This window comes from Budorcas taxicolor, chromosome 2 (genome assembly GCF_023091745.1).
Source record: "Budorcas taxicolor isolate Tak-1 chromosome 2, Takin1.1, whole genome shotgun sequence".
Lineage (NCBI taxonomy): Eukaryota > Metazoa > Chordata > Mammalia > Artiodactyla > Bovidae > Budorcas > Budorcas taxicolor.
In genome coordinates, this window is record NC_068911.1 from 74,154,655 (window position 1) to 74,298,833 (window position 144,179).

General features: G+C 37.4%; 1 protein-coding gene across 1 annotated transcript; it reads left to right on the forward strand.

Annotated features, from left to right (window-relative positions):
* Window positions 1-8,527: 8,527 nt before the first annotated feature.
* SCN7A (sodium voltage-gated channel alpha subunit 7) lies at window positions 8,528-66,832 on the forward strand. Its single transcript, XM_052664337.1, has 24 exons — window positions 8,528-8,752; window positions 11,276-11,388; window positions 11,739-11,828; window positions 12,832-12,960; window positions 14,366-14,457; window positions 19,858-20,064; window positions 20,466-20,535; window positions 23,284-23,425; window positions 27,200-27,403; window positions 36,241-36,337; window positions 37,029-37,267; window positions 38,572-38,745; window positions 40,263-40,619; window positions 44,688-45,128; window positions 47,702-47,804; window positions 49,935-50,089; window positions 52,378-52,551; window positions 54,363-54,470; window positions 58,063-58,341; window positions 59,355-59,412; window positions 60,163-60,308; window positions 61,866-61,967; window positions 62,281-62,551; window positions 65,766-66,832. The coding sequence occupies exons 1-24, from the start codon at window positions 8,528-8,530 to the stop codon at window positions 66,830-66,832; spliced, it is 5,043 nt and encodes a 1,680-aa protein (XP_052520297.1).
* Window positions 66,833-144,179: the final 77,347 nt, after the last annotated feature.

Below are 144,179 nucleotides of genomic sequence, written 5' to 3' on the forward strand. Positions count from 1 at the left end.
CAAATCATTTAAGTCAGGAAAGGGTGAAACAATCTCAGGGGCAAGAAAAAGTTGGATTAAAGAAAATGTTAGCTATACTGGAGAAAAGGTATTCCAACACAGGAAAAATCCAAGAATATGAATTAGTTATGCAGCAAGTGGAGTGAAGGCTGAACCAATTTTGGCAGCTAGAGCTTATATACACACAGGAATACAGTAGCTATTTTCATCAGATGTTTGATCTGCCCTAATAGCTGCCTTTCAGTCAGTCCTCACATGTAGAAATATTTCTATTGTCCTCATATGTAGAAATATTTCTAGCTGTGCCACTTTAAATCATCAGGTAATAAATGTGGCATGTTTTGAATTATACTTGTGACAGTCCAAACTTGAGTTGACTTTGATACAGTTCTTGCCAAAATCTTACTTTAGCAATTCAGTTTTTTAGAAAAGCAGTCTAATGGACAGATTAACTATTAATCTTTCTATATTTTTCAGGCATTTGTACTATATTAAGATCACTCACCAGAAAACACGGTGCCTGGATCATACTTCATAAATTCCCCACAGAAATGCTTTTACTGAATTATGATTTAATGATTAATAATTTACAGTCTGCACTCAGCTGTCTAAAAGTTATATGCAAGCCAGTTTCATTTGATTAAGTGCCTGCATTTCTTTGTCGTACTATAGAAGCCAGTGTCCACTATCTATTTATTCATCTGGCCAACAACCATGTAGTCTCATTCAACATCAAAATTATGACTAAAGAAGTCTTTGGTATAACTGACAGCATAGGGAGAGAGAATTAACAGTGCTAGTCAGTACAGTGGAGCAGGCTTACGCATATAGTCTGGTTTCACACTGATAACCCTGTGAGATACATGAGGGGCTCCGAAGTTTACCATGAAAGTCTCATAGCTAGTAGGTGGCAGACTGAGGAACCAAAGATTGTTGTGCTGTGAGGGATAACAGAAAGAAAAAGATTATATTTGGACTATACATACAGACTCTGTGTGTGTATGTTAGTCACTCAGTCATGTCGGACTCTTTTTCAACCCCATGGACTATAGCCTGCCAGGCTCCTCTGTCCATGGGATTTCCCAGGCAAGAATACTGGAGTGGGTAGCCTTTCCCTTCTCAAGAGGATCTTCCCCACCCAGGGATCAAGCCTGGGTCTCCTGCGTTGGAGTCAGATTCTTCACTATCTGAGGAACCAGGGAAGCCCATACAATAAAAGTACTGACTGACAAATTAAAGTTTGAGGTTTCTATGGATGGTGTCCAAAAATATTTTCATTAATGGTAGCATCTTTGCAATAAGTTTATGACATCCCTTTGTATCTACTTTTAAGGACAATAGTTTTTATACACATAAACTTAATAATATTTCTTAGCAGTTAGAATGTATCCTTAAAAATATAAAAGAAACATTTTTACTTAATATGAAATATTTGTAAAATGCTTTTGATTTCGTTCATTCAGTGCTGCATAGGTTTAGTTTATCTAATATTTAGCCCAAACTTTTAGGTCATATGATACTCTGTGAAAATTCTATTCAAAGATTCTAGGATTAGAAAGTTCTAAGACTATAAGGTTGCAGTCAATGAATAACTCATCTATACATGGAATGATTTGAATTTTATCAACATTCTGATCCCATTTGAAGACCTTCCAGTTTACATGCATGCCTTTTGGGTGTGGTCATGGAATACAGCAGAAGAGAGAGTAATTGCCACCTCCATTTTCCTTCAGTATAGATAAAGGTTATATTAACTTTCTTGGTAGACAAAATCAGCATTGATTTATATTGCAATTACTATTAAGTAAATCCCTTTGGCACTTTCCTTTGCTATAAAAATATACTGACTGCATTTGTGCAGACAGGTTGTTTTGGTTCAAATTTCAAAACCTGATGTGTATTACCACTATACTGTTATTCTATTAAATTTGACCAATCATTCTAAGATATAAAATTATATCACAGTTAAAGACTTTTATTTACTTTGAACCTATTATGTGCCAACCACTGTATTAGGCATTTCATTCACATTATTTGATTTTATCCTTACTTAACCTGAATAGGATCCCAATTTTATGACTGACAGTTTCAAGAATATAAGTAATTTAACTGAGACCTCTAAGAACAGAACAGAATTAGTAACAGAATTTAGGATTTCAATGTAGGTCTAATTCCCTAAGTTTGTGATTTTGTTTATACTAGCCTATAACCATGAGCCATTAAGGAATAATTTAAGGAACTCCATGTAAGGAGTCCAATTTTGAAAGCTTATTAAATTTTTTAAAGGAAGATTCTATGTGTAAGAGAAAACGTCCGTTGTTTGTAGTGTGTCTTCAGAAATTGTACTTATTCAAAGCATTTTGACTCCCCTCAACAAAATTTAATATGTGAGGTATTACTATGTTATTGTTGTTCATTCATTCATGCTTGCCTGGCTCTGGCACCCCATGAATGACAGCATGCCAGGCTTCCCTGTCCTTCACTATCTCCCAGAGTTTGCTCAAACTCATGTCCTTTGAGTTACTGATGCCATCCAACCATCTTACCCCACTCTGTCACCCTCTTCTCCTCCTGCCCTCAATCTTTCCCAGCACCTGAGTCTTTTCCAATGAGTTGGCTCTTTACATCAGGTGGCCAAAGTATTGAAGCTTCAGCTTCAACATCAGTCCTCCCAGTGAATATTCAAAGTTGGTTTCCATTAGGATTAACTGGGTTGGTCTCCTTGCTCTTCAAAGGACTCTCACGAGTCTTCTTCAACACCACAGTTTGAAAGCATCAGTTCTTTGACACTCAGCCTTCTTTATGGTCCAACTCTCACATTCATATATGACTACTGGAAAAACCATAGCTTTGACTATATGGACCTTTTTTGGCAAGGTGATGTCTCTGCTTTTTAATACACTGTCTAGGTTTATCATGCCTGGAAAATCCCATGGACGGAGGAGCCTGGTAGGCTGCAGTCTATGAGGTCGCTGAAGAGTCGGACACAGCTGAGCGACTTCACTTTCATGCATTGGAGAAGGAAATGGCAACCCACTCCAGTGTTCTTGCCTGAAGAATCCCAGGGATGGGGGAGCCTGGTGGGCTGCAGTCTATGGGGTCACACAGAGTCAGACACAACTGAAGTGACTTACCAGTAGCAGCTAGGTTTATCATAGCTTTTCTTCCAAGGAGCAAATGTCTTTTAATTTCAAGGCTACAGTCACCATCTGCAGTGATTTTAGAGCCCAAGAAAATAAAGTCTGTCACTATTTCCATTTTTTCCCTGTCTATTTGCCATGAAGTGATGGGACCAGATGCCATGATCTTTGATTTTTGAATGTTGAGTTTTATTTTTTTTATTTTAAATTTTTATTTTTACTTTATTTTGCTTTACAATACTGTGTTGGTTTTGCCATACATTGACATGAATCAGCCACGGGTGTACATGAGTTCCCAATCCTGAACCCCCCTCCCACCTTCCACCCCATATCATCTCTCTGGATCATCCCCATGCACCAGCTCTAAGCATCCTGTATCCTGTATTGAACACAGACTGGCGATTCATTTCTTACCTGATAGTATACATGTTTCAATGCCATTCTCCCAAATCATCCCACCCTCTCCCTCTCCCACTGAGTCCAAAACTCCATTCTATATATCTGTGTCTCTTTTGCTGTCTCGCATATAGGGTCATCATTACCATCTTTCTAAATTCCATATATATGTGTTAGTATACTGTATTGGTATTTTTCTTTCTGGCTTACTTCACTCTGTATAATAGGCTCCAGTTTCATCCACCTCATTAGAACTGATTCAAATGTATTCTTTTTAATGGCTGAGTAATACTCCATTGTGTATATGTACCACAGCTTTCTTATCCATTCATCTGCTGATGGACATCTAGGTTGTTTCCATGTCCTGACTATTATAAACAGTGCTGCAATGAACATTGGGGTACACGTGTCTCTTTCAATTCTGGTTTCCTCAGTGTGTATGCCCAGCAGTGGGATTGCTGGGTCATATGGCAGTTCTATTTGCAATTTTTTAAGGAATCTCCACACTGTTCTCCATAGTGGCTGTACTAGTTTGCATTCCCACCAACAGTGTAAGAGGGTTCCCTTTTCTCCACACCCTCTCCAGCATTTATTGCTTGTAGACTTTTGGATCACAGCCATTCTGACTGGTGTGAAATGGTACCTCATTGTGGTTTTGAGCCAGCATTTTCACTCTCCTCTTTCCATGTCTGGTTCTAACTGTTGCTTCTTGACCTGCATACATGTTTCTCAGAAGGCAGGTAAGGTGGTCTGGTATTCCCATCTCTTTAAGAATTTTCTAGTTTGTTGCAATTCACACAGTGAAAGGCTTTGGTGTAATCAGAGAAGCAAAAGTAGATGTTTTTCTGGAATTCCCTTAGTTTTTCGATGATCCAGTGCATGTTAGCAATTTGATCTCTTGTTCCTCTGCCTTTTCTAAATCTAGCTTGTACATCTGGAAGTTCTTGGTTCATGTACTGTTTAAGACTAGCTTGAAGGATTTTGAGCATTGTGTTTGTATGTGCATATGGTGTGTATAAAAAATTGGTAATGATAACCCTCTATGCGAGACAGCAAAAGAGACACAGATGTATAGAACAGACTTTTAGACTCTGTGGGAGAGGGAGAGGGTGGGATGATTTGGGAGAATGGCATTGAAACATGTATATTATCATGTAAGAAATGAATCGCCAGTCTATGTTCGACACAGGATACAGGATGCTTTGGGCTGGTGCATAGGGATGATCCAAAGAGATGGTATGGGGTGGAAGGTGGGAGGGGGGTTCAGGATTGGGAACTCATGTACACCCGTGGCTGATTCATGTCAATGTATGGCAAAACCAACACAGTATTGTAAAGCAAAATAAAGTAAAAATAAAAATTAAAAAAAAATATTAATGGCCCTTTAATAAGTATTTTGTGCATGATTGAAGCAAGTTATTTGAAAAATAGGTAAATTTTTTGATGTCTAATTGTTAGTTTTCACTAATTTACAAAGAGGATTCCAAGTTGATATATGTTTATATTTCTATTCCTTATTTCTCTCTTTAAAATTGCTTAACGCCTCATCCTTGCAATATTCTTTGAGAGTCTTGGGCATAAGCAGACATTGCTATTATGAAAATGTCCCTCTCTGTGGCCACAAATGACTGAACCAAGGGAAAATAAATCCATTGGATAGACTGAGTATCTTTTTATTTACATTTTTGGAAATAGAATTTATAGGTGGGAGCTTAAATTGAAAAGTCAAATAAAGTTGAAGCAGGGGTGGCATTTTGTTCTATATACAGTCTTAGAAGTGAGCATAGAAAATCATTCTTTGGATACCTAATGCAATAGGAATTAAAAGAAAAGCCAAGAAAACTGTGATGTCATGAAAGGTATAAGGAGTTGTCCCAGTGATTATTTTTTATTGTCCATTTTATGTCCAGTGTCCATTTTATGTCCAGTGTCCATTTTTATATTTCAGGATTAAGAAATGGACTATGTGTCCTCTCCTTGGATGTCTGGAGATTATCATTTGTATAGTTAAAATATCTTTTACAAACCACTTTTTTAAAGCTGGTACTAGTTTGATTCTCACAATGATTTATACTCCATTGTTGTTAACCAAGTAATTTTTTTTTCTTACTTTCCACTAATAGCAAGTAATGGATTCAACTATTAAAAAACTCAACAGAGGAAAACTCTGGATTAGTATATCTGTGTGTATGTGATTTCTGTCTTATGACATACCATATCAATAGGATAAATTTACCTAAGGTTGGCACTATAAGAGACAAAATATATATACAGAAAATGCTGCAATATCAAGTACAAAATTTCTGATCATTGTTTGCAATAGTAGAATTTCAATAGTCGGTTAGTTGTCACTGAGAAGAGTCACTTGAAGAGTTGGTTTTGACAGAAATTGGGCTGGAAAAAATCAGCAAAAGAACATATTTCTATGTAAAAGGAAATAATAAGTTTCATAAATGGAGAATTGATACATGAAATTATATTTAATGAAGACTAATTCAAGTGGCGTGTAGAATAACTTGAAATAGATAAAGACTAGAATTGAGAAAAACCTGTAAAGACTACTAGAGCAATGATGCCGGGAGCCAGCGTGAGGAATCCCACCCGTGACAAGGTCATGCGGCAGAGATCTGATGGGCAAGGCGAGTTAGATCTCAGGGTGCCCCCCTGGTATTTCCTGAGCATGTACTCCAAAAACCAAAAATCTGCTGGCCTTTGTGCTTTGCTTTTCCACTCTTCTGACTCTCTGGAAAAAGTCAACTCAGGGCTTTAGTCTTCTGCATTTGAAAGGGATGTTTCAGTTAAACCCCCTCTGATAACTCTCTAGCTTGCCTAACAGGTTCCCCGGACCTCTTACAGCTTGTGAGTTGGTTACAGCCCCCAACCTCGAGAGGCACAAAGCTTAAAAGCATCTTAAAGATACAGAGCCTTTTCTAAAGAGCTAAAAATCATATTGGTGACGGATTTTCACTGTTGACTCAATGATTGCCGCCAGGCCTCCATATTCTTTATCTTTTAGGCACCTGGGAGGATGTTAATCAATGTAAATGGGATATGGAAAAAGATATATAGTAGTTTTGATGTTAGCAACACTAGACTTTTGAGTTAATTACTTTTCTTTTGTTATAAATCACTGTACTCCTTTTACTTGTTATAAATTGCGGTATCTTTGCTATGTAAGAATGTAACTTTATTTAGTGTTTTTTGAGAGTGGCACCAGACTCTGGGAAGATCAACACAGATAAGTCTTCTGATCAGAAGACTTTCTTATCAGAAAAAAAGGCTGTAAAATGTTAATTGGCCTTTTGGCTGGAAGATGATGTAAATCACCTAAGACTTGTGAATACAACTAGGTATGCAGAGAGAAAAGCCTGGTTTTGATAAGAGTCTGGGCTGCTAACGCTGCATAATTTTGTATTACCCATTGATCTCTATGTGCAATCAAAAAGGTATAAAAGGCCTTTCTGGACAATAGGGGATGGGCCAGTCGCTGGACTGGTTTCCCCCGTGTCTTCTCTTTACTCTAATTTGTGGCTGAATTCCTATCTGGGGCATGGAGGCTCGCCATGTCTACTTACTTGCCCCAACTTCTAAGATCCACATGAGAGGGAACCCAAGGTGGGGCACCCCCCACTATTGAAGAGGATGCCAGTGGCCTAAGGTAGATGGTGCAAGCTCCTTGTCTGGAAATTTATTGGCTTTCCACATAAACCAAGTTATTCAGCCTCTTTTCTCCACTTAATTTTCCTACTACACTATTTCTTCTTAATCTAATCTTATATTTATAAATAAATAAGTTTTTTCCTCGCCAACGCCGTCCCCGCTTCGAATTCCCTGGATCCACAGGGGCTGGACTCCGGCACAAGCCAGAGATAGAATTACAAAGATGGCTACCTTGATGTAGGTATATGAACAATGAATAATATTTAAATAGCTGATGGAAAACTATTGTAAGAAAATTATTTTTTTCTAAGGAGTTAGTGACAAAGAAAAACATTTTATGAGTAATTTTAAAAGTAATGAGTTTATGTGTAATTTTACAATGACTGTTAGGTTAAAGAGTAGTTTTAGTCTTGGGAAAAAACAACAAATTTTGTTTTTACTTGTTGAATTGCTGTCATTAGTGGATTGACACACAGATGACTGAGGGAAGGGAGTGTTTTGGGAAATGTACTTGGTGAATACCTATTTATAGTAGTTAAAAGTCTGTGTTTGCCTATGTATTTACTGAAAAGATGAGGGAAAAGAGGGAAAAGCAAAACTTTAAAGGATATCAAAGTTGAAATTTTGTGGGAAAAACTAGGTCAAAGGAAGTGATCAGAGCTGTAGGAAGAGCTATGGAAGAGTGGGTCACAGAGCCAGTGAAAATTGAGTTTAGAGGAGGAAAGTCTAGTCAGTGACTAAATACAGCTGAGGGTGAAATGACTGGGTTTGGTCTTCCAACAATCTGTAGCCACTTTAGAACTTTTTCATTACAGGGGAGAAACTGAAATGCAGATTTTAGCAGAAGAAAGAGGATTCAATGGATGAGTAAATGAAATAGAATGAGTTATTGATGAAATTACAAATTAAGTCTAATATTAAGGGAAACAAAACCAAGTTTAACTCAGTTGTGTCCGACTCTTTGCAACCCGGTGGACTGTAGCCCACCACGCTCCTCTATCCATGGGATTTTCCAGGCAAGAGTACTGGAATGGGTTTCCATTTCCTTCTCCAGAGGATCTTCCCGACCCAGAGATCGAACTTGGGTCTCCTGCATTGTAAGCAGGACACTTTACCGTCTGAGCCACCAGGGAAGTCCTAATAATAAAGGAAACAAAACCAAGCTTAATAACTCAGATTTATCTTAAATGCAGGACTTTTCATTGAGTGCATTGTTTGCCATTCTCTTTCATTCATACCCTAGCCTTTTGTACTTTAATTTTTTTCTTTATTATATCCAGATCTTATATAGAAATGAAGAAAATACTTTTCTTGCAGGGGCAAAATTGAAAATGGCTTCCCCAGAACCTAAGAGCCTGGTCCCTTTCACCAGAGAGTCTCTTGAAGTTATGGAACAGCATAGTGCTAAAAAGCCCAGTGAGGAAGGCAAAGAAGATTTAAAGCCGAACAGTGACTTGGAAGTTGGAAAAGAGCTTCCATTTGTTTATGGAAATCTTCCTCAAGCAATGGTGTCAGAGCCATTGGAAGATGTGGACCCATACTACACTAATAAAAGGGTAAGGATTAATTAAGTTTACTGTGACTATATTTTTATTCATTTTCCAGACATGCAAAAAACTGTAACTGAGAAAGAATGAGAAAAGACAGAAGAATAAGTGAAGAGGTAATTTTAAGTTACAGAAAACTAGACAAGAAATTTCACACATATTTGAGATTTTTGTCAAAACTGATTATTTGCCTGGTAGATTAGTTTGTTTGGGATAACTGTACTTTGTATGTAATAAGCTATACTGGCATACCTTAATGTTTCATTTTATGGGAGCATGATGGTTGGCTACTTAAGGGTATTGATTTTAAAATAACTATAATATAAAATTTCAATTGTATGTACACTGGTTTCAACTGTTTAACTTGATGTGCTTACTCAGTAGTTAGGGAAGTAAAACCAAACTATATTTCATTCATAGATTTTATTCACTCATATAGTCACATCCTATCTTATTCCCAGAATGATCTGAGAAAATTACTAAATATTTGACAATTCAGCAAGAAGCACAAAATGATAAAAATAAAAACAATTATGCTTAGAAAAGACAGACCTGTGTGGACTGACAAAGCTGGAATAATCTTGAATTACAGCTTCAGGAACACTTCAGTTTTTATAAGGCAAAAATCTTCTATGAACAGGCAAGAGCAGAGATTAATTCTGAAATAAGGAAGAGATGGGCAGATGATAGAACTGGAACCCTGTAGTTGTTGTAAATTGTGGGAAATAAGATGAGATAATGGAGACAACAACATGGCTTTAATGTGATGGCCCAAGTACTGATATGATCAATGCAGTGTTTAAATAAGATTAATCTAGAGACCTCTACATTACTATTTCATGGTAGTGATAGAATCAGAAGATGAAATAGGAGAGAGACTAATCCAGGCCTGAAGTCCAGAAGTCTGTATTCAAAGAGTGCCTTGGAGACAGAGGTAACACACTTGAGAAGAAACAGCAGGATTTGAAGACTGTTTAATAATGCCAAGGTTCTGAGCTTGAAAGTTTCTGACAAAAATGAAGTAATTATTAAAAAAGGTCAAACTTGGGGAAGGTAAGAATTAACCCCATTTTGGGCAAATGTAATTTGATATTCTTTGATATTGTAGTGAATTCAGTACTTTTACCAAATGAGTGAAAAGAAAATAAATCAGTCCCAGGTGGCACAAGGGGTGAAGACCCCACCTGTCAATGCAGGAGATGTAAGAGATGCGAGTTCAATCCCCGGATAAGGAAGATCCCCAGGAGGAAGGCATGGCAACCTTCCACTCCAGTATTCTTGCCTGGAGAATCCCAAGACAGAGGAGCCTGGCGGGCTACAGTCCATAGCGTTGCAGAGTCGGACATGACTAAAGGGACTTAGCATGCATGCTGGATGGAAGGCAAAGAGATCATTCTGTTAATCACAACTCTTTCAAATACTTTGCATGGTGGAAGCATGTTGACATTTTACAGTATAAATGTATATATTTAAAAGATTCCAATATCCTTATATGCCTTTTATGCTATACATTATATAATGTTATTATATTGTAGTCTATATAATGTTTGCAATGTGTAGTATGAGGGCTTCCCTGATAGTGCATGGGTTCAGTCATTGGGTCAGGAAGATCCCTTGGAGAAGGAAATGGCAACCAACTCCAGTATTCTAGCCTGGGAAATTCCATGGACAAAGGAGCCAGGCAGGGCTACAGTCCATGGGGTTGCAAAAGAGTCAGATGGGATTTAGGACTAAACAACAACAACAGCAATGTATAATATGGTTATGCATACAGCACATGAATGAATTTTCCAAATGGATATGTATGTATAACAAAAGTGCATATATGTGTGTGTATATAATTCTGTGTGTTTATATATACACATACATACACACATATATTATGTGTATCTGTATTTTACACACATATATCTTCACATATACACACACACATATATATATATGTGCTTTTTAAGATGTTTCTGATTTTCCTTTTTTTGGGGGGTTAATAGTTCAATATACCAACAGATTAGTTTTACATGATATAAATTTTTGTGTTAAATATATTTATGTCAATGATAACATACAAGTATGGTTATATACAATAGAAAATCACTGATAACTAAGATAATGTTTGCATGCATTGGGTGGGTCACTTTTACTACTGCAGTCTCATACCTTATTTGCTTCAAAATAAAATTAACTTATTTTACATTGATTGAATTTTAGCATGCTAAAGTGGATACTCTTGAGCCATCAAGCTACAGATTTCTTTCTATTACATCAATTCTGCAGGAAAACTTAAGGATTGGTGTGTGGCAAATTATTTTCTTAGGTAGAACACTGGCAAAAAATATGTGGTAGATAAGCCTAAATATGAATAAAACTAGTTTAAAAACCTTTCCATTTGACTTAATCTGTAAATGGATATCAAAATTTAAGTATAAATGTTAGACTTCATGACTGAAATGTTCATTGGAAAATGTTGCATAATTGATAAAATCATAAATCTCAGTTCTAATTTCACTTGATTTTCATTTTTTCTTCTTATAGACTTTCATAGTATTAAATAAAAAGAGAACAATATTCAGATTCAGTGCTACCTGGTGTACATTGTCTCCTTTCAATTCAATTAGAAGAGCAACCATTAAGATTTTGGTACATCCATATCCTTTCCTGTTGGTTTTAAACTGTACTAACATCAAATGCAATTATTCTATTCAAATATTGCTGCAGTCTTTTTCTCTTTTTAATTAACATTTGATTTTATGTCAAACTGAAATCTTGGTTATAATTCCAATGTGTTCCATATTTGAAAGTACATTTAAAATGTATTTTCTAGTGCGCACAAGTAGTGATAGCAAATCTTAATCCTCATTGCTTTTCAATATAAATAGTACATTTTTTGAAACTTAAGAAACTTTGTGATCTCATGTGTGTACATACATATAAACAGATTATAGAAATGTATTTTAAACATTATTTTTATTACTATTGTTCCTTGACTGTAACTTACCTTTTTCCGACTATTCATTTTGGTTAGCGTCCTGACTGACTGCATATTTATGTCTATGACTGATTTTCCAAAATGGGGGCCAGCATTTCAGTAAGTTATATAATTTTATTATGTATAATTGCATATGTGATTATATTTTATATTTAACACATTGTGTTACAGTACATTATATACTGCATATTATGACATGGTACAAACTACTATTTATAATTTACATGTAATATACATTGTGCATAATATAATACTTATACATATTTCACATTTGATGAATTTTCTGAATGAAATATATACACATATTGTTAATTTTAATGCTTTTCTTCCCATCATTACTCTTAATTGGATTTTAAATTCTTCTATTTCCCAGCATGTTAGGTTAACAAGATATAGATGCTTGAGCCTTTAGCTATATATGTGTTTATGTCTGTGGCATCATGTAAGTGAGGCTTTATTTTTATTCTAATGATTGATATATTTCAGTGCTTCAGATTTTCTTTACTATTGCAGTCCCACACTAGATTTGTTTCAAACTCAGATAATGTTTATCCTGTCTATCTTTTTATTCCTTTCTGTTCTACTCCTGTTTCCTGAGGGGTATGAGTAGCTTACCTTACATTAGAATACAAAAATGGAAAGGCCCATTACGTTTTCTAGGGAAGAAGACCTTCTTGATGCCACCCCTCAAGGTTTCTATTCTTAAAATTAGTTAACTTTGGAAGGTAAATATGTATCATACTGATTCACTGTAAAAATTTTTGTATATGTAGATAAGTTCTTTCATACTTGCCTACATTTCAGTTACTTATTGCTGGACTCCCAATGTGGGATAAATTTGATATTTTGTATTTGTTCTTTACTTAAACATATATAAACATAACCCTGAGCTAAAATTTGTTGGAAAAAAATTGATAGCCAAATTTCATGGTTAATATTGTAAGACTCAGGAACCCCTAACTAAAGCCCTATCCTATGGTTGTCTAGTTGGTTCATTGATTGCCAAATAATTATCATAGACATATATTTCAGAATTATGATATATTGTTTTCATTTTTAATATGAAAAGTCATATGAAAATTATGTGAAATTTTTTCTGCAGGAATACTTTGCTTGGAATTTATACATTTGAAATACTTGTAAAACTCATTGCAAGAGGCATCTGGGCAGGACCTTTTTATTTCTTTGGTGATTCATGGAACTGGCTTGATTTCAGTGTAACTTTATTTGAGTGAGTACTCCTTTTAAGTTGCAAACATCATAATGTTTGCTTGCTAAGAAAATGCTTTTCATAAAGAAATATTGAGGTTGACAGAATTTTCTGCCTGTAAAAATTCTGTGAGTACAGAACAGTTCATAAATCATAGACATAGTGAGTTCTCTTAGGCAGCTCCAACTGAACTAATCCTGACTATGCACTGAAAATTAAAGGAATGGGATATTATCTCTGTTTTCTACCTGAAGCAAAAACAATAGAGGTTGAATTTTTTGCATTCGAGGTAATTGTGTTCGGTGACCAGAAAATATCCTGGAGACTTAGGAGAGGATTCCAGCATATTTGATTCTGTTAATCTATCTTGCTTAAGAATAGTAAATATTCTAATTATCAGAATAAGGTATTTTATATACATGCACATTTTTCTAGAATGATACATTGAATTCTAATAATTGACATGTGTATTAATTTTTTTCAATCCTTCTATTTAATGTACTCTATTTTATGGCTAAAGAAATTGTCACAGGCATCAAACTCCTATTAAAAATAATTTAAAGTAATACTCTATTTGTAGAGTTAGTGTCAATTTTTTTTAAAGAAATAACCTTTATAAAGAACAGATTAGTTTCTTCCATGTTGTGAGCAGTCAAAAAATAGTAGCTAATATCATTGAAATTATTATCACTACTTCTGCTATCACTGGTATTATTTCTTTTCTTGCCATTGCTATTAGCTAAAATTCGGCTAATGCAACTAAGGGCTTTCAGTATGTGAAGGTGCTTTGCTATAAACTATACATTGATTAACTAATTCAATCTCCCCCAAGTCCTCAGAATTAGAAAGTACCCTTATCCTTACTTTTTACATTTGAGGAAACTGAGGCAAAATAGTCAAGTAATTTTTTCATATCACACAACTAGTCAATAGTAGAGCCTATATTTCTAGACCAGCAGGCTGGCTCTAGAGACTGTGTCCTTAACCAACATACACTTTGACTTCTGCTACCATCACCACCGTCATCATCATCACCATCACCATCATTATCAGCACCAGGAGTTTAAACACTTAAATCGTATTTCTTTCAAAAGCTTTGTATTTTCTTATTTTAACTACATTTTCAAACCAATTAAGATTGCAAAATATGAACATAATATAGAGTAGTGATGAAATTTTGACTACTCAAAGTGTCAAGCTTTTATAAACTCTCATAATTTGTAGATTAATGTTTACTTGATTACCTTGCACTGTAGAAATCTTTCCCTTCCAATCAATAATAAACCTATTTGCAAAATGCAATAAAGAAAGCAAGTGAACATTTGGATGTCTGGTTTTAGGAACAAGCTTCAAATATTATAAAAAGCCAAATGTCAGTAATGTAAACTCAATATGATTTCTAAACGACTTTAATTTAATTCCACAGGCATATTTCAAGATATTCACCTCTAAATTTCATTTCCGTATTTAGAATTGTGAGAAATTTGAGAATTTTGAAAATTATTCCTTTAAACCAAGGTAAGAAAAAGCATCGAGTTCTTTGTCTTCATTTTGTTTTATGTACTTCCATGTATTTGTTTGAACAGCCCTGCCATTGCTTGGAGAAATGTTAAGTTAAACAATGTTTCATCTTTGAAATAAATGAATATAAGATCAAATATCAAATTTATTTGTCACTCCTGGAAGGGAAAGGAAAAAAAATACCACATTTGTTACTTATTTGAAGTGGTTTCAATGCTTATGATAACAAAATGTAGAGCTCAATCAAAATAAGTTACTTCTCTATTTTTTTACTTTAATTTTATGTCTTAAATATGAAATACTAAATTGTCCTTAGACTTCTGAATGAATTAGCAGTCCAGACAGTTTTCTAATCCATCCTCTTCTTTTCCTCATTGAATCTAAAAGCCAGTTGAAATGAACAAAGTTATATAAAATAAGTACCCTTTTACTCCCAGTGCTTGGATAGGATGTATTCCGCATGCCACAACATTCAAGAAGTTTCTGTTAAATAATGTACAGCCATGACCACATTGATGGAAGATGCTGAGGAGTAATTTACACATCCCATTCCTGAATATGTCTTAGGGAAGCCTACTAATACCTTCTGATTTGTTGTTCAGAATGAATAAAAACAATAAGATAGAAAAACTTCACTCAGAGGTTTTTTTTTTTTTCTTTTGGCTGTTATGAGTCAGAGGTTTTATCAAATAGTTGAATGAATAAACCCATGAGCTAGTGTGATAACACCAAAAATAAGATCTGCAAGAAACATTCGTCCACTGGAACATCATGAAGATGGCCAGATACATGCATACTCTGTACCTGGAGTCCAGGCTGGGGAAAAGAGGGAAAACATTGAGGAAATGTGATAATAGATGCCTAACCTTGTGGATATGACTTCCCTGGTGGCTCAGACAGTAAAGCGTCTGCCTACAATGTGGAAGACCCGGGTTCAGTCCCTGGGTTGGAAAGATCAGCTGGAGAAGGAAATGGCAACCCACTCCAGTACTCTTGCCTGGAAAAGCTCGTGGTCGCAGGAGCCTGGTAGGCTACAGTCCATGGGGGTCGCGAAGAGTCAGACACAGCTGAGTGACTTCACTTCACTTGTGGATATACTGAAACATTGACTAGTACACATTAAACAGGTGAATTGTATGGTTTATAAATTATATCTCAATAAACCTGTTTAATAAAAATGGTCTATGGCATGGTAGCTTCACCAAGCACAGTGAAGAAGCCAACAGTGAGAAATGTCCTTGCAGGAGTTTCCGCAGTCTTAGTTCTTTAACTGCTCCCCACAAATCACCGGAACATAAGTTGTATCACCTTCGTCTTCATCTTAGAATTAGAGGCAAAGATTATAGAGGAATTCAGGTAAAGCCAATAGAATACAGTAACTAGAACTGGGAGCATACAGGCTGGTATGAATTGCTCTTTTTTTTTCAAAGGAGAAAACAACCAAGGCACATAGTGGTTATACAGTGTGTATGAAAACAAGGAAGAAAGGAAAACACACTATTCAAGAGAATGAAAATAATCCTTTTTCCTCTTAAAAATGTATTCTAAGGCATAAAGTGTAAGCCAGTTTATAAAAGTGAATATAATTAAGTTAAAATTGTCTGTCAAGATGTAGAGACTAGAGCTTCTTTGGGGTCCAAGTACTGGTTTACAATCTGCCTGCCAGGGTCCCCCTGCAGGGGACATGGGTTTGATCCCTGGTCCAGGAGGATCCTAGACGGCACTGGGCAACTAAGCCCACGTGCCACAGCTAGAGAGTGGCTCCCTGCTCGCCATAACTAGAGAAAACCCATTGACCAAGCAGAGCCAAAATTAAAAATTAATTAATTAAAGAAATATACTTTAAAATTAAATCAGAAATGTTAGAATCCACAAAAGATACACCTAAACTAAAACAAAATGAAAGTTTAAAAGTAAAAAGAAGGAAAAAGTTATACCAGGAAATCAAAATCAAAATTGACATATGGTTCAGAGCTTTGAATGGTAAATAGCAATGAATGGAAGATAGCAATGAAAATTATTAACAAATTTGAGTCTATATAGTGTGATGGTGACTTCTTTTTATCTTCAATTAAAATATTAACACTAAAATTAAAGCTCCATAAGAAGCTTGATTATATATATTCTGTATAGAATATATTTATGTCATAGTAATATTAATAACAATATTTGTATTTATATATATGATAAGTATATTTTAATTTATATGTATTCTATATCACTATTATTAATAAAATATTTGCATGAGTTTGTGTTTATATGCACACATACCTTCTTACTTATATTTAAGAATTTCCATTCCTAAAGACAATTTCAACAAAACAATGTGAAAATTTTTTTCAGTACAAAATATACACAGGACTCATGACAGTGACCAAATGAAAAATACACAGTGTAAAGACACATATTTCAAAAGATTTTTATGGTGATCACGGCAATATTATCAAATTAAAATATCCCATCTTTCTTCTAATAAATTGGCAGTGATATTTTTTAAAATGTCCTACCTTTAGTAAAGGCATTACTATATATTTATAGTCTTGGTTTATGCATTGGTTCAAAATTTCTTTAAAAAATTTGAACATATGAATTAATACTTAAATATCTCATATACTGTGACACAGAAATTCCATTTTTAATGTAATACTTTTAAAAGACTTGCATATAGCAAAACAATTCATAGTATAATTCCAAGTAGCAAAAGTAGCTGTAAATATGTATTTCAGGATGATAGCAATTAAAATTATATATTTATTCTAGGTATCACATTTCTTTAATCACAGGAGTAACTTTCAGTCAGTTCAGTCACTCAGTCATGTCTGACTCTTTGTGATCAATGGACTGTAGTATGCCAGGCTTCACTGTCCATGACCTACTCCCAGAGCTTGTTCAAACTCCTGTCCATCGCTTCCATGATGCCATCCAACCATCTCATCCTCTGCCGTCCCTTTTTCCTCCTGCTTTCAGTCTTTCCCAGCATCAGGGTCCTTTCCAATGAGTCCGTTCTTTGCATCACATGTCCAAAGTATTTCAGCTTCAGCATCAGTCCTTCCAGTGAATATTCAGGGCTGATTTTCTTCAGGATTGACTGGTTTGATCTCCTTGGAATCCAAGGGACTCTCAAGAGTCTTCTCCAACACCACAGTTCAAGAACATCAATTCTTCAGCACTCAGCCTTCTTTATGGTCCAACTCTCACATCTATACATAACTACAGGAAAAACCATAGCTTTGACTAGACAAACCTTTGTGGGCTAATAATGTCTCTGCTTCTTGATATGTTGTCTAGGTTGCTCATAGCTTTTCTTCCAAGGAGCAAGCATCTTTTCATTTCATAGCTGCAGTCAGCATCTGCAGTGATTTTGGAGCCCCCCAAAATAAAGTCTGTCACTGTTTCCATTGTTTCCTCTTCTATTTGCTATGAAGTGATGGGACTGGATGCCATGACCTTAGTTTTTTGAGTGCTGAGTTTTAAGCCCGTTTTTTTCACTCTCCTCTTTCACTTTTATCAAGAGACTCTTTAGTTTATTTTCACTTTCTGCTGTAAGGGTGCTATCTGCCGCATATCAGAGGTTATTGATATTTCTCTCAGCAATCTTGTTTCCAGCTTGTGCTTCATCCAGCCCAGCATTTTGCATGATGTACTCTGCATATAAGTTAAATAAGCAGGGTGACACTATTTGGCCTTAACCTACTCCTTTCCCAATTTGGAACCAGTCTGTTAGCTGACTGTATAGTGTCCATATTTGGCCGTGAAGAATATAATCAATCTGATTTCGGTGTTGACCATCTCGTGATGTCCATGTGTAGAGTCGTCTCTTGTGTTGTTGGAAGAGGGTGTTTGCTATGATCAGTGTGTTCTCTTGGCAAAACTCTGTTAGCCTTTGCTTTTCTTCATTTTGTACTCCAAGGTCAAACTTGCCTGTTACTCCAGATATCTCTTGACTTCTTACTTTTGCTTTCCAGTCCCCTACGATGAAAAGGACATCTTTTTGTAGTGTTAGTTCTAGATGGTCTTCTAGGTCATCATAGAACCATTCAGCTTCAGCTTCTTCAGCTTTGGTGGTTGTGGAATAGACTTGGATTACCGTGATATTGAATGGTTTGCCTTGGAAACAAATAGAGATCATTCTGTTGTTTTTGAGATTGCACCGAAGTATTTTAAAGTTAGTTTTATTTGAGGACACTCTTTTCTAATAACTTTTCTATTAAACTCAAGAAATCTAATCATCTGAGGATGTCATTTTTTTAAAAATAGATTTTCAATTCTCACAATGATGTATGAAATAAGTATATTTATACTCTCTTAAAAATAATTAAAGAAAAACATTAAACTGTTGGTAACTTGCTCATCATGGAGTTGGTATATTTTCATCCATTATTGGAGGAAAGAAGAGTTAAGGTAGTTTCATCTATGAAGTGTAATTATGGGGTATTTGCTATTTTTTCTTGCTTTCTATATTTTCAGAATTGAGCATGTATTATTTAATAGTTAGAAAAATGAGTGTCCATAAATAAAACTAACATTGAAGTTGAATTCTTAATTAACAAGTATTCTGGTATAAATACAGTGATATATAATTACAGTTGTATGTTATTCCATTTCTATTCATAAAATTTTTTCATGTTTTATTTAATAAGCTTCAAAGATTGAGTTCATCAAAAGATAATAAAAACGTATCAGTTCAGTTCAGTTCAGTTCAGTCGCTCAGTCGTGTCCGATTCTTTGCGACCCCATGAATTGCAGCACGCCAGGCCTCCCTGTCCATCACCAACTCCCAGAGTTCACTCAAACTCACATCCATCTAGTCGGTGATGCCATCCAGCCATCTCATCCTCTGTCGTCCCCTTCTCCTCCTGCCCCCAATCCCTCCCAGCATCAGAGTCTTTTCCAATGAGTCAACTCTTCACTAGAGGTGGCCAAAGTACTGGAGTTTCAGCTTTAGCATCATTCCTTCCAAAGAACACCCAGGACTGATCTCCTTTAGAATGTATAGAATACTGCATTTCAAACTATTTCTTTTTTCAACAACATTTGCAACTGATGTTGATTTATAACTCAGTGCCTTTACCTGTGCTTATAAATAATGGTAATTAGTATGAAAAATAGTAACCAAGAGAGGAGGCCTGTTCTTTATGTATTACAAAGAAACAAACAAGTAAAAGTGCTAAAGTATCTTTGAATTATTGCCAGATGTAATAAATTAGCAATAATACATAAATCTCAAAGTTTAGCATGTTATTTGTTTTATTTATCCGATCTAGGTAATGATAAATGAAATTATAAAACACAAAGCTATTGATTTCAATGGCATCTGCATTCGCCATGGGAGAAGTTTGCTAATGCTGCTTTACTAAGGTATTTTATTTTACCAAAAACAAACCTTTCTCTTCTCAGGAATGAAGTCTTTTGTAGCGATACTCATCCATTGTTTGAAGAAACTCACTGTGGTCATTATCCTAACTGTCTTTTTTCTGAGTGTATTTTCTCTAATTGGGATGGGGCTCTTCATGGGCAATCTGAAGCATAAATGTTTGCGATGGCCCCAAGAAAATGAAACTGACATGCTGAATAATAGAACTGGAAACCCATATTATATTCGAGGTAAGAATCCCTTGCCATCTATATCAGAAAGCATTCTTCACAGAAATGTTGCACCTTCAATTTCAGAACAAATTCAACTTCAGAACAATCTTCATGTAAATATTTAACTATGCTCAGGTACTAATTTGGATCAGTTTCCTTTATCAGGATGATAAAGTTCCATGTCTTCAGACAGTTATGTCAGGGAAACCTAAGTTTGGAATTGTTAAAACTCACAAATTTTATCATTTCAAAAATAAATAAATATGACCAAAGCTTTATAGATTGAGAGAAAATGGTAGGCTACAAACTCCTTCCTTCTTACTGTAGAGAAGGATGTCCATCTGAACAGATGTAATTGGGTTTTAGGTATGCTGTTCACTCAAAATTAAATACAAAATATGTCTTTCCTATTTTTCTAGAAACAGAAAACTTTTATTATTTGGAAGGAGAAAGATATGCTCTTCTTTGTGGCAACAGATCAGATGCTAGGTAAGTGGTATTAATGTTTTCTTCTATCAGGTCTGTATTGTAATGGAGAGTGGAGTTTGGCTCTTCACTGCTCAAAAGCCAATAAGAGGCCATTTAGTGAAAAGGAAAGTTTGCTTTATTTTAGACACTAGCAACCGAGGGGAGGGTAGACTGTTGTTCAAAGGCTGACTCTCCATCTGCCCCGACAATCAAGGGGAAAGAGGGAGGGAGCTACATGCAGAAATAGCAAGTCAGCTCTGACAGTCAATTGGTCATCCATGGTCTGACCAGCATCATGTTGATTGTTTTAAGTATGATTAATCTTCAGATCCAGGGTTGCTTGGTTTCAATTTCCTTGAGACCAATTCTTAGAATTATGGCAGCTTATGGGAACCTGGTGGCTTAGTGGTAAAGAATCCACCTGGCAGTGCAGGAGATGCTGGCTTGATCCCTGGGTCACGAAGATCCTCTGAAGGAGGAAATGGCAACCCTCCAGTATTGTGAACAGAGGAGCCTAGTGGGCTACATGGAGTCTCAAAAGAGTCAGAAACGACTTAGTGACTAAACAACAATAGGACTTAAAATAATTCTTCAGTGAGATGACAAAACTCTCAAGTCTTCAGTTCAGTTCAGTTCAGTCGCTCAGTCACGTCTGACTCTGCGACCCGATGCACTGCAGCACGCTAGGCTTCCCGGTCCATCACCAACTTCTGGAGCTTGTTCAAACTCATGTTCATTGAGTCAGTGATGCCATTCAACCATCTCATCCTCTGTTGTCCCGTTTTCTCCCTGCCTTCAATCTTTCCCAGCATCAGGGTCTTTTCTAATGAGTAGTTCTTCGCATCAGGTGGCCAAAGTATTGGAGGTTCAGCTTCAGCATGAGTCCTGCCAATGAATATTCAGGACTGATTTCTTTTAGGATGAACTGGTTGGATCTCTTGGCAGTCCAAGGGACTCTCAAGAGTCTTCTCCAACACCACAGTTCAAAAGCATCAATTCTCTGATGCTCAGCTTTCTTTATAGTCCCACTCTCACATCCATACATGACTATTGGAAAAACTTATTTTCTCATAATTTCAGATGAAGAGATAAAGTTGAAATAGAGTGCTTCTCGGCAGTACAATGGCTCAATTCCTTGTGTTGCTTTCCTCAGCTGGAATGACTTGGCACCCATCTGAAACTCAGTTCTTAGAGGTTCTGAGCTTGAGATAGAAAAAAAGCACAGAGGGGCAGGAGAATGAGTTATGTTGTTTAGTTGTAGTAAAGTGATTTAGGGGGCTTCCCAGAGGCTTCCCTTGTGGCTGGGATAATAAGAGTATACCTGACACTCTTTCAGGAGACCTGGGTTCGATCCCTGGAGGAGGGCATGGCAATACACTCCACTATTCTTGCCCAAAGAATCTCATGGACAGAGAAGTCTGGTAGGCTACATTTGATGGGGTCGCATAGAGTCAGACACAACTGAGTGACTAACACACATACACACACACACACACACACACACACACACAGAGGGGGCTTCTCAGGTGGCACTGGTAGTAAAGAACTCGCCTGCCAATTAGAACTTGGTTCAATCCTTGGGTCGGGAAGATCCCCTGGAGTAGGAAATGGCAACTTGCTCCAGTATTCTTGCCTGGAGAATCCCATGGAGAAAGGAGCCCGGCAGGCTATAGTCCATAGGGTCACAAATAGTCAGACATGACTGATGTGACAGCGTATACAAGGTGATTTAGACATTTTATTGCTCATTCAACCTTTTTACCCCTTTACTGCTGGGCTCCCATTCTATTTTCAAGTCCAGACTGTGAATCCATCTCATTGTATCTGCACCATACCACTCGAGCTAAATCTTTCTGTGGACATTCCAAACTAGATTTGACATGACATGCATGCTCAAGATACCAAGTCATGGATAGTCACAATCACAATGATATAGTATATCCAGGCCAGAAGAGAATGTCAGTGTTTCACCTGCAGCCATTATACTTTGCCATATGATAAAGTATCCCAAAAGTTAGTGTTTTAAGACAAGAACAAAAATTCATCTGTTCAGATTCTTATAGGTCAGCAATTTAGCAAGTCTCAACACTCAGGTACTTTTTAAACCTCTATTTGTATCCCATCTGTTAGCCATTAGCATATATGTAAAGCAAGTCACATGGCCAAAGCTCCAATAATGTGGGAGGGAACTACAGAGAGGTGATGAGAGAGGAAGCATGATTTATTGGGCCACTACTTTCATAATGGACCACAAGAACCAAACCCCAGTAGATAAAATTATGAAGACTCCATGAAAGGAAATGAAATAAATATTTAATCTGATCTTTCTACCAAAGTGCCGTTACTGTTTATAAATTATTGATGAACAATGTTTTCTCACTCTTTAAATAATGGTATCTAAGGTTTTGAGGTGAGATCATTTAAAAATTAAACTCTCAACTACTGCAGTTTTATTTTTATCAATGTCATTTTCCACCAGTTATACTTTCGCTTTGATTTTGGGCCGTAAAGAAATCTTTAACAAAGACTTGGCAAAAACCATTTGTGAGGCCCTGTTGTCTTTTAGTTTAGTTAATGCTGTTCACTTATATCAGCTGAAAATCTAACTCATATGCAACATTTTTTCACTGGAAATTGTTTGGGAGAAAACCACACCCCGTGAAAGAGGGAGCCCTTTATTATTCATGGGTAGATATTCTGTATTTGTGATTTAACCTTGATCTAAAAGTCACCTGAGTAAGCAGCTTTTCTTTTCTTTATCTTAATTAGTCAGTGTCCTGAAGGATATGTGTGTGTAAAAGCTGGTGTAAATCCTGATGATGGCTACACAAATTTTGACAGCTTTGGCTGGGCCTTATTAGCTCTATTTCGGTTAATGACTCAGGATTACCCTGAAGCACTTTATCACCAGGTAAGAACACAGAATCACTGCACGTAAGGATGATGCCATGCTCCTCCTTTCTAAAATAATGATCAAATGTAATGTACTTTATTAAATTTTTGTGTGGAGAAGAATTTGAGGCCAGAAGAAAATAGAATTATTCAAAGTCAAACTGTATGTAAACACTGAGCCCACGTCAGTGTTCTTATGCATTGGTATCTTATTGAATCTTTGAAACAGTCCTACAAGGTCAGGGTATAAATATGTGCATATGCTTTTACATGAAGACCCTAAGATCAAAGCAGGCAGATAACTTCCCCAAAGTTAAGACACATGTATCCACCAGAGATCACTGTACTACTCTGTGGTCTTATATATTTGATATTAACTAGAGAGCATTTCTAGGTGCTAATTCTTCAGACAAAAAATCTGAACCTATGATATTACCATCTGTTAAAAAATTGTTGGTACTTCCCTGGTGGTCCAGTGGCTAAGACTCTGAGCTCCCAATTCAGGGGGAGTGAATTTGATCCCTGGTCAAGGAACCCCGTGTACTGCAACTAGGAATTCACATGCTGAAACTAAAGATTATTCATGCTTACAATGTACTATTTCTTTTTAATTCTTCTATTTCTTCTCATCCTCTTTTAATAGTCAGTCATGCTCCAGTTATAGTAACAGAAAGCTTTAAATAAAAATTCTGAGCCTCCTTTCATAATTGATGATTTGTGTGCCATAGTTTCTCAGAAGGATATAATATATACTCATTAAAAATGTAGATTCAGCTTTTCTTTTAAGAAAAGAAAAGTGGAATATGCAGTGTTTTTTAGCAGCATAGTTAATATCAAAATATATTAGATAAAATAATTACTTTAAATTCCAAAAGTATGTGCAGTTGAAGAATACTCTTTTTAAACACACATGTACTGTACTTTTTATGATTGATTTGATAAATTATGTTGTGTATGTGCATATGTGTGTGTTTACAGGCCAATAATAATGATAATAATGTAATATATTTTTAGCACAAAGATTCATAATATATTATTAAATGAAAATCAAGTAAACCAAACATGCTTGTAGGAAAATTATATTTCTAGTAGAAGTACTTAAAATCTTACAAGTGATTGTTTTCTTTATGCAAACTGTATTTTTCTAATTTTGAAAGAGTAGTATATTGTCATTTGTCAAACTTTTTGACAAGTATCATGCCTCCTCCACAACACTAGGAACTTCTTATTTCTGAAATAATCTTACCATGCTATCCTCCAGTGATTTCCCAATGTCTATAGGATGAAGTTCAGTGTCCAAATGCATGGTCCACAGCGCCCTTTAAGATGTAGTCTCTGCATTCATATTTGCTTGTTCAGCATTTCTGCCCACTAGGAGATAAACGACCTAAAAAGTATTTTGTTTTATTTTAATTTTTGTGTTCTCAGTATCTAACATATAAAAATGCTTAATAAAATTTTAATAAACAAAAAATTTAAGTGAATATTTATGAATTGTTTACTTTATATATAATAGTGAATGTCTTGCTTTTTATTTACAGCTTTCAAAGTGTATGTTAATTTACTTGTTAGCAGTGGTTTAAAAGAAATCCCATCACACACCAGGGAAATGAGACATCAGTCTGGGAGTGCCCTGATTCTGGAGTGTTTCAAGACATTATTGCACTCTAGGATTTTATTGACTAGTATAGATAAGGTTTGCTTTGATTTGGACTGAAGTTTTTACTCAGCACTGCTCGATTGAACCGACTATGAGTATGTACATTCAACAGTTATTCCCAAAGAGTACAGCTTGTGTTTTGGAGAATATCATTCCCCATTCATTAAACAAGCATTATTTAATCCAAGTACTCTGATGTAGCATTGGTACAGAAATGAACAAAACAGGTTGTCAGTCCTCATGGAGTGGAGTTATATTCAACCATAGTTCACGTTTATCACATACTTGCCATGAGCTAAGATCTTTTCATTTGATTTTCATAAAAGTATATGGTAAACAGGCTCTAATAAGCCCCTGTTCTCTGCTAAAATACAATAAAACTTGAATTTGCACACTTTTTCATTCTAATAAGATTGTATGCTTTTATTTTCCATCAGCTTCATTTAGTGGAAAGAGCAAAAATTTTGGATTCAGGCATTTCCCCACAGCTGTGAGATCTTTATCTAATTTCATCTCCTTTTTACATGGTAAATACAATGTAAATGTTTTACATAGAATTAAGGAAATAATAAACATAAAGTATTTATTAATGTATATATCCTACAATACTCATGATATCTAATACTGACTTCAGAATGTATTGTTGATAACAGCTATTTAGTGGGGAAAATATTTAACCAAATCTTAAATAGCTTACTCACTTGGATAACAGAGTTTATTAAAAATACTGTTAAAGGAAAACATACTATAGATTAATAAGAAATTATTTCTGATTAAATGTTAGAATTTCCTGTTAATTTGTAAACATTCTTGACTCATATGAACACAATATTTTCTGTAAGTAATACTTGTCTATTGATTCAAATGAATGCTTAAAAATGAAAACTATTCCCATATCCATATGTTTTCCTGATATGTGTTCATCTGCTTGTAATCAGTGAGGATAGATCAGTGGACTATATTTTGGGTTTGTAATATCTACTCATAAATTTTTAAATTTTTCAATATATCTTAGGTAATTATTTTGAAATAAAAGCCAGTTGATGCTCGGTTTAGAAATCTACCACTTTGTATTTTTCTATCCATAAATGGGGTTTCCCAGGTGGCACTAGTAGTAAAGAACCTGCCTGCCAATGCAGGAGACATAAGACATGCAGGTTCTATCCCTGCTTGGGAAGATCCCCTGGAGGAGGACGTGGCAACCCACTCCAGTATTCTTGTCTGGAGAATCCCTAGGACAGAGCAACCTGGCAGGATACAGTTCATAGGGTCACAGAGTCAGACACGACTGAAGCAACTTAGCACACATGTGCTGTGCTTGGTGTCTCAAGTCTTGTCCAACCCTTTGTGACCCTGCGGACTGTAGCCTGCCAGATTCCTCTGTCCATGAGGATTTTCCAGGCAAGAATACTGGAGTGGGTTGCCATGCCCCCCTCCAGGGGATCTTCCCAAGCCAGGGATTGAACCCATACCTCCCGCATTGCAGGCAGATTCTTTACTGTCTCAGCCACCAGGGAAGCATGCATGCACATCCATAAATGACTTAATATATGTGAATTATATGATTTTCTTGTGTTATTTGTTTAGAGGTTCTTCATGAAAGCAAGTATCCTGACAGATAATCAAATATTCCTATTCCTCCTCTCGTTGAACAGACATGATTTTGTACTTTGTTTTGATGTTTCCCTAAAGTAATGATCCAAGGAAAATAATATCCAGACATTCATTCTTTGACTTTATTATACTTCATATATTTAAAGATTCCATTGCAAAGAAAACAGTCATTCATATTTGGACTATCCAGCTTTCTTTATTGAAAGATGACAGTTCTTTCCTTTCATTATGTTTGATCTGTTAATGAAGACAAAAACATCAAATGCTCACCCTGAATTAAATTACTAAATTCTTCCCTGGTTTTGTACCATTATTTTGTATCTTACATATATGTCTAAAGTTAAAGAGCTTTTCATTTATTTCTCCAGGTAAAGCCAGTACTTTAACTGTCTTGTAATTGCATTCCACTTGTAACTAAATTCTAACAAAATTTCTTTTTTTTTTTTTTTCATTTTAAAATCAGAGATCACAGTAAGACAAATAACATCTCCTCTCTGTCTTTTTTCCACCTCTCCTTAGATCCTTTATGCTTCTGGGAAGGTCTACATGATATTTTTTGTGGTGATAAGTTTTTGGTTTGCCTTTTATATGGCAAGTTTGTTCTTAGGCTTACTTGCTATATCCTATGAAGAAGAAAAGCAGACAGCTGCTGAAAAAGCTACGGTTGATCAGGAATTTCAGAAGTCTTTACCAGAACTTCAAGAAGAAAAAATAACAGCAGAGGTATGGATTTTTTTTATGCTCTTTTAGAGTCAGAATGTATCTTCTGAAGTCTTGGAGCATATGTGTTCTAACAGATGTTCAATATCTATGTATGGTACATGATAAGGTCATAAGTGATTTTAGTAAAAGAGCTCACTTTTACTACATAATATTCTTTTCTGAGTGTGGTGTGGTAAGAGTGACCATTTTTTGGTCATTTAATATATACAATATTCTTGTTCCAAAATGCATATTACTACTGCTAATAAACTATGGAGATATGTATATATATATATACATGATATATATATATTATATATATATAATAAACTATGGGTGTATACATATATATTTGAACTTCTCGTAATGCAGTACACTTTTTTTTCTCACAATGCAGGCATAGTTTATTGATTTAAACTTACTTCATACAGCACATTAGAATTGACTTTGGACATTTTCAGTGTTCAATTCAAAAGTGATAGCACCTTCCACAATTTAGAAGCTAGAAAGTACTAAAACCTAGATCAAAGTATAGTAGTGAAGTTGTAAAAAGAGGGAAAAAAATGACTTTCTGGCTCTTTCAAGAGGAAATGCACTGTCCATCCTGGCATAAGAAGTTATTTTATCTGTGCAGTGATTAAGTTCATGATAAGTAAAACAATACAGTTTTACTCTAATTTTCAATTACCCTGGTGTTCTGTTTGAATGTACTTTTAGATGTTTAGCTTCATAGCAAAAGATCTGGTCTATGAATCTAAAAATATTGGCAGAAGTAATATTAAAGTTATAGAAAATTTTCTTTAAAAAAAATCTAAATTCTGCTGTAAGTGTGCAAAAAGGGAGAATAGGCCCCCAGAAAGCAACCAGAAGCAGCTTTCCTATATTCTACAGGACCTGGCTGTCTCACACATCTTCCTAGGTTTACCTCCGCCACCTAGTATCCCTCCCCTGAGCCGTCCAGGTGTGTGGTGGGCAGAGGCCAGAGCAGCCTGAGGGGGTGGCACTCATGCCTCTTCTGAGGTGTTGCTCCCTTCCCCGGTGTTGTGAGGTGCCCCACTGCCTCAGAGTTTGTCCTTTGGAAGGTGCTCGGCCCAGAGTGGTCACAAGCAAGTCCAGTGCTCCCACACATTGACCTGGTTGCAGGGCCCTCACTTGTGGGAAGGGAGCCATGCCTTGCCTTCTCTTCCATCCCTCTGGGTTTTTTACTATTTTCACTCTTGACACTTGCAAATGAAGATTGTCTGCCTGGGAAGAAGTATTTGAACTACATTTTCTAGTAGATGTAAAAAGGACAGATTGAGGGAGCAAAGGATGGAGAAGAACTGTATCTTGCTTATCTCTCATATAGAAAAGATAAAAAAAAAATTGTGGAAGAGGGCCATGATTCACGCTGGCATGTGTGATATGACTGGCTAAGAAGTTCATTAATCCCAAAGGCCTCTGCTGGACCAAAAGGGGAAAATGATAACTCTCTATTAACTAGCTCTTTCATTAAGTTGTGATCAGTGAAGAAACTCAAGAAAAGTCATTCCACTAAAAAGCAGGGCCTGAATGACATAACGTAGGATCATACCAAATGACAAGTTATTGATAGATATATATATCTATGAGGTCAGTGCATCCCCCTGAAAGAAGAAGCAATTGTAGACGGTATGAAGAAAGCATGTATATTAATCAAAAGAAGCTATTGAGTATAGCCATTATATCACTCATGAGGAAGTCACAGATAAATTACAAAGCTTTTGGTCTCTAGAAATGAGTCTGAGATCCTACAGGTTGAATGATTGTAGTCCGAATGATATGTGGAATGTATAATTTGTTTTGAAGTGGCATTTCAAATGACAAGAGCTACACACAGGTGTATATTGTCACCCTGCTTATTTAAATTATATGCAAAGTACATCATGAGATAGGCTGGACTGGAAGAAACACAAGCTGGAATCAAGATTGCCGGGAGAAATATCAATAACCTCAGGTATGCAGATGACACCACCCTTATGGCAGAAAGTGAAGAGGAACTAAAAAGCCTCTAATGAAAGTGAAAGAGGAGAGTGAAAAAGTTGGCTTAAAGCTCAGCATTCAGAAAACGAAGATCATGGCATCCGGTCCCATCACTTCATGGGAAATAGATGGGGAAATAGTGGAAACAGTGTCAGACTCTATTTTTTTGAGCTCCAAAATCACTGTAGATGGTGACTGCAGCCATGAAATTAAAAGACGCTTACTCCTTGGAAGAAAAGTTATGACCAACCTAGATAGCATATTCAAAAGCAGAGACATTACTTTGCCAACCAAGGTCCGTCTAGTCAAGGCTATGGTTTTTCCAGTAGTCATGTATGGATGTGAGAGTTGGACTGTGAAGAAGGCTGAGCGCCGAAGAATTGATGCTTTTGAACTGTGGTGTTGGAGAAGACTCTTGAGACTCCCTTGGACTGCAAGGAGATCCAACCAATCCATTCTGAAGGAGATCAACCCTGGGATTTCTTTGGAAGGAATGATGTTAAAGCTGAAACTCTAGTACTTCGGCCACCTCATGCGAAGAGTTGACTCATTGGAAAAGACTCTGATGCTGGGAGGGATTGGGGGCAGGAGGAGAAGGGGACGACAGAGGATGAGATGGCTGGATGGCATCACAGACTCGATGGATGTGAGTCTGAGTGAACTCCAGGAGTTGGTGATGGACAGGCAGACCTGGCGTGCTGCAATTCATGGCGTCACAAAGAGTCGGACACGACTGAGCGACTGAACTGAACTGAACTGAACACACAGATATATCCAAGAGCACAATTCTTCTCTTATTTCAGATGAGATGCCCTATTAACTCTGCCTGTGAAAGAGTATTTCGTAATTTCCCAATATCTCCATTCATTTGGCTATTCTGGATGACATAAACCCTTTCTGGATTTAAATAAAGTCTTTCAATTATGAAAGATTTCTTTTCCTGGAAGAGTACTAGAACATTTTGTCATACAGAAGTTTTCTGGGAAAATGAGAGTAAAAGTCAGTTTTACAAGATATATTTTCTTTTTCTTTTTTACACATAAGAAAATGCTGGCAAATGAAGAACTTTAAATGGAACATACTGAGGACTCTTTAGGGGACTGATATAACACTCAGCAAATTCTAATTCCTATGTTGAAATTACAGGGAAATTGCATATGTGTTTCATATTCTCACATTACAAAAAAACAGTGGATTATATTGGCTAAAATCACAGTTTTGCAGTCAGATTAATATAGATTTCAGTCCATTTTAGCTGCTTACTAGATTTATGATATTTGCCAAGTATGTTAACCTTTCTTTGTTGTTGTTGTTACTCAGTCACTCAGTCAGGTCCAACTCTTTGCAACCCCATGGACTGCAGCACACCACGCTTCCCCATCCTTCACTATCTCTCAGAGTTTGCTCAAACTCATGTCCATTGAGTCGGTGATGCCATCCAACCATCTCATGGTCTGTCACCCCCTTCTCCTCCTGTCTTCAGTCTTTCCCAACATCAGGGTCTTTTCCACTGAGTTGGATCTCCACATCAGGTGGCCAAAGTATTGAGACTTCAGCTTTACCATCAGTCCTTCTAATGAATAATCAGGGTGGATTTCCTTTTGGATTGACTGATTTGATCTCATTGTAGTCCAAGAGACTCTCAAGAGTCTTCTCCAGCACCACAGTTTGAAAGAATCAATTCTTTGGCGCTCAGCCTTCTTTATGGTTCAACTCTCACATCTGTATATGACTACTGGAAAAACTATTACTTTGAATATATGGACCATTATCAGCAAAGTAATGTCTCTGCTTTTTATATGCTGTCTAGATTTGTCAAAGCTTTTCTTCTAAGAAGCAAGTGTATTTTAATTTCATGGCTGCAGCCACAGTGGTTTTGTCGCCCAAGAAAATAAAGCCTGTCACCGTTTCCATTTTTTCTCCATCTATTTGCCATGAAGTGAGGGGACCGGATGCCGTGATCTTTGCTTTTTGAATTTTCAGTTTTCAGCCAGCTTTTTAACTCTCCTCTTTCACCTTCATCAAGAGGCTCTTTAATTCCTCTTCACTTTCTGTCATTAGGGTGGTATCCTCTACACATCTGAAGTTAACGATTCTAAGCCTCAGGTTCTTCATCTGTAAGGTGTATATTATAATATCTGTCATAAGTTGTGAGATTCAAATTAAATAAATGCTTGTAAAGCACTTAGCACTGCTTAGAGTATACTAAGCAACTGAAAAAATGGTATTGATTAATTATAGGAAACACAGGAAGACAACTGCAAGAAGGCACAGCAGTCTGTATGGAGAATACTCATCAATATGAAATTCTCAAGTCTTGGACTGTGTCCCCTTTTCAGGGATAACTAAAATAATAATAATGACAATAATAATAATAGTATATAATATTTATTGTCAGCTATGTGCCAGGAGAAGTGAGCGGCAGAGAACGAGATGGTTAGTTAGCATCGCCAATCAAAGTCATGGACATGACTTTGAGCAAACTCGGAGAGATAGCGAAGGACAAGGAAGCCTGGCATGGTGCAGTCCGTGTGGTCGCAAAGAGTCAGATATGACTTAGCGACTGAACAACATCATGTGCCAGACACATAAATAGTGTCTTCACAAATTCTTAATGTAATTCTTATCGAGGAGTTCCAGTTGCAAAATTTCATCTATATTTATAGGTATGTGATTTCTTGACAGTGAGAAAGAGAACACATTTTTCATCATCGTTCTAGAGAATCAACGCTGAAACCTTATTATTCCATCAATTACATAGTTTCTAGGTGAAATGTGTCGATGAATTCTCAGTTATTGGCAAAACTTCAGAAAAAATCAGATATACACAACAGTAGGAATGTAGGTATTAAAAAATATGTGCCATATAAAATGACAATCTTAGAATTCACCTATATAATTAAATAAAACATCATTGACAATTTTCTGTATTAGGCATTGTATTAAACATTGGAGATTTAAAAATTAGTGAATACAAATACACTATCTTCATGAAGCTAGTGGTCTAATGGGGAGATAAACTATAAAATTATTATAGCAAATCTGTAACTGGGACCACCAAGCATTGTGTCTCCTGATGTTTTTAAATAGGAAACATAGAACACCCCGATATATTCTTGCCAAAATCTGTACTACCTAATAAGCTTCTAAATCTAACCATCTCTTTCTAGAGACTATAAGAGAGAAGAATGCATTAAATTACACTAAGAAGACGTAATCTGCCAAATTAAGAATGTGGAAAATTCTATGAGTGATTCAGTATTTTTAACAAATCATGTAGGATAAATAATATACCTTAACCAACAGAACTACAAACCAAAAAAAGTTTTACTTTTTTGTATTTTGATTGGAACAAATTAACTATAATAGAATGTTTCTGAGTAATGAAAGAAAACTGAGCATGATCTAGGTATTGGATAATATTAAAGAATTACTAATTTTCCTTGATTTTGGTAATGGTGTTGTGATTATTTTTTTAAAGAACTTACCCTGGAATTTTATGATGTGTGGAATTTGTTTTACAATACTTCAGCAAAAAAGTAGGGTGGGTAATACATGAAAAAATTGTAAGTATAATGTCATTAATGGTTGAAGCAACCTATTGGGTACATGGTGAGTATAATTATTCCCTAAGAAAATTAAATGAAAATGTGGAAGGTGCCATAAAAGTGAGAAACATAGTGTTTGAAAGCCTTTAATAAAGGATTTCTCTGAGTCATAAAAGGTTTTTATGAGGACCTGGCACTTGATTTGAGGTCTGAAGAATGAGTCCTTGCTCTCTGGTGGGCAGGAAAAGGATGAGTTAGAGAATGAAATAGGCCAGTGTGGCTTCGGTAAGGAGAGTGAGCCTGAGTCCAAGATGAACATTCCAGGTGTTCATTGCTTAACACCAGAAGTATGACTGAGTTCTTCCTTATTAATAGCTCCCTTCCAGAGAAAATTGAAACCAGTGCTGAGAAGAATCTTAGCCCCTTCTTGCAGTCTAATTTTAACATTGGATTGTCTAAAATTCAGGCATATGCCCTTATTAGCTCTTATATTTTCAACAAGGAGATTTTTTTCCATCATGAAAGTGAAAGTGAAAGTGAAGTCATGTCCGACTCTTTGCGACCCGTGGACTGTAGCCCACCAAGCTCCTCCGTCCATGGAATTCTCCAGGCAAGAATACTGGAGTGGGTTGCCATTTCCTTCTCCATCATAGTCCTCTCAATTTGCATTATAAAATAGCAATATCTTTAGTAGTTAGCCAACTTATGGGCACTTATTCAATATTTTTGAAAGGCTCAATTGAGGTAAATATATTACTAGACTGATAATGTAGTTTGTTCATTTTATATCCTAAAATACATCCTTGCATATGTGCATGCTAAGTCTTTTCAGTTGTTTCCAGCTCTTTTGACCACATGGACTGTAGCCCACCAGGCTCCTCTGTCCATGGGATTACCCAGGCAAGAATACTGGAGTGGGTTGCCTTGCTCTCCTCCAGGGAATCTTTCTGACCTAGGGATCGAACCCACATCTCTTAAGTCTCCTGCATTGGCAGGTGAGTTCTTTACCACACACCACCTGGGAAGCCCAGATGTATTCACTGCTGCTGCTGCTGCTAAGTCGCTTCAGTCGTGTCCGACTCTGTGCGACCCCATAGGCGGCAGTTCAAGCTAAATCAGTAACGAATTGAGCCTTGACTGTATCAACAATAATATTATTACCGTCCCCACTCCACTGCCCCTCCAACCATGGATGATTATCTTTACTGGATTGTTCTTTGATGTAAATTCATCAAACATTGTCACTATCAGAAGTAGCTCTGTGAGAAATAATTCCTCAGTATTATGATTATAGTAGAGGATATCATTAAGGATATGGTGGAGTATCTTTATGAATAAACACCTGGCAAATTCCTCTTGGACTTTAATAACAGAAAAATTATAGTTCTGTTGGATTTTAATTCATAGAAATTTGGAATTACATAAATTATCACATATTTTATGTAGCCTTGTAAAGCAGCTAAGAAAATAGTTTCTGGAATAAGCATGGTTTAGATAAATAAATTAGTTTTGCATCCTGAGCTTTTGCTTATTTTTTCAATTAAGAAAAAAGTGAGGCAACAGAGATCTGTAGACTTAAAGAACCTGTCATTTTTCTGATGGAACAGTATGTAGTGGAGTTGGTTTTTACCTCTTTGAGCTCTAGTTTTGAAATTAGGGGGAACTTGACTGAAACCGAGTGAGATGAATTTGATGATTTCCTTGATCTCTCTTCTGGGACTTCAGATAGACCACAGCGGAGCCTGCCAGCCAGGTTGTTCTGGGTTATTAGTGAACTTCAATCATTAATGTCCTCAGTGCCCATGCCAGTTATCCTTATTCAAAATGTACCTCACCTATGTAAATGTATTCACTGGTAGCTCACATGGTAAAGAAATCTGCCTGCAATGAGGGAGACCCGGGTTTGATCCCTCGGTCAGGAAGATCCGCTGGAGAAGGGAATGGCTTCCCACTCCAGTATTCCTGCCTGGATAATTCCATGGACAGAGGAGCCTGGTGGGCTACAGTCTACGGGGTCACAAAAAGTCAGAGACAGTATTTCACCTATTAAGCTCACCTATTTACCAAATTAACAACATACAAATATTATTATTCTTCGTGTGTGCCGAATGTAAAAATCGTTGGGAGTTCTATGGTGCAGTATCATCTACCCCTTGTCAGTTACTTACAGTTTACATTCAAAAACAAAATTTACTCATGATCGCTAGAAATCTCTGGGGCCATACTTGTGATAATCATGAATGTGTAGAACTTGTAACACCTACATCAAAACCTTAGAGTTTTGAGTGCCTTTCCAATGCAAGGGTTCTTTTAAACTTTGTAACTGTACCAGCCAAACAGGATGTCTTAAAACCATTATACAAGAGACAAGAGGGACAGAAAGAAATGATTTCCTTTTGGGATTATTATGTGTGTTCTAATCAGACCCATCCTTTAAAATTCATTCTGTTACCTGATATTACATATTTTATCATCTCAATACAAATAATTTGACTTAATCAAAAGAGTTTATGAAGTCATAGTTAACATATCTTCAAGTATAAAAATATAAGGTGTTAGAAAAATGTAACGTGTTAATATTCAGTAGCATATCTGCCAACTGGATGTTCCACAATAGTTCTAAACTGGACATTGAATTCTTTGTCAAATATGGGTAATAGCACTAACATTCTCTAGTTTACTCCTTTTATAGTTGACCTCATAGTATAACGTGATTTGGTTGACTTACAAGTAATGCAGATGTATTTTCCAAATAACCCTAAGTCAGTTTAATAGTGTGTATAGTGGGGCTTCCCTGAAAGTCTAGTGGTTAGGACACTTGCTTCCACTGCAAGTGCAATGCTTTGATCCCTGGTTGGGGTACTAAGATCTCTCATGCCACACAGCCAAAAAAAAAAAAAAGTACCTATAGTGTAAAAAGTGGCAAATTATGGAACCCAGAAAGGTTTTTGGAAGTAAGAATCGGCATTTTTAAGAAGGTTGTAAACTGGGTATCTAATCCCAGTTTGGGTCTTAGCTATAGTGTGTCAGCTGTTATAGGGTTACTTTCATCATTTATTTTTGTTGTAATTATGGCTTTTTACAGTTTAATTAGAATTTAACTCTATTTAATGTGGTGCTTTAACATGTTTTACGCCGTGTTCCTGTTAGCTCGGGTTAATCGTATGACCGCAGTGGCTGGCACGAGATTTACCAACCCTAGTCAATATGGCTTAGTCAAACTTTCATTTATAGCTTAATTCTTATAACTATAGTCTTGAATCTGCAAAGGGGAGAAGCCAGAATTAGACTCATCAAATTTCTTTTTAGACCAAGACCATACAAATAGAAATGAAGAAAAGATCATCAACTTCTATGATTACTTCTTTGGATGCGCTGGATGATGCTACTGTCAGCCATAAAGAAGGTAAAGTAAAAAATATTTAGACTTGATGAAAGGTATCATTTGTATAACTCACTTTTAAGAAATCCTCCAGTTTCTTCAGAATTTTAGTTGATAAGAACTAAAATTTAAGGAAGAACATGAGACTGTTAAGGTTAACTGTACTTTAAAATTTCATAAGCATAATGTTTTAAACACTGGAAAAGGCCACCAAAAACTGCCAAGGAATTTTCTTTAACACTGAAAATGACATGAGCATTTTAACTAAAAATACAGGTTGGAGTATATAACATTAACATATTAAGGCTCTTTTTATACTTGTCTCTACTTTTAATATACATATAACCAGTAATCATTATTATAGACAATATTTAAAGATATTGTTTTGTAAAGCATATAAATCTAAAATTATAAACATAGTACTCTCGGTTATATTCCATATTAGTTTTTCTTGAGAAGTACTCATATATTTTCATTCTGGTACATAATTTTTTCATTTTCATTTGTCTAACTCAACAAGCATGAGCAAAATAGAGGAAATTTACTTTGCTCTGATTTTCATTAATTCAAAATATTTCTATTTGCTATTTCAAAATCAAAAGTCTAGGTTATAACCTCCCTTTGCATGCAAAAGTAAAATTTTTCTACTAATTAGATGCTTAATGCTTAAATAAACAATTAACTCATGTATAATTTTCTGTTCTTTCAGTTTCAGAGCTTAAAAAATCCAGGCAGAGATGCCCATTTTGTTGGTATAGATTTGCTAAAACTTTCTTGATCTGGGATTGTTCTCCTTGTTGGTTAAAATTGAAAGAGTTTGTTTACAGGATTATAATGGACCCATTTACCGATCTTTTCCTTACCATATGCATAATTCTAAACATAAATTTTTTGGCCTTGGAACACTATCCAATGAGTCTGGAAACCAGCAATATTCTCAGCATTGGAAACATGGTAAGGCTCTCATTGTAAGCTATTTTCTCCTACAATTTCAGCTTTTCTTTAGTCACCATTATCCTCATTATTTTACTTTATAACTCCAAAATGCTGCAAATATATTGTATGAGTATTAAATGAACTATTGTTTTCATGCTTTCTTACCTCTCCAAGCCCTCCTTTGTAAATGTTCTTATCTTTGAATAGATTTCTAGCTAGAGTCTGTTTAAATTTAAGATATCTAGCTAGCTGCAATGCAGTCAAGTTAAATAGAAATCATTTATTTCCTCTCCCATCTCAAATATCCCCTGTCTTAATATGGTAGCCCCTAGATCACAAGGGTAAAGGTGAAATAACAGAGTGAATAACAGTGAATAACAAGTTCTTCACTGGCTCTTGAATTTTGAATCCTGTTAAAACTGAACCTACCTTAGACTGGAGCTTATCTTTATGGCAAGGTATTTTTGAAATTCACCCTTTTTTTTTTTCCATGTAAAAAAAGGCAAAAGAAATAGATTTCCATGAGTTTAAAAAGCAAGTCATATTCAATCAATTTTGTTCAATCTATATTGTTCAATTTTGTTTGCTTTTATTGCTGTTGTTTAGTAGCTTGTAACTAAACAACAGGAATAGTAAGCTTTTCTGGTGGCTCAGATGGTAAAGAAACCGCCTGCAATGCTGCAGACCTGGGTTTAAATCCCCTGGAAAAGGACAGAGCAACCCACTGCAGTATTCTTGCCTGGAGAATCCCTATGGACAGAGGAGCCTGGCGGCTTACAGTCCATGGGGTTGCAAAGAGTCAGACACAACTGAGTGACTAAACACAGCATAGCACAGTTGCTTGATATTAATACTGTCAGTTGTTATCAATTTTGAACTATATATTTATTTGCTACCAAAACAATAATTTAGTTATTTCTGCCAGTATAGTTTTCAAATGACAGTTTTCATAGGTTTACCTTTTGTTAGATCATCTATATTTGTAAATTTTTATTTTATATTTTTTAAAATTAAATATCTTAATATGTACTCTTTATCCCCAAAGGTACTATTCAAAATGAAAAGATTTTCACTCTCAAATATTCTTTTGTTTTCTTCCAAGGTGGCTTTTATTAAAGTAATTGAAGATTTCATATACAATGTTTGACATTAGATTGTCAAACAAAATGTATGAATCCGTCCCTGTGATGCAGACTCCAAAACTAATCATATTTTGACAGAGAAAATATGAAGAAAGTGACAGTGAAAATTTATTCTGTGTATGAGGGTTCTGATGGAGCTATTGGAATCATATTCTTATCCCTGTGTTTTGTTTTATTTAGGTGTTTATAGGAATTTTCACAACAGAAATGATTTTTAAAATAATTGCCATGCATCCATATGGATATTTCCAAGTAGGCTGGAACATTTATGATAGCCTAATTGTGTTCCATGGTTTAGCAGAACTTTATCTAACAAATTTTCATGGACTGGCTATTTTACGATCATTCAGGGTGGTAAGTAGAATACAGGACCTAAATTTTATTTTATAAAAATTCATTTCAGTTTTCTCAGACATAAAGTGGGAAGAATAGTAATACCTATCCTATTGGTATGTTGGAACTATTAAATGAAATAATTCATATATAACAAGCTTAGAAAGTAACCCAGAAAAGAGTAAGTAGTCTCTAATGCTGTTTGGCCCAGGCATTAAAAGAAATAAGCCATATATACAGTGAATTTGAGGTATAGTTCTATAAAGCAGGGTCAGGATTACTGGGTCGGTTTTAAGAAGCAGGGTAATACAGAGTCCCAAAAGCTGAATGCCAATGTGTAACTAAAGAATTAGAATCAGGTGAGTATATCTAAATGTAGATTGGAAAATTTTGTAAAAGAGGGACTGTCAGGCTAATAGAATGCTGCTATGAAGATTATTGGAGAAGGCAATGACAACCCACTCCAGTACTCTTGCCTGGAAAATCCCATGGACAAAGAAGCTTGGTAGGCTGCAGTCCATGGGGTCGCTAAGAGTCGGACACAACTGAAGTGACTTAGCAGCAGCAGTAGCAATCTTATCCAAATAATTCTTCAGAACCCTGTCTTTATCCATAGGCTTATCTAATGAGTAAGGGGAAAATATAAAAGTTGTATTTATTGAATTTATAAATGAAGCAAGACTGGAAAATACAGACAACATAATAAAAGGTTGTATCAAAATATCTGAAAAACTAGTAACAGACTGAACCTAAGATGATTAAGTTTTACATAGATAAGTGTTAAGTCCTAACCCTTGAGTCCCAAAAGCCAACTACATACCAGAACAAGCTGGGGAAGGTATAGCACATACGAAAACAATATGTGGATTTTAAATGACTCAAATATTCAAGTGATTTTGTGCCATGTGAATAAAAATGTTTTAATCTAGTGATTAAGTGAAATATTTAGACCAAACCTAGAATGTTTCATTTGGTCTCTCATGTTGATTTTAAAGGTAAATACACAATAGTATTCTTGCCTGGAAAATCCCATGGACAGAGGAGTCCATGGGGTCACAAAGAGTCAGACCCAACTAAAATGACTTAGCGCTCATGCATACAACAGAGCTATCAATGGACTTCAACGGACCCTGGAGACTTTTCCAACATCATCTATATGTTGAAATGTGGGAAAACATTCAATATATTTTGGAAAAAGAAAATAAAGAATGAATACTTGCTTTACCAGATAGTAAAACAAAACGAGAGTAATTATAATAGTATTATATTGAAAAAAATGGGAATTGACAGATCAATAGAAAGTATACTTCAATTTAGTGTAAAAAACTATAGAATATTAAGTGTATTAAAAATTGTATATAAACTGAATTTTCAGTGCTTAGTATTAATAATGCTCAAAAGTGAATATTACATTAGAGACTACACACGTTTATGTGTATAATCCTAATAAAAATTTTAAATGTACATTGTAATTAATAGTGACTAGAGTTTTTGTCTTTTTCTTCCTTATTTTTGTTGTTTTTACATTGCTCTATCAGTTACGAATTTTTAGATTGGGAAGATACTGGCCAACATTTAAGATTCTGAGGCTGACTCTGTGTAACTCAATTGTGGCCCTGAAAGACTTGGTCCTGCTGTTGTTCATATTTATGTTCTTTTCTGCTGTGGTTGGCCTAAACCTGTATGGTTCAAATTACAAAAAGCACGTCTGCAACATAAATGAAGACTGTCAGCTTCCACACTGGCACATGCGTGATTTCTTCCATTCCTTCCTGAATGTATTCCGGATTCTCTGTGGAGAGTGGATAGAGACTTTATGGGATTGCTTTAAGGTAGCAGGCCAATTCAGTTGTATTCCTTTTTACATGATGGTGATTTTAATTGGAAAATTATTGGTAAGTAATCCATGCTTTAAAACTTTCCTTGAAAACCTTATGTATTGTAGTCTGGCATTTTCATAATGTAGACTTATGGAAGCCAGTGGTCTACATCCGTGCTGTCTGATGTGGAGGACTTTAGCCACATGTGGCCATTAATCAGTTAAAATATGAGCAGTCCACTTTGAGATATGTTATAAGTGTAAAATACCCACTGAATTTGAAGTCTTCAGTTCAGTTCAGTTCAGTTGCTCAAGTCGTGTCCGACTCTTTGCGACCCCATGAACTGCACCACACCAGGCCTCCCTGTCCATCACCAATTCCCGGAGTCCACCCAAACCCATGTCCACTGTGTCGGTGATGTCATCCAACCATCTCATCCTCTGTTGTCCCCCTCTCCTCCTGCCCTCCCCCCAAAAAGAATGTAAATTATTTCATTAATAATTCTTAGACTGAAAGTGCTTCCTAGGTGGCACTAGTGGTAAAGAATCAACTTGCCAGTGTGGGAGACACAAGAGATGCAGGTTCAATCCCTGGGTTGGAAGATGCCCTGGAGAAGGAAATGGCACCCCACTCCAATATTCTTGCCTGGAAAATCCCATGGACAGAGGAGTCTGGCGAGCTAAGGTCCATGGCGCCATCAGGAGTTGGACATGACTGAAGTGAAAACATTTTAATTATAATATTTTTATACATTTAGTTGAATAAAATGTATTAGTTAAGCTAATTTCACCTGTTTTTGTTTACACTTTTAATGTGGCTGCTGGAAAATTGCATACATGATGTTCATCGTATTTTCGTTGGTTATAACCTGCTACTCCAAGTAGCTTTGGTTTTATGTGGGAGACAGTAATTAATGTAGACTCTCAGACCCCATTCCAGACCTGTGAAAGTGGAATCTACATTTTAACAATATCCCTAAGTGATTTGTGTACACATTAAATTTTAAGAAGCACTTAAATGTAGCACTGGTTGTCAAATTTGACTGCACATTGGAGTTACTTGGAGAACTAATAAAAATAAACTAATGTCTTGGATTCATTCCCAGAGATTCCGATTTTATTGTTATGTGGATATAGCTTAGTCATCAGAATTTTTTAAAAAATTTGATTAAATTGTGCAGCAAATTTTGAAAACCACTGATCTTTGAAACTATCATACATTAACTAAGAGGAAACACTTTCACTCCTAAATTTCCAGTAATTGGAGTGATTACATTAACTGAAGTATCTTATACATCTTCTAGGGCTTCCCTTGTGGTTCAGCTGGTAAGGAATCTGCCTGCAATGCAGGAGACCTGGGTTTGATCTCTGGGTTGGGAAGATCCCCTGGAGATGGGAAAGGCTACCCATTCCAATATTCTGGCCTGGACAATTCCATGGACTGTGTAGTCCGTGAGGTCGCAAAGAGTCAGACACAACTGAACAACTTTCACTTTCATGTTCTTAATTCTTCTCAGGAAAAAAAATGGCTTATAAGATATATTTGTTCTTATTGGGAAAAAAAGAGACTCAATATTTACTTTTCACTCCTAAGTCACAGAGATCAAGTGGATCTCCCAAAAGATGGGAACAAAAAAAATCACAGGGTAAAATCCATTGTATCAGTGCATTTCTCATTGCTTTTATTTACCCTGGATATACGCCTGTCCTAAGTACATACTGACACTGTGTTGAATTGTTCATGTACTTGTCTATCTTCCTTATTAAGCTAGAACTTCCATGAAGGAAGGGATCACAAGTTCCATAAAGTAGTTGCATTTTACGGTGTTACACAGTTCTTTCTTTACATCACAGCATTTTCAACTTAATTTTCAGTCTTTTAACACTCACTGCATATGTATATATGTGTGATAGGGAGTGTGTTTACATGTCTAAAGTATAAGAAATGTTAGATTGTAAGCTCTTAAAAATACAGTTGTTGTATTATAATTTTTCCTCTCCAAATCCTGACATAGAAATCTTTCATTCATTTCATAATTAATTGATTTTTCAACAAATATTTCATACTTTGTCATGTACTTTGTGCTTTGCGTTGTTTCCCTGGTGACTCAGACAGTAAAGCATCTGCTCCCAATGTGGGAGACCCGGGTTTAATCCCCTGGTCGGGAAGATCCCCTGGAGAAGGAAATGGCAACCCACTCCATTACTCTTGCCTAGAAAATTCCATAGATGGAAGAGCCTGGTGGGCTACAGTCCAGGGGGTCACAAAGAGTCGGACACAACTGAGTGACTTCACTTCAGTTATCTACTGAAGAGAAAAAATGGTTCTAACTCATGTGAAGCTTATAGTCATGAAATTCTTACTTAACACCCTTTTCTTTTTTCTCCCTGTGAACAATACTTAACCAAACAAAGGAAAAAGAAACAACCAACAACCTGAAATTATGCTTGTTCTTGCTCTTCGTCCTTTGAGAATGATAGAGATGTTATAAGTTAGTTTCTACAAGGCCCATGGAGCCCCTGCCCAGATTCTGTTTAAATGAACCTTGATAGCAAAATGGGACACTAGTGGAGGAACAGTCAAGCTAGTCTGTAGGTGTGGTTTCTCAGTCGCCCAGTCGTGTCAGACTCTGCAATCTCATGGATTGCAGCATGCCAGGCCTCCCTGTCCCTCACCATCTCCTGAAGTTTGCCTTGGTTCACGTCCGTTGCATAGGTGATGCTATACTGACATTCAGTCATTGTCTTTTCAGCTTTCAGTTTTTCAGCCATTGAGATTCTGTCATTGTAGGTTATAGAAAATCTATGTTAGTTGTTCAAGAGATCTTACCTATAAGAAATTTCCAATGATGAGCCAAATGTCAAACCCTCCATTTTATTTTACACACCAAACTATGGTTGCAGTTAAGATAATTTATTTTATGACTATTATCTGCAACAGTATTTTTATTTTTCCTCAAGTGAGTCTTATTTGAGCTTTCTATATTCCTAAGAGATAAAAAGATCTCATTATTGAGACTTAAAGGTAATCCATTAGAATTGAACACAATTTGGTGGGTACATCCTAATATTTTAGATGTATATGCGCATGAGAAACTTAGCAATTATCAGTGTTTGAGAATGCGTCTCTTCAGATAGATCCAAAATTCTGTAAGATATTTTAACAAATGAATGTTGCAGATCTTCATATACTTATTTATTTTATGTACACATAAATTGTCAGTGTAAGAATTTCTACTGTATTTTCCCTTTAAAAGTAATATGTAAAGCATAAAGTAATTTAAATTTCCAAAAGCTCAAATATTTGAAAAGAAGAGAGAAAACTTCCAGAATGGATACAATGCCTAAATTATTACTTTAAAAGAATAATCAGTGTATCTCTATCTCTAATCTTATAATCTAAAATTGTAATTTATACTCTACAAAAAGAAACAAAATAAAAATCTAATTCTCTGGAAATTGGACATGGTTTGATCTTATTTCTCAGTGATAGTAAAGGTTGAAATACATACTATCTATCTTCAAATTCAAAATAATTTGCAAATATTAGGAGTGATCCTTCCATTACTCATTTCTTTCTTATTTGACCAAATTTATTACCACAGAAAATCAACTAACCTACCCAAACCCTGTGCTTGCACATCACAAGGAAATTAGATGTGGACTTCAAAACTAGGGATAGCTCTCTCTCCAGGAGAGTCTCATGAATTTGCAGAACCCAGGAAGATGTCATTACATATCTTTCTGAGTTAGGTGGACGTCAATTCAGCCACATGGAGTAGCAGTTGATTTTCTCACCTTGGGAAACTCTGCCTGGCTTAGTAGAAAAGAAAACAAACTGGAGTAAGACAGACTTAAGTTCAGCCTCTGATCTTTGATACTTGGCATCTGTAAGCTTTGAGGTTTTCATCTGTAAAGGAGAAACAAATGGTATTTCATAGAACATTGTAACCTTCTGACTATCCAAATTCCTAACACAGCAACTGATCCTCTGTAGATGAGTAAGAACTGAATAGTCTAAAGAGCATCATAGTGTGTATGCTGTTTTCAGATTGCAGGCCAGCTTTTTGAAAATATTTGTTGTTGTTGTTTGAAAGAAAACGAAAAATGATATGCATTTAGCTTCATTTACTTCCTCATTCAGATACTTTACCTGTTTCTGGCGTTGATCATCTCATTTAGTTCATACAAGCCTGCAACAACTGATGAAGAAAATGATGAAGCAAAAAATCTCCAGCGTGCAATGGCAAGAATTAAAAAAGGAATAAATTATGTGCTTTCTAAAATATTATGCAAAAAACAAAATGTTCTAAAGGAAACAATGGACGATATAAGTGATGTCTATGTTAAAGAGAATATTTCTGACCATACTCTTTCTGAATTGAGCAACACCCAAGATTTCCTCAAGGATAAGGAAAAAAGCAGCGGCACAGAGAAAAACACAATGACGGAAAATGAGAGTCAGTCACTAATCCCCAGTCCCAGTGTCTCAGAAACTGTACCGATTGCTTCAGAAGAATCTGATATAGAAAATCCGGACAATAAGGAGATTCAGAGCAAGTCAGGTGATGGAAGCAGCAAAGAGGTAAGTTGTTTTAACATTATGGTTGCGTACTGTTGATTGATGGCACTGTTGACAAGTGAAGCAATGCTGAAGTTCCAAAGTTAGATTATTATCCATTCATTTCTAGCTGCAGCACTTCTTCTCCTGATTTTCTGCTCCTGATCCAGTTTCTTAAACTTCCTAAGTTTCTTCATCTCTGAATGAGGATAAAATTGTCTCTTTCTCAGAAGAGATAGAATGATTAAGAAAAATAGTTCAATAGTGCGTAGAATAATGTCTAAAATATGGAAGCACTTGGCAAACATTAGATAACATAATTATAACATCTTCAGTTAATGGGGTGATAAAAAGCATATTGAAGAAACATAGATTTTTATAATTAATGCATACTACTGGAGAAGTCACTAAACTCTCCTAGGCTTTATCATCTTTAAAATATAAGATGGGACTAGAAGAGTGCTAAGATACAGGTACTTTCCTGCTTGCTAAAATTTTAAGATTCTTGTCAGTTTATTTCTGCAACATATATTATAACATAATTAGCCTAACATAATTGAGTTGGACTAAAAGACCAAAGGGTAAAAGAAATATTGGTTGCAAATGTAAACAATTTGTTGTTGTTGTTTAGACAATCACCTTTAAAGAAGGGCAGATACTGCCTTTCACTTAGCTTTAAAAGTAAAAATAAAAATTAAAAAAAAAAAAAAAAACCCAAAAATGTATACCTTACTGAATCCAGTCTTACTGTCTTCATTTGCAAGTAGTGCAATGTCTTAGTAGCAGGTACCATTTAATCTGCAGCGATCACATCCACAGTGTGAGCCACTTCCAGTGAACTTCACTAAAGAATTTTTTTATTTCACTCACCAAGGGCAGGGAAGATAATGTCTTTTTCCAGATCCTCAAAGTCTCTGGCACCATCTTATCTCCCAGACCTCTTCTGGCTTATCAGCTGCTCTCTGTAATAGCTTATCAAATTGCCCTTCTAACAGGAATTAAGTTTCAATTATCTAGAGCCCTTCTAGTTTCTGGTAAAGGCATCTTTGTTTCAGAGAAACACTTTCACTCCTTATCATACCCAATCTTGTCAGGTCCATTTTCCTTTAATTAATACCATTATTAGGAAATGAAAAACATTCTTCTCTTGCACACTGATTTTATTTAAACTATAACAACATTATAAGGCTTGTGCTACCATACGTTTCTGGGTAAAATTGCTATTTATCGCAACACATTGTGTGGAAATGTCCTGAAAAACTTCTTGTCAATCTCATTAGAAAGTCTGAGATACGAAGATATATAGGAAAGATGGAACTTTATATAACTGTAGATGTTGAAGTTTTAGAAGTTACTTAAGATGCATAATTATTTGGTTCTTTTGATTGGTTAACTACTCAAAGAAGATTTTATCATTTAGATATTTCATTATATATTTAATTAATCACTTTCCAGATTATGTAGTCCAAGAGTATTTAGGATGTTGATCTAAAAAAGCAAAGAATAAAATATAAAAATTACAAGTGGAATGATCATTCAGAGATTCATGTTCTTGTTTCTTTGGTATTTGAACTTTTATCTTTTTGTACAAATATATAATTATATAAACTTCATAAAAATAACATCAAACTTAAATCAGATTTTGAAACTTATTTTTTTTCATAATGTAGCCATATATATTGGTCACTAAGTAATCTTTTAGTAAAATGATTTATAATTTTGGATTTTGATTTATTTATAAATTTAAAATAATAAATACAGGGTTTTGAGAAAATCATATCAAATAATTTATGTGTGAGGGTTTTAAATACTCTAATGAATCATTTAAATATATAATATATAATTTTCAATTATTGTATGCTTGAATATTACATAATATTAATTTATTGTCTACTCCCAAATCAATGCATTGCTATACCTTATTTTATCAATAATAAAGAGAATACAAAGGGAAATCAAATAAACTTTTAAAAGATTTGTTTGTATAAAAGTAATATCCTACTGACTATTTTATGTTTTTAATAAACCAGTATAATGTCTTAAAATTGACAATATATGGCTTAAAGCAAACAAAACTTGCTAATTTTATTTCTTTGACATTTATTGTGCAAAAGACAGAGGTAGAACAAAATATTTGTAATTTTTTTTATATTCTAGCTAGATTTTTCAGAAATTTGGGATAGCCTATACATCTTTTAGAACAGTTTTATTCACTATATGTTCATTTTAATGTGAAAATTATTTTATCTTAATTTTTAAAGTATCTTTAAACATTTTGACTCCCAGAGATATGTATACATTTAAAATTTATTTTTAATTTAGTTTTTACTTTTTGTCCATGCCACATGGCATGTGGGATCTTAATTCCCTGACCAGGGATCGAACCCTGCACCCTGCCTTGAAGCTCAGAGTCTTAACCACCAGGGAAGTCTCTGTATGCATTTTAATATCAATCATGAAATTGGCATACAGTCTTTGACTTTGACAGTAATTTTTCTGTACATAATTTTTCTTTTTTCTGAAAAAGAAATAAACTTTAGCTATAGTGAGTAAATGAAGCTTTAATGGCAACTTTCTTGGTGGGACTTACTTTTCAGAAAGTAAAGCAGTCGAGCTCATCTGAATGTAGTACAGTTGATATTGTTCTCTCTGAAGAAGAAATGGTCTATGAACATGAAAAGCCAAAGCACCTTAGAAATGGTAAGGAAAACATAAATTATTTTAATCATTATGTTAACATTAACTGTGGTGTTGGAGAAGACTCTTGAGAGTCCCTTGGACTGCAAGGAGATCCAACCAGTGCATTCTGAAGGAGATCAGTCCTGGGATTTCTTTGGAAGGAATGATACTAAAGCTGAAACTCCAGTACTTTGGCCACCTCATGCGAAGAGTTGACTCATTGGAAAAGACTCTGATGCTGGGAGGGATTGGGGGCAGGAGGAGAAGGGAACGACAGAGGATGAGATGGCTGGATGGCATCACCGACTTGATGGACGTGAGTTTAAGTGAACTCTGGGAGTTGGTGATGGATGGGGAGGCCTGGCGTGCTGCGATTCATGGGGTGGCAGAGTGGGACACAACTGAGTGATTGAACTGAACTGAACATGCACCTCTCTATAATTTATTAATTTAATTCAGTTTCCTAAAGGGGCTTCTCAGGTGGCGCTGGTGGTAACTAATCCACCTGCCAGTGCAGGAGACACAAGAGATATGGGTTCAGTCCCTGAGTGGGGAAAATCCCCTGGAGTAGGAAATGGCAAACTGCTCTAGTATTCTTGCCTGGAAAATTCCATGGGCAGAGGAGCCTGTTGGGCTACAGTCCACGGGGCTGCAAAGAGTCGGAGATGACTGAGCCACTGTGTATTAGTCTGTATTAGGTGTATTAGTGTATTAGTTTCCTATCAAGACTGACAAATAACCATAGGTTCTGAATATTTAAAATCACTGAAATCATCAAAATGGCAATTCCTAAACGTTCAAATTCCTATACTCATAAATAAGAATCTGCTCTCAGTAGTCTGAGTGAACTCCGGGAGATGGTGATAGACAGGGAGGCCTGGCGTGCTGTGATTCATGGGGTCGCAAAGAGTCGGACACGACTGAGCGACTGAACTGAACTGAACTGAACTCAGTAGCCTGAGTTCTAGGACTTGTGTGATACAAGACCAGGGAGAAAACATTTCCTGTATTTTTCTGACCAAGAATGTATAAATTGGCTCTAGGGAAAGTTTTAAAATGTATTGACTTCAAACTCCACCCACCTCCATGCTTCATTCTCCTATTAGTTAATCACACCCTTTTCAACCCTCAGGTTTTCCTTATGCTAACTCTCTTGACCAGAAGATAGAATTACACTCATACCCTATCCATAAAATACTCCATAATCCAAGCTTAGCTCCTTAAATAGGCTCATTCAAAATTTCTATCCCATGCCACTGAAGAACTGGGATAAATTTAATTTATTTAATTGATATTACACCTCTTAACATGTCATGAAGTATATTTAAATGAAAATGCTTGTTATGCCATGTGAATCTTCAAAGAATGACTTTTCAGGCATTATACCAAAAAAAAATCTAATAATCAGAAGATGGTATGTGTGGGTGTGTTTGTTTTGTAGGAGTGGGGGTATCTTCTATTCTCAGATTCTGTCTAATAGCGTAAGAGGATGTTCTAAGTCATCTGTGCCTTTCACAGTTTCCTTTTTTCCAGCTATGGTCCTCAGATGGTGCAGTGGTAAAGAATCCCCCCTGCTAATGCAGGAGACTCAAGACATATGGGTTTGAACTCTTGGTTGGGAAGATCTCCTGGAACAGGAAATGGCAACCCACTCCAGTATTCTTGCCAGGGAAATTCCAGGTCAGAGGAGCCTGGTGTGGGCTACTGTCCATGGGATTACAAAGAATTGAACACGATTAACGTACACTTACTTACTTGTTCAGTCGCTGATTTGTGCCCATGGTCGCTTTGCGACCCCATGGACTTCAGCATAACAGGTTTCCCTGTCCTTCACTATCTCCTAGAGTTTGTTCAAATTCATGTCCATTGAGTTGGTAATGCCATCCTCTGTCACCTCCTTCTCCTGCCCTCAGTCTTTCCCAGCATCAAGGTTTTTTTCCTTCCTTCCTTACTACTATGAAACTCATAAGGTTTTTTTTTTTTTTTCTCAGCGATTGCAGTGGTCACTACGGTAGGGGTATAAATCTAATGTTTATAAGTCAGAGAACATCTATATTAGATACTGTAAATAAATAATTGTTACAACATTTGAAATGTTTAACTTTTCAACGATTTCTAGATTTTTGTTCTTAATAGTTTCATTCTTGACAGTTTATGAACGAAGATCTTCATCTGCTCAAATCGGTAGAGGCCCCAAGAAAGGAAAAATCTGGCAGAACATACGGAAAACTTGCTGCAAAATAGTAGAAAACAGTTGCTTTAAGTGTTTTATTGGCCTTGTCACTCTGCTTAGCACAGGTGCTCTGGTAAGTGAGCGTATATGATATTTTTATAGGAAAAATGCATCATATGTCTATTAATTCATAATGTCACCAAGCCAAATTATTTTTCCCCAGAATACTTATTATAGTACCAAATTTTATATTCTATGATTTTAGTTTTGGAAGATATACATTGCAGTTTCTTAGAAAGTCTGTATATGCCTCATTCAATATTAAATGAATAATTTCAAAATATGTGAATGATAGCAGGAAAAAGAATGTTAATAAATACCCTATTATTTTAATAAAGTTTAATAATGTGCACATATTGTGCTAGTACTTTGATACTTGTTCCATAAGAAAAGAGAAATATTCTATATATTTTTAAGAACCTTTGAACTACAAATATATTTACTCATTGACACAACTATCTTAATTCTGGGAAATTATCTTAGAATCTTCACATGTGTTAAGTGTGTTTACAAGGCTATGCACTGAAGAACTTTTTGTAATACCAAAAAATTGAAAAGCAAAAAGAATACATATTAGGTGACTGTTTAAATACACTATGGTACAGTCATCCAGTGGGATACTATGCAGTTAGCTAGAAAATGCAAAACCTGTCTGCATGTTGATATCGCAGTTCCCCAAGATATGGTAACAAGTGAAAAAAAGAAAGAATAAAGTACACAGCATGCTGCATTCTATGTAGGAAAGGAATAAAAATAGAATGTATATTGATATTTGCTTAGGTCTGATTAAAGAAGATCAGAGACTGATACACAAGAAGTAGCTAATTGTGAGCTACATGAAACAGAGAAGATGGTGTGATGGTTGGGAACCAGACTTTGTACTGCATATATTTTTAAAGTGAACTTTATATTGACATTTAGCACACATACCGGAAAGCATACAGATGATAAGTGTACAGCATAAAGGATTTTCACCAAGTGAATTGCCTTGAGGAGAACACTCTCGGGCTCCAGAACCACACTCTGACCTCTCACGGTTACTTCCCCATTCCGCACGGGGAGCCAGCATGTGGGCTTCAACTGCCACATATTGGTGTTGCCTGTTTTTTTTAAAAGATCTATTTATTTATTTAATATGGATACACTGGCTCTTTGCTGCTGCACAAAGGCTTTCCAGTTGCTGTGGGTGGAGGTCTACTCTTTGCTGAGGTGCCCGGTCTCCGCACTGTGGGAGCTTCTCTGGTTGTGGAGCACAGGCTCTAGAGCTCGGACTCAGCAGTTGTGGCACATGGGCTTAGCTGTCCTGTGGCATGAGGGATCTTCCTGGACCAGGGATCAAACTTGTGTCCCCTGTATTGGTAGGCAGATTCTTTACCACTGAGCCACCTGCAAAGTCCCTGGATTGCCTATTTTATTTAATGTTTTAATTGAAATAGAGGCTTCTGCATATCTTCTTATATTATTTTGCATTATGTACCTTTTCAGTAGGTAAATCCACTTAATAAATAGTACTTTAGAATAACTTTGGATGATATTTATAATCTGTTTTAAAGGATACTTTAGTCCATAATTGGTTCAATTGAGCCAGTTAATTCTGTTATTTTATATACACTTTTATTTAGCAATAGGTTTTCAAGAATCACACCTTTGTTTATATATGATTATTTTTATCCATGTTTAATCTTTGACCTCTGTTGCACTTTGCAACAAGTCTGCCTGAGGTTATTGATACTTTATTGCCTTTTTTCAGTGCTAAAAATTACTATGAAATTAATTTGAATGACATTATCAGACTTTGCTTCCTCCAGAGTAAAACTGAGGTTGATCTATTAAAACTGAGAAACATTAGAAAAACATTATAGTCTTATCTCATATTCATTTATTTCCGCTGGTTTATCTGACACACTTTGTGACTTTTCTTGTAATAGCTGTATGGATTTCTGAAAACACAAGTTTAGGGGTTTTCTTTGTTTTCTTACCTCTGCTCCTTTATTCACAATGACATGTATCTGTGGGATGGCTATAAGAGATAATAACCAGGTCAGATATGACTAAAGATTCCATCTAAGTTTGAATGACTGATTTGAGAGAGACTTTTCAGTTCACTGTTTGGAACAATTATGAGGTCAAGTTCAGACTCTATAAGCAGAGGTTCTGGAATCAATTAATGATGTCTGCTACAGGCATGGGATCAGAAAATGGATATGGATTGTGTGAATAAACTCAAACCAAGTGTACAAGCCCTTGAGACTGCAATCTATGACAGTGGTCACCATCTGGAGATGGGATTTCATTCCCCACTTTGCCAGAAGAGTTTTTAGAAATTACATGTCCATTGATCTTTAAATATTTTACCCACAGGCTTTTGAAGATATATATATTGATCAGAGAAAGACTATTAAAATCTTATTAGAATATGCTGATATGATCTTCACTTACATCTTTGTTCTGGAAATGCTTCTAAAGTGGATGGCGTATGGTTTTAAAGCCTATTTCACTAATGGCTGGTACAAACTAGACTTCATGGTTGTTATGGTACGTATTTTAAAGAAAAATTTTAAAGGCTATTTGTTTACTCTACCTTCTTTACTCTTACTCTTGCTTTTTGATTTATGTATATCTTTCTTTTACCTTTCTCTATACATTCTCAGTCACCAATATCCCATATCTCTTTATAGGTAATGTTTAGTACCCATACTTTCCATTTTAAAATTTTAACAGTTCAGCACTTAACTCCTGGATTTTTCTAATCATTACCTATAAACCTGCTGCTAAGAGAATAGGCTTATTGAACAATATTTTGAAAATATTATCATTATAAAATATTCAAATTCTATTGGCTCTACCTTTAAATCATACATTTAAAATTCACGGATGGCTCAGAGGTTAAAGTGTCTGCCTCCAATGTGGGAGACCTGGGTTCGATCCCTGGGTCAGGAAGATCCCCTGGAGAAGGAAATGGCAATCCACTCCAGTATTCTTGCCTGGAGAATCCCATGGATGGAGGAGCCTGGTAGGCTACAGTCCACAGGGTTGCAAAGAGTCGGACACGACTGAGCGACTTCACCATCACCATCACCATCACCATCACCAACATAAACTTCAAGGTTCCCATATGGCCCTAGTGGTAAAGAATCTGCCTGCTGAATATAGGAAACTTAAGAGACAGGAGTTTGATTCCTGGATCAAGATGATCCCCGGGAGGAGGAAATGGCTACCCACTCCAGTATTCTTGCCTGGAGAATCCCATGGACAGAGGAGCCTGGCCAGCTACAGTCCATGGAATTGCAAAGAGTTGGATACAACTGAGCATCTGAGCACTTTTCCATCATAAACTTCACCAGTAGCACACTGATCCAAGGTACCAGAACATGTGAATCACTACAGTAGTTCCACCACTGCACACATATATTCTGTTCTCCACATAACAAGAAAAATAAGCTCCATTAAGCCAAAATATTTTCTCAATTTTGTTCTCTCCTTACCCTATATGCCTAGAACCTAGGCAGTCCATAAATAATGACTTACAATATCTGACCTTTGTCTTCTAAATTAATTCTTGAAAATTAACCTTCTATTTCAATGATACCATGTTATACCTGCAACCCACCTTCCTGTTTCTTGGTTATCGTTCTTTGGTATCTGCATTCTCCCATCTGTATATAAATGATATCCTTACTTTGAAGCCCACTTTGAGCCTCTTCAGTATAGGTTAAAAGAGAATAATTTTTTTCATTTATGTTACTTTGAAAATATAGAAAAATGAAGGTACAACAAAATTAGTTGTAACTATACCACCTTGCCCAATCAGCATTCATTTTTATTAGTATTGAATCATATTTATGCATGTATGTTTACTTTTAAAAAATCACCTTAGAATCCTTATTTTTTGTAATTACTATTTGAACTTAACAATATTCATTTCCTCCTTGATGCCTTTTCTCTGAAATCCTGTTTTGCATATCATCTTAACTATATATATATATTTGGATTCATATGAAAACATATTCTAAATTCTGTTTTAAAGAATATACTATGTACTATTACTATATTGCGAATAATCATGAAACTGATTCTTAATCTAATTTTAAAATAAAAATGATGTAAATATTAATCTTTGACCATAAAGAATCTCAAATACACAAATTTTTGTCTCAATAACATTTATTATTCTTACCAAAAAATACTTTTGAATTTTTTTTAATAGTTTTTAAATAGCTTTGGAATACTTTTAAAAATTTTAGTAGGCTTTGACTGTAATTTTCTGTAATAAATGTTCATTTACAGGTTGTTTTGATTAAATCCAAAATTAAATTCTATTCAATTTTTTATTTATATATATCCAGGTGTTCTGTCTTAGTTTAATAGGCAAATCTCGGGAAGAACTAAAACCACTTGTTTCCATTAAATTCCTTCGGGCACTCAGAGTTCTATCTCAATTTGAAAAACTGAAGGTAAGAGAAAAGTTTCTAATCTAAACTAGAGGTTTTTATTTGAGATTAATAAATATCCATAAATTAATAATCTTTGTTGTCTTCTCATTTGTGTCTTTATTAATACAAAAGCCAAATTTCCAATGAACATTCAGTTTAGTGATAGAAAGATTTCATACAATATTCTAGGGCTATAAACTACACATAGCCTATTAAAACATGGGCTGTGGGTGAAGGTAATGGGGAGATGTTGATCAAAGGATCCAAAACTTTCACATATAAAATTAATAAGGTCTGGGGAATTTAGTATACAGTATCATGATTACAGTTAGTAGTACTACATTATATACTTGAAATTTTCTAAGGGAGTACAACTTAAATGTTTTTCACCATTTATCCCAAAAGGTAACTTTGTGAGGTGATAGATGTGTTAATTAGTGTGACTGTGGGAGTCATTTCACATCATCTTGTACATCTTAAACTTACACAATTTTTGTAAATTATGCCTAAAGTAAAATACATACACACATATATATACTAACACACACAAATTAGATTATAAATGTAACTAAAATAACATTTTTTTATTTTAGTTTAGACCACCTGACCTGCCTCTTGAGAAATCTGTATGCAGGTCAGGAAGCAACAGTTAGAATTGGACATGGAACAACAGACTGGTTCCAAATAGGAAAAGGACTACGTCAAGGCTGTATATTGTCACCCTGCTTATTTAACTTATATGCAGAGTACATCATGAGAAACGCTGGACTGGAAGAAACACAAGCTGGAATCCAGATTGCCAGGAGAAATATCAATAACCTCAGATATGCAAAAAACACCACCCTTAGGCAGAAAGTGAAGAAGAACTAAAGAGCCTCTTGATGAAAGTGAATAAGGAGAGTGAAAAAGTTGGCTTAAAGCTCAACATTCAGAAAATGAAGATCATGGCATCCGGTCCCAACACTTCATGGGAAATAGATGGGGAAACAGTGGAAACCATGTCAGACTATTTTTTAGGGCTCCAAAATCACTGCAGATGGTGACTGCAGCCATGAAATTAAAAGATGCTTACTCCTCGGAAGGAAAGTTATGACCAACCTAGATAGAAAATTCAAAAGCAGAGACATTACTTTGCCGACAAAGGTCCGTCTAGTCAAGGCTATGGTTTTTCCAGTAGTCATGTATAGATGTGAGAGTTGGACCATAGAAAAGGCTGAGCACCAGAGAATTGATGCCTTTGAACTGTGGTGTTGGAGAAGACTCTTGAGAGTCCCTTGGACTACAAGGAGATCTAACCAGTCCATCCTAAAGGAAATCAGTCTTGAATATTCATTGGAAGGACATGCTGAGGCTGAAACTCCAATACTTTGGCCACCAGACACGAAGAGCTGACTCACTTGAAAAGACCCTGATGCTGGGAAAGATTGAAGGCAAGAGGAGAAGTGGACAACAGAAGATGAGATGGCTGGATGGCATCACCAACTCAATGGACATGAGTTTGAGTAAACTCCGGGAGTTGGTAATGGACAGGGAGGCCTGGCATGCTGCAGTCCATGGGGTCTCAAAGAGTCAGACACGACTGAGCGACTGAACTAAACTGAAAGTGAAATATATATATATATATACTAACACATACAAATTAGATAATAAATGTAACTAAAATAACATTTTTAATTTTAAAAACATTCCAACATACTGTGTATTTTTTTCTAATCAATTTAGATACATAGAATGGAAAAGAGAGTTTCAAAATCAGCAAATTGTCTTCCCTCAATTTATAGAAACACAGGCAATTTTAGGAAGTGATTTGCTAGGAAAAGTGCCTCTGTCAGAAATCAAGTCCTGTACTATTTGATGCCATACATTAATTAGAATGGCAATGAGATAGTAGCCATGGATAATTTGAGATCAGATAAATAATTATGTTTAGGTCAGAGTCAGATCCAGATCTTAATCCTCATCTCATCCTCTGGAAGTTCTGTAGTTGAATTAATTCTGAAGATATATTGTGAGTGTACAAAGAAGGTACATGATTATGAAATTAAAGTTTTATGTATTTAATAAGCTTCAGGTCTTCAGGTGCTCTTATTACTTAAATATTTATTTCAACCATATATATTTCTTTTATTCTTAACATTTGTGTATATTTTCTAATAGACTTGTTTTCATCAGAGGCATCAGCGTATCCTTGAAAATATCTAGTTGTCCACAAAGGATCCGTGACTTAAAGTTTTAGAAATGAAACTAAATGTAATTAGAAGTACAATTAAATGTAAAAATATTAATTCAAGGACAGAAATCTATAAGAAGAAAGTACAGACAAATGGCTACACTTTCAGTAATGGCTGATAGAAGGAATGATAGGAAAGAGAATGGTGCCTCAAGGTAGGGGGAAAAGAGAGAGGGGAAAAGGGAGGCTGTGGAAAGGGAGTCAAGTGTAATGATAAAGGAAAGATAAAGAGAAAGCAAAGACGGAGAATATTGCATTGAGTATAGCCACTGGTTTACATTTGCATAAGAGCTTTAGTTCATCTAGTCAAGACTATGGTTTTTCCTGCGGTCATGTATAGATGTGAGAGTTGGACTGTGAAGAAGGCTGAGTGCCGAAGAATTGATGCTTTTGAACTGTGGTGTTGGAGAAGACTCTTGAGAGTCCCTTGGACTGCAAGGAGATCCAACCAGTCCATTCTGAAGGAGATCAACCCTGGGATTTCTTTGGAAGGAATGATGCTAAAGCTGAAGCTCCAGTACTTTGACCACCTCATGTGAAGAGCTGACTCATTGGAAAAGACTCTGATGCTGGGAGGGATTGGGGGCAGGAGGAGAAGGGGATGACAGAGGATGAGATGGCTGGATGGCATCACTGACTCGATGGACGTGAGTCTGAGTGAACTCCGGGAGTTGGTGATGGACAGGGAGGCCTGGCGTGCTGCGATTCATGGGGTCTCAAAGAGGTGGACACGACTGAGCGACTGAACTGAACTGAACTGAAGAGCTTTAGTGAAATGATAGGAATAAAATTCTGAATATAATAATTAAGGAATAAAGGGACCTGAGAAAATGGAGACAGTGATTACAGATGATTGCTGCTTATTTAAGTATAGGCAGTAGATGCATTGCCCAGACTTCCCACTCTGAAGTGGTTCACCAGAGACAGTGGTTCAGAGAGGCCCATGATTTTTGAGAAGCACAGTGCCCACTCAGTGTTTCTTTAAATGGTCACTTGCCTTGGCTTCACTGATCTACAGTCTTCTGATCTTCCTCTTAATTTCCCTCCACTGTGTAGGTTAATAATCCCTGAAGTTAGGATCCCCAAGACTTAGGCCTAGGTTCTTTTCACTCTCATTTTATGTGCTTTCTAAATAATCTCATACATTTACACAGGTTCACTTGTTTTGCTTATTTCTGGTACAGTATAAGAGATGGATAAACATGTTAATCAGTGAAATAATTATTGATTTGAGTATTTATGCTAATCAGCTCCATTGCATTTTAATCATTTTTAGTGCAAAATTATTTCAATATGATATTACATTAGCAAATATTCCCAATTTGATTAAAATACTTTCACATTTCTTACTGAAAGTTTATATGTTTGTCTTTTATATGCCAGGTGGTAGTGAGTGCTTTGATTAAAACAACTTTACCCACATTGAGTGTGTTTCTGGTCTGCCTTATGATCTGGCTGGCTTTTGGCATCATAGGAGTTCACTTATTTGCTGGCAAATTCTATGAGTGCATTGACCCAACAAGTGGAGAAAGGTTTCCTCTATCTGAAGTCATGAACAGAAGTCAATGTGAAACCCTTGTATTTAATGAATCCATGCCATGGGAGAATGCAAAACTAAATTTTGATAATGTTGGAATCAGTTTTCTTTCACTGCTTCAAGTAGTAAGTACATGTAGTTTTGAATTATGTTTATTCATGTTGTAGGTGAACATAAAGGACAAAATGTGGATCTTAATAAAGTTAGTTTTAACTTATCTTAGCAATTGTTAGTAGATATAGGTTATGGGACATAGTATACTAAGCTCATTTAGAAAGGCAAAAGTGAAAGTCCTTGCTCTGTTGGAAAAAGGAAATGGAGATAAAGGTAGAAGTAGGTTAACAGAAGAAATGACGTGTATTGACCAAACCTATTACCTCCACCACTGATCAGACAATAGGTACACAATTTTTGATCCAACTCAGGTTACTGCTGTTTTGTTTCTACTCAGTGCTTTGAAGAATGACTCTTCAGTCCACCAACATCTAGCATCTTTCCTGTCTTACCTCCCTCATAGTAAAGCACACATATAGCAATTACAAGTAACTATGACACTTAGTTGGAGAAGGCAATGGCACCCCACTCCAGTACTCTTGCCTGGAAAATTCCATGGATAGAGGAGCTTGGTAGGCTGCAGTCCATGGGGTCGCTGAGTCAGACACGACTGAGTGACTTGATTTTCACTTTTCACTTTCATGCATTGGAGAAGGAAATGGCAACCCACTCCAGTATTCTTGCCTAGAGAATCCCAGGGATGGGGGAGCCTGGTGTGCTGCCGTCTATGGGGTTGCACAGAGTCGGACACGACTGAAGCGACTTAGCAGCAGCAGCAGCATGACACTTAGGCAGCATGTAGTTATTTACCATTTATCCGTCTATCTAACCAGCTCTCTCTTTTTATTTATACTGTCTTAAAATATTTTAAGTTACTACAAATACACTACATAGCTTTAACTAGTTTTTAATAGACTATAAATGTAATAATGAAAGTGGTAAAGATCTCATTTACACAGTATTTTGAAGTGTGATTGACCCTACTAATCAAATGTTTTACTGTATTAATAACATTGACATTTTATTTTTATTTGCCTCAAAGTGTAAGATTTCCATAAGAATTAAATACATGCCATTTTTACAGGCAACATTTAATGGATGGATCACTATTATGAATTCAGCAGTTGATTCTACTGATGTAAGTACAGTACGATCCTAGAACCATCCTTAAGGTTGGCTAAGTCATTTTTGCAATTCAAGGACAGGACACAAGCAATAGCTGAGTAATTAACATGGTAATAGCAAATGCTTGTGCTAGACAGAAAGTTCATTTCAGATTGAATATTTCATGAACAATGAACTCCTTCCAGAATTATATACAATGGTTGAAGCCCAATAGGCACATTTGAAGATTATCATAACAATGATTAAACCAATGCAATAAAATTTAAAATTCAAATAAAAGCAGTGCTATCTCTTCACCAAAGAACAAAGAGGAAATACTGCCTCAAGGAGCACTGTTGAATGTTCTTGTCCTAAAGTGTTTTCCAAATCTTACGTTTTAAAAAGTCAGTGTCAGTATTTTGCTATTTTCTCACTTTTTCATGTATTTGATTTTAAAAAACGTATTTTTTTTTCAGAGCAGTTTTAGATCTACAACATTGAGAGGGAGTTACAGAGATTTCCCATATACCCTTATCCTCACAAATGCGTAGCCTCCTCATTATTGATATCGCTCACCACAATGTTATATTTTTTACCAAAGATAAACCTACACTAACACACCATGATCACCCAAAATTCACTCAGTGTTGTGCATTCTATAGGTTTGGACAAATGTATAATAACATATACCCTTAGTTATAAGGGCATCATATAGAATATTTTCACTGACCTAAAAATCCTCTGTGCTCTGCCTTATTTTGCTTATTTTTTTTTTAAATTTTAGGTAGATATGCAACCTCATTTTGAAAACAACATCTATATGTATTGTTACTTTATTGACTTTATTATCATTGGATTATTGCTTCCTCTGAGTATGTTGATTGGTGCTATTGTTGCCAATTTCCACAAGCATAAAATAAAGATAAGTATAAATGTGCTTTCTCAATCAATGCCCAATGGGGGGGGGGGGGGGGGGCAGAATGTCTTGCTTCAAATAATTGGTTTTAGATTCAGCTTAATAGCATTTTTATCTGGTACTTATCATTAAAAAATTATTTATGTTCCTGCAGATTGAATATTACTAAAATGTTTATCTTTACGTTATTTTCTATGTTCAAATAAGTACAGACAAGTTTAAACATTAAACTTTACAACTGTTTCCATGTATGTGTTTGTAAATCATGACATGCTGAAAAAGCAGTGTTTTCTATCTGCACAAATATGGGAAGATGTTCAAGAAAAACAAACCACACTTTTTTATTCTTTGATGTACTCAAAGTGGTTCAAAATTGTACCCAGCAGAGACATCTTTGTCAGTTGGAATGACTTTTTCTGCTAAAAGTAGAGGGTCATAAATCCTAACTAGGTGACCTAAATAGGAGTTCCTTGGAACAAATAAGAAAATTCAGAGGCAGAATTGAAAAACCCGTGTTCAGTGTCATCTCCACACAAAGACTCCCTTCAGGGCTTCTTTAATACAAATGCCTCAAATGTCATGTGAATCCACTTATTTTAACCTTAGGGATCTACTTTCTATTAAGTGTAGAAATGCCTTCTAGTGAATCAAAGAAAAGAATAGTTTAATCTTGAAATTTTGTGTTTAGCAAAGTCATCAATGTGGTGTAGAATCTGGTAAACAAATCATTCTGAGTCTGCACTAATTAGATAGGATTAGAGTAATTAGATGGGCTTAGAGAGACTGAAGCTAGTTAGCATGCAAGCATGCAGAAGGATCAGTGGTCACTGGACTGTATGCTTCAGCTTCTTAAGGATTTCAGCCCAATGGAATAACATCCTAGGATTTGCCCGGGGCTTCAAATTGGTGAACCCCATCAATTTAAGTGACCCAGTCCTGACATGGGCAGTAACAATTCCTAACTCCTAGATTAACACATTAAATGTTCACCTCTTATTCACTTTGCTTTTTCTATATAAAATACTGAAATTAACACTAGAAACACAAAAATGAATAATTCCTAGAAGGTATTATGTAGGGGTAAGCACTAGGTGCTTTTGGAATAATAATGAAAAGATATCTTCTGATAGTATTTGGTAAAGTAAGTAACCTGTGAAAGTATAAAAACAAGTATACAATTCTATTTTTTCTTGATTATTGAAAGGTACAAATCAAGTTCAGCTTTTGAGGTTAACTCTTCTTAGTAACCTTTCCAGATATCCTCTGCTGTTTCTCTTTTGTCTCTAACAAGAGGTAGGTCCCAGTAACTAAAAAGTTAAAATAGGATTGACTACCCACAGCAAAATGCATCAAAATATAATTGAATATCAATCTTTTCCAGTGTATACTCTGTATTTTGTATGGATTTTTGTGCAGAGAGTCAGACATGTTTAAACATTATATAGTTCACTGCAGTTACGCATTCTTTAGAGGATTAAATCAATAATTGCCAAGCTTCAGAAAGTGTATGTTAATATAAGGTGAAATGTGGATTAAATATGATTTTAATATCTTTTTCTTTCATTGCTTTACCAGGGAGGCTCAAATATCTTTATAACAGTCAAACAGAAGAAACAGTACCGTGCACTGAAGAAGCTGATGTATGAAGATTCTCAAAAACCAGTACCTCTCCCAGAAGTAAAGAAACATCTAGATTTTTTTAGCTTTCTGAAAAAGTTTCCTTTATATGTTCTCTGTTACAAATGAAGATGTGTTTTTAAAATTCTTAACAGCAAATGCTTTTGACATAATTTTTTAAAGGTGTTCCTTGACACAGCTTTGATGGTCTGCTTGTTTATTTGCTTTGACTATGTGCTGTAATTATAGTTTGGTAACATCTTCGTCTTCACGAATTCTACTGTTTATGCTGGGAGGGGAGTTGTAAATCTAAAGACAATGTGTATAAATATCTTACTAATAAGAATATTACACCTTTTTCCTTTATACACAGAACAAGTTCCAACGATTCATCTTTGACTTGGTAACAAGTCGAGTTTTTAATATCATCATTATGACTCTTATATGTTTCCAAGCAATAACCATTATGATACAAAGTGATGAACAGAGCCCAAAAATCAACACTGCTCTGTTTTGGATTAACTCAGTTTATGTTGTGCTCTATATTGGAGAATGTGTACTAAAGCTCATCGTTTTCCATTGTAACTATTTCGCCAGTGGATGGAACATTTTTGACTTCATGGTGGTTGTTTTCTCTATTACAGGTAAGATTTTGTTTAGTCAGATTTTCATTTGCAATTATATTAATTCAGTCAACCTCTTATAGTAATCGTCTTCTGAGGTATAGTCTCTTAATAAACACAACAGGTGGGGGACTCTTTATTTCCAGCAGGAATGCCTGGAAAAAAGTGAAAGTGTTAGTCCATCTGGGACACCAGGAAAGGCCCAACTTCCCCCAAGGAATACTGGAGTGGGTAGCCATTCCTATCTCCCAGGGATCTCCCTGACCCAGGGATCAAACTCCCACACTGCAGACAGATTCTTTACCGTCTGAGTCACCAGGGAATGCCTTACATTTTTACATTTACACATGTACATATGCCTGACAGGTATATAACATACTCAAAAATACTTTCTGAGTTAATACATAGACTTTATTACACAGACCACGTGGTAAATGCTTAATTATCCCTTCAGTATATCACATAGATTATTCAAGATGACACTAGTAGGACCTTTATGTTTTAGTGTGACAGAACCTTTCAGACTCATTTTCTTTCCTCTAATCTCTAAAATTGTTTACTACTTTCACAACACTAGAGTTTTAGGCTTTTATGAATTGGTCACAAGTTTTCTCTTACTCTGGAGATTTCAGTCCTTTATTTAACAAATATATTTGATTATCCTCTTTGTGAATAGATATTATGCAATATGCAAAGAATTCAGTAGCAAATGAGGTAGGCATAATTCCTGTATATACATAGTCTATAATCTATCAAAGGATACAGATAATTAAATAGTACATTTTAATGTGCTATTAAGGTATTGGTAAGGGAAGAAGCATCACTGACTCGATGGACGTGAGTCTGAGTGAACTCCGGGAGTTGGTGATGGACAGGGAGGCCTGGCATGCTGCCATTTATGGGGTCGCAGAGAGTCGGACACGACTGAGCGACTGAACTGAACTGAACTGAAGGGAAGACGCACAGGGTGCCACGGCAGCACACAAAGTGAGACGTACATAATCAGTAAGTAGAGGTCAGAGAAAGCATCACAGAAGAGGCAGAAAACTAAATGGAGACCCTCTGGTTAAGCAGGTAGCCAAGAATCTAGGATAAAAGTGTTCTAGGCTGAAAAGGCTTACTGTCTGCCTCCCATAAGACACATACTAGAATGTTATCTCCCTAAGAGTGTGGACAGTACCTCAGAGTTACTGTCAAGTACTATTCTATGCAGTTAGTAGTGAAAATGTGGATAAACTTTCTGCCCAGTTGTACCTGCAGAAAATTAACTCGTTCAGCTGGTAATTGAGGCAGTGCAAGCAGCACTGATAGTTGCAAGAAGCTTCTGAGAAAAGTACATGAAGTCAGGAGAGAGCTGAAAGGAGGAAAACGGTGGAAAATGAAAGTAAGGAGCCCTGTAGGTTGAAATGAGAGTAATTGAATCAGACATCTAGAAGGAGAGGAAGTTTCAGTCTGAGACAATATGTTTAAATTTGAAATCTCAGAAGGTCAGCTATCCTGGGTTCAGAACATACTGATGCTGCTGCTAAGTAGCTTCAGTCATGTCCAATTCTGTGCAACCCCATAGATGGCAGTCTACCAGGCTCCCCTGTCGTTGGGATTCTCCAGGCAAGAATACTGGAGTGGGTTGCCATTTCCTTCTCCAATGCATGAAAGTGAAAAGTGAAAGTGAAGTCGCTCAGTCGTGTCCAACTCTTAGCGACCCCATGGACTGCAGCCCACCAGGCTCCTCCATCCATGGGATTTTCCAGGCAAGAGTACTGGAGTGGGGTGCCATTGCCTTCTCCAGAACATACTGATAGATAGGTATAACTAAAGTAAAATGATGGATAGTATTAATGTTAACAAAGCCAAAGATTGAAAGACTAGCCCTTCAATGGACTGTTGATGGTAGGTGCTGGGGTGGAATGGATAACAGTGAGCCGTGTACTAAAGTCTGCAATAAATATGAATGAGGGGGAATGAACAGATCATAGAGCTAAGGAATGGTAGGAGATAGTATAGCTGAATGGCATGATCCACAAACTGTCAAAATTTTTGTCTTTATAAAATTAATGTAAAGGAGAAGTATCTGGAAATCACATTAGAAAGATGGAAAGATGCTTGCTCGTTCCATCTTTCTACACTGAGAAATGTTGAGTGGGAAAGAATAATCTGTCGTGCTTGAGGGGAAGTAGTATCCTCAAGATAGAGACAATTTTCTTCACTTCCTTTCTTATCTAAAATCTTAATGAACAGGGAGTAAAGATGTGTTTACAGTTAAAGAGGGAAACCTCCTGCATAATGTAAGAGTTTGGAAGATTGAAGAGAAATGAAAATTTGAGTCAGAGTAGAAGGTTCACTAAAGCGCTGTGGAGAGGGGGATATATGTAAGATATAACATCAGAGAGAATGCCATCATTGCCAGTAACAAATTAACAGAAATGTGAGACACGATCCTGCCATATTCAGCAAATACACCGTCTCATTTAGAAGGTCCATAGGGTTTTCCCCTTCTCCATCTTTTCAACTCAGAATGAACCACACTGTCTCCAGTACTTCCAGAGAACATTCCTTATGTTTGTTTATGGTAATTATAATTTCACCTTGTCTTACAGTTATATGTCTCACTCTCATAGCTCTCTTCTCACCGCAGTAAGAAAAAAAATTCTAGACTGAGACTTGTTTATTCACATTTAAAGTTCCTAAGGGTCCATATGGTATTTATGAAGTCAATAAACCAAATTATAATCTATGAATCTGAATGCAAAGTATTTTTTCAATTATATTTACCAACTAGGTCTTTCTGCTTTGCATGATAATTAGTTTAAATGTCTACCTCTACTGTCTATATGATATGGTCTTTGAGGATAGAGGTCATGTCATTTATCTTTGCATATTTTCATGGTACCTTTATTAGGTATCCAGTAAAAGTTGGTTTGAACTAAGTTGCTGGATCTAACTGCAATCAGAAAAAAAAAATATGACTATTGTCCTACATATGGATACATGCCATCTGTGGCTCCAGAAGTATCTGATCCCTAATACCCTGGAAATTATGGTAGAAATAATTCTCATCCAAATTTGTTAGACGCTGAACATTGCCACTATTAGTATTTGCTAAGCCAAACTTTAAATGTGCCAAATGTTATAGGGGAAGGATCAATTATCTGAACATATAGCAAAAAACAAATGTAAAATAATTTATATTCCTCTAAATAATTGTATTGCCTGCTTTATTTTTTCCTACACCAAGGACTATTTCTGCCTCTGATGGTAGGATATTACCTTGTATCTCCTTCCCTTGTGCAACTGATACTTCTCTCACGGATCATCCACATTCTGCATCCTGAGAAAGGACTAAAGCTGTTCCATAAGCTGCTGCTTCCTTTGATGCTGTCCCTCCCCGCCTTGTTGAACATCAGTCTTCTCATCTTCCTGATCATGTTTATCTACGCCATCTTCGGAATGTACAATTTTGCATATGTTAAAAAGGAAGCTGGAATTGATGATATGTCCAACTTTGAAACCTTTGGCAGCAGTATGCTCTGTCTTTTCCGAGTTACAATATTTGCTGGTTGGGATGGGATGCTCAATGCAATTTTCAATAGTAAATGGTCTGACTGTGATCCTGATAAAATTAACCCTGGGACTCAGGTTAGAGGAGACTGTGGCAATCCCTTTCTTGGCATTATTTATTTTGTCAGTTACATCCTCTTAACTAGGCTGATCATTGTAAACATGTACATCGTTGTTGTCATGGAGTTTTTAAATATTGCTTCTAAAAAAAAAGCCAAGACTTTGAGTGAGGAAGATTTCAGGAAATTCTTTCAGGTATGGAAGAGGTTCGATCCTGATAGAACCCAGTATATAGACTCTAGCAAGCTTTCAGACTTTGCAGCTGCTCTGGATCCTCCTCTTTTCATGGCAAAACCAAACAAGGGCCAGCTTGTTGCCATGGATCTTCCCATGGCTGTTGGAGACAGAATCCATTGCCTTGACGTCTTACTTGCTTTAACAAAGAGAGTTTTGGGTAAAGATTTGAGCATGGAGAAAGTTCTTTCAGAGATGGAATCAGGATTTACATTAGCTAACACTTTTAAGATTACATATGAGCCAATTACAACTACTCTGAAACGAAAACAAGAGGTAATCTCAGCAACCATCATTCAGCGTGCTTATAAAAGTTACCGTTTGAGGCAAAATGACAAAAATACTTCAGATACTCATATGATAGATGGTGACAGGGAAGTTCAAGCTATCAAAGAAGATTCCTATATTGATAAAGCTGAGGGAGTGTCAATAATTCAAAGCCCGATATAATCCCTCTTACTTCCTTTTCACCTTTTTTACATGTCCCCGAAATGTTAAAAGTTTCAGAAAGTAAAGATTTCACCTAATAATCAACTGTTTATAACCCATAAAAGATTAGCTTGGGCTCACAAGATCCCATGTCCAACTTACATTTACCCCTAAATATTCAATCTAACCAACACAACACCTTAATATTACTGAAGAGTTAAATTAGGTTAAAAGTGTTGTTTAATATTCCAATACTTGGTTTCTCTATATGGCTTATATCGTGTGTACTTCTTCTAGAGGAAGAAAGAGATAATGGCAGAAATTACTAGGAAAAGGAACTTCCTTATATGTTTTATGTCTACTTTAACTTAATGAGATTAAAGTCACCATTAATAGGACTTAATTCCAAATAAACAAGTACTTTCTTAAAGTGGGATGGTGTTTTAAAAAATAATACAGTGCTGCAGGCTATTGAATCATAAACTAGCCTAGACAGATACCAGTCAGGGGAAGGGAAAATGCAGTTCTTAGAAGAGCCTTTGAGATCAATCAGAGAGACTCTTGGGCTGCTGATCCAAACCATTTTGGAAAAATATTGATTAGAGCCCAGATTTTGTTTTTTATTGTTTTGGTTTTATTTTATATTTGGTCTGGGAGTTAGTTATTTCACTGCTCTTGGGTTCCCAGTTTCTCATCTCTTTGGCCAGTTTCAGTTAAGGACCAGCTCTTTTAAGATCACGAGTTCCTAAAACATAAAGAAAACTAAATTTATGGCCTACATTTTCAATTTGTTCTCATTTCTCCTTGGAAAATAGTTGTCACTTTAACTACTTTTCATGGCACTTCATTTTTTTTATATATAACTTTAAGAAAGAAATGAATCACTAAAACCATGTGAACTCTGAACTAGGAGATCAAAATGTGAGTTTGTTAGTGGTAGTGTTTTATAACATTAGTGTATGCAAGTTAATTTTCCCTTTCTCATTTATTTTTCCAAATTTTTTCTCTTGTTTTTATTTGGTCACATACATAATACTCTGTAAAATACTTTCTGTTTGAAAAACTTTTAAATCCTAAGCATTAATTTTCATTAGTAAAATTAATTTTAAAGATACACACAAATAGTTTTTTTCATGTAATAAAATGTAGTCACAGGCATCTCTATAGTTTGGGATTCTGATATTTACTCCATTGTCTTAAGACTGATTTCTTTGTGCCTACAAAGTGCTAAAGGATTCAAAAAGAAAATATGTACACTGTTGACTTAATGACAAGTTTTAAATATGTTGTATGGCATTCAATATTACTTAAATATCGGTAATTATATTTTATTATGCGTGCATGATCTTGATTGAGCCTTAACTATTATAATCTATTTCTGCTCCTCAGAAATGTATTAACCTGACCAAGATGCCTTTGGGGGATTCCCTAAGCAAATGCAATTTCAGGGTTCTGTTTCTTACTGTAAGTGTTCCTTCCCTCTCTCCTCCCATTCTCCATCATGTGATGGGGACCAGTGAGGAGTCAGTGTTAATTTGGTGACATGGTAACGGATGGTGCTTTGTTTAAGCTTTTCAGTTTTCTATTTCTTGGAAAAGCTTTATTGTGGAAACTGCTTCAGATACTTAAACTGAATCTTAACTTGCTTCTGTAAAATCCATAAAGACTATGAACTGATTTTGGTTTGAAAGTTATGTCTTTTAATTATAAATCAAGTTTGCCACCAATCTTCCAAAAACTATGTAAAGAATTATTTTTAGCAAATTTTACAATATTGTACTTTTTAGATATTAAAGAAAACAGTGAATACTACTTGTTAACTATGTAAGCTTTGATTCTTTTTCTTTGGTAAATTAGTTTGGCAACTTTGTATTTTAAGAACTGTTTAAGATGAGCTGTAAATTAAAGCTTATTCATTCAGACTTTACCTGAAAATATGGAAAATAGCATCTCATTTTCTTTTAGTGCTAAAATTCTGATAGCATAGACTGTCTCATATATACCATCAAACCAGTCTGTTCACGTTTCCAGGTAATGTGCATTCATACATGCTAAGTCATGTCGTACTCTGTGCAACCCTATGGATTGTAGCCTGCCAGGTTCCTCTGTCCTTGGGATTCTCCAGGCAAGAATACTGGAGTGGGTCACCATGCCCTTCTCCAGGGGATCTTCCCAACCCAGGGATCTTACCCATGTCTCTTATGTCTCCTACATTGGTACATGGGTGTTTTATCATTAGCTTTACCTGGGAAACCCTTCCAAGTAGCATTCAGTTCAGTTCAGATGCCAAGTCATGCCTGACCATTTGCAACCCCATGGACTGAATCATGCCAGGCTTCCCTGTCCATCACCAACTCCTGGAGCTTGGTCAAACTCACATCCATCGAGTCAGTGATGCTATCCAACCATCTCATTCTCTGCCATTCCCTTCTCTTCCTGCCTTCAATATTTCCCAGCATCAGTGTCTTTTTCAATGAGTCAGTTCTTCACATCAAATGGCCTAAGTATTGGAACTTCAGATTCAACATGAGTCCTTCCAATAAATATTTAGGACCGATTTCCTTTAGGATTGACTAGTTTGATCTCATTGCGGTCCAAGGGACTCTTAACAATCTTCTGCAACACCACAGTTCAAAAGCATTAATTCTTCGGCATTCAGCTTTCTTTATGGTCCAAATCTCACCTCCATACATGACTAGTGGAAAAACCATAGCTTTGACTAGGGAGGCCTTTGCCAATAAAATAATATCTCTTCTTTTTAATATGCTGTCTAGGTTGGTCATAATTTTCTTCCAAGGAGCAAGCGTCTTAACTTCATGGCTACAGTCACTATCTGCATTGATTTTGGAGTTCAAGAAAATAAAGTCTGTCACTGCTTCCATTGTTTCCCCAACTATTTCCAATGAAGTGATGGGACCGTATGCCATGATCTTAGTTGTTTGAATGTTGAGTTTTAAGTCAGCTTTTTCACTTTCCTCCTTCATTTTCATCAAGAGGCTTTTTAGTTCCTCTTCATTTTCTGCCACAAGGATGATGTCATCTGCATATCTGGGGTTATTGATATTTCTCCTGGCAGTCTTGATTCCAGCTTGTGTTTCATCCAGTCTGGCACCTTGTATGATATACTCTGCATATAAGTTAAATAAGCAGGGTGACAATATACAGCCTTGACATACTCCTTTCCCAATTTGGAGCCAGTTCGTTGCTCCATTTCTGGTTCTAACTGTTGCTTCTTGACCTGCATACAGATTTCTCAGGAGGCAGATAAGGTGGTCTGGTATTCCCATCTCTTTCAGAATTTTCCAGAGTTTGTTGTGATCCAGAGAGTCAAAGGTTTTAGTTCAGTCAATGAAGCAGAAGTAGATGTTCTTCTAGAATTCTCTTACTTATACTACAATCCAGTGGATGTTGTAGTTTCCCTGGTGGCTCAGACGGTAAAGTGTCTGCCTGCAATGTGGGAGACCCAGGTTCGAGTCCTGGGTCAGGAAGATCCCCTGGAGAAGGAAATGGCAATCCACTCCAGCACTCTTGCCTGGAAAATCCTATGGACAGAGGAGCCTGATAGGCTACAGTCCATGGGGTCGCAAAGAGTCGGACACGACTGAGCGACTTCACTTCATTTCAATGGATGTTGGCCAGTTGATCTCTGGTTCCTCTGTATTTTCTAAATGCAGAATTCTATAGAATTCTAGAAATCTATCACCTCAACTACTGCTCCTACGTCACTTCAGTTGTGTCCGACTCTGTGTGACCCCATAGACAGCAGCCCACCAGGCTCCCCCATCTCTGGGATTCTACAGGCAAGAACACTGCTCTTCATATTGATGTTTCCTAAGGCCTACTTGACTTTGCACTCCAAGATGTCTGACTCTAGTTGAGTGACCCAAGTAGTGTATTTAGGTACAAAAACCAAGTTAAAATACGTACTCTCTGATTTCAAGAACTTGTCATTTAGGTGGGAAAACAGACCATTAATAAAATGATATCTAAAATTTGGTATATGTGACAGCTCAGATTATTAATGGAAGTGACTGTACCACAGCTGCTAAATTGATGATCACCATGGGACTTGATCTGGCCTTTGACCACACACGAGCAGTATGCATGCAATTTGGAAAAATATATTTTCACACGCTTCAGCCCAATTCTTCCTCTCTTGCTTCAACTCCCAATTACTTGAAGTTCTTCTGTTCAGAAAATCACAACTTCACTGCCACAACCCAGCCTGAGCACTTGAAAATTCATCATCAAGCATACTGAGTCTAACTTTCTCAAAGCTTACAGTCCATCCAGTGGAAACAGAGATAGTGGACTCCTTTCCAAATGGGCACTATATTATTTCATCCTGAAGGGCAAAACTGCAGAAAATCCAAGGCACAAGAGTAAATATTGTTCAACAGATTCCTTTTACTAAGTGAAAGCTTTAGATAAAAGTTTACTTTATAACTAGGTCTCTTCATTAAGTAGACTCTGAGTGTATTACAAGCGACTATTAGCTCCTCAAACATATTCTCCCACTCTTATGTGGTTATAGCATGCCTGATTCTTAGCTAGATACGTGGCCTTCTGGAATAAATACTGTATAACCTTTTCTTTCTTTTCCAGTTCAGGCTGGCCATGTAACTAAATTCTATCCTTTTTAACTTTCTTTCCACTGACTGGACGTGGATGAAGAGGCAGGCCATCTGTTATGAAACAAGGAAGGCCAACAATCAGTGAATGATAAGCAATAAGATAGAAGAGTCTGGTTCAGGTAATCATATTCAATGATTAAACTATAATCATATTTCATGATTAAAGCAGGCAACAGTCAGATCACATTGTATCTCCTTTTCCTAAGCTATGAAGAAAAATAAGAACCCTTGAGGGATGACCCAAATCTCTTTTCAAAATTTGCAGGCAAAGTTCAAATCTTTTTTTAAAAAATTCACACCATATTCTTTAGAGTTCAAACCAGGAAAATTATTATACAGTAGAGAGCATATCACTCTAATATAATTCCTATTTTAATTTGCTTTTCATTAGCCATACGGGTGTTACAGAAGGTAGTTTCCAACCGTATGTTCACTTATACTTTTTACTTAGTATGAACTTCGCTGGTGGCTCAGATGGTAAAGAGTCTGCTGGTAATGCAGGAGACCCAGGTTCAATCCCTGGGCTGGGAAGATCCCCTGGGATGATTAAGCCATTCTTGGGGAAGGGAATGGCTACTCACTCCAGTATTCTTGCCTGGATAATCCCATGGAGAGAGGAGCTTAGTGGGCTACAGCTCATGGAGTCACAGAGTTGCACATGACTGAGTGACTAACGCTTTCCAAAAAACCCAAAGAACTGAACTGGAAGGAAACTATCATAAACCCATAAAATACTGCAATGTGAAATAGGAATGCCTTTTTGATCACTGGGTACATCATATTGTTTCAGTACATGAAAGAGCTATTTTTTTTGTTGAATAATTTTTTCTGCATCACTGACTCAATGGACATGAGTTTGGGCAGGCTCTGGGAGATAATGGAGAACAAGCATCCTGCTGGCCATGGGGTCGCAAACAGTTGACACGACTGAGTGACTGAACAACAACAATTATTTCTTTCTGATGGTTTTATCAGTCATGCTTCACAGTTCTGGTAAAGGAAAGTATTTGTTTTCTTGACCGAGTGAAGCTTTCAGATCAAGGAGAAGCGCTGACATATTTAGGACATGTAAGACTGAAGTAGTAGCATCAGTTTGATTAAAGAAGATGTGTTGATTTACTTGCTCTTTACATCACAGAGAGTGACTAAGAATCATCTCTAAGATGTCTGTTTTTCTCCTGAACCTTAAATTATTAAACATATTTCCATGTCCTCACATAGCTTTCTGCAGAAGAAAATACTGCATCCTTCCAATGAGCACAAAGATTCTACTGCAGTGCAACGCAAGCAAAACCAGCCAAGGTCCGCTGGGGATCTCTGCTGCTGCAGCATTTGATACACACAGGAAAAGTCTCATGAATAATACACAGTTATAAACAGGTGGCCATATCAAGATCTCTTCACTTAATGCTATTCCCAAACACACTCTAAAGAAAGTAATTGGATACCTTCATTAGCAATTGATCTGTACAGGAAGAAAGTATGATTAAAAGCTTGTAAGACATCGATTGCATGTGCATTAGCTTGGATTGGCCTGCATTTTTATCTACTGAAACTCCACACAAATCATAGCAATAATCAGAATTGTAGTGCTAAACAGAAATGTAAAATGTTCTAAAACAATGAGTATGTAAATCCAGAACAATTCATTCACTGTGGAGTATGTTCAGAAGCAAAAACAGCTTATCACGAGGCCACCTTATAATTAGACAAGTGCTCATGAGGCAGTGTTGAGTGCTGATAGACCACCAATGGAACAGCTTGTAGGATATGAGTCCACTCTATTCCGTTTTCTTAACACCAATGACAAGAAATGTCAGGAGGCTCTAAGCACCTTCCTGGAACAGCCATCATTAATCTCCAATACGATCACATTAGCTTTTTATTATTTTAGATGAAAAAAAAAATAGTGAGCACTTTTTATTTTTGCCTGAGCACAGACTTGTGCTAAACCTACAATATAACAGCCTTTGTACATTCACCTCAATCTGCCAGAATTATTAACACAATTGATTGCTGCTCTAGAAGGATGACCCTCAAGGCCAACTCATATATTACAGACATAAACCTCTCAACTCTGTACACAAATCTTCTTTAACAAGAAGATGTAATATACTATCCTAACTAGACTGTAAATGATTATTATAGTAAGCCTTTATAGGTATTTGTAAGACAGTGCTAAAATAATCTCCGTATGTTTTTACTGGCTTTATATTGCTTTATCTCAGTGGCTCTTATGTTATCAATAAGTCCGATAGAATATTACTTGCATCTGACTAATTTCCTTGGAAATTACAGAGTAATTCGTCTAGGTGACCTGGAGATTCTATATTGTTGGCTGTGGTAGAGCTTTGGTTATATTATTATTCTGTCATGGTTATGTTCTCCATATCTTAGTTACTTCTACTTATCTGTGTCGGTTTAATGCATGAAAACTGAATATGCTAATGTGGAAGAGAAAAAAATCAAATTCTAAGCTGTTATTAATGTGAGATGCAATCATTGGGGGTAGGGGAGAGGAATTTATTTAAGATTATTTAAAATTAAAGTCAGGATCTTCTGTTTACATTTACAAAAGATGGATGTGGGAATTTCCATCTCACTGTAAATAACTAGAAAACATGAGAAAATGTGTGAAACAAATATTTATAGACATCAATCAATAGTGAGCACAAAATTATTAAATCTGAGAGAATGGGTCCTGGGACAATTAAGTTTCAGGATTTCCAAACTTTATTAAAGGCTGCTCTAGACCTGACTTAAATACACTTCAATGCAAGCCTCAAAAAGACTAAACAAGTCTGAAAGGAATTTAAGTATTGCCATACTTAAACAATACAATAAAATATAGCAGTCAGTAATGTAAAATTCACAATATCCAATATCCAAAACTTTCAGATAATGGAAGAAGCAGGAAAATGTGGCCCTTAAGCAGAAGTAAAAAGAAACAGATTCAGTTTTGATATTATATTTGAAATAAGAGACCAGGATGTTAAAATAGGTATTCTGAATATCATAGCTATGGACAAGGTTATAAAGGAACACATGAATTAATAAGGAGAGAAATTGAAAGTGTAAAAATTATACAATTAAAGTCCTAGGGATAAATAAAAATCATCTGAAATGAAAAATAAACTAGATGGGTTCAACTGCAGATTAGAAATTGCAAAAGAGATGAGTGAACTTAAAAATGTGGAATAAAAACTATGCAAATTTAACAGAGAGAAAAAAATTACAGAGATTTAGTGACCTATGGGCCAATAACTAGCAATCTTATATGTGTCTAATCTTGCCAAACTAAAGATGAATACTTTTTTAATCATTTTACTTTTCTCCTCTGCTGAGTCTTCGTTACTTTTCCCTAGCTGCGGCAAGCAGGGGCCTCTCTTTGCTGGAGTGTGCAGGATTTTCAGGCAGGTGGCTTCTCTTGTGTGGAGCACAGGCTGCGGATGCCAGGGCTTCAGTAACTGTGGCATGTGGCTCAGCAGTTGCGGTTCCCAGGCCCTAGAGCACATGCTCAATAGTTGGGGTGCATGGGCTTAGTTGCTCCATGGCATCCGGGGTCTTCCCAGACCAAGGATAGAATTCATGTCCCTGCATTGGCAGGCTGACCACCACTGAGGCACCAGGGAAGCCCAAGAAGCCCACCAAGTCCAAGCCACCAGTTAAGCCCCCTCTTAAGACAAACACCAGTAGTGCCGTACTACAAGGTCAAAGGAAGTTCTTCAGGTGGAAAGCAAACATTCGATTGAAATGTGGAGTTAAACAATGGAATGAAGAGCACTAGAAATCGTAAACATGTAGATAAATATGGAAGACATGTTTCTCATCTTTAATAGCTTTTAGGTTGACTGTATAAAGCAAAGGTAATGTATATTGTTTATAATTTGTTTGTAATACATGTATAAAATGCATAATCAGTTCAGTTCAGTCGCTCAGTCATGTCCAACTCTTTGCAACCCCATGAATCGCAGCACGCCAGGCCTCCCTGTCCATCATCAACTCCCGGAGTTCACTCAGACTCACATCCATCGAGTCAGTGATGCCATCCAGCCATCTCATCCTCTGTCGTGCCCTTCTCCTCCTGCTCCCAATCCCTCCCAGCATCAGAGTCTTTTCCAATGAGTCAACTCTTCGCATGAGGTGGCCAAAGTACTGGAGTTTCAGCTTTGGCATCATTCCTTCCAAAGAAATCCCAGGGCTGGTCTTCAGAATAGATTGATTGGATCTCCTTGCATAATAACATAGTGAAAAGGATAAGACTGAGGAAATATTAATAAAAGTATACTGGAATAGGTTTTATACTGTATACATGAAATGGTATATTATTTGAAATTAGACCATAATAAGTTCAAGAAACACATTAAAAATTATAGAATAGCCATTTAAAAATATAAAAACCAGAAGGTTAATAAGCCAAGAGAGGAATATAATGGAAACTTTAAAATACTAAAACAATTTTTAAAAGAAGGGAAATGTGAAAATGAACCCCCCAAAAAGATGAAATAAATAGAAAGCAAATAGTGGATAGCAAGATAATTGATGTAAATATCAATAACTGCCGTTGTTTAGTCGCCCAGTCATGTCTGACTTTTTTGCAACCCCACGGATAGCGATTTTCCAGGCAAGAATACTGGGGTGGGCTGCCATTTCCTACTCTAGGGGATCTTCCCAACCCAGGGAGCAACTGCATCTCCTACACTGGGTGGATTCTTTACCACTGAGCCACCAGGGAGACCCATACACTTGATATGATGTGGCAAAAAATGTACATTACCTCTGTGATTTTCCTCTTCAAATCCTATAACCCGTGTCTAATCATTGGAGAAACAGAAACAAATTTCAATTGAGGGGCATCTGGCAGAACTGCCGGTTAGTACTCTTCAAAATTGTCCAGGTCATCAAAAACAATGGAAGTCTGGGAGACTATCACAGAAGACATGACAGGTATATGCAGTGTGTTATCCTGGGTGGGATTTTGGAACTGAAAATGAACATTAACACAAACTGGAATCAAGATTGCCGGGAGAAATATCAATAACCTCAGATATGCAAATAACACCACCCTCATGGCAGAAAGTGAAGAGGAACTAAAAAGCCTCTTGATGAAAGTGAAAGAGGAGAGTGAAAAAGTTGGCTTAAACCTCAACATTCAGAAAATAAAGATCATGGCATCCGGTCCCATCACTTCATGTGAAACAGATGGGGAAACAGTGGAAACAGTGTCAGAGTTTATTTTCGGGGGTTCCAAAATCACTGCAGATGGTGATTGCAGCCATGAATTAAAGAAAAGTTATGACCAACCTAGATAGCATATTCAAAAGCAGAGACATTACTTTGCCGACTAAGGTCCGTCTAGTCAAGGCTATGGTTTTTCCAGTAGTCATGTATGGATGTGACAGCTGGACTATGAAGAAGGCTGAGTGCTGAAGAATTGATGCTTTTGAACTGTGGTGTTGGAGAAGACTCTTGAGAGTCCCTTGGACTGCAAGGAGATCCAACCAGTCCATTCTGAAGATCAGCCCTGGGATTTCTTTGGAAGGAATGATGCTAAAGCTGGAACTCCAGTACTTTGGCCACCTCATGCGAAGAGTTGACTCATTGGAAAAGACTCTGATGCTGGGAGGGTTTGGGGGCAGGAGGAGAAGGGGACGACAGAGGATGAGATGGCTGGATGGCATCACTGACTCGATGGATGTGAGTCTGAGTGAACTCCGGGAGTTGATGATGGACAGGGAGGCCTGGCGTGCCAGGATTCGTGGGGTTGCGAAGAGTCGGACACGACTGAGCGACTGAACTGAACTGAACTAAACTGAAGGAAATCTGAATAAAATATGGACTTTAGTTAATGATCATCTCTCAATATTAATTCAATAATTATAACAAATACCATGTTAAATTAAGATGACTGAGCAATCCCACTACTAGGCATATACCCTGAGGAAAATAAAACTGAAAAGACACATGTATCCCAATATTCATTGCAGCACTATTTACAATAGCTAGAATATGAAAGCAACCTAGATGTCCATTGACAGATGAATGGATAAAGAAGTTGTGGTACATACACACCATGGAATATTACTCAACCATAAAAAGGAAAGCATTTGAGTCAGTTCTATAAGGTGGATGAACCTAGAGCCTATTATACAGAGTGAAGTAAGTCAAAGAGAAAGATAAATATTGTATACTAACACACACATATATAATCTAGAAAAATGGTACTGAAGAATTTATTTGTAGGGCAGTATTGGAGAAACAGACATAGAGAATAGATTTATGGACATGGGGAGAAGGGAGAAGAGGATGAGATGTGTGGAAAGAGTAACATGGAAAGTTATATCACCATATGTAAAATAGATAGCCAATAGGAATTTGCTGTATGGTTCAGGAAACTCAAACAGGGGCTCTGTATCAAGCTAGAGAGGTGGAATGGGAGGGAGATGGGAGGGAGGTTCAAAAGGGAGAGGATATATGTATCCCTATGACTGATTCATGGCATCTGGTCCCATCACTTCATGGGAAATAGATGGGGAAACAGTGGAAACAGTGGCTGCCTTAATTTTCTGGGGCTCCAAAATCACTGCAGATGGTGATTGCAGCCATGAAATTAAAAGACAGTTACTCCTTGGAAGAAAAGTTATGACCAACCTAGATAGTATATTGAAAAGCCGAGATATTACTTTGCCAACAAAGGTCCGTCTAGTCAAGGCTATGGTATTTCCAATGGTCATGTATGGATGTGAGTTGGACTGTGAAGAAAGCTGAGCACTGAAGAATTGATGCTTTTGAACTGTGGTGTTGGAGAAGACTCTTGAGAGTCCCTTGGACTACAAGGAGATCAAACCAGTCTATTCTAAAGGAGATCAGTCCTGAATATTCATTGGAGGGAATGATGCTAACACTGAAACTCCAGTACTTTGGCCACCTCATGCGAAGAGCTGACTCATTGGAAAAGACCCAGATCCTGGGAGTGATTGGGGGCAGCAGGAGCAGGGGATGACAGAGGATGAGATGGCTGAATGGCATCACCGACTCAATGGACATGAGTTTGAGTGAACTCCGGGAGTTGGTGATGGACAGGGAGGCCTGGCATGCTGTGATTCATGGGGTCACAAAGAGCTGGACACGACTGAGGGACTGAACTGAACTGATGGCTGATTCAGGTTGAGGTCTGACAGAAAACAACAAAATTCTTTAAAGCAATTATCCTTCAATTAAAAAATAAATTTAAAATAAAAAAGCATAAACCTAATAAAGTGGCATTCAAATTAGAGGTGCAAAAAGTAATAGAATTATAAAAATAAAGTTATATATTCATACAAGGGCATACTTTAGCATACTTCTTTGAGAAATATATTATGCAAAAAAAAACTAGTAATAATTTAGAAGACTTTAATGAGTTGATCTAACCTGCACATAAAAAATAAAAAATATACAATTTTTTCAAAAACACGATTGTTTACAAAATTGAAATTGGTATCAAATAATGAACAAGAACATAGAGAAATTTCTAAGAACTATTAAGTCATTTTTCAAAAAAGAATAAATGAATAAGTATGTTGATGGAGAGCCTAAATATTAAAAAAATGTGAACTCTCCTAAAATTAATAGAATGCAAATTAATGTTTTTTCTTCATATTACTGTTCTTGTTGGAATTTGGCAAGCTGATTATAAAATTCATGTGGAAAAGAGAATCAAAGATGGCAGAGGAATAGGACGGGAAGACCACTTTCTCCCTCACAAATTCCTCAAAAGAACATTTCAATGCTGAGCAAACTCCACAAAACAACTTCTGTAGGCTGGCAGAGGACATCAGGCAACCAGAAAAGCAGACCATTGTCTTCAAAAACAGGTAGGAAAAAATATAAAAGACGAAAAAGGAGACAAAGGAGGTGGGGAGGGAGCTCCGTCCCGGGAAGGGAATTTTAAAAAGAGAGGTTTCCAAACACCAGGAAACACTCTCCCTGCTGAGTCTGTGGCGAGCCTTGGAAACACAGAGGGCAACATAACAGGAAGGGAAAAATAAATAAATAATTAAAACCAAGAGATTACAAGCCCAACAGTAACTCCCCCAGCGGAAAAGCCGCACAGACGCCTGCATCTGTCACAAGCAAGTGGGGGCAGGGCAGGGAAGCCCGGGAAGCGCGAGCTGCAGTGCTTTGTAAGAATCAGGCAGGAACGCCCCACGAGCAACCAGAATGATCTAACTTGGGCTAGCAAACCAGACTGTGGTATAGCTACCGCACGAAAAGCTCGAACATAAGACACCGCCAGGACCGCGCACAGAACAAAGGACGGAATGGAAAAAGCCGGCTGCAGACCATCCCCTGCCGGGGACAGGCAGCCAGAGCTGTAAGGACTGGAAAGGGGCAATTGCAGACCCGGAGAGACTTTACTTACCAAACTGCAAGCAGGCTTCTTTGCTAAGACTTCTGGGGGTGCTGGACAGTCACCATCTGCCTCACAAGGGGCGCCAGCGGTCCACCCAGAAAACTGAGCAGCAGAGGCAGAAAAGGCGACAAGTCGCAGCTATCGCACTCGCCAAACTCCTGAGCTACTCGGACCCGGGAAGGGCACAAAATGCAGTCCCAACCGAATCTGTGCCTCTGAGGGCTACCTGAGTGCCAAACCTGAGCGGCTTAGACCGGGTAAGTGCACGCAGCCTAGGGCCGGCCTCAGACGGTTCCCGGCTGAGCATCGTAGAGCCGGAGCGTTTGTGCACCGCGAGAAGGGAAGGTCAAGCGGGGCTGAGACACTGTGTGCACACGACAGTGCTATTTGTTTGCAGCATCCCCCCTCCCCACAGCGCTTTTAGTGAGACTAAAAAACCAGCAAACAGAAGAAGTTAAACAGAGGGAACCGCCTTGGAAGTGACCCCACACTGCCCACAACATCAGAGAAGAGCCAGATAGATTTTTACTATTTTTAAAATCATTCCTTTTTTTTTCTAACTTTTTTTAAAATTGTTAAGTCTTTTATTTCTCCTCTAATTTTTATTTCTATAACCTACTATTACTATTAAAAAAAAAAAGACTCTTTTTTTTTTTTTTAAGGCAAACACCATATATAGTCTTTGGGTGGTTGTTGGTGGGGTTTTTTTGTTTTATTTTTTTTAATAATTCTTGTGTTTTTTTTGTTTGTTTGTTTTTACTCTCCTTTTTTTTCTTTCTTCTTTTTTCCTTCTGCTTCTTTTCTTTAATATTGTATTTTTGAAAATCCAACCTCTACTCTAGATTTTTAATCTTTGCTCTTTGGTTTCTGTTGTCAATTTTGTACATTTAAAAACCCAAACTTCACTACCCAAGTTTACCTGAGAGCGAGATTTCTGGCATGACCACTCTCTCCTCCTTTGGACTCTCCTTTTTCTCCACCAGGTGGCCTCTGTCTCTTTCCTCCCCCATCTCTTCTCTATCCAACTCTGTGAATCTCTGTGTGTTCCAGACGGTGGAGAACACCTAAGGAACTGGTTACTGGCAGGATTTGTCTCTCTCCTTCTCATTCCTCTCTCTTATCCTCCTGGCCACCTCTGTCTACTTTCTCCCTCTCCTCTTCCCCATATAACTCCGTAAATACCTCTGAGCAGTCCAGACTATAGAGTGCACATAAGGAAGTGACCACTGGCTAGCTTGCTCTCTCCTCTTTTGATCTCACCGCACCTCATTCCAGTCACCTCTAACTACCCCCTCCCTCTTCTCTTCTCCTTGTAACTCAGTGAACCTCTCTGAGTGTCCCTCAATGTGGAGAAACTTTTCATCTTTAACCTAGATGTTTTATCATCGGTGCTGTATAGATGGAGAAGTCTAGAGGCTACTGTAAAAATAAACCTGAAAACCAGAAGCAGGAGGCTTAAGTCCAAAGCCTGAAAACATTAGAGAACTCTTGAATTCAGGGAACATTAAGCAATAGGAGCTCATCAAATGCCTCCATACCTACACTGAAACCAAGCTCCACCCAAGGGCCAACAAGTTCCAGAGCAAGACATATCACGCAAATTCTCCAGCAACACAGGAACACTACCTTGAGCTTCAAAATACAGGCAGCTCAAAGTTATTCCAAAACCCTTGATGTCTCATAACCCATTACTGGTCACTCCACTGCACTCCAGAGAGAAGAAACCCAGCTCCACCCACCAGAACTCCAACACAAGCCTCCCTAACCAGGAAACCTTGACAAGCTACTGATAGAACCCCACCCACAGTGAGGAAGCTCCATAATAAAGAGAACTCCACAAATTACCAGAATATAAAAAGGCCACTCCAAACGCAGCAATATAACCAAGATGAAGAGACAGAGGAACACTCAGCAGGTAAAGGAACAGGAGCGTTGCCCACCAAACCAAACAAAAGAGGAAGAGGTAGGGAATCTACCTGAGAAAGAATTCCGAATATTGATAGTGAAATGATCCAAAATCTTGAAATCAAAATGGAATCACAGATAAATAGCCTAGAGACAAGGATTGAGAAGATGCAAGAAAGGTTTAACAAGGACCTAGAAGAAATAAAAAAGAGTCAATATGTAATGAATAATGCAATAAATGAGATCAGAAACACTCTGGAGGCAACAAATAGTAGAATAACAGAGGCAGAAGATAGGATTAGTGAAATAGAAGATAGAATGGTAGAAATAAATGAATCAGAGAGGAAACAAGAAAAACGAATTAAAAGAAACGAGGACATTCTCAGAGACCTCCAGGACAATATGAAACGCTCCAACATTCGAATTATAGGAGTCCCAGAAGAAGAAGACAAAAAGAAAGACCATGAGAAAATCCTTGAGGAGATAATAGTTGAAAACTTCCCTAAAATGGGGAAGGAAATAATCACCCAAGTCCAAGAAACACGGAGAGTTCCAAACAGGATAAACCCAAGGCGAAACACCCCAAGACACATATTAATCAAATTAACAAAGATCAAACACAAAGAACAAATATTAAAAGCAGCAAGGGAAAAACAACAAATAACACACAAGGGGATTCCCATAAGGATAACAGCTGATCTTTCAATAGAAACTCTTCAGGCCAGGAGGGAATGGCAAGACATACTTAAAGTGATGAAAGACAATGACCTACAGCCCAGATTACTGTACCCAGCAAGGATCTCATTCAAATACGAAGGAGAAATCAAAAGCTTTACAGACAAGCAAAAGCTGAGAGAATTCAGCACCACCAAACCAGCTCTCCAACAAATTCTAAAGGATATTCTCTAGACAGGAAACACAAAAAGGGTGTATAAACCCGAACCCAAAACAATAAAGTAAACGGTAACGGGATCATACTTATCAATAATTACCTTAAATGTAAATGGGTTGAACGCCCCAACCAAAAGGCAAAGACTGGCCGAATGGATACAAAAACAAGACCCCTCTATATGCTGCTTACAAGAGACCCACCTCAAAACAAGGGGCACATACAGACTGAAAGTGAAGGGCTGGAAAAAGATATACCACGCAAATAGAGACCAAAAGAAAGCAGGAGTGGCAATACTCATATCCGATAAAATAGACTTTAAAACAAAGGCTGTGAAAAGAGACAAAGAAGGCCACTACATAATGATCAAAGGATCAATCCAAGAAGAAGATATAACAATTATAAATATATATGCACCCAATATAGGAGCACCGCAATATGTAAGACAAATGCTAACAAGTATGAAAGGGGAAATCAACAACAACACAATAATAGTGGGAGACTTTAATACCCCACTCACACCTATGGACAGATCAACTAAACAGAAAACTAACAAAGAAACGCAAACTTTAAATGATACATTAGATCAGTTAGACCTAATTGATATCTATAGGACATTTCACCCTAAAACTATGAATTTCACCTTTTTTTCAAGTGCTCATGGAACCTTCTCCAGGATAGATCATATCCTGGGCCATAAATCTAAACTTGATAAATTCAAAAAAATCGAAATCATTCCAAGCATCTTTTCTGACCATAATGCATTAAGATTAGATCTCAATTACAGGAGAAAAACTATTAAAAATTCCAACATATGGAGGCTGAACAACACACTTCTGAATAACCAACAAATCACAGAAGAAATCAAAAAAGAAATCAAAATATGCATAGAAACGAATGAAAATGAAAACACAACAACCCAAAACCTGTGGGACACTATAAAAGCAGTGCTAAGAGGAAAGTTCATAGCAATACAGGCATACCTCAAGAAACAAAAAAAAAGTCAAATAAATAACTTAACTCTGCAACTAAAGCAACTAGAAAAGGAAGAATTGGAGAACCCCAGAGTTAGTAGAAGGAAAGAAATCTTAAAAATTAGGGCAGAAATAAATGCAAAAGAAACAAAAGAGACCATAGCCAAAATCAACAAAGCCAAAAGCTGGTTCTTTGAAAGGATAAATAAAATTGACAAACCATTCGCCAGACTCATCAAGAAGCAAAGAGAGAAAAATCAAATCAATAAAATTAGAAATGAAAATGGAGAGATCACAACAGACAACACAGAAATACAAAGGATCATAAGAGACTACTATCAGCAGTTGTATGCCAATAAAATGGACAACGTGGAAGAAATGGACAAATTCTTAGAAAAGTACAATTTTCCAAAACTGAACCAGGAAGAAATAGAAAATCTTAACAGACCCATCACAAGCACGGAAATTGAAACTGTAATCAGAAATCTTCCAGCAAACAAAAGCCCAGGTCCAGACGGCTTCACAGCTGAATTCTACCAAAAATTTAGAGAAGAGCTAACACCTATCCTCCTCAAACTCTTCCAGAAAATTGCAGAGGAAGGTAAACTTCCAAACTCATTCTATGAGGCCACCATCACCCTAATACCAAAACCTAACAAAGATGCCACAAAAAAAGAAAACTACAGGCCAATATCACTGATGAACATAGATGCAAAAATCCTCAACAAAATTCTAGCAATCAGAATCCAACAACACATTAAAAAGATCATACACCATGACCAAGTGGGCTTTATCCCAGGGATACAAGGATTCTTCAATATCCACAAATCAATCAATGTAATTCACCACATTAATAAATTGAAAAATAAAAGCCATATGATTATCTCAATAGATGCAGAGAAGGCCTTTGACAAAATCCAACATCCATTTATGATAAAAACTCTCCAGAAAGCAGGAATAGAAGGAACATACCTCAACATAATAAAAGCTATATATGACAAACCCACAGCAAACATTATCCTCAATGGTGAAAAATTGAAAGCATTTCCCCTAAAGTCAGGAACAAGGCAAGGGTGCCCACTTTCACCACTACTATTCAACATAGTTCTGGAAGTTTTGGCCACAGCAATCAGAGCAGAAAAAGAAATAAAAGGAATCCAAATTGGAAAAGAAGAAGTAAAACTTTCACTGTTCGCAGATGACATGATCCTCTACATAGAAAACCCTAAGGACTCCACCAGAAAATTACTAGAGCTAATCAATGAATATAGTAAAGTTTCAGGATATAAAATCAACACACAGAAATCCCTTGCATTCCTATACACTAATAATGAGAAAGTGGAAAAAGAAATTAAGGAAACAATTCCATTCACCATTGCAAAGAAAAGAATAAAATACTTAGGAATATATCTACCTAAAGAAACTAAAGACCTATATATAGAAAACTATAAAACACTGATGAAAGAAATCAAAGAGGACACTAATAGATGGAGAAATATACCATGTTCATGGATCAGAAGAATCAATATAGTGAAAATGAGTATACTACCCAAAGCAATTTACAAATTCAATGCAATCCCTATCAAGCTACCAGGCATATTTTTCACAGAACTAGAACAAATAATTTCAAGATTTGTATGGAAATACAAAAAACCTCGAATAGCCAAAGCAATCTTGGGAAAGAAGAATGGAACTGGAGGAATCAACTTGCCTGACTTCAGGCTCTACTACAAAGCCACAGTCATCAAGACAGTATGGTACTGGCACAAAGACAGACATATAGATCAATGGAACAAAATAGAAAGCCCAGAGATAAATCCACACACCTATGGACACCTTATCTTTGACAAAGGAGGCAAGAATATACAATGGAGTAAAGACAATCTCTTTAACAAGTGGTGCTGGGAAAACTGGTCGACCACTTGTAAAGGAATGAAACTAGATCACTTTCTAACACTGCACACAAAAATAAACTCAAAATAGATTAAAGATCTAAATGTAAGACCAGAAACTATAAAACTCCTAGAGGAGAACATAGGCAAAACACTCTCAGACATAAATCACAGCAGGATCCTCTATGATCTACCTCTCAGAATTCTGGAAATAAAAGCAAAAATAAACAAATGGGATCTAATTAAAATTAAAAGCTTCTGCACAACAAAGGAAAATATAAGCAAGGGTAAAAGACAGCCTTCAGAATGGAAGAAAATAATAGCAAATGAAGCAACTGACAAACAACTAATCTCAAAAATATACAAGCAACTTATGCAGCTCAATTCCAGAAAAATGAACGACCCAATCAAAAAATGGGCCAAAGAACTAAATAGACATTTCTCCAAAGAAGACATATGGATGGCTAACAAACACATGAAAAGATGCTCAACATCACTCATTATTAGAGAAATGCGAATCAAAACCACAATGAGGTACCACTTCACACCAGTCAGAATGGCTGCAATCCAAAAATCTGCAAGCAATAAATGCTGGAGAGGGTGTGGAGAAAAGGGAACCCTCCTACACTGTTGGTGGGAATGCAAACTAGTACAACCACTATGGAGAACAGTGTGGAGATTCCTTAAAAAATTGCAAATAGAACTACCTTATGACCCAGCAATCCCACTGCTGGGCATACACACCGAGGAAACCAGAATTGAAAGAGACACAGGTACCCCAATATTCATTGCAGCACTGTTTATAATAGCCAGGACATGGAAACAACCTAGATGTCCATCAGCAGATGAATGGATAAGAAAGCTGTGGTACATATACACAATGGAGTATTACTCAGCCATTAAAAAGAATACATTTGAATCAGTTCTGATGAGATGGATGAAACTGAAGCCGATTATACAGAGTGAAGTAAGCTAGAAAGAAAAACACCAATACAGTATACTAACACATATATATGGAATTTAGAAAGATGGCAATGACGACCCTGTATGCAGGACAGCAAAGGAGACACAGATGTGTATAACGGACTTTTGGACTCAGAGGGAGAGGGAGAGGGTGGGATGATTTGGGAGAATGGCATTGTAACAGGTATACTATCATGTATGAATCGAATCGCCAGTCTACGTCCGACTCAGGATACAGCATGCTTGGGACTGGTGCATGGTGATGACCCAGAGAGATGTTATGGGGAGGGAGGTGGGAGGGCGGGGTTCATGTTTGGGAACGCATGTACACTCATGGTGGATTCATGTCAATGTATGGCAAAACCAATACAGTATTGTAAGTAAAATAAAGTAAACATAAAAATTAAAAAAATAAAAATTAAAAAATAAAATTCATGTGGAAGAGAAGTTGTCCAAGAATGGTGAAGACAGTCATGAAAAAAAAATATGAATGAATAGCACAATATTGAAATGAATTGAATAGCACAATCATCTTTCCAGATATAAAAAACAGCAACACTTTTCTTCTTTCCTTTCTCCCTCCTTGTTCTTCTGCCTTCACCACTTAATTTTTCACATTCTGCTTTCCTCAATTTCTCCTGCTCTCCCTGTTTCTTCCTTCCTTCCTCCCTTCTTTCTTTCTTACTTATTTATGTAACTTAATCCCATAATGGAAAGAGAAGCTTCAGCCAAGATATTGGAAAACAATGTTCTGTCTAGTGACTTCTCACACACTTCTAACTTACTTTATAATACCTTATCCTCATAAGTAGTCAATATTCTTTGGCTGAGCCATCAGATATATCCTAATGAAGGAATACCTTTGAAATAATTCTTCTCAGAGAGTGAGATGGATTCCAAATTGGATTCTAGTAAAATAGATGAAATAGTATTTAGAGAAATAGTACCAATCAGGGATTACCATGATATTAGTGCTTTATATATTATAAATTAGCATTTATGATTAACATTATAAATTAACTTACATTTTTGTATAATTTTAATAAATCACAGTATATCTCACTTTATTAAATACTGGTCTTACTCTTAATTATGATTATGACTTTCTTTTATTCAGTCTATAGATATATAGATAGTATAAAACAGAGATATACTAGAGACAGCAGATTTTTTAGTGTAATTTTTCCAACCAAATTAGCCACAGAAAAATTATAAGAAAAAATGTTTCAACTAAATTTGTACTGAACACTTTAGTGCTTACAATACTATAGCATTCATAAAAGCCATTTTATGCATAATGTCATAAATTTCACTCCTTCCCTCAAAGGTGATAAATAACAATACTAATAATAGTGGCAATCATTTATTGAATGCTGACAATAAGCCAAGCTCTCAATCCTGAGCATTTCATATATATTATCTTCTTACAAAGTTTCAGCGGATGGAAATTATTCTTGTCCTCATTTTACAGATGACTCTTAGGCTGGTATATGCTAGAGATATGATTCAAATTTATGTAACCAGAGTTTACTACACTTAACCACTTCTAAGTAAAAACAGTGAAATGTCTATTTGTTTTTCTTAAATCAGGAAAAACTTATATTTGTATAGATATTAATTTATAACCCATACTGTTCTAGAATGGGAGTTAAGGTAACTTTCAAAATTACTTATATAGTAGTTGTATTTCTGGGCCCAATTTTTCAATCTTCCATATATCTACGACCTTTTCTATGTGGTGTTACAGTTTATCTCATGAAAGAGTGAGATATGTTCATTTCTCCATCCTTGAATCTGAGCTTTATCATGTGATTTGCTTTGGCTTTGAACACCAGTTCTGAGTACAGGCTGCAAGAGATCTTACATGTTTCCGCTTCTATGTCGTGTGCCTGAAAACATGGAAACCTGCCTCAGCGAGCCTGAGGATGATGAAAGATCTATAACGTAGAACTGAGCTGTCCAAAGTATCCCAGCTGAAGCCAATCTAGGTCAGTCTAGGTTAGTTACTTCCGGTCAACCTTCAGATGTGTAAGCCCAGTCCAGACAATTAGGGCCACCCATCCAATCACTGAATCAACCACTGAAGAATTGATGCTTTTGAACTATGGTGTTGGAGAAGACTCTTGAGAGTCCCTTGGACAGCAAGAAGATCCAACCAGTCCATCCTAAAGGAAATCAGTCCTGAATGTTCATTGGAAGGACTGATGCTGAAGCTGAAACTCCAATAATTTGGCCATCTGATGCAAAGAACTGACTCATTTGAAAAGCCCCTGATGCTGGCAATGAGTGAAGGTGGAAGGAGAAGGGGATGACAGAGGATGAGATGGTTGGATGGCATCACTGACTTGATGAACAGGAGTGTGAGCAAGCTCTGGCTGGGAGTTGGTGATGGACAAGGAGGCCTGGCATGCTGCAGTCCATGGGGTCACAAAGAGTTGGACACAGCTGAGCAACTGGGCTGAACTGAACTGATCCAATCCCTGTGGCAATAAATGCCAATTATTGTATGTCATTGAGATTTTTGTGACTGCAGATTATGCATTATTATTATGGCCATAAATAACTGCCAGAATATAAATTTCAATGAGCAGAGCTTGTGAGTGCTCACCTTATTCTAGATGCTAGAGATACAGTAGTTATTTAAACAGACAAGGTCCTTGCTCTTTGCAGAGATTACATTCATACAAGGACACAGATTTTTTTTAAATGTGTACAAAATACTTTCAGATAGTGAAAGGTACATGAAGAAAATCAAACCAGATGGTGTAGTAGAGACTGACTGGGAAACAGAAGATGTGAGGCATAGAATGTGATCAGGGAAGGAAACATTTTGGAGTGGCATCACTATTGATTTCAGAAAGGGACATTTGGGCTGGTACTTGACTAACAAGGAGTCAGCCATGGTAAGATCTGAAGGCAGATTATTTTAGGCAGAGGATACAACCAGTGCTAAGTCAAACTCCAGGCTCATGTTGAGAGCTGAATTTTGTCCTGCATAAACATACATTCAAGTCCTAACCCCTAGTACCTATGAATGTGGCTTTATGTAAAAAGGGTCCTTGCAGATGCCATCGAGTTGAGATGAGATGAGATGACTGGTACTTTTATAAGAAGAGGGAATTTGGAAATGTGGACAGAGACAGACACACTTTGTGAAAACAGAGACCAATTCAAGTATTTAGAGACAAAAAAAAAAAAAAAAAAAACCTGCCAAGAACTTTCAACAATGGCCAAAAACCAAGAGAAAGGCATGGAACAAGTTTCTTCCTTAAGATCTTCTAGAAGGAATCAACACTGCCTACACCTTGCTTTTGGACATCTGGTCTCCAGGACTATGAGAGAAAAAATTTTTTTTTTTTTTTTTTTTTTTTTTAAGGCAATCTTCTGTTTGCAGTACTTTATCACAGTAGCCCTGGGAAAGGAATACAGCTCAGAACAAATTTAGTGGATGATAAGACCTGAAAGAAGTCTCAGGAGCTACAATATGGTGGATGAGGAAGTTAAGTGTAGAAGCTGAATTGGGAGAGACTCAAGGATTCCAATATTTAGGGAAATGAGTTATTTTTTAGTTTTAAAAGCAAGGAAAGAAGGGAATGAAATTAAAAGAAAACAAGGGAAGGAAAGATATAATGAAACCAGCAATAAATTTAAGTAGGCAAGTATTCATTTCATGGGTTCCCTATACTTGTTAGAAATGCACTATGAATATTGTCTTAAATTTTCTATCATCCTGTGCAGAGAGAAACTCATGAATCAAAGTTCTCTTAAGATAACAGCAATCTGGTTGCCAATCACAGACAAGATAAAGTCTAAGTTCCTTGGCATGTCATAAAAGTCCCTCCATGATTTATTTCTGCTTATCCTTTCCACTTCACTTTCATTCATTCCCTTCCTCACTGTTGTTTGTTCAGTTGCTAAGTCATGTCTGACTCTGTGACCCCATGAACTGCAGCACAGTGAAGGACAGGCTTCCCTGTCCTTCACTGTCTCTGGGAGTCTGCTCATACTCATGTCCATTGAGTTGGGGATGCCATCCAACCATCTCATCCTCTGTCACCCCCCTCTCCTGCCCTCAGTCTTTCCTAGCACCTGAGTCTTTTCCAATGAGTTGGCTCTTTGCTTCAGTTGGCCAAAGTATCGGAGTTTCAGCTTCAGTATCATACATGAAAGTAATCAGATTGTCATAATTTCAATGCGCCATTTATTTCTGCCTTCCATGTTTGCACATGCTATTTGATAAAATATTTTATCACCATCAGCCCCACATTCACTTACCAGTTTCTTCATCATTACATTCATTCATTTAACATTTGAAATTCTTCTCTGTACCAAGCATCTTTAGCGTTAAGGTATAGTAATAAATAGAGTGTTTCCCTGGTGATTCAGGGATAAAGAATCCACCTGCCAATGCAGGAAACATAGGTTCGATTTCTGGGTCAGGAAGATCCCTTGGAGAAGGAAATGGCAACTGTTCCAGTATTCTTGTCCGGGAAATCTAATGTATAGAGAAGCCTGATGGGCTTCACTTTTGCAAAGAGTAGGGCACAACTTTGAGACAAAACAACAAATAACAACAATAAATAGGATACATATATTCCTTTTTTTTCCCATAGAACTATGGTCTAGCAGGCTAGGCTGAAAAATAGAAAATCAATTACAGTTGTGTCAAATGTAATGAAAGAAAAATACAAAGCATAAGGCAGGGAGAACCTGACCCAGGCTTAGAAGTTGAGAATTGGCTTCAAATTGAGAGATAATGGTTGAAAAGAATTATCTACACAAAGAATGAGGGTGCCTGCCCAGTCAGAGAAAGCTGCATGGTCAAAGGCCATAGAAATGAAAAGAAGTATTTCATGTTCCAACAATCTGAAATAAACCGCTTCTCCTTTCTATCTCTCTTTCTTTGTACCTCCCCACTCCTGGTTCTTTCTCCCTCTTCTCCTCCCTCTTCTCCTCCCTACCTCTTAGGTTGTTGATTTTTATTTCCACTCAAAAGAGATGGTATAGCATCATTTATTATTTGTGTAGAAAATTATTTAAGATATGCCCCTAGTCTCTTTATCTGTTCAATAGGAATAGTAAAAATCCTGAACACTTGGATTGTATTGAGGATTGAATGTGATTGTGTGCCAATTGCCTCAAAAACTTAGCTAGTGTTCTATTTATTCATCTATTTTTCATTGAGCATTAACTATTAGTTTTATGTGACAAACCTAGCCATAAGCGCTTTATATAGACAAAAGGATAGAAAGCAAAGTGATTGTTACAAGAATGTAAAAGAAAATAAGTCAATCAAAATGAAGCCATTATGTTGTTCATTCTTGAGCACTGTAATGTTCTTGCCAACCCAACTTAATGATACAGATCATTTTCCAAATATGCATAATTTGGGAGATTTCCAAAAAACTGTAGGGTAGATCATGAAAAGCTACAGTTAGCCAGTGGCCATCATTTCAGCCTTCTGTCACCTCCTCTTCCTTCCCCAGTTCCCATGAGGCTGATGCTTTATGATAACAACCCTCAACGTGGGCTGCTGCTGCTGCTAAGTCACTTCAGTCGTGTCTGACTCTGCACGACCCCATAGACAGCAGCCCACCAGGCTCCCTCATCCCTGGGATTCTCCAGGCAAGAACACTGGAGTGGGTTGCCATTGCCTTCTCCAATGCATGAAAGTGAAAAGTGAAAGTGAAGTCGCTCAGTCATGTCCGACTCTTAGAGCTAGTGGCTTAAGAGATCAGAAAAAGCTTTTATATCAGTTGGATCTCAGTTTACAGTTCTCTGATGGTCTGGTTCAAATATGTATTTTAGGGGTGTCCATAAATCAGAAGCACAAACAATGGCTAAATATTAAGACAGTATCCCCTTTCTTTCAACAATGCTTTTGAATTACAGAATGTAATACATTCTCTGATAAGAACCTGAAGTGAAAATCATCTGTACATATTAAGTCCAGATGATCTTTTGTGCATCATTTGAGTTGGGGAAGACACTCCATGTTTTTAATCACACTACAAAGTCTATGCAGCCATGAAATTAAAAGACGTTTACTCCTTGGGAGAAAAGTTATAACCAACCTAAACAACATATTAAAAAGCAGAGACATTACTTTGCCAACAAAGGTCTGTCTAGTCAAGGCTATGGCTTTTCCAGTAGTCATGTATGGATGTAAGAGTTGGACTATAAAGAAAGCTGAATGCTGAAGAATTGATGCTTTTGAACTGTGGTGTTAGAGATGACTCTTGAAAGTCCCTTGGCCTGCAAGGAGATCAAACCAGTCAATCCTAAAGGAGATTAGTCCTGAATATACATTGGAAGGACTGATGCTGAAGCTGAAGCTCCAATACTTTGGTGACCTGATGCAAATAACTGACTCATTGGAAAAGACCCTGATGTTGGGAGGGATTGAGGGCAGGAGGAGAAGAGGACGACAGAGGATGAGATGACTGGATGGCATCACTGACTCAGTTGACATGAGTTTGAGTAAACTCCGGGAGCTAGTGATAGACAGGGAGGCCTGGCGTGCTGTGGTTCATGGGGTTGCAAAGAGTCGGCCGTGACTGAACAACTGAACTGAACTGAACTGAACACAGTCTATGGTAAGGAATAATATAAATAGTAACAGACTCTCCAAACAAGAGGTTGTCACTGTTGGCCCATGATTCATACAAATTCATTAGGCGTTTTCACGTGTCCTCAACTTCTGACTTCTCTATAATGGGGATCAAAACCTCCAGTCTACACTCTCATTGTAAGCAGATATCTATCTGGCTTGAAGGGGTCTGCAGTCTTCAAAGCTCTTTTACCTCCAATTCACTCCCTTGTCTCCAATGCTTTGAATCTCTGACTCCCAAGGAAAAGTCAGAAATACTGCCAGATGACAGAGACTGGAAAATATTTTCTCTAAACTCTCAGTTTCCCCATAACAATATAACAGGGACGTTGGCTCCAGATTCCTCAACATTTCTGTGCAATACTGACTCTTTTGAGACAGAGGAATCAGACATAAAGAGTAGTATGGAGGTTCATTGGGAAGTCATCTCAGGAATTATAGCTGAGCAGAAATAAAGGAAGACTGGTTGGGCAAAAGAAATTGAATTTTAGTGCAGCTGCTGCAGCAGCCTCAGTCAACGTAGGGCACTTAATACCCTATATCCAGGCAAGTGACTGGATCTATGTGCCCTTCCATTAACCAGTCACCGGAATATGGGCTGCCACACCTGGAGTTAGGCTTCTTCCTTCATTCAAGGATAACTCCTACATAGGACCACAGCTATAAGCCATGAGGAATCCATACAGCTTCTGATTTTAGGGATTGGTTTATTTTTCCTGGAGGATGGGAAACGTGCCACAACATCCACTATGTGGATACACTGTGATACACTGGATGGGGTACACTGGATATTTGTTTGGTTCTCTTCTCTGTGTTTTTTGTTGCCAAATGTGGATCCCTAAAGTGACAAGCACGGAGAAGGAAATGGCAACCCGCTCCAGTATTCTTGCCTGGAGAATCCCAGGTATAGATGAGCCTGGTGGACTGCCATCTTTGGGGTCGCACAGAATCGGACACGACTGAAGTGACTTAGCAGCAGCAGCAGCAGCAAAGTGACAAGCATAAGTCAAGAAAATAATTATGAGCAAAGTGAGATTGCCAAATAAAATTGAGTTGTGACTCCTATCAAAAACAATTTTTTTTTAGATTATGTTCTGTGTACTCCTTTGGTGTTAAAATATAGGTTTTAAATATCATATTTGGGATTTTTAAAAATGACAATACTATGTTAAGTCCACACATCCAGATTTCTTGCTAAACACTTCCACCTGGATGTCCCCCAGCATCTCTTAGTCATCTAATTCTCACATCAAGTCTATTCCTCTTATTCTTCTTTTGGAGAGTAGCAAAGGGTTATTAATAAAATCAACATTGTCATCTATTGCCATTCATGTCAAAAACTTTTGATCTATCCTAAATATCTCAATCTTTTCTCCTGTCGGAATTCAATAAATATGTATTTTTTAAAAAATTCTACTTAAAGGGAAAAAAAAAAGCAAACACGTTCTGACTAACTGCTCCATTTTTACTTCATTAGTTTCTTTAGGTCTTTATTTTTTCTCCTCTGTATGATTATTCAAACCAATCTTTCCAGTGTTGCCAGAGTAATGTGTATTTTTCTTTTTTAATATAAGTTGTGTTTCTACAAATCAAATATGCTGATGATAATTCATATTTTCAAAACACTGAGAATGTCGTCCTTCTGGATTAAGTCCAGACAATTTATCAGTGTACATTCAAGACCTTTTACGACCACATGCCTCCTTCCCTCTTGGTTTATGTTCTCTCATTGGCCCAAATGCTTCCTAAATTTCCTTCAAACTGAGAGTGAAGTCATCTGCAGCTTCACAGGAGTATTGCTTCTTCCTGGAAGGCCTTTATCCTCAACCCCATCCACCTGACTAATTCATGAACAGCCTCCCAAGTCCAGCTAAAGCATCACTTCATTGGGAAGGTTTTGCTGGCACCCAAACAAACAGTTACAATAAAATGTGATAAATGTTTTGATAAAGTTCAGGGTATAATGGAAGTAGGGAGGAGGGGAATTTAATCCAAACTTAGCACTGCAAGCAGGGCTTAGAGAATGTGACATCTAAGGCCTGAACAATGACAGGAGTGAGTCAAGCATAGGTATTGGGGCAGACCGGTTCATTAGAGGAAAGCGCAAGAGCAAAAGTGTTCCTGTTAGAGGTAAAACCTGAGTTAAGAAATTTGACCTTCATTCTGAAGGCCACTTGTTAAATAGGGACTGTAGAGAGTTAGAATTGGTAGTGCTTAAGCTGAAAATGTGACGTGTATACTGTTTATATAACCCAGATAAAAGTTCATGCCACTCAAGCTAAGAGAATGGCAATAGTATTAGAAATAAATAAATTTGAGAGAATCTGGTATAAATACTCTCCCCCACAAAAGAAATAAAGGAAGGAAGGAGAACAAAGAAAAAAGGAAAGAAAGATCTCATGGAAAGAAGTTTGCTCTATGCTGCTTCTTACCTATTTGCTTAGATAGAACAAACATACTGGACAGGTATGGAGGCAAGGTGTATATGAGAAATCTCTGTGTCTCCCTTTCAGTTTTGTTGTAAACTTAAAGCTTCTCTTTAAAACTAAGTTAAACAAAAATAGAAGAAGAAAAAGAGAACAGTATAGAAGATTACGTTCCTGTAACATTTGACTTATTTTGAACACCAGGTGGCAGTAGATATAACATTTATCTAAAATGAATGCTTAAGGAGAGAACAGTTTGTATTTTGTGTATGCTCAATTTTTTTCCTACTATCTAGGGCATGGCTCGGAGGTTAAAGCGTCCGCCTGCAATGCGGGAGACCCAGGTTCGATCCCTGGGTCGGGAAGATCCCCTGGAGAAGGAAATGGCAACCCACTCCAGTACTCTTGCCCGGAGAATCCCATGGAGGGAGGAGCCTGGGAGGCTACAGTCCATGGGGTCGCAGAGTCAGAGACGACTGAGCGACAAACTACTACTACTACTAGAGCATACAAGGCACATATAAATACGGAATATAAAGTACTAATCTGTTAATTCCATCCTCTATATCATTTCTGAGTCTGTTCCTGTTAATTTACTTTTCTGCCAGTTATGGTTCATATTTGCCTTCTTCTTTGCAAGTGTGGTAATTTTTTTTTTTTAAATGGATGCCAGTCAGTGATAATTTTACATTGTTAGGTCCTTCAGAAAGTGTGGAATTTTATTCTGGTTAGCATTTTAGCAAGTTGAAACCAGTTGGATTCTTTCGAATCTTGCTTTTAAGCTTTGTTGGTGTAAATCTGGAGCAACTTTAAAACTAATTTAGCCCCACTGCTAAGACAATAAATACTCTTCTAAGAATTCTACCAGTATCTCACATGTTACAAGGTCTTTACATGTTCGTTGCAGGAACTCAAATTATTTCTAGCCCTGGCACAAAGGCCAAGACCATACCAAATTATGTCAGCAAACATTCTGAAGCTGATACATTTTAGGAAACTACTTTTCTCCTGCTGTTTCATTATGCATAATTTCATATGCATATGCATAAATGATCTTTATTACTCCAGATTATGTCTAAAATCTTCTTTGTATATTGTGTGTGTCTGTGCTCAGCTGCTAAGCTGTGTTCGACTCTTTGCCACCTCGTGGACTGTAGCCTGCCAGGCTCCTTTGTGTATAGGATTTTCCAGGCAAGAATACTGGAGTGGGTTGCCATTTTCTCCTCCAGGGTACATTTGAATTGAACATATATCTCCTGCTTGGCAGGTTTCCCCAGTGGTAAAGAATCTGCTTGCAATGCAGGAAATGCTGGTTGGATTCCTGGGCCAGAAAGATCCCCTGGCCAAGGGCATGGCAATCCACTCCAGTATTTTTGCCTGGAGAATCCCATGGACAGAGAGAGCCTGGTAGGCTACAGTCAATAGCGTCGCAAAGTCAGACACCACTGAAGCAAATAAGCATGCATGCACGCACTCCTGCTTGACAAATGTGTTTTTTATCACTGAGACACCTGGGAAGCTCTTGCATATTGCATCATGTTTCTAGACCTTTGTAATTTTACTTTGAAACTGCTTTTAAATGCTACTTTTTAGCTATGTATACAGAAAGACTTGTAGCTGTATTCTCCCATTTTCACAACATTGTAATTGTCTTATCTTAAATTATTGTCATTAGCACATACCAGTAAAGAAATATATTTCTAATCCTATTTAATGAGAAAAAGCAAAGTCTGCCAGTACTACACTGCTTAGTTTATTGTCTCACATTGCCGCCTATGTCTTCTCCAGAAACTTCTATAGTTTTGAAAATTGGAGTGGCAATTGTGAAAAAGACAAATGTGTAGATTTCCATGTTGTGTGTGTGTGCTAATTTGCTTCAGTCATGTTTGACTCTTTGCAACCCTATGGACTGTAGCCTGCCGGGCTCCTCTGTCCATGCGGATTCCCCAGGCAAGGATACTGGAGTGGGTTGCAATGCCCTCCTCCAGGGGATCATCCCAACCCAGGGACTGAACCTGTTTCTCCTGTGGCAGATCCTTTACCGCTGAACCACCCAGGCAGCCCAAAGTAAAACAATTCTTTTTTGCTTTGATTTTGAATAATAATATTAGTAATTTCAAAATACAAACATCTCTACTTTTTTCTACCCAAATTATAGAAGATCGGTTGCGAATAGTTCAAGAATTAATTGGTTGTTGGCTGGTTCAGCCAGGTTCTTCTCTGCCTCCTACAACTCAAGACTACCTTTTAACCTTTTCAATGGCATTATCTAGTTATATCTATATATAACACCATCACTGGGTACTTGGTGAATTCTTAGGGGCATTTAATGTAATACTGAATGAGAGACTCAGATGATCTTTTTCTGAATTTAGACAGAGACAAAAATATAATTAATAACCCCAGCACTGCCAGAAGAGCAATAAAAACACAAGCAGCATGGACTAAAGGCAAGAGATTACAAAAAGCTTGTGAGATTGAAAATGGTGCATGAACTAAATAGATGGATGGTAACTAAATAGTTGGGAGATGAAACAGAATTAGAAAAAGAATGAATAATACATACCATATTTTGCAAATAAATTCACAGGCAAAATGTCACCAGGGACCCCTCATACAAACCAAGGAAGCTTTATATTTTAAGACCCCCAATGAGAACGTAGGTATAGTGAAGGGACTCCTACAGTGGCAAAGCGTGATATACACTCATTGTCAAAGCATGGTGTATACTATTTTCTTAGTGGCAGGGGGAGGGGGATACTAAATCCCTTTCCTACCACACAGGTGGGGAGAACTTTTTTTGCTATGAAGAAAACCAGCTACACTTCATCAAACCAATGGATCACCCAGCCTAGTACCTCATCACTATCCCAAGAGATGTTTTCTGGACAGTGTTATCTGACATTAGCCACCAAAAGTGACTCTAATTTCCTGTATGGTGCCATCATTTATCAGTTCATCTTGCCTCTTTTGTCTTGATTTTACATCATCTCTAAGAAGTACAAATCTAATAAACTCATTCTATATTTTATAGCATGGTACTTTGGTTTGTTCTTGATTGCTTCTTTAAGGCTTTGAGTGTTACAGAATTTGATCAAAATTCCTCTTAATCATATTAATAAATTTAATCATCTCATAGGCATTGATCATTATTTCTTTGTCTTAATCAGCTAGAGTATTTATATTCTAATTTACATCTTTTTGAGGAAAAAATTTACATGAGTTTCCAAGTCTCTGGGTTCTAATTATTCTGAATATCATATGGATTATTCCCTAATGAAACCCAGATTAGGTGTCAGGGAACTATAGAGAAATGGTTGGTGGAGCTAATTTTACATCTCAGCCGCTGTGCATCAGACAATTTAGTTGAAGGGGGACTTCAAGGTGGTAAGAAAAGACAGTGACTTTACTGCATCTAGCCAAAAAGGCTGTCACTCCTATTACAGTTAATTCTTTTTCCTCTATCTGCAAATAATGAAAGAAGAGAAAGTGACTTGGTCACGAAGATGCATTGAGAATTAGCCCCAAGTGACCGAGTGTACTCTTCAGCTGAGAGCCTCAGAAACTTGACAGCTAAGATCCAAAGGGCAAATCTCAAGCTCAGTAAGCCGCCCAGAAAAGTAAATCCTGGGGCTTGAAATTCTGTGTGTTTACCACTAGGTCATCGTCTCCATATTAGAAGGTATGAAAGTAAATTATACTAAAACTGCAAATGCCCATTATTCATATTTATATAGCAAGGTGATCTATCTCTTTTTTAAGGCCGGGATCCACTTTGCCACAACGTCATAAATCCATCCATTTCCCTCGTTGGTGGAAATTTCCCATTTCTCTTTGAGAAAGATAATTCGATCCTGTTTGCATCATTCTTCCTCCCAACAGGCTGTTGTAGAAAATGCGCGCGCGCGCACATGCAACCGCACACAATGATTTACAAAGATTTCTTTTCACAATCGCTCCTATCCAGCTCCGAAAGTCAGAACCTATATAACTGATGGCTTATCCAGATGAGCGGGTCCCAGGTCAGTGAAGGCACCCTCTGCGCCAAGTCTCCCTCCCCACCCAGGGCGACCTGGGCTCCTCACTCCACCTTTGAAAGGAAATGCATTCTTTGCTTGCCTGGAAGTCTCGGTAGCCGGATCGATCTATCATAAAAAAGAAAAGAAAAATCGCAGCCTAGAGACAGGTCTTGAGCGCCACCATCCCCCACCCCCCACCCCGCCCCCTACCAACAGACTCCGTGGGGAAACTCCCAGGGAGGGAATGGATTCCCAGTATTGTATCCTCGGAGCTCAGGGCCCAGGAGGGACTGGCGGGGTCACTGTCATCGGTCCCCACCTCCTCTGCCCGTAGTTCTTTCTCTCGCTCTGCGTCAAGTGGCTTCTCGGAAACGTTAGCCGATTCAGCAAAGCACGAAGAGTGGAAAAGGTGATGGGGGCGGAGTGAAATAAGGGGACTCTTCTGGCAGCTGGAGGGACACTCACACGCATACACTCACACACACTCACGCCCCATCCAATGGGGTAGGTGAGGGTGCGCAGTCGTGCGACCCCCTCCTCGGCTCTCTACTGGAACACAATGGAGAGCATGTGGCATCTGCAACACGGAGGTCTGGGCTGGGTCCCCGCCCGGGTCCCCGCCCAGCACCCCCAGCAGGAGTGGAGGGCGGCGCGGAGCGAGGGTGGGGCAAGGGCGGGGAGCGAGGAGGGGGCGGGGAGCGAGGAGGGGCCGGAGAGCGGGGCGGGGCCGCCGCCTTTCTGGGCGCGCCCCGGAAGGAGGGGCGCCGTAGCCGGGCTGGCCCTTGCCGGTGTTCGCCAGGCGAGTGTCTGGTTTCCAGTTCCGCGGGCTCCGGAATTGGGGTTGGGCTAGCTTGGGTGCCAGCGGTGGGTAGTGGCAGGCGCCGGCCGAGCAACAGGAGCTCAGAGAAAGAGGGAGCGGCCGCAGTGGAGAGGACGCCGGGGGAGAGGAAGGGTCCCTGAAACCCGCGCCCTCCCCGGGCCAGACTCTGCGGGCGCACTGGGTGGGCATGATCGGCGGGCACGGTGGCAAGTAAGTGCCTTTTCTCTTGCTCCTCTGGTGTGGCGGGGACGGAGGCCGCCAGTCTCTCGCCAGTGCTCTGCTCAACCGCCACACCCACCTGTGTCCGCTTTCGCGTCTCTCGGGTTTTGGCCACCTGGCATTAACGCCACCTGGAAGTAGAGCGGGGAGAAGTTAGGCGAGGAGGTGCCAGAGACTGGACAAAGGGAAAGGCAGCTGTTTCCCTTGCAAGGTCGGTCTTTTGCCAGTTTTGACGGTGTGGGTTTGCTGCCAGATCCTGAAAATGTGGAAAGGCAGAGCAGCTGTACCGAATGGCTACTGTTATTTCTTTTCTGTCTACGGTAGCTGAGTCGTCGGATGGGTTTCGGTTTCAGGGTTAGGTCGTATTCTTTAGGAGCAAAAAACATGCGTTCTGTTTCCCATTTGCAAAGGTGAGCCTGCAGAACCCGCAGAGCTGACACTACCTGTAGGGTAGCGAGGACGCGCCGCACCCCTTCCGAGCACACAAACACAGATGATTGACGGGAGGCTTAGTCTTCTTTCTCGGCCCAGCTTATTTTCTTTTCAAACGAATGTGCATTTTGTTAGTGAAATTCAGATGGATTTCAGAATCATTTTAACTTTTTATCGACTTCAGCTGAAACTATCATTTAGTTTTTAGAAGAAAATAGTTCTTTTCGTTACTTCTTTAAAATACAAAAGCTTAAAACGAGATTAACAAACTAGAAACTTCAGTGCCAACTTTGGTGATTATAGCAAATATTTCTTATTGTAGTAGTGTTTATATTAGCAGCGTTTGAAATAATTTATTTTAGTGGTTTTTTTTTTTATTACAGTAGCAGCGTTCGAAGTAATTTATATCTGCTCTGAAGGTAAGAGCAATTTTTATGTGAGAGAAGCTTAAGGGGAAGTTTTAAACAGCTCACTTCAATAAGATAAATACCAGATCAAAGTAGGCTTTTAAAAGGATGATGGATTTTCATTTGTTGTTGTGAAGTCAGTGTTAAAAGGTTCAAGGTTTTTCAGAAACACAATTAATGTTCTTGTCTATTTCTCCTGATTCTACATGGGCAGGAGAAAGATACTGTCCTTTCTTTCTTTCTCTTGGTAATTTAAAATATATGTTCATGATTTTTGCTTTAATATCAATAAGACTTATCTATATATAATCTGCAAACCAAGTCCAGTTATTCAATAGCCCATTTTATTGAAGTCTTCAAATTATTTTACATCATTTAAAAACTATAAACTAGAATTCACTTTTTTTAGAAACTAAGTTGTTAATCTTTATTTATTTAATCTTTGTTTAACATTTTAACAAATGTTGTTAATTATTTGAAAGCTTGTCTTATTTGAGCTCTATATATGGGATAATCACGATTGCTAGAACAGCTTATTCACAATAAAATGCTCGACAAAATGTGGCATATGATATAATGAAGGATGTGCCCTGTATTAAGCAACTGACAATAGCTTAAGATAAGTTTTATACTTTGTAGATGTTTTAAGTACCTGTCTATTTAGAGGTCCCCTTTTGAAGGAGAACCATTGTGAAATCGAGGGACATAGCGACATATTCTTACAGAAGCCAGTTGTATGGTATGCCATGATTCCTGTGGTACAGGTTAGGGCTCCCAGGGTACCTGATGCTTCTATGGAAGAAAGATGAGTCAGGTTTGTCTCTCTGCCAAGAGCATCCTCCTGCCTCTGTGTCTCCTAGGACCAGGAGGTAATCATGAGAGCCCTCCTGTGGCAGTGCTTCTGTGTTTTTGCTACCTGTTGCTGAGGAGACTTTTGGCAGCAAAGAAAAAGTAAGAAATTCAGAGGTGGAATCTGTGGGATCCTATTCACCCTACTTAATGTGATGGACCAACTTTCTCTGTGGCAAGGAAAAAAATAGAATCTTGTGTTTTTCATGAATAATAAAAATATTTAATATCTATGCCTATTAGATATATGAAAGAGTGTGAAGTACTGGGAAGAATTATATGCTATTTTTTCTAACCTTGTAAAGGAACTTGAAGTTTAGAGCTATGAATGAGTCATTCTGAATGTCATAATGGTAACAATTTATGATTTTCCCTAAAACTCTGTCTCAGATCCTTTTCCCCAGTCTTTGTCATCTGAATTAATGGCTCCACCTTTCACCAAGTATTTACTGCCTTCTCTTCCTCCTCATAGCGTTTCATCCCTAACCAGTCCGTATTTCGATCTCTCAATCCTGTTTCCCAAATGCATCTCTATTCAATTATACTTCTCAGCTGTACCTCTTCCACCCTGCTTTCTTTATCTACCCTGCCACCAGATTCGTGGCATCATTATAATTTTCATGGATTAATGCTACAGCGTTGACACAGCCTCTCTACTTCCATAGTTTGCTCCCTTGTAATTACCTCTCCAAGAAAGCAAGACCATTGTGTCTCCCCTTAAGAACATTCAGTGGATCATAACTACAGAAAAAAGGAATAAATGCAGAAACACAAAAACGGATTATCAACACATTCCTTCTATTAGCATCCAGCACACTGTCTAATCTGGCCCTCCGCTACAGCCTCTGTGAACACATCTCCCACTCGTTTATATGCTCCAGCCACCCTGGTCTTTTAGTACCTGAAACACAAGAAGCAGTTTCACTCCTTAAGGCCTTTTCAAATGTTCCCAGTGCCTGGACTATTCCTTCCTCTATTTAAATGCCTCTCTTGTTTGCAGACTTAAAACCTCAGCTCAAAGGTCTCTCCGTCACAGAGATCATTCTTGATCTCTTTGTCAGAGGTAGACGGTTACATATTTGTTTCTGTCTTGGTACCTTGTCTGTTTGCTCCATAGTGATTATTACAGCGTGTATGTATTTTGTAGATCTGTATATTTTGTGGTTTTGTGTACTGGATGCTCCAAATGAACAGACACGACGTCTTTCTTGTTGACCCTGCTTCCAGAGTCGTACCTGCAGTGGGGAAGTAGAGGGTTCCTAGATATTTATGAACAAAGAAAAGACTTATTTCACCATAGAGTGCACTAACCCTGTAAACTTTAGGATTCCAATTCTTTCTTTGCAGAGCATTTGGTAAGTTTACAATGCAGAATTATGATTCTGAAGAGGTACAATTTAAATACCTTGAGATGTATTCCCATCTCTCAGCAGTGTAGGCTTTAAGGTATTCAAAGGGAAGTAGATTATAACACACCCTAAAAAGGCAGTAACCACAACTGGATTAAAGTGTATTTTAAAGAAACATTGAAGTGCATAATTCAATGACTTTATGACTTTAGTGCAAGTGACTCATAATATACAATGATGACCTTATTAGGTTTAAATCTACATCTTTCACCAGGATTTGAGGGTCGCTTTGTAATCACTAAATTTAAAATGTTTCATAATAAATGAGAACAGTGGGCTCAGTGGATGGAAGTATAATCAAATGAAGCGGAGGTCATAGATGCCCACATGATCCATATTTGTGTTTACTCCAGACTCAAGGGGCAAATTATCTCAGTTCAGTTCAGTTCAGTTGCTCAGTCGCTCACTCGTGTCTGACTCTTTGCGACCCCATGAATCACAGCACGCCAGGCCTCCTTGTCCATCACCATCTCCCGGAGTTCACTCAGACTCACGTCCATCGAGTCCATGATGCCATCCAGCCATCTCATCCTGGGTCGTCCCCTTCTCCTCCTGCCCCAATCTCTGCTAGCATCAGAGTCTTTTCCAATGAGTCAACTCTTCGCATGAGGTGTCCAAAGTACTGGAGTTTCAGCTTCAGCATCATTCCTTCCAAAGAAATCCCAGGGTTGATCTCCTTCAGAATGGACTGGTTGGATCTCCTTGCAGTCCAAGGGACCCTCGAGAGTCTTCTCCAACACCACAGTTCAAAATCATCAGTTCTTCGGCGCTCAGCCTTCTTCACAGTCCAACTCTCACATCCATACATGACCACAGGAAAAACCATAGCCTTGACTAGACGGACCTTAGTCGGCAAAGTAATGTCTCTGCTTTTGAATATACTGTCTAGGTTGGTCATAACTTTTCTTCCAAGGAGTAAGCGTCTTAATTTCATGGCTGCAAGTCACCATCTGCAGTGATTTTAGAGCCCCCAAAAATAAAGTCTGACATTGTTTCTACTGTTCCCCATCTATTTCCCATGAAGTGATGGGACCGGATGCCATGATCTTCGTTTTCTGAATGTTGAGCTTTAAGCCAACTTTTTCACTCTCCTCTTTCACTTTCATCAAGAGGCTTTTTAGTTCCTTTTCACTTTCTGCCATAAGGGTGGTGTCATCTGCATATCTGAGAAGATTGATATTTCTCCCGGCAATCTTGATTCCAGCTTGTGTTTCTTCCAGTCCAGCGTTTCTCATGATGTACTCTGCATATAAGTTAAATAAGCAGGGTGACAATATACAGCCTTGATGTACTCCTTTTCCTATTTGGAACCAGTCTGTTGTTCTGCAAATCCAAAATATTCACTAGGAATACTCAGAGAGACACTGTGGGCTAACCCAGGAAGATCCATCACTATTTTGGGGATAGGAGAGTAGGCTTCAAAATGCTTATTGGTTAATGATAGCATCATATTTATACTGCAGTTTATGCACACACACATACACACGCGCATATGTATGCTCACACTTTGTGTGGCAATAAGCCCTCTCTTTTTTTGAGCCTATACTTAATGATACTAAATGAGAAATAATTTTTTATAGTAACATTTGGTTGAAAATTTAGCTTTCAATTAAGCACTTAGCTTTGATTAGTGATATTTTTTGTCTTGCAAGTGACCAACCATTTGTTTATTTGTTTTTGGTAAAGAATTGGGCAGTCATGTTTTTTCTTGAAGGACTGAACTACTTCATGAATTGTCACTAAGGATTTTGTTAAATTTGCCCTTATGGTGGTACAGTGGGGTGGTTGTAATGTATTGGAGTGCATCTGTCCACTCATTGAAGTTAGGCTTCCATTTTACATATCCTGCATTAACTAATTCATTCCCACACGTAGTTATTAGGCTTCCTTCTTCAGAACTGTGTAGGATTAGGTTACTATTTAGTATGGCAAGGTCATAATGAAATGGATATCCTAAGACTGTATGAAAATGATTTTCTTACGAGAATTTATAAGAGCACGTTCAAAAAAGGTGGGTAGATTACTTTTGTGGAATATGAGAGAACAGTTGGTGTCTTGCCATCCTGCAGAATGAAGTTTCTTCATCAAGGGTTTAACTTGCTTTTCCTCCTCTGTGTAGCTAGAAGGCAGTGGCTTTAGGCAACAGGGAAAACCATTAGCCTTGGGCACCTAAAAGGAGAATGACGTTTGGAGGAATGAAACCCTTGAGTGGTGAGGAAAAATGCCAGACCATGAAAGAGGGGAAGGAGGAGGGAATGTCTCAAAGAGTGCCAATAAATATCACCTCCCACAAACAAATTTGAGTAGATATTATATGAAGAACCGAATTATTCTGTATCTTTTTAGTCTCACTGAGAAAGTCGTTCTCTTTTCATTGCTCTTTAAAATAACTGCGTTTTAAGTGAAAAAACATTCTGTCATTGTGGCTTTTTAATATAGGAAATAGCTTTGGATTTTTAGAATAATATAACCTGGAGCTAAAAGCCATGTATTATTGTTAAATTTTACCATTGCTTTAATTGTAATTTCCTTGCTATTCATTTTATAATTTCCTTTTGTTGTGTCAGGTGTTTGAGAGACTGCCATTATTGATCACAACTTTCTTTAAAATGTCTCTTTGGATTTTTTACAAAGCTGTCTGAATCATTTATCAACATATGATAAAACTTTAATTGCACCTTCGATTGTTCACTTGGAAACTGTTCACTCTTAGAGGGAATGAGTACATTTACATTATCGTTAACTTACCATCCCTCCCCTGAAATGAATGTCTTTTTCTTTCCCTTTCTCTCCTACATCTCATCTTCTAAACAGTAATACAAATTTTGCTCCACTCTTCGGTCAAAGTACTTATACAAATAATTGGAAAATTGAGCCTCTAAAGAAGAACCAATAAGATTAGATAAATGTATTAAAATACAGAGACATTTCTATACAGATGGTTAATGAAATCTTCTTTATGTTATATGCCAAAGCAAACTTCTTGTGTCATCTGATTGTTTTTAAAAATTGGGGCAATTTCATGGTATGTAGTGTCTGCCAACTGTATCAGTCATTCAGTGTAATTAAAAATGGTAACTTCTTCAGGGCCTATGATTTGCAAGTTTAGAAAAGAAGCAAATAGAAGTAAATAGTACATATTCATATTGATACATAAAAATATAATGTGGGGAAATAAGAGAAATGTTGTTTGATAGTAGTAAAATATTTCCTTATGTATGACTTCAATTCCACTGAATGCTCATTCTTTCAAGTTCAATGGAACTGCTTCCTTTAGGGCTTCAAGTAAGGATTATTTGCTAACTATACATATGTTTTAAATGGAATAAGTAAAATATTTTATTGGTAAATTATGATTTTGCTTTCTCTGGGTGATAGTATAGAGTTAATACTGCTTATAGGTAAATTTTATGGGCCCAATATTTATAGGTAATCCTTTCATGAAACAAATTTTACAAAGTTGAAATGACCTCCCTCCTCCAACATAATACATATATTCTTGTTATCCTGGACATATTATGGTAATTCAAGTAGGGAGAAAATAAATGTCATCGTCAGGGGTCAACTGGAAACAGTTCAGTTCAGTTCAGTTCAGTTCAGTCACTCAGTCATATCTGACTCTTTGAGATCCCATGAACTGCAGCATGCCAGGCCTCCCTGTCCATCACCAACTCCCGGAGTTTACTCAAACTCATGTCCATTGAGTTGGTGATTCCATCCAACCATCTCATCCTCTGTCATCCCCTTCTCCTCCTGCCTTCAGTCTTTCCCAGCATCAGGGTTTTTTCCAGTGAGTCAGTTCTTCACATCAGGTGGCCAAAGTATTGGAGTTTCAGCTTCAGCATCAGTCCTTCCAATGAATATTCAGGTTATTAGAATCCCATGAGATCATTCAACAGACTTTCAGGAATGAATGCTTGTGCAATAATGGCTATGCAAAGAATATCTTTTGAAAATTCATATTGTCTCTCCTATAATTCAGAATCTTTGTAAAATACTGTATAATGTGTTGAAAACACAGAGGAATAAATTTGTGTTTACATTAGTGAAAGAATTGTTTTCTAGATATTTCCTTTTCAGAACATATGATCTTACTCAAATGCTGAAAAGTGAAAGTGTTAGTCTCTCAGTCATGTCCAGCTCTTTGCAACCCCATGGACTGTAGCCCACCAAGCTCCTCTGTCCATGGGGTTCTCCAGTCAAGAATACTGGAGTGGGTAGCCATTCCCTTCTCCTGGGGATCTTCTTGACCCAGGGATCGAACCCAGGTCTCCGGCATTTCAGGCAGATTCTTCACTGTCTGAGCCACCAGGTAAGCCCTAGTCAAATGCTTTTGCTTCTCAGATCAAATTTGTTATAAAATTGGTAGTGTCTATTTCTCAGGGTGGCTGTACAAATTAGGTTAAAATATATATATTAACAGGCATTTTATTGTCTCACATTTTAGGGAGGTGTTCGATAATGTTGGCTAGACATTTGGTAACAGTATATTATAGTCAAAATTTACCCATTATATTTTGAATACAAATGGTGCAACATCTAAAGTTTATCATTATTAATTCTACGTTTAATCCTGTTTCAGTGAATACTAACAATGCACTTTATCCTGACTTTTTAATGATAGTATAGTTCTACATCTCAAACATAGACCACTGCATTTATGACACTTGCTGGTAAAGTTTTCAGCTATAAGCTATTACACATAGTTTATATGAAGTATGTAAGAACATCTCAGTAGGAAAACATGAGAGAGGCATTCAAAGATCAAGAATTTAACCATCCAGTTACACTTTATTTATGACTTTCAACCTGATCCATCAGAATTCTGCATTAATAGAGAGCAGGTCAGTGGAGGCAACCTGTCAGATGCCCTATTAGTGATCTTACAACAAATAATATCTACTTTGATAGGAATTTTTAAAAAAGCATACATGAAATTTCTCACTTATGCATGAAATCAGACTTACTCTACTAATTCAGTCATCAGGAGTATGACTTTGCATTTATAAATCAGTGAATAAAATGTGTGAACTTGAGGGAAATACTTGCCAGTCACATCCATTCACTTACTTTATTCCACTGGTGATACATGAACAAAAATCCACATCTTCTAAAGCATATCATCAAATGAAGAATGATAATTAGTTTTTTAATTGTTTTCTTTAGCAATTCGTAAATTTTGCTCAGATACATAGAATAATAAGAGGTGAGCTAGAGCAGGATCATGAAGACATAAAATAAGTATATAATGGATACATTACCATAAGGGAAAATATAGATAGCACAGTTTACATCTTGTTAAAATTACTGATGGCTCCTTGGAAGAAAAGCTAAGACAAACCTAGACAGCATATTAAAAAGTAGAGAAATCACTTTGCAGACAAAAGACAGTATAGCCAAAGCTATGGTTTTTACAGTAAGTCATATACAGATGTGAGAGTTGGACCATAAAGCAGCCTGAGTGCCAAAGAACTGATGCTTTCAGACTGTGGTGCTGAAGACTCTTGAGAGTCCCTTGTACAACGAGGAGATCAAACCAGTCAGTCTGAAAGAAAATCCACCTTGAATATTCATTGGAAAGACTGATGCTGAAGCTGAAGCTCCAATACTTTGGCCACCTAATGGAAAGAGCCAACTCACTGGAAAAGACCCTGATGCTGGGAAAGATTGAGGGCAAGAGGAGATGGGGATGGCAGAGAATGAGATGGTTAGATAACATCACTGACTCAATAGACATGATTTGAGGAAACTCTGGGAGATAGTGAAGGACAGGGAAGCCTGGTGTGCTGCAGTTTATAGGGCTGCAAAGAATTGGACATGACTTAGTGGCTGAACAACAGCAATATTACTGACAATAACATTAATTCAACAGCTTTATGTGTGAGGGTCTCCTTTTACACTGAGCAGTACATTAAGGGATTTGCTAATGCTCTTTTTAAATCCCCACAATCACCCTCTGAGGTGAGAAACACTTAGGCTCAGAAGTTAGCTAACCTTCCCAGAGACTCACTATGATTATGAAACTTGAGTAACACATATGTTACTCAAGTTTACTCACTATGATTATGAAACTTGAGTAACATATATATTCCTTTTAATGAAATCAAAATCTTATTTATCCCAAGATTAAGCTTGCAAATATCCCACACAGATACACCTGATTACTGTGTATTCTACAAATGCTTTTTAAACCCATAATGGAGCTGAAATAATCTCCATTTGCAATTAAACATACCAAACAGTGTAATTCGGAGAAGGCAATGGCACCCCACTCCAGTACTCTTGCCGGGAAAATCCCATGGACAGAGGAGCCTGGAAGGCTGCAGTCCATGGGGTCGCTGAGGGTCGGACACGACTGAGCGACTTCACTTTCACTTTTCCCTTTCATGCATTGGAGAAGGACATGGCAACCCACTCCAGTGTTCTTGCCTGGAGAATCCCAGGGATGGGGGAGCCTGGTGGGCTGCCGTCTATGGGGTTGTACAGAGTCGGACACGACTGAAGTGACTTAGCAGCCTCAGCAAACAGTGTAATTATAATACTAGAGAATAAGAAGAAAGGTTGAAGCTTATTTAAATGTTCATCTTGAATATTGATCTTGGGGAGTGCATTTGTGTTAAACTGAAATTGAGATGTAGGTAGGAGTTTGAAGACATTATATTATTATGAAATGCATCTATACATTTGAAGTGTTTCTGAGGTTGTTTTAGACATTGAGTAACTTTGCTTTCTTGATCTAGGGGTATCACTATATTATTCTGACTTGACTTGGCCATAGTTAAAATATTTTGCTTATTATGAGAAACTCAAGACAGGGAAGGAGACTTTCCCAAGGTGGGCAAAAGTTGAAAGAAGGGTGATAGTGTCATTGAAAAGGGTATGTGTGTGAAATGTCTGGGGCAGGCTGAGTCAGCTATGAGCTATGAAATGGAGTGGAAACAGGGAGTGGAGCATATCTATGAGACCCTGGATGTTAGAGGATGGAGGAGAGATTGCAAAGTGATCTTGTGCAGGGTAAGAAAAGAAGGAGACAGTATTCATCTAAAGTGTTTTTATGTTCTAAAACTTAGTATTTATTGTCCCACAGAATCAATTATTTATGTCAATTACACTGATTCTTTAACCTCAGTGATTAACGGTTTAATAAGGGTTTTAAAACATTTGGGGAAAAATGATTTATTTTACATGACACATAATTTTCTAAGATGATTTTCTTTTAGTATCTGTTATCTACTTAGATACTGTCCTTTGAGTGGTCTATAAAAAACATGAGAAAATGGACCCCTAAGTTCTATGATATATCTCAATCTGTTCTATGATATATCTCAATCTGTTCTAGTGATTGTGCCCTGTCAGCTTATCCACTAGATTGTTAAAGTTTTAATAGCAGAGACCATAACTTGTTCATATTGGCATCTCTGCATGGTGCCATACACACAGTCGTTCTTAATACATATCTCATCAATAAAAACATATTTCATCAATGCTTATTACACAACCATGTCCTTGACTTTAATTAAAAATAGCTTTTTCATTGAAATGGAACACTTCATTGAAATATAGGAGTTTTCAAGAGTATAGGAGGAATAAGTTAAGAATTTAATAATTTATACTTCTCTCACGTAGCTTTTTACCATTACAAGGTAAATTTACGTTATTTATTTCTTACTTAGGAAAGGGACAGCATTCCTGCTGTTTTTCTTATTTTCTGCTCCAGTGTGAGTTCATCAATTGTAGATGACAATATTTAGCCTTCTTTGCCTTAAAGAGCTGAAATATTTTTACATGTATGCAAGTTTGATGCTTTAAAAAGGCTGAAGCCCAAATCCTTTTCTAAAAGTGAGTTTTCTGTTGAAGGATTCGCATAAGAGATAAATCGGTAACCAGATAGTAAAAAGAAAAAGTTCAAAGTAAAATTTTCAGCTGACTTGTGTGGAGGTGATGATCAGTCATTCAGCCCTATCTGGCTGGCCTCCAGAATGTGTAGGTTAGGCATTCGTATCCAAGGTGGTATCAGTGCCCTTGAGGTTTGTGGGGAGGGAAGACCTGGCAGAGATCCCAAGGGTAGTGGTAAAGGGATGCAGAGTTGCCCCAGGTCCATTCCTAGAACTCTCAGCCTCACTATTCTCAGCATTTGTGTATCTTCTTAAATTTAATGGTATTTCCTTCTTTCCTTCCCTCCTCTGTTCACTCCCTTCAGCAACCATCTATTGAGTAGGTATTCAGGGTACCACTATAGACACTGTACATGCAGCATTGAACAAAGCATGGCAGTTTCCTGCTAGCTTTGAGACTGATAATGAGTAAACAAATGGTTATCACTTCCTGACCTTACACTGTATACTGTGAGGAAAAAGAAAAGCAGGACAGAGCACATATAGGACAGAAAGCATTGTTTATTAAGGGTGGCTTTCGTCTTTTAGGGGTGGGTGCTGTTTGAGCAGAGACCTGAAAGAGAGAAGGAAGTGTGGAAGCCACCTAAGTGCCAGGAAATTTATTCCAGTCACAAGAAGCAATGATCTCGGTAGCCCTAAGGTTTATCTGATGTGTTTACTGAACAGCAAGGAAATCAGTGTGACTGACGTGCAGAGAGCAGAGCTGAAAGCGGTAGAAGGTGAGGGCCTTTTCTCAATTTGGAAAAGATTACTAAGTCTGCCTGGAGGTCTGTGTGATAAACCAGCATTACAGTGGGAGCAATGTTATAGCAAGGGACAAACTTTGGGAGGGGCTGAAGTGTGTGTGTTTTAAAAACTGGATCCCGTTCTTAACGTGAGTACCACACAATCTAAATTAATGATTGAGAAACTCTTAATTTCCTTACAAAATTTATCTTTTAGTCATTTTTTTTGATGATTTATATGAAAAGGTCATATTGTTTTACCAACTGCAATAGATTATGTTCTTGGAAGCCATTTGAAGAAAGAAGGGGTAATATAGAGTTTACATTTGAGAGTATCTAAATATTTAAATTCTGGAAATTAAAACATGGTGAAAGTACAGTAATACTTTGTATATTTTGATTACTTTTTATATCATGCAAGTTATTTCTCATGAAACAATGATATTGCATATATGTAATTGAGTCCTATAACTTCTTGGCATTTTTGCTAAGATCAAGTGTATAAAGGAGTCCTGCCTGGCAAAATAGATAGCATGGAAGCACATCTGAATCCCATCAACTTAGACCCAATGCTAACTGCTGTGCCTTTGGTATCTCCTGACTCTCTATCCTTACAGTTGTCAGCAAATTTTTGTGAATTAAAAAAAAAAAAAAATTTGTGGTAAAATATACGTAGCATGAAATTTACCATTTTAACCATTGTTAAGTGTTTAATTCAGGAGCATTAAGTACGTTCACATTTTTTGCAACCATCATCACCATCCATTTCCAGAACTTTTTCATCATTCCACACTGAAACTCTGTACCCAGTAAACAATAATTCCTCATGCTTTCTGCTCCCCCCAGACCCTGGTAATGACCATTCTACTGTCTTTCTTTATGAATTTGCCTATTCTAGGCAAATTAATTTAATTTTCCTTTTCCTTATGTAGGTGGAGGTATACGACATTTGCCTTTTTTTGTCTGGCTTATTTCACTTCACATAATATTCTAAGGCTCATTAATGTTACAGCATGTATCAGAATTCCTTTCTTTTTAAGGCTATGTAGTAGTTCGTTGCCTGGAGAATCCCCATGGTCAGAGGAAACTGGCAGGCTACAGTCCATGGGGTTGCAAAGAGTTGGACATGACTGAGCTACTAAGCACAGCACAGTAGTCCCTTGTATGTATATACCACACTTTATTTATCCATTCCTCCACTGATGGATGTTTAGGTTGCATCTGTGTTTTGGCTATTATACATAATGCTGTGATGAACATTGTTGTACAAATAGCTCATTGGGTTCCTGCTTTTAATTCTTTTGGATATATGAAAGAAGTGGAATTGCTGCTGCTGCTAAGTCACTTCAGTCGTGTCCGACTCTGCTGGATCATAGGATAATTCTATAAGTAATTTTTGAAGAACTGCCATACCCCTTTCCACCATGGCTGCACTATTTTATATTGCCACTAGGAAATGGCAACCCACTCCAGTATCATTGGCCTGGAAAATCTCATGGACAGCAGAGTCTGGTGGGCTGCAGTTCATGGGGTCGCAAAGAGTCAGGCACGACTGAGCAACTAACACTTAGCAATGTACAATGGTTCCAATTTCTCTACATCCTCATTAACATTTACTGTCTCTCTTTTTAAATAATGGTCATCCTACTGGGTGTGAGGTTGGATTGCCCAATGGTTTTGATTTGCATTTCCTAATGATTAGTGAAATTGTTTTTTTCATATGTATGTTGACCATTTGTATATTTTCTTCGAAGAAATGTTTATTCAAGTCCTTTGGTAATTTTAGAATAGAGCTGTTTATTTTTGTTGTTGAGTTTAAGAGTTAATTATATGTTGTCGATATTGATCCCTTATCAAACACATGATTTGCAAGTATTTTGTCTGTTCCTGGGTTGTCTTTTTACTCTCCAACAATGTCTCCTGACACACAAAAGTTTTAATTTTTATGAAATCAAATTTATCTTTTTCTTCTGCTACTTGTACTTTAGGTACTACATACAAGAAATCATTGCCAAATCCAATGTCTTAAAGATTTACCCTGTGTTTTCTTGTTTTTATAGTATTAGCTCTTATGTTTAAGTCTGCGATCCATTGTTGATTTTTTTTCCATTCTTGTAGATGTTATAGAGTTTTAGAGTCTCCCGCTTCCCTTTACCCATCATTCCCAGTGGTTTGTTCTTTAGTTCAGTATTCCTTACTCTGAACATTTTCCTTTCAATAACCTCCATTGCATTTTTTCTTGTATGGCAAGATTAAAATGCCTAAATTATTGAAAAACTATAGTAGTGATATAGAGCGATGCCTGGTACAGAAGGAATATTACATATTCACATTCTCCTAGTCTCTAATTGGGTTCTTTCATCCTTTAGATGAATATTATTAAAATTTTTTGTAGCTTAAGAATTATGATTCCTTTCTAACTAGTTAATAGATTCAAGAACTCTTTATATTCTCATTGTAGATATCAGTTCAGTTCAGTTCAGCTGCTCAGTCGTGTCCAACTCTTTGGGACCCTATGGACTGCAGCGCGCCATGCTTCCCTGTCCATCACCAAATCCCAGAGCCTACTCAAATTCATGTCCATCGAGTCAGTGATGCCATCCAACCATTTCATCCTCTGTTATTCCCTTCTTCTGCACTCAGTCTTTGCCAGCATCAGAGTCTTTTCCAATGAATCGGTTCTTCGCATCAGGTGGCCAAAGTATTTCAGCTTCAGCATCAGTCCTTCCAATGAACATTCAGGACTGATTTCCTGTAGGATGGATTGATTGTATCTCCTGGCAATTCAAGGGACTCTGAAGAATCTTCTCCAACACCACAGTTCAAAAGCATCAATTCCTTGGCACTCAGTTTTCTGTAGAGTCCAACTCTTACATCCATACATGACTACTGGAAAAACCATAGCTTTGACTATATGGACCTTTGTTGCCAAAGTAATGTGTTTGCTTTTTAATATGCTATCTAGGTTGGTCATAGCTTTTCTTCCAAGGAGCAAGCATCTTTTAATTTCATGGCTGCACTCATCATCTGCAGTGATTTTGGAGCCCAAGAAAATTAAGTCTGTCACTGTTTCCATTGTTTCCCCATCTGTTTGCCATGAAGTGATGGGACCGGGTGCCAGGATCTTAGTTTTCTGAATGTTGAGTTTCAAGCCAACTTTTTTACTCTCCTCTTTCACATTCATCAAAGGGCTCTTTTATTCTTCTTCACTTTATGCCGTAAGGGTGGTGTCATCTGTGTATGTGAGGTTACTGATATTTCTCCCAGTAATCTTGATTCCTGCTTGAGCTTCATCCAGCCCAGCATTTCACATGATGTACTCTGCATATAAGTTAAATAAGCAGGGTGACAATATACAGCCTTGATGTTTCCCAATTTGGAACCAGTCTATTGTTCCATATCCAGTTCTAACTGTTGCTTCTTGACCTGCATACAGATTTCTCAGGAGGCAGGTCAGATGGTCTAATATTTCCATCTCTTTGAAGATTTTCCACAGTTTCTTGTGATCCACACAGTCAAAGGCTTTGGTGTAGTTAATAAAGCAGATGTAGATGTTTTTCTGGAACTCTCTTGCTTTTTCGATGATCCAACAGATGTTGGCCATTTGATCTCTGGTTCCTCTGCCTTTTCTAAACCCAGATTGAACATCTGGAAGTTCATGGTTCATGTACTGTTGAACGCTGGCTTGGAGAATTTTGAGCATTACCTTGCTAACGTGTGAGATAAATGCAATCGTACAGTAGTTTGAGCATTCTTTGGCGTTGCCTTTCTTTGGGTTGGGAATGAAAACTGACCTTTTCCAGTCCTCTGGCCACTGCTGAGTTTTCCAAATTTGCTGGCATATTGAGTGCAGCACTTTAACAATATCTTTTTTTGAATTTGAAATAGCTCAACTTGAATTCCATCACCTCCACTAGCTTTGTTCTTAGTGATGCTTCCTAAGGCCCACTTGACTTCACATTCCAGGATGTCTGGTTCTAGGTGAGAGATCATACCATCTTGGTTATCTGGGTCACGAAGATCTTTTTTGTATAGTTCTTCTGTGTATTCTTGCCACCTCTTCTTAATATCTTCTGCTTCTGCTAGATCCATATCATTTTTGTCCTTTATTGTGCCCATCTTTGTATTAAATGTTCCCCTGCTATCTCACATTTTTGAAGCCATCTGTAGTCTTTCCCATTTTATTATTTTCCTCTGTTTCTTTGCATTGATCGCTGAGGAAGGCTTTCTTATCTTTCCTTGCTATTCTTTAGAACTCTGCATTCAAATGGGTATATTTTTCCTTTTCTTCTTTGCCTTTCGCTTCTCTTCTTTTCTCAGCTATTTGTAAGGCCTTCTCAGACAACCATTTTGCCTTTTTGCATTTCTTTTTGTTGGGGATAGTCTTGATCCCTACCTCCTGTACAAGTTCACGAACCTCCTTCCATAGTTCTTCAGGCACTCTGTCTATCAGATCTAATCCCTTGAACCTTTTTGTCACTTCTACTGTATAATCATAAGGGATTTGATTTAGGTCATACCTGAATGGTCTAGTGGTTTTGCCTACTTTCTTCAATTTCAGTCTGATTTTGGCAATAAGGAATTCATGATCTGAGTCACAGTCAGCTCCCGATCTTGTTTTTGCTGACTCTTTAGAGCTTCTCCATCTTTGGCTGCAAAGAATATAATCAATCAGATTTCAGTGTTGACCATCTCGTGATGGCCATGTGTAGAGTCTTCCTTTGTGTTGTTGGAAAAGGGTATTTCTTCTTTGTGTTGTTGGAAGTGTGTGTTCTCTTGGCAAAAGTCTGTTAGCCTTTGCCCTGCTTCTTTTTGTAGTCCAATGCCAAATTTGTCATGGAGTTATTCCACGTATCCCTTCACTTCCTACTTTTGCTTTCCAGTCCCCTATAATGAAAAGGACATATTTTTTGGGTGTTAATTCTCAAAGATCTTGTAGGTCTTCATAGAAACGTTCAAATTCAGCTTCTTCAGCATTACTGTTCGGGGCATAGCCTTGGATTACTGTATTATTGAACGGTTTGCCTTGGAAATGAACAGTAATCATTCTGTCATTTTTGAGGTTGCATCCAAGTACTGCATTTTGGACTCTTTTATTGACTATGACAGCTACTCCATTTCTTCTAAGGGATTCTTGCCCACAGTCATAGATATAATGCTCATCTGAGTTAAATTCACCCATTCCATTCCATTTTAGTTCACTCATTCCTAAAATCTCGATGTTCACTCTTCCTGTTTGACCGCTTCCAATTTGCCTTGATTCATGCACCTAACATTCCAGGTTCCTATGCGATATTGTTTTTTACAACACTGGAATTTACTTCCTCACCAGTCACATCCACAACTGGGTGTTGTTTTTACTTTGGCTCAGTCTCTTCATTCTTCTTGGAGTTATTTCTCCATTCTTCTCTAGTAACATATTGGGCACCTACCTACCTGGGGAGTTCATCTTTCAATGTCCTATCTTTTTTCCTTTTCATGCTGGTCATGGGGTTCTCAAGGCAAGAATACTGAAGTGGTTTGCCCTCTGTTCTCCAGTGGACCACATTTTGTCAGAATACTTCTCCATAATCCGTCGGTCTTGAGTGGCCCTACACGCCTCATAGTTTCATTGAGTTAGACAGGGCTGTGGTTCATGGGATCAGTTTGATTAGTTTTCTGTGATTGTGGTTTTCATTCTGTTGGCCCTGTGATGGATAAGGGTAAGAAGCTTATGGAAGCTTCCTGATGGGAGAGGCTAACTGAGGGGGAAACTGAGTCTTGTTCTGATGGGCAAGGCCATGCTTACTTCACTTCAGTTATTCAGTCGTGTCCGACTCTTTACAGACCCCTGGACTGCAGCATGCCAGGCTTCCCTGTCCATCACCAACTCCCAGAGCTTGCTCAAACTAAATGTACATAACGTCAGTGATGCAATCCAACCATTTCATCCTCTGTTGTCCCCTTTCTCCTCCCACCTTCATTCTTTCCCAGCATCAGGGTCTTTTCTAATGAGTCAGTTCTTTCCATCAGGTGGCACTCAGCTTTCTTTATAATCCAACTCTCATATCCATACATGACTACTGGAAAAACTATAGCCTTGACTAGACAGACCTTTGTTGGCAAACTAATGTCTCTGCTTTTTAATATGCTGTCTAGGTTGGTCATAGCTTTTCTTCCAAGGAGCAAGCATCTTTTAATTTCATGGCTGCAGTCACCATTTGCAGTGATTTTGGAGCCCAAGAAAATTAAGTCTGTCACTGTTTCCATTGTTTCCCCATCTGTTTGCTATGAAGTGATAGGACCAGATGTCATGATCTTAGTTTTCTGAATGTTGAGTTTTAAACCAACTTTTTCACTCTCCTCTTTCACTTTCATCACAAGGCTCTTAGTTCTTCACTTTCTGCCATAAGGGTGGTGTCATCTGCATATCTGAGGTTACTTATATTTCTCCCGGCAATCTTGATTCCTGCTTGCACTTCATTCAACCCAGCATTTTGCATGATACTCTGCATATATGTTAAATAATCAGGGTGACAGTATACAGCCTAGATATACTCCTTTCCAGATTTGGAACCAGTCAGTTGTTCCATGTCCAGTTCTACCTGTTGCTTCTTGACCTGCATACACATTCCTCAGGAGGCAGGTCAGATGGTCTGGTATTCCCAGCTCTTTAAGAATTTTGCACAATTTGTTGTGATCCACACAGTCAAAGGCTTTTGGCATAGTCAATAAAGCAAAAGTAGATGTTTTTCTGATGATCCAACTGATGTTGGCAATCTTATCTTTTGATTCCTCTGACTTTTCTAAATCCAGCTTGAATATCTGGAAGTTCACAGTTCATAAGTATTGTTAAAGGCTGGCTTGGAGAATTTTGAGCATAACTTTGCTAGCGTGTGAGATGAGTGCAATTGTGCAGTAGTTTGAACATTGTTTGGCATTGCCTTTCTTTGGGATTGGAATGAAAACTGGCTTTTTCTAGTCCTTTGGCCACTGCTGAGTTTTCCAAATTTGATTGCATATTGAGTGCATGCTCAGTAAATCTTTAATGCAATTTTCTGTTGATGGGCAGGGCTGTGTTCCCTCCCTGTTGTTTGACCTCAGGCCAAACTATGGTGGAGGTGATGAAGGTAATGGTGACCTCCTTCAAAAGGCCCCCTGCATGCACTGCTGCACTGAGTGCCCCAACCCTGCAGCAGGCCACCACCGACCCACGCCTTTGCCAGAGACTCCTGGACACTCACAGGCAAGTCTGGGTCAGTCCCTTTAGGGGTCACTGCTCCTTTCTTCTGGGTGCTAGTGTGTACATGGTTTTGTTTGTGCCCTCCAAGAGTCAGTTTCCCCAGTCCTGTGTAAGTTCTGGCGGCTCTATGGTGGGGTTAATGGTGACCTCCTCCAAGAGGGCTTATGCCATACCCAGGTCTGCTGCCCCCAGAGCCCTTCCTGCTGCGGTAGGCCACTGCTGACCCGTACCTCTGCAGGAGACATTCAGACACAGAGCTGGCTCAGTCTCTGTGGGTTCTCTGGGTTCTGGTGAGCACAAGGATTGTTTGTGCCATCTGAGTGTCTCAGCCTGGTTTGGGTTTTGATTCTAAACACAATTTGTCTTGCTGGGCTTCTCCTTTGCCCTTGGACATGGGGTATCTTTTTTGGTGGGATCCAACATTCTCCTGTCGACTGTTGTTCAGCAGCAAGTTGTAATTTTGGAGTTCTTGCAGAAGAAGATGAGTGCACGTCCTTCTACTCTGCCATCTTCCTCTGCCACCAGACTCCTCTATCCATAGGGATTTTCCAGGCAAGAATACTAGAGTTGGTTGCCGTGCCCTCCTCCAGAGGATCTTCCCAAACCAGGGATCGAACCTAGGTGTTCTGCATTGCAGGCGGATTCTTTACAGTCTGAGCCACCAGGTTACTCTGTGGCCACTATGCAATCTGGAATTTTCTCCACTATTCTAAGCCTGTTTGTATTTATTTATGAGACTGTAAAAGTCTGTCTAAAAATGGTAGAAAATAAGAAATACCATCATACATTTAATTCATTCCTCTTTGAAAACAGTCATACTATTCATCTTCTGACTATCTTTTAAACGACAGCTGCTGCAAAAAAGAGCACATTTTATGTGGTGTTATGTGGATCCCATCCTGTTCCCAGATTAAGGTCAGGGCTACTGAATGCCTTGCCATAATGAGAGCCTCTAGTTCCAAGAGGGAGTAGAGAAGTAGGAAGTATAAGAAGTTTCTCTGTTGATGAGCATAATAGTTTGATGGACATTTAGTTTGCAAAAGATTTGTAAATCCATGTCATTTATTCAGTGGTTCTTTACCATCCCTGATGAACTTCCAGTAAATAAGTTGTTTGTTTAGAAGCGTAAAACCTTCTCTTCCTGCCGTTATGCATCCTAAAAAAAAAAAAAAATACACCAAAAGCCTTATAAGTTGACAACAACTTTTCTTGATAATGCCTGCAAATATTCCCAAGAATCTCTTGGTATGTGTGCTGCTTAATTCACTTGTTCTGATATTGAGTTAAAGGGCTTTGAGTCTATTGACCATTCCTGGTCTGCAAGGAATATTTCATCAGCAACTGTCACTGCTTGGATTTTACCTTGAATGACTGTCTAGTCTTCTCATGCTTTAGCTTTAAGTTCTGGAGCATCCACTACTAATAAAAAATAATCCTCTGACCCCCTATGAGAAATTTTTCCCTTTTTGTTTTTTGTAAATAATGTTTCTCTGTATCATACTGACTGTTGCCTACCCTCAGCATTTTTAACCCATTGCATGATCCTGCTCAGTCCTAAAGAATCATTTCTACTGTCACTTGATTAATCTTCTCTGAAGTTGCCACATTCCTTATTTTCATAGACTTTAAATTATTTTATTATTTCCATTTGGTTTTCACCAAATTCCAATTTTGGGTTGTCAGATATTTTAAATTCTCAGTATATTTTCATTTAACAAGACTGATTTACTAGTTTTTATCACATCTGAAAATCAATGCACATATTCTACATACACTCCATAAACTGAGCCTTAGGTTGGGCGGGGACCGGATGACTGTGTGACAGATATTGTCATCTGTTGATAGGAAGCAGTGTCATTTTGGTTTTACAATGATCATAGTTCAGTTTTAATCTTTAAAATATCCTGAAAGTAGAGACTCACAGACATAGAGAACAAATTTATGATTAGAGGTAAAGTCGCTCAGTCGTGTCCGACTCTTTGCGACCCCATGGGCTGTAGCCTACCAGGCTCCTCTGTCCATGGGATTTTCCAGGCAATAGTACTGGAGTGGATTGCCATTTCCTTCTCCAGGGGATCTTCCTGACCCAGGGATCGAACCCAGGTCTCCCACATTGTAGACAGACGCTTAACCGTCTTAGCCACCAGGGAAGTCCTGGTAATTTATGATTACCAGGGGGAAAAAGGAGAGGAGGGGTATTTAGGGACTTTGGGATTGACATGTACACACTGCTAAATTTAAAATGGATAACCAACAAGGATCCACAGGGAATGCTGCTCAATGTTATATAACAATCAAAATGGGAAAATAATTTGAAAGAAAAGAGATACAGGTATATGTATAACTGAATTACTTTGTTGTACACATGAAACTAGCAAAACATTATTAATCAACTATACTTCAATATAAAATGAAAAGTTAAAACGAAATAAGTAGAGCTCCTAAGAAAAGCAAGTTAGGAATCTTCTACAAAATTACAAACATACATATCTTTTACCTTAAATAAATAAATAAGTAAATAAATAAAATACCGTAGAGAGGAAAAGTTTCTATGTGTAGACAAACTCAAAGTTTATCTATTATGAAGTAATCAAATTTCTTATCCTTTTTTAACAACATTAGGTGTGCACAATAAATTGGTAAGAAAGTTGATATTATTCTTAATAATCGTTAGAGCTTTTGTGTACTTAAAAGATTAACAGGAAATATGCTAAATGAATGGTTAGAGTGTACTGTACACTTAAAATGTACTAAAGAAATGTGCTTCATGTTTAAAATGCATTGTCTCATTTTTTCCCCTAAAATGAACTTATTGGATAATTATTTTCAGTCCTGTTTTCCAGTGCAGAAACCAAGCTTTAGAGAGGTTGACTTGCCTCCAAACACAAGCTTACAAGCAGTTGAGATGGGATTTATATTTTTAAGTGATAAATGTAAAACATGAAGTGGTGTGTATATAGAATATTATTAATGTGAAAAAAATTAATAGGTATGTATGTGTTTATTAAAACACATAGATGGATACATAAGGGATTGGACCAATTACTATCTCAGGATAAGAGTCTGGGTGGCTGGGAAACAAGGGAGAATCAGTTTTTGTTATATGTACCTTTGTGTTTTGTGGCTGTATTTATTGTTCAAAAACAAATGTAAGGATGCTATTTAGGGGGACAAGTGAGTCATAAACCTGTAGTTTTGGCCCAACATATCAACTTAAAAGTATTCTGTTCTTGGAGTTACTTATTGCTCTGAAACTTCAGGCTATAATCAAATAACATATCCTCAAAAATACATCTAAACTGAATTTGAATGAATGAATGATACAGGTGAGAGTTTAGCATACCATAATGTATGTAAGAATATATGATATTATTAGCTTTATATAGAATAGTCATCTCAATTAAATAAATTTCACTATACAAAAATCTGAAATTCAGTAAATTTTATACGGAAGATCTGAGAATGTGCTTGACACAAACACCAAGAAAAGCAGAGAGGCAAAAGCTGAGTTGGATGAGTGCAGTTAAGGTGAAATGAACAGCCTCTCTTAGCCTCAGACATGACCCCAGGGACTGTGTGATTAACTCATTCCTAGGTCTGTGATTCCAGAAATATATCTTGAAAATAAAACTCTGCTTTCACACAATGAAAAAATACATAGGCATAAAAAAGTGTGAACATTCTAATTATAAAGTAACTGTATAGTTTTGTAAAATAGCAATTCTATTTATTTTCAAAAATAAGGTTTACCAAAGACAAAGGTTAAGATGACAAACCAGCAAAAAATAATAGAACTTTTGTAAAAAGGGACCAATGTCCTTAGCATAAAAGACCCCTTATCAAAGAAAGAAATGATGAAAACCCCAATAGAAAAAGGACTAAGAGAGTGAATAGATTTATTAAAGAAGAAACAAATGTTCCATGGAATGCACATTTTTAAATGTTTTTTTTCCTATCAAGCAAGCAAGCATTTGGCAAGCATTTTTTAAATTACTATATTTAATATTGTTTGGGTATGGAAAAATATATGCTTTTATATTGCTAGAGGGAATATACATTTTTACAGCCTATCTGGAAAGAGTTTTGGCAGCAACTTCACTTTCACTTTTCACTTTCATGAATTGGAGAAGGAAATGGCAACCCACTCCAGTGTTCTTGCCTGGAGAATCCCAGGGACAGGGGAGTCTGGTGGGCTGCCATCTATGAGGTCTCACAGAGTTGGACACAACTGAAACGACTTAGCAGCAGCAGCATGTGCTTTAAAAAGACAAAGGAAATACATAAAAATATCATCAATAATTTGCTTTGAATAGATTACTTTTATTTTAATCTTTATGCTTTTCAATGTTTTCTAAAAATACCAATGAAAATTTACTATACTTATATTCAGCTATATTAATAACTTTAAATTAGTTGTGTGTACAGCTTTCTTCGAAGTATTGTATGTTGGATTTAACAATAAAGCCATAGCTTTGACTCTGCAGACCTTTGCTGAGAAATTTCCATATAGTCAAAGCTATGGTTTGTCCAGTAGTCATCTACATATATGAGTTGGACTATAAAGAAGGCTGAGCACTGAAGAATTAATGCCTTTGAATTGTGGTTTTGAAGAATACTCTTGAGAGTCCCTTGGACAGCACGGAGACCAAACCGGTCAATCCTAAAGGAAATCAACTTTGAATATTCATTGGGAGGACTGATGCTAAAGCTGAAGCTCCAGGACTTTGGCCACCCAATGTGAAGAGTTGACTCACTGCACAAGACCCTGATGCTGGAAAAGACTGAAGGCAGGAGGAGAAGGGGGTGACAGAGGATGAGGTAGTTGAATAGCATCACTGACTCAATGGACCTGGGTTTGAGCAAACTCCGAGAGATGGTGAAGGACAGGGAAGGTTGGTGTGCTACAGTTATGGGGTCGCAAAGAGTCGGACACAGCTTAGTGACTGAATAGCAGCAGCAAGAACAAAAATATTTTCTATATAACTTGGCCTTGTTATTCACCTACAGGTTTTAAATAAACCATTGTTAATGGCAACATTTAAGCTGGAATTAATCAACAATCCAGTATTGTATCTGTGCCTAAGTTTCTGAAACAGTTGAGTAAGTTACCACTTTGCTAGAGATCCAGACATTTGGATATTTGTCCTTAAGCATATGCTTCAAATAAAGTATTTGCAGTTTGGGGATGCTCAACCACTGATGAAATGGAGAAACATTCCTAATGAATTTTTAGGAGTGACTAATATAATTGTGTGTGCCAACAAAGGTCCATCTAGTCAAGGCTATGGTTTTTCCAGTGGATGTGAGAGTTGGACTGTGAAGAAACTGAGCACCAAAGAATTGATGCTTTTGAACTGTGGTGCTGGAAAAGTGTTGGTGTGGAGTTTGAGTTTACTCAAACTCATGTCCAAACTCCATCACCGGGAGTTGGTGATGGATAGGGAGGCCTGGCGTGCTGCAATTCATGGGGTTGCAAAGAGTCAGACACGACTGAGCGACTGAACTGAACTGAACTGAACTGAATATAATTGTGAGTATAATATGTGACTAGTATAATTTAGAATTGAAGAATTTTAACATGGATTTTCCAGTAGTCATGTATGGATGTGATAGTTGGACCATAAAGAAGGCTGGGCACCAGAGAAATTGATGCTTTTGAACTGTGGTGTTGGAGAAGACTCTTGAGAGTCTCTTGGACTGCACGGAGATACAACCTGTCAATCCTAATCAGTCCTGAGTATTCATTAGAAGGACTGATGCTGAAGTTGAAACTCCAATACTTTGGCCACCTGATACAAAAAACTGACTCATTGGAAAAAGACACTGATGCTGGGAAAAATTGAGGGCGGAATGAGAAGGGAGCCACAGAGGATGAGATGGTTAGATGGCATCACTGACTCAATGGACATGGATTTGAGTGAACTCTAGGAGATGGTGATGGACAGGGAAGCTTGGTGTGCTGCAGTCTATGGAGTCTCAGAGTTGGACATGACTGAGTGACTGACTGCACAACAACATTTGATTAGGTGATGTTTGCCATACTATTCTCTCTTCCTATCTATCAGATCAAGCTTTTAACTTGAGTGTTTTTGGTTGTTAGAATACTGCTTTCACTAAGGCAGTATTTTGGTATCATTAAAATGAGAAAAGACAATAAAAGCAGCAATATTTTCACTTTCAGTTGCTCAGTCATGTCTGACTCTTTGTGGCCCCTGTAGCCTACCAGGCTCCTCTGTCCATGGAATTTTCCAGGCAAGAATACTGGAGTGGGTTGCCATTTCCAACTCTAGGGGTTCTTCCCGGCCCAGGGATCGCACTGGCATATTTATTCTTTACCACTAGCACCACCTGGGTAGCCACAGTTTTATATTTCTTGCATACACGTAAGGTAAGGAATTGTTTCTGAATGTGTTTTAATTTTTTAGAAGAGGAGAAAAAGTGAGAACACCATAACTTTTTAAAATTTTTCTGATGTAAAGTCAATGACATGACAGTTATTGATTACTTTATTTGAAGATAATCCTAAAATATTAAAAACTCAGTCATAATTTTACTAAATAATAATAGTAATTCACTTACAAATCAGTGTGACATTTACATTGCCTTAAAGACAGGGTGCTTGATTCTTCCTGTATTTGGGTCAGGAGAAGTTGTCATTCTTCAAGTGTTCAACAAGTTCCTATGACATCAAGATATCATGTAATGAGCTAATGATAAAAGATACCCAAGACAAGTTTCCTGTCTAAGGAGCTTAGAGTCTGGTTGAAGAAGACAGGCATAGAGACTAATGAAGGAAATGAGGCATTATAAGAAATATGATAAAAATCTGCACTAGGGGGTAGGTGGAAACGCAAATTAGATAGGAGAGGTGAGAGAAGGAAAAGCTGATGAGGAGTTGAATTTATATTTGAGGGAAGAAAGGTAGGAGATGAAATCAGATCTCTTCATATAAGAAGTGCTGAACTGAATTTTTAAAGTAATGAGATGATCAGAATAGTTGAAACTGGATAGAAGGAGCAGCATAAGAAAGCAGGGATCATAGAATAATCTGACTGCCCTTTGGGGAAATGAAATGTAGAGAGATGTAGCTGGAATGTAGTAGACACAAATAGGGGAAGGAAAAGAAGCTATCAGCACCTGGCTAGGAAGTTTTCTGTGCTTTTCCTAGACATGGCAGATTATCCTATAGGCAGCTGTCAGCTGTAGAGGATTTTTTTTAGTAGGGGAAGATTACTTTATAATTTCCCATTATAAAGGCAGGGTTTATTGTACATTGAATGAATATTAGAACTGACTAAATTTCCTTGGTACTACCAAACTACATGCTTTCCAGCATTTTCTGTAGCACAACTCTTTTTCCCCCTAAAGGAATTATTTTGGTGCTTCAATAAGAAAAACAGATACAAAGGAAATATAGGGTCCTTAACAATTTTAAATTTTGGTCTTAACAAAATAATTCATTGTTCCAACAACCCCTGATACTCCTAAATTGAAATTCACTAATGTGGCCCATGTGACATGTACAGAAATGACACTCAATTTTCAACTGATGGAGGTACCAAAACAGAGAAGTACAGAAACCAAAGCCCCTTTTCAGGTGGAAGGCTCAGATTCCTAATAAAGGCTCTGTTAGGAGTTTCATCCCTTTTTGTAAAATTTGAAAGTCTGACTATATTCTTATAATTTGTGGGGGCAAAAGTATTATGATATAGCAGAATATCTTAAAATATTATTGTAACTAAAGGGAAAAATTAACAAATTTGAAGCAGAATATTTTTAATGAATTCATTAAAATTCTGAAAAAGATACCTTCAATTACAGCAGCACATGTATTTTATCTAATGATTAATAGTCTGTGATTGAGAATTGCTTTCCTAAGTACTTCTTTACTTCCGTAGGTCCTTTCTAGGGCATTATTTGGTTTCTTGGTTTCAGCCTTTCTGTACTTTGCTCTTACAGTAGGGTTTTTGTAGAAAGTTATCATCATCATTACACTATCATCACATCATTACGTTATCACTACAAGGGCTTCCCTGGTGGCTCAGCTGGTAAAGAATCAGCCTGCAATGCGGGAGACCTGGGTTCGATCCCTGGGTTGGGAAGATCCCCTGGGGAAGGGAAAGGCTACCCACTCCAGAATTCTGGCCTGGAGAATTCCATGGACTGTATATTCCATGGGGTCACAAAGAGTTGGACATGACTGAGTGACTTTCACACTTCACATCACCATCATTAATTTGTCATTGTGTTTCATTTTTTGAATTTCAGTTGTTTGGATAATATTTTGTACGTTTTACTTCTTGTTTCAGGGCAGAAGAGTGCACACATCAACCGTGTAAATATTTGTTGAGTTGAACAGGCTTTAAAAGTAAATCATTAAATCACTATGGATTTATCTATTCTAAAATTTCTATTAAGCTATCTGAAGGAGAAGTGTGTAAAACTGAAACTCATTTAAATTATAATAGGAAATGTACCAATATTCCAAATTAGCAGTTTTTTCCCATTTTACAGGGATGAGGTTTATTTTCTAGCCATGTCAGTATAGTTTCAACATTGTATAATGTGTTGCTTAAGAACATGCAGAAGAAGAAATGACAGTAGAACAGAGTATTTGTGATACAGTAGGTATCATATATAATTTAGCCATGTAATAAAAGATTATATTATAATGGAGGCTAGACTATGTATGTTTGAGATATATATATAATATATGTATATATATATATATTCTAGTGCAGTGTGTTATAATGTTTTCTATTGCTGTAAGATAGTAAAAATAAGTATATATACTATATATTATATGTATATAATATATATAATGGAATAAAAGACATTTTAAGGGTCATTGTATTATTTTACATGTACATGTTCATAGGTGGCATCAGGTATGCTGATATGCTTCATAATAATTGTTTAAAACTCCAGAATGAGATTTGTTCCCATTATAATCAAGCAGGATAAGGCATTTTGGAAAAAAAAAAAAAAAAAGAAAGGATTTATTCTCTGGTAATTCAAATTAACTGTATGAAAAGAGTTGGACTCTGTGATTCCACATGGTTTTCCTACCCATCCCCCAAGCTTGATGACTTAGATGATCCTGTTGTATTTGCTTGTCCGTAGCAAAGACAGATGGCTCAGCCAGGGAATTCTCCCCTAGCGCTGCCTCTCTGAAACCACAAAGTCAGGAAATGTAATCAGAGTGCTCAGCTGAACCAGAGCAAGAGCTTTCCTAATGGGTAACTGTGACTTGAGAAATTACATCCATTAGGTAAAGTGATTAAATATACATCAGTCCTTTGGCAAGGGAGCCATGAAGATATTGCAATAGAACATCATCCCGTGACCCGTCTCTCCTGCTGGGAAAAAGAAACAGGTTTTTCCCTTTGACATGTATCATCTCTAAATTCCTCAGCTCAGTTTCAGGGAGACATTTTTTTAGTAACAGGATTTATACAGTTCTGATTTTCTGTGAACTAGAAAACACACAAAACACTACAAAATATTTCGGAATTGCTCATTCCCCCCACTGTTTTTGTTTTATATTGTTTTTCTTCATGTTTTAGGCATTTCATCTTCAAGTTTTATTTTAATTCTTCCAGTAGAAGCCATTTGTGTCCCCAAAGAAGACTTTTTTCACTTAGATATACACACCTTAAATATATACTTAGAAAAAAATTTGTTGTGCCAGGGTTCATGCAGATTTCTCTTAGCATTCTAAATAGTTTATGTTAAAATCATGTTAAAAGAAAATTTAGCTTTAAAAAGAAATATCACTCTCAAATAGCATTGACCTTGAATATATTTATAGTTCTAGAGATTCCTGTTTCTTACTCTTAGTTATAACTACCTTTTGATTAATAATATGCTGCCCATCATATATTAATATACTTGCTACTAACCTACTTGAGTAAATCCATGCATTTAAAATGTTTTTTTTTAAGTCATGAATAATCTTTCACTTTTTCCCTCGTGACCATCAGCAGGTAACTGCAAGATGACTGACAGAAAATGTTTTTACAATTATGGACTCATAGATAACTAAGTTGAAAATACCCTCCAAAGAAGTCAACTTGCTCACTTTATAGATAAATCCCTGAGCGCTCAACTTGTGTCTAGCATAATAGAAAGCACAATTAAAGACATAAGCGAAAGTAATCATCATTTTTGAAGTTTCCTTAGTGGATTCCTGAGCACACTTATATACATACTAATTCCTCTCCCCCAAATCAAGATTTCTCTTCGTATTCTTTTTTTTATAATTAGTTTCGTTTATTTATTTATGCTGGGTCTTCATCACTGGGCAGGCTTTTCTCTAGTTGCAGGGAGCAGGGGGCTGCTGTCTTGTTGCAGTTTGTGGGCTCCTCATTGTGCTGGTGTGTCTTGTTGTGGAGCACGGGCTCAGAAGTCGTGGCACCTGTGCTTAGCTGCTCCACGACTTATGGGCTCTTCCAAGATCAAGGATCAAACGAATGTCTCCTGCACGGCAGGCAGGTTCTTTACTACTGAGCCACTAGGGAAGCCCTCTCTTTATATTCTTAAATCTCCAAATCCTCAGTCAGCAGTTTTTACTATCTTACAGCAGTAAAAAAACAAGTCCTTCTTTAATTACCTATAAATTATATATGCAGGAGAAACGGAACCAGAATTTTAATACAGAAAAGTACCTTACAGATATATAGTTAAAACTTCCCATTGTATAAATGTTCTTGGTGCCAGAGATAGTTTAGCTATAATGTAGCAAGTTAAAGTCAAGTCTATGAAATCATTTATTGGTAGAAAGGCTTTGAGCTAAAAATATAACAGACCTGACATGTTTCTGTGAAACATTTTTATGTACACGATAATTCTAGATTCCTATATGTACTGCCCTCAGTGTCTACTTAGAGTATTTAGTAAAATTATGCTGTGACTTACAATGTAGTACAGATATTATAATTTACAGAACTGAAAATATTTTAATTCTCTCTGGCCATTGAAAATGTTCCATTTAATATTCCCAAAATTGGGAGTTGAGGAAAAAGTATTCAATAGATAAGTAAAATATTTGGTTCAGTGCCAAAATTGAAATAAATAAAATGGATTATATAGAAAATTGTATAGAAAATAATAACTATGAGAGAATACTGGAGAACTCTTATATAATTTTGACATTTCTCTTTTCTTGGGGTCTTGAGTTTTGAGCTTCTTCTAACCTCTTCTTGATTAAGGAATAGAGAAAATAGCATATAACCATTGAATCAATGTTTGTTGTCTGCCTACTATGTGCCTTGTTAGGCTAACCATTGGGAACTGAAAGATGAAATAAGATGCCACATTATGATGAGAGGAGCTACTTTGGGGATTTAATTAAAGTTGTCCTGGGTGAAATAATGCTTGGGCTGGCTCCTGAAGGATGAATGGGAATGCTCCATTGGACCAGAGCCAGTTAGCTAGATTTCTGGATAGATGTGTGGGCCTGAATTTCAGGGAATGAGGCTAGACTCACTTAAGAAAGGCTTTTGTAGTTAATCTCATAAACCAAACATTGATGATTTTTATTATAAGTAGAGAAGTGATGTTGTCAGTTTTATTTACCACTTTGATATTAATATGTAGTCTGTAGATTAGAGGTAAAGAGTGAAAACCTAGACATAAGAAACTATTGTGATAATGTAGATAAGATGTAAAGAATAAAGAGACAAGATGTGGGGCTGTAAAACAAAATGAATTTAGGGGTGATTTAAAAAGAATAATTAGTAGGACTTGTTGACTGGATATTAAGAGTCTATTCTGAATCCCCAGATAGTGGGTGATATTTGTTACTTCTAGTACTGGCTACTGATTAGTTGAATCATTTAAATGATCAGAGTAAAGTAAGAGTATAGGAAAAATAGATAAGTGTTTGTCAAATCTGAAGGACATATCTGCTGCTGCTACGTCACTTCAGTTGTGTCCTACTCTGTGCAACCCCATAGATGGTAGCCCAGCAGGCTCCCCTGTCCCTGGAATTTTCCAAGCAAGAATACTGGAGTGGGTTGCCATTCAAAGGACATATCTAGGTTGGAAAATAATTGTTTTTTTTTTCATGTTTTTACAATGGAAAGCCTTTGCGTCCTTAGTTTGTTAAAAGACAATCCATAATTAACAAACAACTGCGCATGTGCAGAGGTGCTATTTTAGCTGATTTCCATTGGCTCATGAGTTGACTGCTGCCCGATGTCCTCTCTGAGAGGCACCACATGACAGCTGGGAAGTGGGCCATCTCTCTCCCACATCTTTTCTTCCTACATGTGCACCTGTTTTGAGTACCTGCCATCTTACTATAGGAAAAAGGCTTAGTCCCTCTGGAACATGGTCATCAAAAGTTGCCAGCTCATTATGTAGGTCCTGAATCTATTGAAATTCAAATTCAACTGGGCATCACATATTTTATCTGGCAACCCTGTCCTATATTTTTCTAAAATGTTCATCCTTTTCTGTCTCCTCATGACCTCATTATATAAGCTCTAGATTAGAATGTACTCCATAAATTCTGGGACATGAACTTCAAGTGCATATGAAGGATGGGGTCAGGGGAAGATCCTCTACCAGTCAATTCCAGGTACTTCTGACACTAATTCCTGGATTTATTTTCAGTGTTGGCATTTATCGATGACTTCACATAAAACCTTAATGTGTTTATAACAGGCAGAATGATGGAATAGTAATAACAGGGCCCCAGGTGTGTTTTGAGCATTAATTAGTTAATTATAGTTGAGAGGCATACTAAATAGCAGAGAATTCAAAGCTTTTCACTTCAATTGGGGGTCCACTTAAATAGCACTTTACTAAGCCAGGGAAAACAAATACAACTTTCCCATGAGGTACACAACCCACTAGGAAGGCTGATCTCCTCGTGTGGCCACTTGCATGAAAATATATCCCCTGGGTGTCAAAGGCTTTCTAAGAGCAATGATTCATGAACCTCTTGGATTTTTAGGATGGTATTGTGAAAATATTTTCATCTATACTCTTAAACAGTTACTTGACTTGATTAAAATATTTTATGCTTTGATCCAGAAGTTATAGGTGTAAGTGGGGATGACAGAATACTCCAAAAAAAAAAAAAAAAAAAAAAAAATCCTAGAGGAGAGAGGACAATAAGTTAGGAAGATGGAGAAAGTGATGGGTGGGTCAGTGCCTAGAGATTTTAGACAAACTTGCAGTACTAATGCTTCTAGTTTATGTTCTCTAGATTCCATTCTTATTAGTTCAGGATCACTGCAATACATAAAAATATTTATTAAAAAAGACCAATCAGGTATCATCAAATTGATGTGGAAGAGGAGGAGACATGTAGATGACTCAGCCCCAGTCCCAATTCCCCATCCTAATCTTCATGTGAAATAGTCAACCTTTCAAGCAAACTGAGTTCTGTCCAGTCTGAGGCTCAAACGATTTGAATAGTTATCTCAAAACTATTGTGGAGGTGTCTTGTTTTCTATATTTTTGTTGTCTGCGTTTTTCCTTTCCTGGCCTTCCCACCTACTACTAGAAGTCATATACTTTATCATGTACATTTGTATATTATATGCCTTTTTCATTGAGCATGACATTCCCACCTGAACCCATGCTTTAGAGAGAACAATGACAAGTTTCTCTGCACCTGTTCCATGTTTAGTAAGTTTCCAGTTCCTTTAGGTGTCAAACAATAGCAGGTATCTCTGCAGTCCCTCAGGTCACTACTGTGCTTGGTTTGTTGTCAAGGTAGCAGCTGAACTATATCTTTCACAAACAGATGGTAAATTTTTTTCCAACTTGAGCAGAGCACCTCCCATTCATTAGCAGGAATGCCCCTAGAGACCCATCTCTATGTTGTCTACATGGCTCAAGCATTGTATACTTTAAAATGTCTAACATGTACAGTTTTGAATTGTTTTAGAAACATTTCAGTATCCTAGTAAATCCTCTGTGTTGAGATGAATAAAAGGGGTTCAGTTTCCCAAGTCAAGACTGAAAAGGTCTATGAGAAATGCCAAGTCATGGTAGATTCATTTGGGAAAAACAGAGACAAGTTTTGTGCAAAAGGTTCATGATCTTTGGTATTAAATTTTGGAATTAAGAATAGACCAAACTAATGAGATTTTCTGATGATCTTTTCCATTTTTATATCCCCTAAGCAAGCCCATTTTCTTTTTGAGAAGTTGACTAAGGCAGGAAAGAGGGGTAAGTGTTAGGGCATCACTGGTCCTTCTTCCCTTGTTTGTTTACTAGTGGTGAGACAAATTACCTCCCACAGCAGCACAGGTTATTCAAGAGGCTCAGAGGAGCTGCGAATGAGACACTCCTTATTGATATTTCAGTAAGAATTCTCCATCTTGGTGGTTTCAAAGCAGATGACAGTAGCTCCTCAGCCTATATATCCCAACAAGCAGACCTTTTGACATAGAACTTCATCACGTGTTCCAGGGAGGCAATTTTAAGTGTAGAATACTCCCATGTTTTAGCTAGGATGCTAGGTCACTGCTTTTCAACTAGACTGGAAAGTCTAATCTATAATACATTTGTCCAAACAGTCTTTGGTTTCTAACAGATTATAACTTTAGAAAAGAAATTTTCTTGGGGGTGAGAAAAATACAGGGTAGGCACCATTAGTTTTATTTTGGGTGAAGTTGATAGTAGGGAAAACGTAGCCAAGGATATCATCCTTGTTCCTAATACTAACAACATGGAACTTTGGGAGCTCAGGAAGAAGGTAAGCAACAAATGTTCTCACCTTCAGCAGAACCTTCTGGTAAATATACTTGTTCTGTTCATTTGGTTTTTATTTTATTGGTTTTTAAATTTCTCTATTGACTTGAAATACCTGTTTATACTGTGTGTTATCTTATAACTTGCACCTGTATCTCAGTCAGTATTCCCCCTTTCCATAGGTTTTTTCCCCTATCACCTTTTAAAGGGTCTACTGACCTGAACATGATGAAAACTTTCAAAACAGGGAGAACTGAGTTTGGCTTGCCTCGGCCCCTTTCTAGTATAATAGTATCAAAGAAATGTCTCTGCGTCTCCATAAATTGAGATGAGAATAATAACTGTTTCTGAAAAGATTATAATTCTAACACAGTACTTAATGCCGCTTTATCTATATATTAGTTTTCCTCTATAGGACAACCAAACCCCACCTTCGCTCAAAAATCATGTTCTCTCCTGATGGCGTTTATAGTTTTGTAAAAGCTCTCTTATCACTAGCCAATTTTCTAAGCTATGCACACCACAACTCAGTACCAATTTTGTCATGAAATTACCTAAAGATAGCCTAAGAGTAGAGATTCTATGAAAGAACTTTGGGAACTCCTAAATTGAGATATGTATCATCAAGCTGCAATTTGCTGGCTATTCTCCTATGCCGATGAGAGCCCAGGCCTCTCTTTAGGCCACTTGATGCCCATCTTGCATGGCAGCTGTGATATTTTAACTCCTGCAGTAATTGGGGTTGTATTTGCAATACAGTCAGCTCAAATCTAATTTATCAATTTTATGAGGTCTGAAGCACGGTCAGAGCTCCCTTTCAGAGCCTTGAGGAAAAGCTGCTTTGCCAAGATAACAGAGGCCATGACTCAGTCTTTTCTGACTTGCACTCCTGCTTCACATCAGACCCATAAAATCTTATGTCTAGTGACCTTCTCCTCCCATGTGTTTTGGATTTTCTCATCTAAAGGCACAGCTGTGATGTCAGCAGTGGGAATTTCCATCTCTGGGTTTATTTGAGGAGTTTTTCCTGCTTGGACAAAGGATTTTAGATGGCTTTCTGTAAAACACACGTGAAAGGGATCACTAAAAGGAATTTCAAAATAAATTAGACATTATTGGCAGTGAAGAAAACAGTCCAAGCAACAGGAAACTTTATTTTGTGTTTGACAGAAGGGCTTCCACATACTGGTGTATTGCTAGGATGATGATTATTTATACAGCTCAGATACATCTTCTTAAGGTTTGTTCTCTAGTGTCTTTTGACCAAGCCCAATACTCTACAAGGTTGAATGACTCTGATGACACATGAGTAGGAGGATGTCTTTTTAAGCCAAAGTATATGATTACACATCCTTAGTTTCATAACTTCTCACCAAAAGGCTTTACTTTGTGGTTTCTCATGGTTCACACTTCTGATAACTCCTAGGTGATGGTTAATGGTTCAGTGTTGTTAGGTTCCAATGAAATAATATATACTAAAAAGCCTCTAAGTGTTGTCAAGAAGCAACAGTTAGAACAGGACATGGAACAACAGACTGGTTCCAAATCGGGAAAGGAGTAATTCAAGGCTGTGTATTGTCACCCTGATTATTGAACTTATATGGAGAGTATATCATGTGAAATGCCAGGCTGGATGATGCACAAGCTGGAATCAAGATTGTCAGGAGAAATATCAGTAACCTCAGATAACAGAGATGATACCACCCTTACATAGACAGAGGAGCCTGGTAGGCTACCATCCACGGGGTTGCAAAGAGTTGGGCATGACTGAGCGACTTTACTTACTTACTTACTTATGGCAGAAAGCGAAGAAGAACTAAAGAACCTCTTGGTAAAAGTGAAAGAAGAGAGTGAAAAGTTGGATTAAAGCTCAACATTCAAAACATGAAGATCATGGCATCTGGTCCCATCACTTCATGGGAAATAGATGGGGGAAACAGTGGAAACAGTGGCTGACTTTATTTTGGGGGGCTCCAAAATCACTGCAGATGGTGATTGCAGCCATGAAATTAAAAGACGCTTACTCCTTGGAAGGAAAGTTATGACCAACCTAGATAGCATATTCAAAAGCAGAGACATTACTTTGCCAACAAAGGTCTGTCTAGTCAAGGCTATGGTTTTTCCAGTGGTCATGTATGGATGTGAGAGTTGGACTGTAAAGAAAGCTGAGTGCCAAAGAATTGATGCTTTTGAACTGTAGTGTGGGAGAAGACTCTTGAGAGTCCCTTGGACTGCAAGGAGATCCAACCAGTTCATTCTAAAGGAGATCAGTCCTGGGATTTCTTTGGATGGAATGATGCTAAAGCTGAAACTCCAGTACTTTGGCCACCTCATGCGAAGAGTTGACTCATTGGAAAAGACTCTGATGCTGGGAGGGACTGGGGGCAGGAGGAGAAGGGGACGACAGAGGATGAGATGGCTGGATGGCATCACTGACTCGATGGACGTGAGTTTGAGTGAACTCTGGGAGTTGGTGATGGACAGGGAGGCCTGGCGTGCTGCCATTCATGGGGTTGCAGAGTCGGACACGACTGAGCGACTGAACTGAACTGAAAAGCACTGCAGATGGTGACTGCAGCCATGAAATTAAAAGAGGTTTGGTCCTTGGAAGAAAAGGTATGACCAACCTAGAAAGCATATTAAAAAGCAGAGACATTACTTTGCCAACAAAGGTCTGTCTAGTCAAAGCTAGATGAGTTTTTCCAGTAGTCATCTATGGATGTGACAGTTGGACTAAAAAGAAAGCACAGCACTGAAGAATTGATGCTTTCAAACTGTGTTGGAGAAGACTCTTGAGAGTCCTTTGGACTGCAAGGAGATCCAACCAGTTCATTCTGAAGGAGATCAGTCCTGGGATTTCTTTGGAAGGAATGATGGTATAGCTGAAACTCCAGTACTTTGGCCACCTCATGACTCTGATGCTGGGAGGGACTGGGGGCAGGAGGAGAAGGGGACAACAGAGGATGAGATGGCTGATTCCAATATGGATGTGAGAATTGGACTATAAAGAAAGCTCAGCACTGAAGAACTGATGCTTTCAAACTGTGTTGGAGAAGACTCTTGAGAGTCCCTTGGACTGCAAGGAAATCATACCAGTCCATCCTAAAGGAAATCAGTCCTGAATATTCATTGGAAGAACTGATGTTGAAGCTTTGGCCACCTGTTGCACAGAACTGACTCATTGGAAACGACCCTGATGCTGGGAAAGACTGAAAGCGGGAGGAGAAGGGGACAACAGAGGATGAGATGGTCAGATGGCATCACTGACTCGACTGACATTAGTTTGAGTAAGCTCCGGGAGTTGGTGTTAGACAGGGAAGCCTGGCATGCTGCAGTCAATGGGTTTGCAAAGAGTCAGACATGATTGATCAACTAAACTGAACTGAACTGAAAAAGCTTTATAAAACATATCAAAATATGTTTTTAATGATGCTTCATTGATTCTAAATAATATGATGTGGTTGATCATTTTTCAATTAAGTATGTGTCTGTGCCAGTTTAGTTTGGTTGATTGAAATGTGATCCTCCTAAAGCTAATGCAGTGGATTGGATCCATATAGGAACACTTAGCATTTATTTCTCCATGGAAAGACAGATTATACTCTCAGACAGTCCTCCATGACCCTAGCCAGTTATCCACATAAGCACAGAATGGAACCTTAGCATTTTGAGTTTTAATATTTTATTGAGTCGTTCCTATGTTCAGTACCCCTCTCAGCACCATCTATATAAATAGATGGCTTTACATGCACTGTCTATTGTAATGCACACAATAACATTATGAGGAAAAGCACTACTGTTGTCATCACTTCTTAGATGAGCAAACTTGATCTTAGATAAGACACTAATTCATTACACACAATCAGAGAACGATAGGACTGGATTTCAAAAGTTCATTTGTCTAACTTGTTCCTAATAAAATACTGTGTTCCTCAAACCGAAGGCTGTCTTTTGACTGATTATGAAATGTATAGCGTAATTCTTGGAGGAACAAAACAAAGTTTTATTTCCATTTTTTCCCTTTCCCAAAAAAGGTATCAGCAGGTATTTTGCATCAACTATAACTTCTTTTTTGAAACACAAACATTCCCAATTCTGTAAAATACTGACATATGTAATGTCTGCTAAAAGCTTGGGGCTTCCATATGTAAAGACTTCTTGTTTTTGTTTCAAAATAAAACACCAGTTAAAATTCTCAATGGGTCATTTCGAATATGTAATTTTCTGTAAAATTGGTGAAGGATATGACAAAAATTTTATGTGCTGTCTTTTTTACCACACTGAGGAAAAAAATCAGTCTTCTAATTATTTTATATAAATATAAATTTAGTACATATTTCACCTGCATTTAATTTTGTGTTGGGTTGGCTAAAAAGTTCATTTGGTTCTTTTCCAAATACCTATAAATGCTTACAATAATAATCATTTACAGCCAGGAAAATCTGAAGGAATTTTTTTGCCAACTCAATAGTTAATTTCATGACACCTAGAAAGATGTAATACAGATATTACAATTAATTTTGATCTTGAAAAAAATTGCTAGTTTCGAAACCTAAAGTATTCTGTGTTCTAAAAGTATTTTTGCAGTATGAAGGCAGGAATAGATAGGGACATGCTTGCCAGAGTTCTCCAGGGAAGAAGTTTTGGTGGTGGTTTTGAGGCCTGAGCAAGTCAAATAAATTGTGATTTGAACATGGGAAAGGCATATTCTACTGTCTCCAAGTGGATTATGCACATCTAAGAAGGATGTTTGAAGATTTTTTTGAAAAAGTATTGCCTTTAAATTTCAATCTTTTATGTCCACATTTTAATGTATATGCTATTTTATAGGTGTCCATGCAGATTCTTTAAAATTTAGCAGTGGTACAAATTCATGTACTGGGAGATGCTCAATTTATTATTGTGGTTATTATTACTTTTCTGGTAAAAATGAGTCTGGGAGGTTTTCTTAATGATAATGATTGTAAACATGATCCTGTAAGTATCATAGTCTTAAGGAAAGGCAGGAAAACTAACTGTAGGAATTAATTGTAGGGCTTATGATTGGCCTAGTCACAAACCTCTAAATGGCATTGACTGAGTACATTGGCCTCACCAAGGATTGAAATCATTTATGTTTTCTAGTCAACCTTGAAATAACACAATAACTCTACATTATTTTAAAATAATGTAGTATTATAATACATCTAATATATATTGATATATATTTATTTGCTCTTTTTTCTGTTTGTAAGAGATCATAATTTCTCAGATGTCAAGGACAGAATCTTCATGACAAGATTTTTGGAAAGTATATGCAGTCATCACTCAATTTATTATTTTGATAGATATTTATATAACACCAACAGAAACAAGTCTGAGACATTTCCTGTGTATTGACCTCATTATTCTGCAAGTATGCTTACAAGACAATAAAAGAGATGAGAATCTCCTAGTTTTCTTAAAATTAAGATCAAAACTTGCCTCATATTTCCTGAATGAAATGACAGGTTAATATTATTGATTAAATGATTATGGCTTGGCTTCCTTGAAGAATAAGCTGTTTTAGTTAAAAAAAAAAAAAAAGCAATTAGGAAAATAATAAAGAAATGAAATAGCAATTCCTCTTCCATTTTTCCCTTTCCGCGTATTGGCATAAGCAAAAGTAATGCAATAGCCACTAATTATAGGGAACCTCTCAGACTTTGTGATCAAATCTCTAATTTTCCCCATAGAAACTATGAACTAAACATTTCTTCACGCAAAGGCCTGGTTCGTCCTCCTGAACTCTTATCAGTGTGTCTTGATGAGAACCATAAAAAAAGAGAGACACATTTAGACCTATTGGCTAAGCTGGTTCCTTTTTCAAAAAAAGAGCAAATATATGTAGGCTTATTATGGTCAATTCTTCCATCTCCTATCAAAGTAACTCATCTTAAGCATAATGAAGTGGTGGAAGGCACTGTACTAAAGCTCAGAACTTGACCTCTAGTCATGATTCCAATATTCCCTTCAATATAACTTTGCAAATACTAAACTGTGAACCTTGATGTCACCATTTATTTTTAAAACAGATAGAATATCTACATTTTATATTTCAGAGCATTCCCATATGAAAAACAGGTATAAAAATTATAAAACCATTGTAAGTCAGTGTATCTTTATGTAAGTCTATGTTATTCTTGAATGTAATGTTTCAGCAGTCAGTAATGCTGAAGAAGCTGAAGTTGAAAGTTTCTATGAAGACCTGCAAGACCTTCTAGAACTAACACCCAAAACAGATGTCCTTTTCATTAGAAGGGACGGGAATGCAAAAGTAGGAAGTCAAGAAATACCTGGAGTAACAGGCAGATTTGGCCTTGGAGTACAGAATGAAGCAGGTCAATGAAAGGCTAGCAGAGTTTTGCTAAGAGAACGCACTGGTCATAGCAAACACCCTCTTCCAACAACACAAAAGAAGACTCTACACATGACCATCACCAGATGGTCAACACTGAAATCGGATTGATTATATTCTTTGCAGCCAAAGATGGAGAAGCTCTATATAGTCAGCAAATTTAAGACTGGGAGCTGAATGTGGCTCAGATCATCAACTGCTTATTGTCAAATTCAGACTGAAATTGAAGAAAGTGGGGAAAACTACTAGACCATTCAGGTATAACCTAAATCAAATCCCTTATGATTATACAGTGGAAGTGACAAATAGATTCAAGGGATTAGATCTGATAGACAGAGTGCCTGAAAAACTATGGACAGAGATTCATAGAGGAGTCAGTGGTCAAGACCAACCCCAAGTAAAAGAAATGCAAAAAGGCAAAATGGTTGTCTGAGGAGGCCTTACAAATAGCTGAGAAAAGAAGAGAAGAGAAAGGCAAAGGAGAAAAGGAAAGATATACCCATTTGAACAAATAGTTCCAAAGAATAGCAAGGAGAGATAAGAAAGCCTTCCTCAGTGATCAGTGCAAAGAAATAGAGGAAAACAATAAAATGGGAAAGACTAGAGATTTCTTCAAGAAAATTTGAGATAGCAAGGGAACATTTCATGCAAAGATGGGTACAATAAAGGATAGAAATGGTATGGACCTAACAGAAGCAGAAGATATTAAGAAGAGGTGGCAAGAATACACAGAAGAACTGTACAAAAAAGATCTTCATGACCCAGATAACCACAATAGTATGATCACTCACCTAGAACCAGACGTCCTGGAATGTGAGGTCAAGTAGGCCTTAAGAAGCATCAATGAACAAAGCTAGTGGAGATGATGAAATTCCAGTTGAGCTATTTCAAATTCTAAAACAAGACACTGTTAAATTGCTGCATTCAATATGCCAGCACATTTGGAAAACTCAGCAGTGGCCACAGGACTGGAAATGGTCAGTTTTCATTCCCATTCCAAAGAAAGGCAATGCCAAAGAATGTTCAAACTACAGCACAATTGCACTCATCTCACATGTTAGCAAAGTAATGCTGAAAATTCTCCAAGCTAGGCTTCAACAGTACATATACCCTGAACTTCCAGATGTTCAAACTGGGTTTAGAGAAGGCAGAGGAACCAGAGATCAAATGGCCAACATCTGTTGGATCATCAAAAAGCAAAAGAGTTCCAGAAAAACATCTACTTCTGCTTTATTGACTACACCAAAGCCTTTGACTGTATGGACTACAAGAAACTGTGGAAAATCCTTCAAGAGATGGGAATACCAGACCACCTTACCTGCCTCCTAAGAAATCTGTATGCAGGTCAAGAAGCAACAGTTAGAACTGGAAGTGGAACAACAGACTGGTTCCAAATTGGGAAACCTCAAGGCTGTATATTGTCACCCTGCCTATTTAACTTATATGCAGAGTACATCATGTGAAATGCTGGGCTGGATGAAGCAAAAACTGGAATCAAGGTTGCTGGGAGAAATATCAGTAACCTCACATACGTAGATGACACCACCCTTTGGCAGAAAGCAAGGAAGAATTAAAGAGCCTCTTGATGAAAGTGAAAGAGGAGAGTAAAAAAGTTGGCTTAAAACTCAACGTTCAGAACTAAGATCTTGGCATCCAGTCCCATCACTTCATGGCAAATAGATGGGGAAACAATGGAAACAGTGGCAGACTTCATTTTGGGGGGCTCCAAAATCACTGCAGATGGTGAGTGCAGCTATGAAATTAAAAGACGCTTGCTCCTTGGAAGAAAAGCTATGACCAACCCAGACAGCATATTAAGAAGCAGAAATGATACTCTGCCTACAAAGGCCCATCTAGTCAAAGCTATGGTTTTTCCAGTAGTCATGTATGGATATAAGAGTTGGACTATAAAGAAACCTGAGCACTAAAGAACTGATGCTTTTGAACTGTGGTGTTAGAGAAGACTCTTGAGAGTCCCTTGGACTGCATGGAGATCCAACCAGTCAAGCCTAAAGGAAATCAGTCCTGAATATTCATTGGAAGGACTGATGCTAAAGCTGAAATTGCAATACCTTGGCCACTTGTTGTGAAGAACTGATTCATTGGAAAAGACCCCGATGCTGGGAAAGATTGAAGGTGGTAGGAGAAGGGGACAACAGAGGATGAGATGGTTGGATGACATCACTGACTCAATGGATGTGAGTTTGAGTAAGCTCTAGGAGTTGGTGATGGACAGGGTGTGCTGCAGTCCATGGGGTTGCAAAGAGTTGGACATGACTGAGTGACTGATTTGATCTGAACTATCCTTGAATTGGAAATATATTTTTAATGTTTTTGCCTTAAAGGGTGCTATCAAGGGGTATTGCCAAAACAAATTAATTCTTTAGAAAATATGTTGGCATATTTTCTAGCCTTTCCCTTCTCCAGAGCATCTTCCCAACCCAGGGATTGAACACAGCTCAGCTCAGTGGTAAAGAATCCGCCTGCAATGCAGGAGACCCTGGTTCGATTCCTGGGTTGGGAAGATCCCTTGGCGAAGGGATAGACTACGCACTTCAGTATTCTTGGGCTTCCCTTCTGGCTCAGCTGGTAAAGAATCTGCCTGCAATGAGGGAGACCTGGGTTCAGTCCCTGGGTTGGGAAGATCCCCTGGAGAAGGGAAAGGCTACCCACTCCAGTGTTCTGGCCTAAGAATTCCATGGACTGTATAGTCCGTGGGGTTACAAAGAGTCGGACACAACTGAGTGGCTTTCACTTTCACCCCCACATTGCAGGAGATTCTTTACCAGCTGAGCCACAAGGGAAACCCAAGAATACTGCAGTGGTTAGCCTATCCCTTCTCCAGGGGATCTTCCCACCCCAAGAAACCAACTGGGGTTTGCTATATTGCAGGTGGATTCTGAGCTATCACAGAAGCCCTGGCATGTTAATATTGTCTGTCAAAAATACAAAGAAATGTAGATATAATAATAAAATATATAGCAAGTACACAAAACCATGTTCTTAGCATAAATTTGTGCATCAGGAAGTAAACTTTATAATGTGATGAGAGAACTAAAACATTGGGAACCTGATAAAATAAAAATTAGAAAACCTAGAATCAGTAGGATGATTTGAAATAAATGAATTAGAAGTCCATAGTGGAACTGATGTGGAAGCACTGTTTGATAAAATACACATGTGTCTTTGGGCTTCCCAGGTGGCGCTAGTGATAAAGAACCTTCCTGCCAATGCAGGAGACTTGAGAGATTTAGGTTCAGTCCCTGGTTTGAGAAGATCCCCTGCAGGAGGAAATGGCGACCCACTCCAGTGTCCTTGCCTGGAGAATCCCATGGATTGAGCAGCCTGGTGGGCTACAGTCCATGGGATTGCAAAGAGTCAGACACGACTGAAGCGACTTGGCACGCCTGAACATGCGTCTTTGCCTTTAGATTATATATATCAATATTAAAATTGTATAGTTTGAGAGAAAACCCATGTCAAGTGCAGTCATAAATTATAAAATTTCTAAAAATATTTTCTTTTTAGTTTGTGTTATTTGGGAATTTTATTTTCACTCATTTTCATTAAGAGATGGGTTTCCTGTTTGCTTCCT

What these genes read in the sequence shown, in the direction of transcription:
- SCN7A (XM_052664337.1), top strand. Translation starts at nt 8,528, where the DNA reads ATGGCTTCCCCAGAACCTAAGAGCCTGGTCCCTTTCACCAGAGAGTCT. An exon ending in AAATGGGGGCCAGCATTTCA is followed by an intron (nt 11,829 to 12,831) that starts GTAAGTTATATA and finishes TTTTTTCTGCAG; the next exon opens with GAATACTTTGCTTGGAATTT. An exon ending in TGCTTAGCACAGGTGCTCTG is followed by an intron (nt 50,090 to 52,377) that starts GTAAGTGAGCGT and finishes TTTTACCCACAG; the next exon opens with GCTTTTGAAGATATATATAT.